The 102,955-nt window shown below is 41.2% G+C and overlaps 1 protein-coding gene across 1 annotated transcript; it reads right to left on the bottom strand.

Annotated features, from left to right (window-relative positions):
* Positions 1 to 708: 708 nt before the first annotated feature.
* LCLAT1 (lysocardiolipin acyltransferase 1) lies at positions 709 to 88,976 on the bottom strand. Its single transcript, XM_081904289.1, has 6 exons — positions 88,625 to 88,976; positions 55,244 to 55,412; positions 50,113 to 50,311; positions 41,506 to 41,652; positions 36,162 to 36,278; positions 709 to 2,144 (listed from the first exon to the last, which is right to left on the bottom strand). The coding sequence occupies exons 2-6, from the start codon at positions 55,406 to 55,408 to the stop codon at positions 1,648 to 1,650; spliced, it is 1,125 nt and encodes a 374-aa protein (XP_081760415.1). The 5' UTR covers positions 55,409 to 55,412; positions 88,625 to 88,976; the 3' UTR covers positions 709 to 1,647.
* Between the last annotated feature and the right edge of the window lie 13,979 nt (positions 88,977 to 102,955).

Here is a 102,955-nt window from a genome sequence, read left to right on the forward strand (position 1 = left end):
CTCCCTGGTGGATAGGTGGCTCTCAGTGTGTGTTTGTTTTAGCTTGCTGGCTCACTAGTTGTTCAGGCATCCCCTTTTACTGGGAAGTGGTCCTGTGAAAAGGACTTTCTGGAGCAAAGGGGAGGTGGCACTGTGAGAGTCCTCTGTTTGGCATTCTAGGAGTCATTTTTCAGCCACCTGTTTCTTGCTGTAGGGGAGTTACACTGGGGTGGGTGGAGTGACTGTGGACATGATGCCTCAACTTCACTTGCCATCTATAGGATGCTGCTTTAACCTCAGAAGGTAAAGATGTTCCTACTGGCTGGGGCTTCCAAATGTTGACCAGTAGAACTAAGCAGCGAAACAAAAATAAAAATATTTTCTCTTACATAATCAAGGTGAAATTCTTCACAGCAATGCTGAAACTCATGCTTCTAATACACTGTGTGAAAACCCATCATGTTTTTCAAACATTCAAGTCCTGTACATCTGTATGATTTCCTTAATTGCAAAGCCAATGTGCCATTCTCTTTATACTCTCAGCACCTGGATAGGAAATGAGGGGTGATCCAGCTATTGACACCTATCATGTGAATCTTCGTGAGGTGAGCATATCTACATGTGCCATTTGTGATCTAAAAACACATTATTAAAGCAAACAAGCGAACAACAAAAACTCTTAACTTTTCTCATGTTTTGCCACAATCCAAAAGGGAGATTTTTTTAAAAAAATTAAAAAACGTAACTGGTACTTCTAATCGTGTGGGCATTAAGATCCTTTGTTGCTATTGAACAATCGTGTTAAGTGCTGACTCCCTGTTTCCTATCTTGTGGATGGTTTGGTACGTGTTCATGTTGTAGGCCAATCCAGTTTCAAACATGAGATTGCCTACTATCTGAACATATTACAAACCATTCACAGGACTTCAATACAGCCAGCCTTAGGTGAGCTGCTGACAAAATATTTGTTGAAACTTCATGAAAATCCTTTGCCATAATATTTACCTCAAGATCAATTCAACTGATTTTCATTGAAACCTGTTTCAAAATACATGTTCAAAACTTGTTTCGAAGCTTGTTTAAAAACTGAGGTGTACAAGTTTAATCAACAGACAGAACAGGCATATAAAAATGAAGTATAATAGAATAGACCCAAATTAACATCTTTTGTTTTCTCATTCTGCAGGTCAGAAAATTTGCTGATACTAATAATGATTCTCTCACAGAAAGGGAAAGGGGGAAAGAGCTAAAGAAAGGCCAATATGAACCATGTAATGAGTGGGGACTTTCAAATTTCACAATTTATTTATGGCAAGGCCATGTAGGGATCACAGGCCACGGCTTTTAGCACGACAATTTGCCCAGCTATTTATAGCTCCCGAAAGGCTCAAGAGCTATAAAACGTGATTGGTTGGCAAATTATTTTGCAGAGACATTGTATATGCTAGCTGCCAAAGAGAGAAACTCTGAAGATACATTCAAAAATTAAAAATTCACATGACTGTTCTTTCTCCTTTTACAATATAAGTGCACAGTGTATTAACCAACCACAGCATTAAGACAGACCAATGATTCTCATGCAAAATCTCCTCCCACTTTTGCAAACCCTGTGGCACATTTGAAAAATGTCCACAAACTTAACCCCCCACCCCACAACATACACCAAATTTAGTCTCTTTCTGAGTTGCGTAATTTTTTACTAAAAAACCGATGACATGCAAGTTCCAGCAATTCAAGCCCACCAAATGCTTTTTGTTGCATAACAAAAATGACAACAAGAATCACAAAATACCACCGCACAAAGCTGTACAAGTATAGCAGCACAAACATAGCCAGTGTGAAAGATGTCCAGTAAAAGAGTGAAATGCACTTAACAACCATGACCCTGAACTCAGATTTACAGGGTGGAATTTTGCTTCTTCCTGTTGCATCAAAGTATTTTTTGCCTTCATAAAACAAACGAAGCCTTTCTTCCTTTTCTTCCCAGCGCTTCTGACACCAAAGTTGCAGTTCTTCCCGAGAGGTTGGCAGAGACTGTACTGGATACCTCTGGACGTGAAAATGAATCTCCTTTGGGAAGTTTCCATACAGAAGATGCTTCTCGGTTTGAGGAATGTTTTGAGGATATGCCACTGTTATGTCATGGATAGCATCAAGGTTGTTGCCTAGGGGAAAATAGATAAAGACTATGAATACAGCTAGTCAGTATTCACGGAACTGAGCACTGATTAGATACTGTGAACAACTGAAACCAGAATACCGAAAAATCTAGGAGATCCATTATAAAATGTCATTTTCTGTCTTCTAGGTCCAGGAAAATAGGCCACAAACCTTTAAGATTATGTTTTGCCATTTGCGTTCTCCTCTTCAATCAAAAGAACTTTGAAAATCTTATCTATTTAATTCCAAAAATTCAACTGAAGTGAAGTCTGCAATTTTCATCCCACTTATCAAGGAGTATTGTATTGAATTCAATACAACTTACTTTGGAGTAGACATTGTTACGACTGCAAGCTAAGTCATCTATGTATCTTCTATTGCTGCTTCCTTTTAAGATGGAAAGTGGTCTACACTATTATTTACGCTCCGCGTATTTGCACCAATGCTCCGCGTATTTGCTCTGCGTATTTGCACCAATGCCAGCTCTAACACAGTGCACTACTTTCTTGCCTAACAGTGTCCCACTGCTTTGAGTTACTTTTCATTCAAAAAGATGAATAAGTTAAATAAATAATAAATAGCAATACAGTGGTGCCTCGCAAGACGAAATTAATTCGTTCCGCAAGTCTCTTCGTCTTGCGGTTTTTTCGTCTTGCGATGCACGGTTTCCCATAGGAATGCATTGAAAATCAATTAATGCGTTCCTAGGGAAACCGCCTTCAGACCAGGTCCGGGGACAGTCTGTCCCCGGACCTCTTCTGAAGGCTGGGGGGCGGGGACAAGGGCTTTTCTTCCCACCCCCAGCATTTTAAAAAACCTGGGACAGCGGAGGACTTCTCCGCTGTCCGGGGCGATTTAAAAGCCCCTGGGAAGGCAGGCAGGGGGGACAAAGACTTTCGCCCCCCGCCCGCCTTCAGAAGGTGTTCCCGCCCCCCGCCCGGCTTCGCAGCAGCGCTACGAAGCCCAGCGGCTGGGGCAGGTGTTCCCGCCCCCCCACCCCGCTTCGGAGCAGCGTTCCGAAGCGGAGTGGCTGGGGCAGGTGTTCCCGCCCCCCCGCCCAGCTTCGCAGCAGCGCTACGAAGCCCGGCGGCTGGGGCAGGTGTTCCCGCCCCCCACCCCGCTTCGGAGCAGCGTTCCGAAGCGGGGTGGCTGGGGCAGGTGTTCCCGCCCCCCCGCCCGGCTTCGCAGCAGCGCTACGAAGCCCGGCGGCTGGGGCCGCTTGCTTCAAGAGGTCCGGGATCTCTTTTGAAGCAAGCGGCTGCGGAGAGACGCGATCTCCCCGCAGCCGCTTGCTTCAAAAGAGGTCCGGGGGCAGCGGGAAGAGCTGCCCCCGGACCTCTTTTGAAGCAAGGGGCGGTGGGGAGAAGCGATCTCCCCGCCGCCCCTTGCTTCAAAAGAGAAGACCCGCTGTCCCCGGGGCAAGCTTCGTTTAGCGAAGCAAGCCCATAGGGAAATTCGTCTTGCGAGGCAACTCAAAAACGAAAAAAACCTTTCGTTTTGCGAAGTCAGCTTGCCTAATTCAATGTGGGTGCCACACTCACTGGATATGATGTTTAAGATAAGCTGTGCCAGCACATTAATTTATTTTGCATTTCCTTTTAAAACTTCAGTCTGCTGGCTGGGGTAGAGCTGAGTGCATTAGAGATTTAAAACAATGGTTGTTTGGAAATACAGGCCAGCTACTTCAGGAGGGCTTTTGTTGTTGTTATAGTTGCACACATACTGGAAATGGGCAACATGTTGCATAGTTGGGTATAAAATATCTCTCTCTTTGCTTTCAAAATTCTGCTCTTTGGCATTTTTGTCAAATATTTCCATCGGCATACCTCTCCCATGTCATCACAACACTGTTGCCATTCTAATGAGAGTATATGCTTTGTAGTATTGTGACTGCGTACTTTTGCTATGACCTGGTTCTAAACATTTATGTGCTGGCATAGGATTTTATTTCCACCTTCCTTTATCATTCTGTCAGATGTTATGGCCCGGAAGTAGCCAATGTGGTGTCTTCCAGATGTTTTGGATTATCATTCCCATCAGCCCCAGCCATCATGGCCAATGGTCAGGGATGACTGGAGCTCTAGTCAAAAACATCTAGCGGGTGCCACACTGGTCCCCTATGTCATAGGCTCCTTCTGTCCCTGGATATCCCTGATATTGATTCATTTTTCCTCTGCCTTGCTGAACTAACATAGATTCTAACCCTTTTGGACCACGGATCATGCCATTTCTGAACATTATACAGTACCCGGCATGCAGCTGGTGTTATGTGTTATACAGTGGTGCCTCGCAAGACGAAATTAATCCGTGAGGCTCTTCGTATAGCGGTTTTTTTGTCTTGTGAAGCAAGCCCATTGACAGCTTAGCGGATTAGTGCTATTAGCGGCTTTTAGCGGCTTATCAGCTTAGCGGATCAGCTGATAAGCGGCTTAGCTGCTTAGAAAAGGGGGGGAGGGGAAAAAACCCGCAGGAACTCGCAAGACATTTTCGTCTTGCGAAGCAAGCCCAAAGGGAAATTCGTTTTGCGAAGCACCTCCAAAACGGAAAACCCTTTCGTCTAGCGGGTTTTCCGTCTTGCGAGGCGTTCATCTTGCGGGGCACCACTGTATAAGGAATAATAAAAGTAACTGATGACTGACAGTCTTAACATCTTCTCCGGGGCTGTTTCAGCCTCTGTGTGCATGATTCCCAGTTGGCTTACAAAAGTTGTGTTTCATGGATTGCAAATACCCCTCACCCTCCTTGCTAGGTCCCTGTGGTTAGTTGAAGGAAAGCAAGTTTTCACACACAAATGATAGACTATAAATTAAAGTAAAGCTTCAACTTTGAGCAAAGTTACTTGACATTTCATCAAAAATCCATTGAAAATATTTATAGAGAAAATGTCAAGGATGGAAGTGTTAAAGTGAATCTCTTACAGAAATCTAAAATGTGAGGAAGGTACCCCTTCCCCTTTTCTCCAAAACATACAGTGCTCCTTCTGTGCACTTCACATATTTTTCTGGTGCTACCACTCTGCTACAAGCTGAAATCTATACTCAAGTATGGCAGACAGCTTTCAAAGAGCCTCCTGATGGTACATCTGAAGAAATACGCTAGCCTTTAGACATGAAGATCTATGCTGCTAAAATCACCAGCGAGACTGCCTTGTGGTTCTGCGTGACTTTTACTACACTTTGAAAACTGCAGGAAAACCACTGTTGAGTTTGACTGAGGTCAATGTAAGGAACGGAAATTACAACTGAATTGTCAATCTTCATGTGCTTCAGATGTCACTTATGAGAGCACCTGGAATGAAGGATTGGCCCTCCATCCAACATGAATAGCATACACCTGCATACTTTCTTGTCCCAACAAGTGGGGCTGTGCCCTCTCCTGCAACAGCCTGCATGAATTTTCAAAGCACGGTAAGCCTTCATTTGAAAACTAAGAAAATGTAAATGAGCCTTAGCAGCAGTAGCTGTAACAATGCCTCGGGTGAGAACGAAAACAGTTTTCAAGTACGCCTGAAACGTCCTAAGATCTGTCTCACAAGAAAGGCTCTTTGTGATCCATATTAAGTGCTGTTTTTCTAGAAAAGAAGAGGTGCCGGAATTCACCACAAACGCCTCGCTTGTTCTCTTATAATGGCAATGGCGCCCACCTGAGAGGTGCTGGAACTGAGTTCCAGCAAGTTCCAGCTGAAAAAAAGCCCTGTCCGTAAAGAATGGAAGTTATTTTTATACGCAGTAATGGCAGCAAGAATATTAATGGAAACAAGAAGAACTACCTACGACTGAAGAATGAAATTAATGGAATACGCAGAACTTGACAAATAACAGGAAGGATCCGGAACCGATGAGACCAGAGATTCACTGAAGACTGGATTAAATTCACAGATTATATGAAAACTACATGTGATGACCAGATAACGTTTGTAAGCTTTCAGGAAGCTCTGTAAGAATGTATGGTAGAAATATTGTTTAAAAAATAAGGTAAATTAGGATATTATTGTAGTGCAATATTAAATTAAGAAATGTGTAAGAAGTGATTAAGACGGAGAATTATCAGACATGTTGGTGGAAGTAAAAAAAAAGATGTTGGTGATAAATTGGATGATTTGTTTTGTAGTTTCATATTGGAAAACTAATAAAAAATATATATTAAAAAAAAGCCCTGCCCGCATTCTCCTGCAGATCCAGAACATTCAGTCTTGTTAAACAAGATCTACTTGTTAAGGATACAGAATGCACAATCTAAAATTCCTGCAGAATAGAGCTCATACTAGCTTGTCCTCAGTGCAACTCTTTAAGGCCACATTGCTTTATACATTTACCTCATACAAAGTCTGACTGAATCCTTCTGAGTAAACATGCATAAGATTTCACCAATATATTTGATTTCCAGAATATTTGCTTTGTACTTTCTCTACTATAGTACATTGAAAATTCCTTCCTTCCTTCCTTCCTTCCTTCCTTCCTTCCTTCCTTCCTTCCTTCCTTCCTTCCTTCCTAGTATAACCAGATTATGAACTGCATTGTACCTGCTGCTATTATTACTTGATGAACTTCCCACACTATAGTAGGGGCAAACCAAATAATGCCATTACTTAAGTATGTGTAATAAGGTAAAGAATAAAATATACTCTCTTCTTTAGTGTAATGTCATATAGGATAAAAAGCACAATCTCTTCTTTAGCACAATATCTCCCACAATCTATTAATAACAGGGATTTCATATATATCCCTACACTGGTTGGTAACCTGAATTTCACTGATGCCTTCTTTCCTTGGACCACTATTTATCCAGCTTGGGACTTAACACATCATTCAGATCATCTGTCTACACAATTTCTTTATTTGTAAAAAGTTAGTCAAAATTTTACAAAAATGAAGTGAAAAATCTTGCCTGTTCTAACATAATCTTGACTAATGGAGTCTTAATAATTTAATAGAATGAATCTACCCTCCGAATGAATGTACTAAGCAGAAGAATGCTCTTTGTATCTGGAGTTAGCACACTTCTAAGAACAGAGCAACTCAGAAAACAGAAGCATCAGTATTCCACTGCTGGCAAACTAATAGGAACTCATGCATAACAATTCCTAATAAAGATAAAGCACTAGAATGGGCACTGGCTCCAGCTACTTAGAAGTTACTAAGCAAAAGACAATCCAGAAAGCATTATTGTCTGGCTCCTTTCTATTAATATTTCTTTTGACCTATTTGCATTCCACTTAAAGTCGCTCATATTTCAGGATATACAGACATCACATCTTTCTCTCACTAATTACAATGCAAAGCTAATTGTTTTAGGCATTATGTCTGAGGCCAGCAAAAGGCAACTCCCAAAACTCTAACTAAGCTTGTGACCAAAGTAAAAGCTTCCCTAATAAATCACTCTCTTCAGTTAAATGCATTTTCAAAAGCAAACAAAAGTCACTTTTATCGCATTGGATTTTTGAAATTCTCCTTTTATTAAAAGCATCTTGCTTGAATTTACACAAATTTAACTTCATTGGTTAAATTTCTATCTTACTATCACGGGAAATTATTCATCCTTGGCACATATCAAGCTCTTAAGATGTATCTGAAAGCTTTTCTTTACTTGGTTTATGAAAATAACGCATTAATCTTGTGAGGTGGCTAAAAAAAAAAAGCCAGTGGGTGAAAAAATCCAAACGATGTAGTATGGAATGTAGGTTTGCCTGCAAAGATCTTGGGAAGCAGAAGTTAAGACTTGGAATGGTCAAAATTACATTGTAACCGGCTTATTGAGGTGGAATCCAGGGCAGCATATGCCTTCCAAATGGATCACCAAGCTGGCTGTTCTCTTTGCCTAAACCAGGAGAGTTTGTCAGCCCAAGGGCTACAGTTGGAAACCTTCCCAGAAGCCACATGCCAGTTTGGGCAGAGCAATGGACATGACGTTTACCTATGTATAGTTGGGTACATTCTAGGTGCACAAAAGTTGGAGGTTTCTACCCCTGCCCTTGCCCTTCATCTCTCCATCCATGAAAGCAAGAGACATGACACTTGAAGGATCCATTCAAGCCAGGCCAAAACACTTGAGGAGAGTGCAAAGCACAGCTGGTGGGGGGGTCCAGAGGGTGGCAATATGTGGGAGTGGTGATGCAGGACTTTTTTTTAGGGGGGGTGTGACCTATGAGGAAGGGGTTGGGCAATCTGATGGGGGAGGGGAGGGTGACTTGTGAGTGAGATGGAAAGGGGAACAGGTGAGATGCGAGGAGATGGGGAGGAGGGCTTTGGGGTGAGTTGTAAAGAGAAGGGGGTTGGCAATGGGGTGGGGAGTGAAGGGGGTAGATGGGGTTGGTGGACAATGAAAGCAGAAGCCACAACCTGTCGTTTTTTGGGGAAACAAAATCAGTAAAGGAGGCATATACTTCAAAAAGCATTTCAGTAATAACATCAATAACATAACACAGCAACCTGATAGCTCAGTTGGGAGAGAATGAGACTTAATCTCAGGGACATGGGTTGGGGAAAAGATTCCTGCATTGCAGGGAGTTGGACTAAATGATCCTCATGGTCCCTTCCAGCTCTATGAGAATGTAGGTTTAAAGAAAACTGGGTGAAACCAAGCCTTAAGCATCTAGCTCACTGCCATCCCCTCTTCAGGCTACGATAAGCCTGTCCATAGAGCAAAGACACAATTTGCAGGATTAAAACCCAATCATTCAATCCGGCTTTAATGATACCATAGTGAAGCTACTGAACATTATACAGGGTAAACACTCTGGTTGTCAGGAAAGTCTAGCTATCAAAAGCTGTGATGTGTCCCTTCTGGCAAGCTATGTAAATGAATCTGCATGGAAAATAAATAGCACTTTTGCCTTCTCGATTGCATGTTTATCAAAAGGGTTTGGGTGTCTTGCAGTCCGTACAGACGAATGAGGTTGTACTGTACTCCTGGCATCTTGCCAGAACAAAATCTAACTGCCAAAAGCTGATGAAACCTCTGCCAAAGGCCAACTGCGAGGCAAGGAAAGAATCCTAAATGCGCGCCTAAGAATGTCATTGTGCACTCCTGCCTTTGCAACAAGAAGCAACTTCACCAGATATCAGCAAAGAGTTCAGCAGGACCCTTATTATCTCCCAAGCTTTCTTTACATGACAAGAGATCTGCCACCTATGTCCTGAAAATTTGTAACCCTGGCCAGACTGATAATGGCTGTTGTTTTTTTTTATGCACCCCAATCCTATGCAAGTTTAGTCAGCAGTAAATTCCTACTGCTTGTATTACTGTGCCAAGTAAGTAATTATTCCCACTTAGGAGTGCAACCTTTTTAAAACTCATTTTTTTCTGTCCCACCCTTTAGGCTAGGGGTGGGGAACCTGTGGCCCTCCCGGTGTTGCTGCATGTGCCATGCTGGTTGACATGGAGGGCAGCAACATCTAGGGGTCAATCAGTTCCCCACCCCTGAACTTTAGGCCTTTATTTGTGTTTAAAGTTCTTGAGAGGCTGCGCACTTCTCCTTTCCAGTGCCGACGCTACCTAGATTGTTAAAAAAGCAAGTGGACCACTGCGTAGTTATTCTTCTTCCTCTCTTATGAGATACGAAATAAGGGCTTTCAAGCTTATTGTGTCCAGGATAACATGAATTTGAGACATTCTTTGTGCAGAAAAGCCCTTCATTTGCTCCAAAGTTCAAACAATGTCAACTGACCCCCCTCCCAAATACAACTGTCCTTTGAAGGCTGCCTTTTGTGTGCTGAGAAAGGATTCACTGAAGAGCAACGGCTGGGCACATAAAGGATATGGGCAACAGGACAAAATCAGCTGTTGTGATGTGTAATATTCTAACTCAGGGACTGCATTCATCCTAGTGCCAACCTGGCAGCTGCATTTTAGCCTTCATAGCAATGCTTCTCTTTCTCCTGCAGCTTCTGAAGTGCTATTCTATGAATTACAAAGCGAATGAGCTATAAATAAAGCACAGACAACATACAAAAAGTGGGATAGGAGAAGGTCAAAAGGGTGGAAAAACAAGTTATTTTCAGCCTCTTCAGGATGACCAGGCAGAACTGACTCACGGACTCTGTTTATCTAACTCAGTTTACAGGCTTCACAACTGCACATTTCTCCCAATTATGCAAACTTGTTCCCTTCTCAGGACCACATAATTTTGAATCTATGTAGACAAGCTCTCACAGCCATCGCTGTTAACACAGTTATGGGACGTAAAATAAATGGTGCATGGTCAAAGTTAGAGCCCTTTGGCAGCTTCAGTCCACATGCATGGCCTACATAAGTGACAATGCCCCCCTTCACTTCAGTGTACAATGGACTGTGTGAAACACTTACTGGCATTGAAGCAAATGCGTAAATCCATGCCACGTGGAGAACTTGCATGTGTGCTGCTGTCCCTGAATGCACACATTATTACAAGGTAGAAACATTTAAACTGATTTTGGATATTAAATCGTGATACCTTGCCTGCGTCTGAGGCAGGGAAGCTCAGGACTGAGGTCTCTTTATCCAACCTTCCACACTCACCCCAATTAACTCCTCTTCTCGTTCGCTCTCCTTCACATCTCAAATTTACATGTGGTGCTCTGCCTACTTTTGCCTCTGCCCCTGTCTACCCCTGGCATACAACCCCGAAAGGTTGACCAGAAGCATAGGTGCCAGCTCCCCCAAAGTTTGTTGGGATGGGACCAAAACCACCAATCTTGAGGGGGTGGAACAGGCTGAGCCCATCCTCTCCCTTCCTCTTACGTTTATCCCGCAATCCCGCCTTGGGAGATGCCACACGGCCTGGCTGGAGGTTGCCTCAGGCCGTGCAGCACTGGAAGATGCAGTGAGTACTGACACAGTCTAGCAGAACGTCGCTGCACAGCCTGGCAGGAGGACACCCCAGGAGGCAGTGTGGGTTGGAGCAGCCTGGCTGGAGGTTGCCCCTGGCCACACAGTGTCTGAAACAGTTACGTCACACACACATGCACCCCCCACCCAACTCGGCGCCTCTGACCAGAAGGGAATGTGGCACTCAGACTGAAATAGCCCTGTTCTAAGATTTAGGAAATGAGTTCTGACAATAGGCCCATGTCCCGCACCTCCTCTAAAAAGAACAAAACCCTTTGCTCATATGATCAGCGTAACAACAGAGTCACTACCTCACACAAAATCCCTCCTGTTGCATGAAAAACCCATGAATGTGCCTCAACATTGTCCTGTTCATGAAATTAGTCTGCTTGTGTGAACCATTAAATTCCAGGGGTGAAGGCCTATTGCTGCAATCAAATCCAGCATGCCACGTATTTGACAATAGTATTTGACAATAGTTTTCACGTTGCTGAACGTCCTGGTTCCCCAACTTGCTTCCCCAACAGCTTGTGGGTCAGGGACTTCCCCACCTGCCCTTCTCTGTACAGTGGAACCTTGGTTCCTGAACAACCTAGTTGCCAAACAAATCGGCTCTCAAATGCCACAAACCCAGAAAAGAGTGTTCCTGTTTGTGAACGTTTTTTGGAAGCTGAACATCCTATGTGGCTTCCGCTTGAGTAGAGGAATCCCCTGCAGCCAATCGGAAGCCACGCCTTGGTTTTTGAACAGACTCCCAGAGCAGATTAAGTTTGAGAACCAAGGTACCACTGTATATAGTTATAACTTTTGTGACTTTCTTCAATGAAGGAGGTCTCTATCTGCAATGTTCCTATGGACATCGGTCGGTGATTTGTTCTCAGCATCAAGGAGGAATTTTTACCTGCAGGCAGATTGGCTTAGGTCCTGTGGGGTTTTCACCTATCTCAGAGCAATGGCTGTTTTTGATTCCCCACAATAGCGGAAGGGGCAGAGCTTCATTTTTCATGAAGGGAATTCATGAAGTTGATTCTGGAGCCAGAGTTGAATGGGGTAGGCCACAACACATTTTGGGATGAAGTGGGCTACTTCCCGAGGTAGCAAATCCAGAACTGAACCAAATCTTGATGGTAGTGCATACTCCTAGTTTTTTTTATAATAAAGTGGATTATCTCATTTAACATGTCCTGAATTATGGACAGTTCAAGTGTTTTTGTTTTTTGTTTAAGTGAGATAATCTGTAGGTAATAGCAAGAGTTAACATTGCCTGACAAACCAGTGGCCTTTGCTACTCTTAAGAAGGCTTAAGTATCTGCTATTTGTAATTAGAGGCCGTCTCAAAATCTTATTCAAAGAGAACTCACAATGGAAGTCTCATTGTAAAATGGGAGATACCACCCCCAACCAGATATGCAGGTAAGATTTTGTTGCTGCCAGATACTCCATGCAAAAATTCATTTCTGCACTTTTCATCAGTGCCCCAACTCAGCCACTAGAGAGTTCTCTTTAGCTGCTCAGGGATCTTCACAACTGTATCTCAGACATCATTAAGGACCCTTCTGGCCCTTGGTAGCTTAGGAAAACAGCTATAAAATTAAGAACCGATTCATTTACAATATTCACTAATATGACAGATTAGCTGCAGCAAACAAAATAACAAAACAGTTTTTAATTCAGAGAGCTTTACTGTGAACAGCAAGGCTATTAACATTAGCTAGGATCCAAAGAACCATGCAACTAGCTCCATTAGATCAGTGGGTCTTTAGAATAGTGCTGTCCCAGTGGAGATAAAAAAGGGTAAGTTTAACAATAAGTTTAAACTAGGAACACTGGAATTTTTCTAATGACCTTCAAGCACATAGTCGACATTTGGGGGATTCGGGTTCAAGTAAGCTCTGAAAATGACTGCATAACTCATGAAATGGCTTCTTATGGGTGTTTTTGTTTTTATTTTGTGAATCTTATCCCTCCCAAGACATAACATATACTGGCTTTACTGGAATGATACAAACTGCCAAACTGCTTAATGAGCAATTATTGGAAAGAAGCCATGAGCAGATTTTAAAACTTTTCTTTTTTCACCTAGCATGTAAACTGTGGTATAACTGATTGTTCTCCTCTGCTTCATAATGCTTACATCTTACACATTTTCTGTCAAAACCATTTGAAAATACAACTAATAGTAAGGCATTAACTTGTCATCCAATCTAAGATGACTAATTTTGGAGTTTAATCAATCTCTTAAGCTCTTTCCTTAGTTATTTAAATCAAATCAGACGGAATCTGGCCCATGCTCCTTCAAGCAGTTAATGCTCTGCCTAAAATTCCTTGCTGTTTCATTAAAACTATTCAAATAAGTTGTGTTAGTAAGTGAACATTCCCAGCAGAGCTTGGTGAGCATCATACACAAACAAGCTCATCTATGTGCCTCTGAAGGAAACCAGTTTCAGAAGGATAAACTATTTGTGTTTCAATGTGCATCCAGTTCCCTGATCGGCAGAAGAGGGGCTCTTTTAAAAACCACTTAGCGTTAAAGATGCGGCAACATTAAGTTTCCCATGCAGTCATTATAGTTTATATATATCACTGTGTGAACAGCCTGCTAGCCTTATAATATAAAGTGGTAGATCAGACTGCAGCTTATATATAGTTTTCAAAATGACAGGTGTTTAAATCCATGAGTGGACAGGAGGAGAAACGATCTTATAGCTGCTAATCTGCTGGCACTGAAACAGTTTCTGCCATGCCACAATACACAAGTGGACAAATCTTATTAAGTTCAATAAACCCAGTACTCAGGGAGCCATCTTAATCAGAAAGGGATTTAATTAAAAGTCTCGGCTGCAATAAACACTCTTTAATTATGACTGACTAATATTTATCCACAAAGAAGAATTTGTTTCAGGATTAGCCAGAGACCTGGAGGAAGCCAAATACATCAACTTAATAATGGAATGCCTAATTAAACTATAATGGATTTCTAATTGTGATATATTGCTTTGTAGCACATATGATTTATTTAGTACAATTGTTTTTCATTGGCTGTGCTAGGCCATTTAAAAATGCAATCATATAAAGGAGAGAGGCAGACAGAATTAGGATGCACTGAAAGCGAGTCCAGTTGTATTTTTACTAAAGAGGATGTTGCTGCCTCCCAATACACATTTCAATATTTATTAAGGGGAACGACTCTAATTTCATCACCCCGTCCCAAATCTGATAGTCAGTGGGCACAGTGTGACTTCCTCTCCCCCCTCCAATCTGCTCTGCAGGTTCCCCAACCCACTAGAGCAGGTTTGAGGATGTGTTGGGAGCTGCAGGTGGGAAGAGGAGGAATGGGAAGTCTCGCTTACAAAAGCAGAAGTCTGTTGCACAGAAGGGATGCCACAACTGGATATCACTTGACGTAGGCATCAGAACAACCTCTCTGAAAGGTCGGCCCCTGGTTTTTGAAGACTGTGGGATCAGGAGTGGGGGATGCTGAGAAGAGGAAGGGAATTCTCCTTGCCTAGAATTCCTTGTTCATTTATATTAGGATCCAAGCCAGCATTTTTGTTAAGCCTTGATTTCCACACACCCCCTCAGTTGGATAAAGGGATATATTTTCTAGCATATTTTCCCATTTTAAACTAAATTTATTTATAACAAGATGGGAACAGTTTGGTACATCAGAAACCGCTGCCTCATATGTGAACTTGCTCAATAACTTTTTTGAGGCACTTCTTGTTAACCCTCCTCTGACAGAGTTTCAGATGGCAGAGATTAGGTGGGGCCTTTTTCATCATGGAACCCAGACTCTTTCCAGAGAAGTTCAACAGACCACCTCCTTGCCAACTTTTAAGCAGGCACTGAAAGCTGTATTGTTTTAGCTGCCATTTTCAGTTAATTTGCCTCCAAAGTTTATCCCATGGTAGTTGTTTTTGCTCTTTATCATGAATGCACATTCATTCAATTAATGTATTGTTAGAATGTGTAGAATAGAGTTATTAGAATGTGTAGAATTATTACAATGTATAGGAGGGAATATGAAAAAATTACATACTTGTGCATATTAGCATAATGGATGTGATGATGATGATTCTCATCATCATCAACAACAACAACAACCTCCCAAGGTGAAATAGAGTTGGTCAGATTCCAGTCCAATCTTAAAACAAAACACACACACAAACACAAATCCTGGGTTAAAAAAAATCCCTTCTTTTATAGTCAGTTTCACGAAAGAGACCCACTTTTATTCATATGGCTTTCCTCATGATATTTCAGTGGTTTCCTTTAGAGTAGGTTCTAAGGTGCCTTCACATAATTTTCCAGCTATTATTTTCCATCGTTGGTTTGACCAAGAACTTGGAAAAGGTTTATTTTCTGAAGAAACTACTATAGAAGCAAATGAAGCCTTAAATGAAAAGGTGAATATTCACTCCAGAGAGAAAGGTAAAATCTGATGTGAAAATAATACTTTTATAAAATCTCCATAAAGCCCCGACAATTACAACTCTTTTTTTGTGCTGACAATTTATACTTATGAAATAAATAATACTTTCTGCATTAAGTTGTGAGAAGTGCTGGCAGGTTCACCAACATTGTCTTATATTCAGAAAAAACTTTCTGACAGTATGAGCTGTTCAGCAGTGGAACAGACTCTGACGAGAGGTGGTAGAGTCCTCTGGAGGTTTTTAAACAGAGGTTGGACGGCTGTCTGTCATGAATGCTTTAGCTGAGATCCCTACATTGCAGGGAGTTAGACTAGATGACCCTTTGGGTCTCTTCTAACTCTAAGATTATATGTTTCTATATTCTAAACTTTCTTAATAATATACCTTTCTATAATCACCACTAGGTGGTTATACATTTTAAGGGGTGTTTGGCAAATGCTCCTGAACCATGAAGCACTTGTGGCTGCTTTACACTTCCACCTGATGACATTAAAACAGAATTTTGATAATATTTGAGTTTAGAGGTCTGTGGGTTAAACCACAGAGCCTAGGGCTTGCCGATCAGGAGGTCAGCAGTCCAAATCCCCGTGATGGGGTGAGCTCCCGTTGCTCGGTCCCTGTTCCTGCCAACCTAGCAGTTGGAAAGCAAGCAGTGCTAGTAGATAAATAAGTATCACTCTGGCAGGAAGGTAAACAGCGTTTCCGTGCGCTGTTCTGGTTCGCCAGAAGTGGCTTAGTTATGCTGGCCACATGACCCGGAAGCTGTACACCAGCTCCCTCGGCCACTAAAGCGAGATGAGTGTCACAACCGCAGAGTCGTATGGGACTGGACCTTTACCTTTTAGGGGTAGTAACAAACAATGCACACATAGAGAAGGTTTCCAATAATATTCTTGGTATAGAAATGGTTCACATTGGATCTTTTTTATAGTAAATTTATTTCAGTGATCCAATGTTGGGTAAAATGCTTATCAAAGCTGTGATCATTTCAATAGTGAAAGAACAATATAACCTAGATAGCTTTGACATGATTAATTCATGAGCTTCTTAAGCTTTTAAACGGACTCCTTGTTTCAAGAAATATTTACATGTGCCCAATGTCCTCAGTGTCCTCTTAGAGAACTAAAAAAATAAAACAGGAGGAAAAATCCCTTCGGCAATAAAAAGAAATATGGCATGGAGATCAGTCTAGTTGGGGGTTGAGGGGAGAATCATCAGTGTCCCACAGCAGCACGTTTTACAAAAGGAATTAAAGCCATGAAATTAACATTTTAATGAAGCAGAGAGACCATTGACGTCAGGACTACTCACTGATTGCTGCTTCCAGGTGGCCTAATGAGATGAAAATGAAGTTTATATCCTCAGCTAGTCTAAGCCAGGCTTGTTTTGTGACTGTGATTGAATTTAAATGAGAAGACACTGCTGTGTGCAAACATGCCTAGGCTGGTTAGTAGCCTGTTCAAACGTAAGCACAATAAAAAGCTTGATTTAAAATACTTCAGTGCACAGAAAGCAACAATGAAACAATGGCGCTTTCTTCCCCTCACGCCAGCCCCGCATTTTTATACTTTAAAAAAATACACAGAAATGTTATACAGCAGTAGGTGTATCAGACCATCTCAGCATCTCTAAACACAAATTTATCTCAATGTATTTGTTCTTATATACAGCATCCAACTTCTTTCTTACCTATAAAGGAAAGAATACCTTGGTCAGTATGTATAACTCAGTGACTACTCCCTATTGTTTCAGTCTCCAGGATCTCTGGCTAAAAGATCTCAACAAGGCTGAGAGAGAGAGCTCTTCCTAAGATTTTTGAGAAGTACTGCTAGTCCAAGTAAACTCGAATAGGCTAGATTATCATTACCCAACCTTGGCCCTCTCAGATTATGTGTTTTTAATGTGGTTGAGGGGGGTTGGGTGGGAAGAGGGAGGGATACTGGTTTGTTTGTTCGTTTGTTATTATGTATTTTGTGCTTTTTATCTTGTATTTGGGACGCGGGTGGCGCTGTGGGTTAAACCACAGACCCTAGGACAGAAGGTCGGCAGTTCGAATCCCCGCGACGGGGTGAGCTCCCGTTGCTCGGTCCCTGCTCCTGCCAACCTAGCAGTTCAAAAGCACGTCAAAGTGCAAGTAGATAAATAGGTACTGCTCTGGCGGGAAGGTAAACAGCGTTTCCGTGCGCTGCTCTGGTTCACCAGAAGCGGCTTAGTCATGCTGGCCACATGACCCGGAAACTGTACGCCGGCTCCCTCGGCCAATAAAGCGAGATGAGCACCGCAACCCCAGAGTCGGCCACGACTGGACCTAATGGTCAAGGGTCACCTTTACCTATACTATCTTGTATTTATATGTTGTGAACCACCCCAATGACTGGCCATGCTGGCTGGAGTGATGGGGTTGCAATGTAGTAGCATATTGGGTCACAAAGTTAGGGAAAGCTGGGCTAGATGGCCTGATGGCCTTGTAGTATTCGAGATAACTTCATACATTCATATGAAGCAGTAGACCCAGGTTAAGAGAGAATTGTATGCAATGTGAAATACCAGAAGTCTTTGCATTCTTAATCACACATTTGATGATTTCAGGGGCAGCAGCCATCTGGAAAGTGGCTATCATGTTATATGAGCTTTTGCCAACTTGGTACCCTAGCAAATTAGACATTTTGAACTACAGTTCCCATCAAACCCATCCAGCAGGGCCAGTGGTCAGAAATGCTGGGTTTTGGTGCCCTCCAGATGTTTGGAGCTACAAGTTGGCAAAGGCTACCTTAGATCAAAATTAAGATCATGTGAGTTTGATACCACTACACTGTACTGGTTATTAAAGAAGCCGTTAGCGAACGAAAAACAACAATTTAGGGTGTGTGTTGGTCTATGGCTAAGCCAGTAGGGACAAGGCAGCTTTTCCCAAATGTTTTTCATCAACTGAAAAGTTTGTGCTTTTAAGGCAATGGGGCTGGGAAATCACTTAGAAGAGGTTCTCTGATGGAAGGAAATGCATTGTTAAAAATCTTTTGATCACTGAGGTAGACCTCAGACATAGGCTTTATTTATTTATTGTTTGTCATATTGATCAGGCCTTGACCTGGATAGCATTTTTATTTATACCCTTCTTGCATTTTAACATGCTTTGGTGGGATTGAAGTTGTATTTTATTTTCTCATGCTATTTGGGAGTACTTACTATTATTTTTTTGTTCTCACCCAACTCAGTATTTCAGTTCATCTTCAGAAGTTGGAGTCATATCCTTTTTTGTGTGACTCCAATTCCCTGCACCTCCACTTTAAAAGGATCTCAAACAGACCTCTGTAAGAATCCTCTGCCACCCAAAGGCAGACAGCATTGGACTAGATCCACTTAACAGTATATAAGTCATGAGTTTTCAGCAACACTAGTATAAGCTGTGGGAAAATACTGTTAGCCCATCTGAAAACGGCAGCTTTATTTAATCACAGCATTTTTAAACTACAAAGCGATTTAAACCCATAAATTAGAATACAGAAAGTAAACCTCTCGGGATCATAAATTTAGACTTGGTAAACAAATTTGGATGATAACATTACACTGCAGAATGTCAGTGTTAAGAATGATTCACCAAAATTACAAACGCTGTTGATATTCAGAGGATGAAATACTGAAGCTAAGTTTAATATTTAATATGGTTAAAATTCCTACAGAGAAGAATGACATCATCTCTCTCTTGGAAACTATTTTTCCCACCCTTTAAAGAACAAAAACTGTTACTAAATCAGGAGGACTGTATTCTGAAAACAAACACTTTACATTCTTTCACCCCTAAAGATATTTCTGCCATTATAGAAGGAATACTATCAATATTTTCTATGGTTCTAAGACCATCCAGTTTTATTAACTAAAGGTCGGTTTAAAAATAAACCAGGTATTTTACTAATAAAGAATGTAAGGCCACACTGAAGAAATTAAATCATATGTATAAGAAATGCCACTTTCAAAGTGACTGAAGTGAATAAAGGAAACTTTTTTAGTGAATCACAGACCAAGATGCTGGAGAAAAAGTAGAAAATGAGAAAGCCGTTTTCAAGTTTCTAAGAGGCAAAAACAGTTCCTGAAATATGTAATTCTGAAAGTATTTGGCATGCATTCTAAAACCCATCAGCCCAAGCAAGATGGGGGTCAGTTGGCTTTCCTGCAAAATACTAAGTTGAATATTTTGAAGCCATAAATTTAATAAAATGAACATGTGCTAATTTTACCCCCTTGGCTCTGTCAACAAAACCCTTATTTGGTAACCTATGTTCTAGGGCAGTATTTTCCAATTTGTCAATGCAGTGAGAAGGCTCAAAGTGTAATCCTGTAGGAATCAGTCCAAATGAAGCAAGCAATGGTTGAACAGTAAAAAAAAAAAGCCTTTTAGGGTATAAAAAATCAGAGAAGACACACATAATGTACAAGCTCTGTAGTTTTCTTAGAAGGATGTAAATCAAGGGAAGTAATAGTGCCACTGTATTCTGCTCTGGTCAGACCTCACCTGGAGTACTGTGTCCAGTTCTGGGCACCACAGTTCAAGAAGGACACTGACAAACTGGAACGTGTCCAGAGGAGGGCAACCAAAATGGTCAAAGGCCTGGAAACGATGACTTGTGAGGAACGGCTAAGGGAGCTGGGCATGTTTAGCCTGGAGAAGAGGACGTTAAGGGGTGATATGATAGCCATGTTCAAATATATAAAAGGATGTCACATAGAGGAGGGAGAAAGGTTGTTTTCTGCTGCTCCAGAGAAGCGGACACGGAGCAATGGATCCAAACTACAAGAAAGAAGATTCCACCCAAACATTAGGAAGAACTTCCTGACAGTAAGAGCTGTTTGACAGTGGAATTTGCTGCCAAGGAGTGTGGTGGAGTCTCCTTCTTTGGAGGTCTTTAAGCAGAGGCTTGACAACCATATCTCAGGAGTGCTCTGATGGTGTTTCCTGCTTGGCAGGGGGTTGGACTCGATGGCCCTTGTGGTCTCATCCAACTCTATGATTCTATGAAATAAGAACTAAGCAAAGCAAGGTGGAGAAAACAAAATAGCTTAAATTTCATCTCTTTCCCGCAGGCTTTCATATTTGTGAGGCACAATACTTGTGTCCTACTATCGCTTTTAACCCATGATCCCTTATTTCTCTCCATTATCCTTTATTTCTTTCAGTACAAATGGCTGACTGGTCAGTTCTGCCACTTGGTTCCAAGCCATTTTTAAAATCAGTCTGATCCTTCAGTTTAAACAGTTTCCAGTAATTATTATCATGATTGTCCATCTAGGTACCAGGTTAAAAAACACCCTTGACTATTAACTGGAAGGGTAGTAGGGGGTTTGTGGTCTTTATACTACTTGACTTTTAGTTGGATGGGTAAAATTTGTCCTTTTATAAATATTCCAGTGGAGGCACATTTATGCATTGTGTTTTATTCCTTTATATTGAGTTTTGATGTATTTCATGCTTTATGTTGCTTTGAAGCACTCTTCTGTGTATGAAAAGTGACAAATTAATACATACTGAAAACTCAGTATGTATTCAGTATTCATACATATTCATAGATACGAAAAACTCAGTTCAGACAGAACATGAAGATCAAACATCTCCCTTTTTCTTGAAAAAGATTGTGTGGTGTTTGTGAAGTACCTTGCAGTACAAATCAATATATTATCAGAAGTGCCTCTGTGTTCATGTTCACACCCGGCACACAGCACTTAATTAACAAGTATCCTTTGAAATGTGTTGTTTGCTTATTACTTCTGGTCTAAATGTTTTTAAATGGCTGGGTAATAGTCGCAGAGAACAGAACATTTGATTTATTTTACTCTTTTGTGCTGGCTCACAAATGAATCAGTAGGAGAGCACTTTAGAGATCATTACCCCTTGCCAACCATACGGGGCAATGTTACTAAAACAACTATTCCTGAGAAGTATTTAGTGACACTGTTTCTAAAGGCTTCATTAACCAGGAATTCCAACTTCCATAGTTCATGTCGTTCATTATACAATACTTACCACAATACATAAGCATTGTTATATTCAAAAATTCTTTCCTGCCCATAAATTCGTTACTCTTTATTTTGAAATCGTTCATTAAAACTTTAAATGTTTTAAGTTTGATCACTGCCCTCAGCTTTCTATATTTGACATGAAAAGGTAATATACACCTGCAGTCTTTTCTGTAGGGGCTCAACCCTGAGAGTACTTCCTCAACTACAAGAACTAACATTTCTTGAACTTTCAATCTTGCTTCCTATTCCGCTGAAAGGTTATTCACTCCTGGCAATGTTTCACTGGTGAGTTTGTTACATGTGTAAAGGTAAAGGTACCCCTGACTGTTAGGTCCAGTCACAGACGACTCTGGGGTTGCGTGTCCATCTCGCTCTCTAGGCCGAGTGAGCCAGCGTTTGTCCGCAGACAGCTTCTGGCTCATGTAGCCAGCATGACTAAGCCACTTCTGGCAAACCAGAGCAGCGCATGGAAGCGCCGTTTACTTTCCCGCCGGAGCGGTACCTATTTATCTACTTGCACTTTGAAGTGCTTTCGAACTGCTAGGTGGGCAGGGGCTGGGACCAAACAACAGGAGCTCACACCGTCGCGGGGATTTGAACCACCGACCTTCTGATCGGCAAGCCCTAGGGTCTGTGGTTTAGGCCACAGTGCCACCTGCGTCCCTAGTTTAGATGTGTACACTAGTTTAAATAAGTAATCAGTCTGTTTGGGGCTGCATGGAGCTCACTATGAAAAGTATAGTAGTATTAGAAGGAAAGTTCTTCCCAACCTGGCTCAGACAAACTTTGGACTTAATGAAAAGTGAGCTTTTAGAAACCCTGAATTATTCTGTGGTTTGGATCAAAAACCAAGCCTGAGAATAATTCATTGTTTCCCTCCCCCTGTCTCTGCAGCTCTCCAAAAATTTTTAATCTCTGGTAAGAAGTGGTGTGAATAGAAGATTCTGTGTTCCTTCCTCCCTTTTCTGATGTGCTGATTAGCAGTTCACTGGGGCTCCAGAACTGTGCAGCAGGGACAGGGTACCGTTTCCATAGCTTTAGCATTACCTCTATGAGTAACCTTTCTGAGCCTGCATGCCAGTGGTAGGTAGCACTGGAACCAAAAGGGGCCAGAGCCAAAAATGTTCTGGGTTAAGTGATTCAGAATAAAAACTACCCTGCTTCAATTTTTGCCAAAACAACCTGTGGAGAAAAGCTCTGTCTGTCTGTCTGTCTGTCTGTTTCTTCCTGTTTATCTTTTGTGCTTTGCCAAACATTTCTGTGATCTCTGTTGATGCCAGAACATTAACTGTCAAAGACCTTAACTGTTGGAGACCTTGTACTGTTATTATGTGGTAGGCCTATGTAGTGGTAGCTGCTTTGAGAAAGGTTCTGAAAGGGGAGAGGGAGAGAATCATAGATCTGTAGAGTTGGAAGGGACCCAGAGGGTCATCTCGTCTGATCCCCTGCAATGCAGGAATCTCAGCTAAAGCATCCATGACAGATGACTATCCAACCTCTGCTTAAAAACCTCCAAGGAAGGAGAGTCTACCACCTCCTGAGGGAGTGTGTTCCACTGTCAAACAGCTCATGCTATTCTTCCTGATGTTTCATCAGAATCTCCTTTCTTGAATTCATTGGTCCAGATCCTAGCCTATCAGTATTCCCTTGTGGAAATATCTCTTTGATAGGCAATCTTGGTTAATAGCTCATTCTGTCTCCAGTGCTGGTGTCCATCATCTCATGCACAAGTCCATTATACCAAGCTATAAGGAAGCTTTGTAGGCATTCAAAGGGAACAGGTGGCAGGGAGAAAGGGTCACACCTGAGATCTCTGCTTAACAATGCTACATGATATTGCACACTATGAATGAAAAATACTGCTCCTTTCAGCTGTTCTCAGCCACACAGAAAGAGAGGAAAAGACACTCCATAAGGCCAGAATTAATTCTGAACAGAGGCGAAGTAGCAGGAAAGTTGAAAATGGTTTAAAAACCAACATCCACAGAAGCGTACAGAACATCTACATGCCAACTGGGGTGGTAATCTGCATTTTTAAGGTTCATTAAATCATGTTATTGTTTAAAAGCTTTAGTCTCTCTCACTTCAGCCTCTACGAATCGAGCCTCCCTGCATTTCCAGGACTTGCAGGTGCTGTGACGTTTACAACCCTCCCACTCCCAAAGCTTTTGGTCTCTCATCCCGAGATGCCAGCTTGTTGGAGTCTCCTCTTCCTAAAGGATGTGTGGTGGAGGTGGGCATTGCTGCTACAGCAGCTGAAGAAGACAGAGACAGCTGTCCAGTGAGACTCTGCAGCTGTACCTGCCTTGTCTCTACTGTTTTTCTCTGATCAGCTGAGGGTGAGTTTGTGGCGAAACACAGCTGATTGGTAGGAAACTGATGAGAAGTGAAACAAGGACCTCTTGGTGGGGTGGGGCTCTGGAGGCCCCTCCTAGCTCCATAACTTCTGGGCTAGAAGTTCTCTCCCACATCTGTACTGCCAACGGGGGATGTAATTCTCCTAAGAGCTACGGCAATTACTTCAAGACATTTTAATAGTTCTCAAGAGCATGAGTGGCTACAACACTGCTTCCTAAATAAACAGCTGAACATTTATTGAGACTGAAAATCTGCCACGTAGCTGAAGGTTATATCCGTAACATCAGCTTACCTTCAGTTCTACCAACAGCTCCTTTGATTGGCTCTTTTCTCGTCCTGCCCAATGGCAGCACATGCTGCCTTCATTCTCAGCAGTACCCTGCTCCCCACACATTACTGGTAGCTGCTATTTTCTCACTTCCATAGCACATATTTCTTAGGGCACACTTAACATTACTATATGATATAACACACCATGAATGAAAAACATAGGTGACCTAAAGGCCATAGGTATTAATTGAACAAATGCAGAAAAAGTAGCTTACACAACATATGCTAGTCCTGAGAGCAACCTCAAGCAGAGATTAAGGAATAAGCCTGAACAGTCTGAACCTAAAGAATTTTAAGAATCATAACATTTACATCACAGTAAGGCTAAGGTCAGCGTGATGTTTTTCTTAAGTGGGAGGCTATAAAACAAGCTGATTTGATAAAGGAAAGGAAAGAAAGCTATATTCAACAGCCTCATGTTGTATATTTATAATAAATTATACTGACATGGTACTAGAAATTTAGAAATAGCAAAGTTTGAAGCCTATTATTTAATTCCAGTGTAAAAAAAGTATTATTTTCTCCTACCACACTATAAATGTTTGGATTCCTGGCAAGCTCGCTCGGCATGCCAGAGCAGTTGCTGAATGCCAACAATGTAGGTAGCTGCAGTTAAAACCAGCTAAAAGGAGCTTCAGAGAGAAATTTGGTTCCTGCAACAAAGCTCTCCAGTTTTTTCCCCAGTCAGGGGTTTTCCCCAAGGCCCATACAGCCAAACTTCACACCTATAATCTTTTAAGTATTGTGAGATTAGGAACAGGTCTCAGGGCCATATACTTCTCGTGCTCAGAATGCAGAAGACAGCTCCAAAAGGGGACACACTGAATTCATTTGAATGCACTAGCTCCCTGACCCTGTCTGTAATCAAAATTTATGTTTAAAATATATTTAGTACATTTATATCCCACCTTATTACATCCCAGAGCTCATGATGGCATACAAAGGTGGTCTCCCATTCTGGCACTGATCAGATTTAGACGTGCTCAGCTCCAGCACAATGGACAGCTTCCAACAGAATATTAAAAACACAATAAAACATCAAAATTTAAAACTTGCCTAAATAGGGCTGCCTTCAGATGTCTTCTAAAAATCAGATTACAAAGGGCTGATCGAGCTGAGATCCTGGAAGGGGACAGGGAGGCACTTTTTACCAATTACTCCTTCTGCCCTGAAACCCACTATGTAGGCTGAATTTGGATCTAAGCAAATTACAATTCACTTGTGTCTTACCTTAATACATATGCATAATATAACAAAAACCAAGTCTGAAAAATAATGTATAAAACAAAAGTAAAGTATCCTAAGCCTCATATTTGGACATACTGGTTGCTTTGAATCATGTAAAAATATTGGACTGCTTTGCAATTCCCTTTTGTGTATTATTTTTCCAGTATAAACCCTGTACAGTGCTCATAAAAATAAACTATGATGCCACTTTAGTATAAATAAAGTATTCATGGGTAACCATCTATGTATATTTAATATATTTCCATGTCACCAGCCATTGCTGAATAATTAGTTCCTGGAACTCTTACTGAGCTCAAGCAGTGAAACTGAAGATGATCGTATATAACAGCAAGTTTCCATTTAATAGGCGAGATGCAATTCTTCTTCTGCCTTCTCCTGTTTTGATATACTTTTCCTAAGCAACACACTTAAAGGAGTAAATAGAAAGGTACATTTCATTGTTACAGAAACAGTTACACAATGTCCCTGCCATCAAGGGCTGCGAAGGACATCAATGCGCAAACAGCTAAGTCTTATGCCTTTTGTGTAATTTTTTCCAGTGAGTGACGCTACAAGACTCTCATGGTTTATGAAAATGTAAGAAACTGTTGTGGGCACCACAAAACCCCAAATTCACAGGAGGACTGATAATGAATGGTCAGACCCCAGTCTGACAAAGCACCCGGACTAAACAAAGAAAGCACAACCAACCCTTCATAATTAAAAATTGGGCAGGGCAAGGTACCTTGTCGGACACCATGGTGCCCCTAAGACCCCAACAGGAAATGAATCAAGCCTTAGTTGCTTACAGGCACAGATCCTGAGCATTTTAGTTCTATAAAGACTGGGGAAGAGAAGTCCCTTTCTTCCTCCAGAAACATCCCTGCATAATGCAGGGAGAGGAGGGTTTTGTTTTGAACGTCATGGCACACACCCAGACCCCTAACAATAAGCTGTGAGTGACTCAAATAGGTCAATTCCATCTTCTCGCAATTCCCCCTCCCGAAAAACTGACACCCTTAATATTTCATGGTAGGAAATCCCCAATGTCCTGGGAAGCCAATGTAAGTCACTGTATAGCTATTTTTGTTTGTAGAACGAAACAAAATGAAAACAAACAAATATACTTTTGTTCAACTTGAAATCTATTAAATATGTAAACATCACTATCTTATTTTTAAAGTGAGTGGTATCAGATTACCTAAATTTGGTATTAGAGGGATTATGATTTGTTTGTGTAGAAAATCATGTGTAAAACCGGTAGAATTTTTAATAGAAACTGCTATCATTTTTGCCAGTATTGTCTTATTTAAAAAAACATGTAAGATGAAACATTGTTAAATGTGAGCATGTTGACTGCACTCTTTTCCTCCAAGACTGACAACTAGCTACTGAAAAAGTACATGTATATTTCATTCTGCTTTTGCTTTTCTACACATGCTATATAGTTTAAAATGGAAAGTTTTGTTGAGCCGAATGATAGCACTAAGTGGATTGGCATTTGCACTTAGTTTTCCAGTGGTTTGGCAGTATTAATAATGCAACAGAGGCAGGATATCCTCCAAGTACTTTAGTTAAAGAAAAAAGGTTTTCATTAGCATTACAATGAGTGTTGCTCACAACTAAGAATATACATGGTGGTTAGAAAATAATTGGTTGCTTTTAGCATTTCATCATATTTACAGGCTAAAAAGTCCATGGCTGTTAATGCCCCACTTTTTTATTCTGTGCTGTAAGGATAAACGAGCCCTCTCAAGTGGTTGCAGTTTACAATGGATTATTTTTAGCACACTTATTCAAAAATATGTTTGGAACCAGAAAGTTATACTCAACTAGTTGGTTTTAGCTAAATGTAGGCTGCTTCTTTGGGGGCTGGGTTTTTTTAAGCATTAGCTAGAAGGATTATAAAATTTCAGGAGACTTAAAATACTGACAAAGATCTGAGATGATTTGGCTTTTCTTATTTTCCATAATGATCTGCTTTCTTGGAAAGTTTGAACAAATGAGGTGGGCCTGTTAACACCAGCTCGGCTTCTTACAATTATGTGGATAAACTTGGTTGGTTCCAGCAAATACATTCTGCTTTGTCAGCTATGCTGAAAGCAGACGAAAGCAATGTGGTTTTGCAGAAGCTGGTGGTTCTTGGCAGGCTAATGAGCTACAGAACTTGACTCTCTGAATGCAGTATACCCATGATGATAATTAACGGACAGAATTAGACACTAAGATGGAGAGGATGGAATTATTGTCTCTGGCAGCCAAGCTCTTTGGGGCAGGGCCCTTTGTTTATTGATTAGAAGGGATCCAACTCACCAAACTTCTTTTAATATGATATATTCTGTAAGGTAATATTCCCATTTGCGGCGGGACTGGCATTCTCTGCCTCCCATGGTGATCACTACACTATTAAGTCTTCTTAAAGCTCAGTTGAAGGCTTAGCTCTCTCTGTTATTGTCTCTAGCGTCCTCCAACCAACTAGGCCTACTATTCATGGCTTATTTAAAAATATTGCTATAGCATTATTATTCAATTTCACAGTGGACTGGATTTTTTACATGGGGCCAGCAGAATGCATATACCATGATAAAATTAAAATTACTTTAAGAGGGCCTTTATAGGCTTCTTGATTATGCTACTGAAACTTAAAAATAACTTAAAGATGGGATTGCTAAATGCAATGTCAGTGGGAAATACCACAAACCTGTGGCGATCGTTTATATGGTTGTACAGAGCTGAAATGTTTCTGATCCATGCCTATTTTGTACTACAGTGAAACTTTGGGTTTCGTACCATCCCTCCTTATGAATGCTTTGGGTAACAAGCTCCACTAACCTGTAAGTAGGTGTTCCGGGTAGCGAACTTTGCCCCGGGGTGCGAGCGGAAGTCATGCGCCGGTGGCGCAGCGGCAGTGGGAAACTCCATTAGAAGAGTTTGGATTTGATAACCCGCTTTATCACTACCCTAAGGAGTCTCAAAGCGGCTAACAATCTCCTTTCCCTTCCTCCCCCACAACAAACACTCTGTGAGGTGAGTGGGGCTGAGAGACTTCAGAGAAGTGTGACTAGCCCAAGGTCACCCAGCAGCTGCATGTGGAGGAGCGGGGACACAAACCCAATTCACCAGATTACGAGTTTACTGCTCTTAACCACTACACCACACTTAGCGAAAGCGTGCCTCAGGTTAAGAACAGTTTCAGGTTAAGAACGGACCTCCAGAAAGAATAAAGTTTGTAAACGGAGGTACCACTGTATTGTGACAATCTAAAACTGAAATGTACAGCTCCAATTGCCCTGAGGATCACTTTCACATTTTTACTAATTCTAGGAAGGATACATTAATTATGGGAAAGCATTCAGCTACAATTTGAATACAGTACTTGCATGCTACATGCTTGATGCTCACCGACGAAGCAAGATTTTCCATGTGCACTTGTGTTCAAATCCTGTTTGCTGGCCTCCCATACGCATCTGGTTGGCCTTTGTGAGAACAGGATGCTGGACTTGATGGGCCATGGGCCTGATCCAGCAGGGCTGTTATTTTATGCTTACCTGCTCAACTGGGGGATGGTCCCATCAGCCTGACCATCACCTTAGCCTATTACACTGGCAAACTAAGTACACTACTGCAAGGGAGGGCACACATTACAGTATATGGTGGTCCTGCCTGCAGTGTCAAGGTCTAGGGGCCCTAACAGTTCATCAGCTTTTCATGCTAGTAGGAAAAAGTGATTGTCAATGCCCAAATCAATAATACTCATTCTCCTGCACAAGCTCAGTTCATTCAGCAAGGCAACTGGCTAGGTCTGGGCCTATGTGCCTGCCTGCACGTATCTTAGCAAGAGTGGTAAAAATAAGTCTGGAAAAAGAATGATGCTTCTAATAATATGACAGTTTTGTAAGGGGCAAAGTAATGAATTTCTGTTTGTGTTTTTCAGTAAATATATTGTTTAAAGAGGAGTCCTGACTCCACTATAACTTTTTCCCAAGCATCTCTGCCCTGTGTGTTTTGACATTTCAACTTCAGTACCCATGGCAACATCCAACAGCCAAAATAAATATGCCCATGCTTTCAAGAGCTTTTCAGTAAAAACCAGCAATTGACTATCAAGACCAAAAAATGTGAGTCACCTCAAAACAACAGGCCAAAATATGTACACTCTGGGAGTAAAAAACAGAGCTGAAGAAAATGAGCCCTCATACGGTGCAGACACAAGGCAACTACTGAAAGCTGAGGTAAAAAGGTAAAGGTAAAGGTACCCCCCTGACCATTAGGTCCAGTCGCGGACAACTCTGGGGTTGCAGAGCTCATTATAATCAGTTTCAGTATAAATAACAACAACAAAAAAACCCTATTCAGGATATGTGCAGAAAACATAGAGAATGCTCATGTAGGGAAGAAAAGATTTAAATTTGACATTTCAGAATTATGCCAATTAACAAGGGGCAAACTCTCTATAGAGGACCACATACTGAGCATCTATATCAGCAAAACCATATCAAATTAACATGATTGTCCTCTAGGGGCCAGTGTTGTTTTGTTGAAGTAAAGGCCACACCGCTATTCCTCTGAATAAAACAACAATGGCTTTAAATCTGGGACATGTACCATTTTTCATCAAGCTACTCTAAACTTAAGAAGAGACAATTCAACTTTAGTCATCTTCAGAAAGCAGAGTTCACAGCTCCTAATTCACAGGTTCAGATTGCAGGCACAAGGTATCATCTGGGAATAGTTCCTTTGGATCTGCAGTATGTGTAAATCACTCTGCTAACAACCCATGCAAGGAAATCTTTCAAGACTGACTACAGAGCTCACAGGCAGGCAGGGAAGAAATTCAAAATTTCACACACTGAATTTCCACAGTAATCTGGGCATAGTGAACTTATACAGCTGCAGCCACCTCCAAGAGAATGTAACACATCAGCCAACCATCTTTCCGTTATCTCACTACTATCTTAAGAGAAGATTGCAAAGCCTATTGCACCCAGACAGAAAGTTGTATAAAACTCTCCCCCCCCCCCGTACATTAACCCAAAAAACCCTCTCATCCTGCCACTAGTGACAAGGGAGATGACCCCTAACTTCTTCATAATATTTGAAGACTAGTGCATGGTTTGTTTAAGGGCTGCTCAGTGGCAGAGCATTCGCAAGCAGAAGGCCTCACATCAAACTACAGGCATTTCTAGGTAGGGCTGGCAGACAGCCTTGTCTGAAACCCTGGAAGCTGCTGTGAGTCTGTGTTGACAGCACTGTAAAAAGCCACTTCATATGTTTGCATGTGTAACTATGAATGCTACCTGGACTTTGTCTGTAGCTGCATCCTCTTTTCCCCATTGCTATGATTTTCTGAAGAGTGCAAAAATTCCATACTGTAGCAAAGCACATACACACAAAAATGCAACCCCTTTTCTCTGTTTTTTTCATATGGAAGTTTTTAACAGATGTTCTCAAACCGTTGGCAAAACAAGTACATTCTTTCCTGCTATATATAAACCCTGTCCTGCAACTACAGAAAATAAAATTCTTCTGCAAGTTACTAGGACCACTGAGTTATGAGAACAAGTCCGTACTCATTTCTGAGTACCTGGGCAAAATTCTTTAAATTACATTCATTCTACAGAAAATGCGGAATGGTTTATTTTACTGTCACACACTACATATGTGACATTCAGATTGACCTGTGATGGCTAAAATGCCTTTATCAGGGCATATAATACTAAGTAAATACCAAGTAATTCAGTTTCTTTAAATAACATAATGGAATATAAGGCATTACTTCACTGCAGTGGTGTGCCAAACCACCAATTCCAGCGCACTGGTAATAGCACAGTCTGCAGAGCCAATTCGTTCCATGATTATATGGAAAGCAGAATGCTATTAAGAGCTCTGGTTCGGCATACACTGAGCCTATTTGGATCAGCTGTAAAAGTAACAGTATTTCAACAATCCACCCCTAAACAAATCGAAATCTAGGACCTTCATTGTTTTATGGTTCCTCTTTACACAAATCTGTTCCTTGTGCTGTGGAACAGTAGAAGAAGAGAGCAGGATGGGATAAAAGGACTTCTAGCCATGTCACAAAGCATACTTCATGTCCTTTTTCTCCCTGCAATAAGGCAGGTCCAGTCGTTCATATGAGGCAAAGCTGTACCATGCAAGGTGTACTGGCAAAGTTACTTCAGATCTCTGCCAATGTCTCCTTAGCTCTAAGCCCTTTAGTTAGCTGTTGCAGCCCATGCATAATTTTGGATTTATCTTCCACTTTCTTAATATGACACCCCAACAGTTTTACTAAAGGACAACCTAAAAACAACCTTTAGAATAAATTTTACCAAAAAAAGTCTTGGGCCATTACTGAGGAATCAAAAGTTAAATTTAGCCCATTTTTAACTACTTTCATCAACAACACTACTACTACTACAACAACTTATTATTTATACCCCACCCATCTGGCTGGGTTTCCCCAGCCACTCTGGACAGCTTCCAACCGAATATTAAAAACACAATATAGCACTAAACATTTAAAAAACTTCCCTAAACAGGGCTGCCTTCAGATGTCTTTTAAAAGTAAGATAGTTGTTTATTGCCTTGACATCTGTTGGGAGAGTGTTCCATACGGCAGGTGCCACCACCGAGAAGGCCCTCTGCCTGGTTCTGTCATTTAACTATCCCCAAACTATCCCCAAACCAATGCCTCTGTCCAGGTGCTGGTTTTAACCTTTAAAGCCCTATACGGCCTAGGACCCTCGTACTTAAAGGACCGCCTCTCCTGGTATGCCCCGTGGAGGACCTTACGGTCCTCTAATAATAATATGTTGGAGGTCCCGGGCCTCAAGGAGGTTAAACTCGCCTCAACCAGGGTCAAGGCCTTTTCGGCTTTTGCCCCAGCCTGGTGGAACACTCTGTTGCAGGAGACCAGGGCCCTGCGGGAGTTGACATCGTAGGGCCTGCAAGACAGAGTTGTTCCACCTGGCCTTCGGTCCAGGCCCAGTTTTGACCCCCTCTATGGGACCCTGTAAGTTACCTCTTTGGCCCTTTTATCAGCTCATGTGGGACCAACATGGATAGCTGGCCCTGATGAATACTTGAGGTTCCCGACCCCTATGGTTGTAATTCGTGGGCAGTCATTTAAATTTATCCTGCTTCTAATTTTTAAGCTGTATTTTAATTAATTGTTTGATTGTGTTTTAATGTATTTGATATTTGATGTTAGCCGCCCTGAGCCCGATATTGGCCAGGGAGGGCGGGGTATAAATAAAAATTTACTTACTTACTTAACTATCCCCAAACTAGAGTGAAGCAGTGGAACCCCTGAACAAGTGATGACTGGACTAATAAACAAACTCAACCCTGAGATAACAGAGTTGTAGAGTAGGCCAGGTGACGAAGGACTGGGTATACACTCATTTTAAAGGAACAGGTTTGCAATTCAGAGGTGCTAACTGGACCCAATGCTGCACTTTCTTTTTCAGACAGTGCCCTACTGGCCAGGAAACATCTTTCCTCTTTCTACACTTGGAATGCCAACTGAGTGAGGCTGCACATCTATTTTCGAAGCAGGCAAGCCAAAGGACTTGCAAAGAACTTATTCTTGGGTAGTTGTGTTACAGACTGAATTGTTTCTGTGCTCGGTTGAAAGTGATGTTGCTAAACTTTTAAAGCTCTCAAGTGTGTATTGAGATCGTCAAGAGGAGGCCCAGATTATCATCCCCTCCTTTCAAGTGTCATGGTTGCAGCTAAGTAAATCCTAGGCCCCTTTTTTAGTAAAAATCTGCACCTCAAACTCCCTGCTCAAAGAGATGTACATAGCCAGTTCTATCCACCACCTTTTGGACAGAATAAGAGGCCTATTGTACTTAGGGTTTTTTGTTATTTCAGATGCTTTTTTAAAAAAGAGTTTTGTATTTAAAATGTTTGATGTGCTTAACTGGTTTTGTTAGCTGCTTTGAGAAACCTGTTATTAGATTAAGAAGCAGGAAACCAATAGGAATGTTATTATCTATAAATAGATAATGCCTCTGAATAGTGGCTGCTGGAGATCAGAGGTGGGAAAGCACCACTGTGCTCTTGTTTTAGGCATCTGCTTGGCCACTGTGAAAACAGGATCCTTATGGTCTGATCCAGCAGCCACTTCCAGAGTTCTGTTAATAAGATATTTAAGTTTACCAGTCAAGATAGGAAAGCAGGCTCAGTTTACATAACAGAATTACAAAAGTTTGCTCTCTGAGAACAAACAACCATCTCAGGTGTGCTTCAGCATTCTTAGGTAATTCAGTCACCTAAATAAACCACTGTAGTTGCCCAGACCATCACAGGAGATGCCGTATCACCAAATTATGGAAAGGTGCCATTTCTCTCATATCATCCTGGCGAACCAAATCTGAGTATATTTGAGAATGGCTAAGAGTTGAGTACATATATATATATTGGCTCTGGAAAGGAATTCCTCTACTTCTTGCTGTAAGCAGTGGATAAAAGCAATTCACACGGGGCAAGTGAGAATCTACTAGATGTAGCTCTAGCATTCTGCACACAGATGGCAACTGCCTCAGGTGAAAACTAATTTAACCCAGGACAAAAGCTGCAGAACTGTAATGGGTCCACAAGGTCTGAACTATGAGATTGCTAGTGAAAAGAAAAGAAAAGAAAAGAAAAGAAAAGTGTTGGAACCCAAACAGGAAAGATGTCTGGAAGCAGATGTGGAGGAGCAGCTGTGGCTTCAAGAACAGTCCCCCTCGAGAATGTACTTGTTGTGAATTCCACTAATACCTGAAAGAAATCAAAACTTCAGCAGCAAAAGTTTAGCTGTGATTGATTATAGAGGTCATGCATTTATAAATAGAGACAGCTATGCTCAGGGAAAATATATAGGACTGTGGTTTTGAGACTGATGTAAACCACAGCAAATAAAGACCTAGTAAGGTTCAGTCATTTTACCGTTGCCAATGCTTAATACAAAAAAGGAGAGAGCAACACTCTTCTGAAGGTTATTACTTCAGATTCTTCCTTAGTATTTTTACGGTTCATATAACAGTGGCATTTATAATATAACAGGTAATTCATTCATACGACAGCCTGCAATACAGATTAATCAAGGTTCTTGACAAATGAAATTAATTTTTGCAAAGTTAAAAAAGCAATTAAACTTCTCATGACATTTCCCCCCTTTGCCACTGACCTATTTTTGGAGCTAAATAATGTACTTATGCCTGAAGGGAATGCATTTCAGCCTGAGGAATGGAAAACTGCCATGAGCCAAAAATTTATTCACAGAAAAGTATGAGGCATTTAAGGTTGTCATCCATGCACAAGAGAAAAACAGTCTGCGAAGATGTAGGCATGATATTGAAGACTTCACCATAACAACCTGGAAATTAACTTTCCCCGTGTTCTTAATCCTGTCAGCTTTCAGACAGGTATGAGTGATAGCAGATACCTTCAAGGGCAGCAAATGAATTTGCTGCAAAAAAACAAAGAAAAACAAAACAAAACAAACCACACACAAGGAAGTGGAGGAATTTGTTATTGTAGCACCAATGTTATTTTTTCATTTTTGTTGCAAATAACAAAGCTGCTTATGAGTTTTAATTTCAAAATACACTAGTTTTTGCTGTTGTTGTCTGTACGCAATTAGTACCTCTAGTGAAAAGGCAATTCAAGAGGCCCACCATAAGCACAGATGTCTTCTGACAGCAACACTACAAAAGCTGCTGAAGTTTATTTGTTATAGTGCAGTAGAGAGAAATCTGTGGTCATAGCCAAGCAGTCAGAATATTCCTTTATTATGCATACATTTAACCTCTCAACAAAAATAATCTTCCGGGACTTAAAATAAAAAAAGCAAAAAGACCCACTGGCTGAACAAAATGACCTGAATACATGGTCTGCCAAGTAGTTGTCTGACTAGGCCCCATTCTCAGGCCGTGTCTGCATTTTAGATCAAATCCTATTTTGTGCTCACTTGCTCCCTCCAGTATTATAATAGCATCCTATTTATTATCCCTGTCAGGTTTTGCTCACAGATTTATTGCCAGAAAAATTAACCTTTCCATGTGTTATGTAGGCTGGAATCACTTCAAAAAAAGTAGCGCCATGAATGACAAATGCATCATTTCATCATAAAGATGCTAGGACTGAATTTCACACCAGAAAGAGTAAGACAAGGGACACAACAACACCGATACACTCCTCCCTTTGCATCAAAGAACATACAAAGATCAGCTTCTCAGTGCCTGACTGTCGAAATTTCTCTCCTTTTTCTGAAAAACCACAAGAGTGGGCACCTATCACTAACTGAAATTCTTGCAATGTTCAGTGCAACAAAACACCCTAATTGTAATAGTAGTAGTTATGATTATTATGATTATTATATTTATTAATATCCCACATTTCCCCCTAACAATGAAAACACAATGTCATGCTAACCCTGAGTCAAGCTCCCCCTTCACCCTTCAAAATCACAGTGCTCTAAGGTTATTTTTCATTAATAGTAATTCTTGAGGTTGGAACCTGATTACAAACATTTTCATACAGTATATAGTTTGCCCCAAGACCAGCCTCATCTAAGTGCTTCCCAATACCAGCATACAAAATTCATTGTATAGAATGGAAGCAATTTAATTTGCTATAATATCTATGCCTTCAGTCATCAAATTATTTCATTTTTAAAGACACTAGAAATGTTGCCACTACTCAGAATATGTAATTTCTTCTTCTTTAGAATGTAGAATCCATTTTTAAAAATCTCTTTTTTTGGAGAAACCTTCTCAAAGCAATTGGTTCTCAGCTACATTCCTCACCAGATATTATTTATTTTGAGATGACAAGAAAAGAAAAGCATATCCAAAGATCCATTACCATCTCTTAGTCGTTCCACTATAAAAGTGAAGCCTGTAGTTCTTGGATGCAAGACATATTCGTATTTCTGAAGTCCATTCTTTTCAGCAAATTTATTACTGCGGGCTTTGGTGTTGTCTATAAAGAGCATGAAAAACATTGATTAAAATCAGTGTTGTGACTAAGCTTTAGAACATTTTAGCATCATAGAGCACATCAGTGGAGCAAGGGATCAAGGAGATTATAAGAGATTAATAACACCAGGAAATAATTCTTGTTTTGCTTTCTTACATAAACATCTTCCACCCCCCCCCCCCCGTTCAGTTCTTATTATGCAGAGAATCAGGGAAAGTTGGCTGATGCAAAGCTTTGGGTCAAAGCTAGCCCCAAGCTCCTCCGTGAGCTGTAGGACTCAGCCTCAAACAACAGAACTCAGGGCAAATCCGAAGGCTTTTGCAGAATGATGCCCTAGGAACTCGAGGCAAACATTCTGTCAATTTGACATTATTCCAGCTCTCCCATGGAAGGAGGGGCAAACAGGTAGAAAAACAGGAAGGTGTGGATAAAGAGTCAGACAAAAAACACACAAAAATGTGTGACCTTAGTCAGCAGCTTCCATTTCCCAAGAGACACTGGTGGCTCCAGAAGGCTTCATCAATAATCAGGCTGCAACTGGTCACCAATCAGGTGGGGCTAAGGCATTAGAATCAACAAGATCAGGAAAAAAAAATCCTTCTCAGGCACTAAGATTTGACAGTATGCCAGTTGAAGCTGCTAGCAGATGGGCAATATTAGGGGCATTTAGCATTTAGCAACCAAAGGCAACAGCATTAGGAGAAAGAGCAGGTACCACACACTGTATCTTTGATCTGTGGTACACACAGGAAGTCTTCACTTTCTTGCCACATGAAGCTCCACCAGGTTCTTCCTAGGTCTAACCATTTTTGGGGGGTGGAGAGAAATCTCCTACATCCCTAACCAAATTTGATACCCTTTTGGACACATCACACTACCTTACTTTTTCCAGAGTGTACAGAGGTCATATGATGCAGGGCTTCCTTTGCGCTCGATCCAGAAGCTGCAGTTAGTGCAGAATGCTGCAGCATGGCTGCTGGCAGGAGTGAGGCCTTGTCAGTAAATGACACCTGAGCCCAGAGATCTGCACGGGTTGCCGATTTGCTACCGGGCCACATTCAATAAGTTACTTCAAGTTACAGCCATTAACAACCCGGCGCCATTTTACCTACAAGATCACCATACCCCATATATGCCCATTTGACCACTTCAATTCGCAGAACTGGTGTTGTTACAGTTACCACATAATACCTGTTCTGCATTTGTAAGAAATAAATATTTTGGTGTTGGCAGTGCCTACAATCAGGAACTCCCTGCCTATTTACTTCCGGCAAGTGCCATCTCTGTACGTTTTTCAGTCCCTGCTAAAAACACTTTTCTTACCCAAGCTTACTCAGACATGTAATATGCAGATATATATTTGAACCTTTTTAGTCTATTGTTGATTTTATGTTTTGAATGATTTACAAAGTTGTTTTATGTTTTTTACTGATAATTTTATTGTTTTATTCTCTTTGCAAACGCCGCTGAGATTTTTTTTAACAATCAAGCATTGTATACATTTTATGAAATAGTAATAAAATAAATAATGAATATTTTTATTAGCCGCTAAAAATACTTGGTTCTGCTGAGATAATGGTATAAAAGAAAAACAAAATGTACAAAATCATTAAAATCTGGGAGGAGAGTACTGAAACGCTTTTGTATCTTTAATGTTTCAAACGTACTGAGTTTAAACTTCACAGAAATACATAGTGGTGATGGAAAATCATGACATTCCGGGGGCAAGGGGATAGTGTGAAACTTCATACTCAAAACAAGCGGAACAGAATATGATATTCTTTGTCATTAGAAAGTATTCGGTTTGTGCTGTCTTCCTTACAGGAACACATTTCAGTTTACTTCCCGTGTAAACCTAGCTGCTATATCCAAGAGCAAACATTTGCATTTGGTTTATTATTCATTCTATTTATGATGGAGCGCACAGAAGAAAAAAAGCCACTTGTTACCTGCTGTCACACAGCGCTACTTTGCCTGGCAACACAATCTAAGAATAATCGAACTTTGTGACTCTCAGACACATAACAGAAAAAATGTCTTTAAGTACCTAGCAACCTGACCAACTTCTGGAACTATTTCACAGCTTGATTAATTCTGGGACATCAGGACCCCCGACTTGGTATATAAACAACTATTTCAGTGCTAGAATAGGAGGCATAGAGAGAAATACTTGCAGCGAAAAAATTATTCCTATATTGCCATCCCAAACTCAGTATGTAGATGATTGCACTTCTCATCTTTCTTTTCAGGTCTTACTCTCTTCTATTATCTTTCCTCTTGTTGCTTTTATTTAATTTATCACCAAGTAATGCCATTTCTTCTGGCAAAAGTGTGTCTCCTCTATCCAATTTCTCATCTGGAACTACTGTTAAATTCCTCCCTTTCCCTTGTCAATCCAGAACTCTGCTGACAAATAATTTCTTTCTAGTTGTGCAGACCATGCCAATCTTGATGCTACTCATTTTCATTCACACCAGCGCAAACTCTGTGACCCGATTTTTAAAATGCACCAGGTATATCCCCAAGACTTTTGCTCCTCTGATTTTGCCCCCAGTTCCTTGGAACACGCTTTGCTCTCTCAAGCATCTCTGCCCCTTCTTTCCTGCTGCCATTCTTTTATTACCCTCTCCCATCCCTCCAGCTTGTGCTCCCTTCCCTACTGTCAAATTTACTGTAAGTTCTTTGGGGCAGCATGTTGTTAATTTTGCTTATATTTCTTTGCCATGTTCACTGACAATACTAAATCCTCAAAGGCATGAACATGTGTGTACTGGGATATCTCTGGATGAACGGGAGTATATTGGGACATCTCTGTGGTAGATTGACAAGAATTTCTGATTCCCTGTTATTTAACAATAGTAAAAAAAAGTAACTTTTCCTAAATACAGTGGTGCCTCGCAAGACGAAATTAATCTGTTCCGTGAGGCTCTTCGTATAGCGTTTTTTTCGTCTTGCGAAGCAAGCCCATTGACAGCTTAGCGGATTAGCGCTACAGCTGTCAAGCGGCTTCCAGCAATCAGCTGTTAAGCGGCTTATCAGCGGAACAGCTAATAAGCGGCTTAGCGGCTTAAGAAAAGGGCGAAAAAAAGCGAAAAAAACCCCGCGGGGGGATGCAAGATTTTTTTCGTCTTGCGAAGCAACCCCATAGGGGAATTCGTTTTGCGAAGTGCCTCCAAAACGGAAAACCCTTTCGTCTAGCGGGTTTTTCGTCTTGCGAGGCGTTCGTCTTGCGGGGCACCACTGTAAGGCTGCTAAAATTGAAGAAAGCTAACTGTTCTGCTGCTGAAAGCAAATTTCTAAGTTCAGAATGTGCTCGTAAACATCACATTCTTTAATTTCATACTATACTATATTATTATTATTATTATTATTATTATTATTATTATTATTATTATTACAGCTAGCTCTGGCTGGTAGATCTAGGAGTTCTAGTGAAAAACAAAGCTGTAAGTCTGTTCACCGCTTAAGAAAATATTATTTATTATTTATTACATTTCTAAACCGCCTTTGATCCAAGGATCATAGGGCAGTTTACAATATAAAAACACAAAAATGCAAAAGATAATAACATATAAAACAATACCCCTCCCTCTCTCTCTCTCTCTCTCTCTCTCTCTCTCTCTCTCACACACACACACACACACACACAGAGAGAGAGAGAGAGAGAGGGAGGGAGAGGGAGACAGAGAGCTTAAAAGTCCAAGCAGAATTTCTGAAAATCGGCAACCCATGTCAGCTCATTTTTATTTGGCAGAAAAATATAAAAAGAGAAAGCTCAATAACATTTGTCCAGATTTTCACTTTTTGAAATATGGCAACCCTAGTTTAATTAGCTAAAGGGCTGAGAGTACAGGAAAGTTTTTGCCTGGTGCCTAAATATATGTGTAGAAGGCACCAACCAAGCCTCCCTGGGGACAGCATTCCACAATTTTGAATTTAATCTAGTAATGTTCAGAATGTATGAATGTGACTCAGAAGCATTCAGCACTTCAAATACATTTATAAAATGCATTCCAAAAGTGCACTTTTGAGCCTCAGACCATCACCAGGAAGCGGTGACTATACCCAAAGCAATGGCATTTATTCCTCTCTGAAGGCCACTCCACATGGAAAAAGTGACAAAAATCACTTTTATTTGATTTACACAAGAAGAAAGTCCAGAGACAGAATGATACAGCATCCAAATGGTCAGTGAACCTACACACTTCTGCATTCATGCTAAACCATAAAAGGTAAAGGGTAAAGGGACCCCTGACCATTAGGTCCAGTCGTGACCGACTCTGGGGTTGTGGTGCTCATCTCGCTTTATTGGCCGAGGGAGCCGGCGTACAGCTTTGGGGTCATGTGGCCAGCATGACTAAGCCACTTCTGGCGAACCAGAGCAGTGCACGGAAACGCTGTTTACCTTCCCATTTACCTTACCTATTTATCTACTTACACTTTGACGTGCTTTCGAACTGCTAGGTTGGCAGGAGCAGGGACTGAGCAACGGGAGCTCACCCGGTTGCAGGGATTCAAACCACCGACCTTCTGATCGGCAAGCCCTAGGCTCTGTGGTTTAACCCACAGCACCACCCACGTCCCATGTTAAACCATAGCTTGGCCTTACTGTGACATGCAAACCAGGCCAATGTCTCATTATAGACACACTGCAAGCACTGGGCTGGATGTATAGCAGGGATAAACACGGGTGGGATTCCTTGCTCCCCACTGGGAGATTGTTGTTTCAAGGCAACTAACACATAAGATTATTAAAAACAGTTAATCCACTTAAGGAACCATTGGATGTCACTTCATAACCCAGTCGAGGTTGGGGGCTGCCATACCCACCCAACATCCAGGTCGTTGAATGGCCAACCGTACTAGTTCACACCTTAGAAATTTCTCAAATTTCTGCTACTCCCATCAATGTGGGCTGGGTGGCTATACTATCAAATAGCAGTAAGGATGATCCACAGTTGATCTGTGCCCTAAACCACACCAAAAAAGGTTGTGGCCGTTCTGAACCCACTTCAGAATGTGTGCAGTATTTGCTCTCACGTTCCTGCCCTCTGGGTACGAGCATCACTTGTAAAAGTCTCATAAAGCATAACTTTTCAAGATAACACACCACTGAACGCGTGACAGGTCAAACTTGCAATTTTAAATTGTAAACTTTTAAATGGCATAATTGTGACACATTTTTTTCTACCCTGAGAAGATTGGTGGGGAGAGAATTGAATTAAAGTACCTGTCAGATCTGTTCCTTCGGGAAAGATGAGAAGCTGCAGTGGTTCGTTAATGTCACAGAAGTAATCCAGCATATTTTCAAAATGATTTCTGTCTTCTTCCCATCTTCTATGAATAAAAATGAAGGCAGCAACCTGCATGGCCCAGCCTAGAACAATTGTGAAGAGTCTTTTAAATACTGTGCTAGAAATTTCTTGCTTGTGCCTGTCCATAACTTAAGTTCTCAAATTATCAAACAGAAATTTTGTAACACTGTGTTGAAAAGAATTATAGAAAGCTTAGGATTTGGAGAACTATTTATGGGTTTAATAAATCAATTACACTTGAGAAACAAGGCATATGCCCTAGTGAACGATGGTATAACAGAACAAATAACACTAGCCCGAGGTACAAGACAAGGATGCCCCCTTTCCCCAATTTTATTTGTATTGGTCATTGAAACTCTGGTCAATGTAATTATAGAAGATGGAAATATAAAAGGAATAAGCAATAATGGAAAAGAGAAAATAAGCTTATTTGCAGATGACACCTTGCTAGCAATCTAAAATCCCCTGGAATTTGACAAAATTTGACAAAAAAATGGAGAAAAAACATTGTGTTTAATTGGTCCAAATCAGAGATGATGATATTTAACTACGATGAAGATGTAAAACAAAAACTTTTGAAGGGAAAAAATAGATATAAAATTAAGAAATGTAATCAAGTACTTGGGAATAAATATAACAAGAAATTTAGAAGATTTAGAACAAGAAAATCTTAACAAATTAAAACAGGCAAAGGGTGTTTAAGGAGATAACAGAAATCACTGGGTTAAAGCTGACCCAAAGTCCAGAGGTAGCACTGTTATCAATTTATGATGGGGTGGAAGGTTCACAGGCTATGAAGGACTTGCTCACAAATTTACTGACAGCTGCACGAGGTGTTATATCTTGGAAGTGGAAGGGGTGAGGTGAATATAAAATGGAAGAATGGTATAAAGAGGTGTGAGATATAGCTATTAATGATAAATTACCGTGTGCTCTTAAGGTAAGACAGGGAATATGCAGGAGAAATGATTTTGATGAAATATGGAAGGTATTTGTAGAATTTGTATTGTTAAAATGGAAAGAGGTCAAATCATTGCAAGAGGTGTTCAGATTTGGGAGGTTGGAGAGTTACAATGGAATGGTCTTGGGCGCACATTTTTATTTGTTTTTATTTATTATTATTACTTTGTTAAAATAAAAATAATAAAAAGGATATTAAAATAAACAATCAAACAAACAGATAATTTTGTGTGAAAACATAACCAATTTCTTAGGGAAGACCACTTTGCATGTAATAGAAAACAGTGTATGAGCTAGCACTAAAAGATGTCAAATACGTTAGTGAAAGGCGTGGGGAAAAGTAGGTGTTGTGTTATTCTTAATGATATTAAATCAGGGGTGCAAAATAACACTAAGAGACTGAGTCATGACTAACATTAAAAACATAAGCTAGAACATAACATACTTGGGACCTATTAAAAATACACAAAATTTTCTTATACTTAATTTTTTTTTTTTAGTAGAAGTACATTTTTACAGCTTTTTAGCTCAACATCATTACTGAAACTCAAGCATCTTGCCTTCTCATTTCAATTTGCAAATTCAACTGCCTATCATTGTAAAGTGATAAGTCCTTGAAATGTACACCACTTGATCTTTCCTTTCTTTTTTCAGAATCTGACCTGTGCTGCATAAATTAATGCATTTCACATGTGAACTCAATGACCTGGTGAACAATTACCAGATTCAATATGGGGCAGAGTTGCTGCACTATTAATAGTTGTATTGAAGGGGAAATGTTGAGTGTTAACAGTTTCACCAACCAACTAGTTGCAGGAGAAGCCACTACAAAAAAAGTCCTTCATTTGAAAGCAAATGAGAGGTCGTCCAGATATTGTGGACTACAACTCCCATCATCCCAGACCTCTGGTCATATTGGCTGGGTCAGATAGGAAGTGTAGTCTACTGCATGTGGAGAGCACCATGTTGGCTACTCCCACACGAAAGGGTTCTCAAGCTGGAAACAACTACAAGATACCACATAATGTGTCAAAGAGACCACGTTGCACATACTATCATTTATTGTAGGGCATGCTGTACAGCAATCTCTCCTTGTAGCAATTTGGAAGAAACTCATTTACTCCAGGTCATCAGACTATAGTTCATTATGTAGCTCCCACCAGTAGGTAATTGGGGAAAAAAATGAAAATGTGTTTTTCAGTTATACTGGGGGTGGTATCTGCACTCTCTCTCTCTCTCTCTCTCTCTCTGTGTGTGTGTGTGTGTGTGTGTGCGCACACACACACACACACACACACACACACAGTGGATTTTGGAATACTGTTCATCGCCTTGAGCACCACAGGAGTCAAAATACCTATGTCTTCAGGGAAGGAAGAGAACTGGATTCTGTGTTCTCTAGGATTTAGTCCATGTAAAGTTCTTTTCCTGGTGTTGCAGTAATCATCCCATTAATAAATTCACTATCATGACTGAGGAAACCCTCAAATTCTAACAGAAGAATCCTACATATATTGACTCAGAAGTAAGCCAATGAGTTCTATGTTGCTTTCAGCCTAAGTCACTTGCTTCAAAAGACAACACTCTTTGTGGAGCTAAAGAAAGAAATATTCCCCCCCCCCTAGGATAGGTTAAAAAAAATATTCAGGCTTGTTTCCCATAGATGATTTTTGAGAGGAAGCAGAAATGTGGCCGTTTCTAAAGCTTGCACAAAGTGCAAGACACATTTACTTCTTTTCTTGCTTATATGTGAAACTAAATGTGAATGTCTTCAATATTGTGGGGTATATATGAGATGAAAAACATGAAAATTTAGCTATGAATTAAAGAAAATGTCACACAAGCTACAGCTTTGATATTATTTTTAAAAAATTGCAAAAGCATTCCTCTGCAATTCTACTTTATGTCCATGGACACTAGCATCTTTCATCACCAGCCATCTCTGGAAAAGCGAGTGCTTCCTTGTTTGATCCTTTCTCTACAGCCAGGAGCCAACAAAACCACATGAATGAATGGAGGAAGACTTGCATGCAGGTAAGGTTCAATTTAATCATCAGTAAGGACTGCTGCAGCAAAACAAAACCTCAGTTGAATATGCATCTATTATTTCTTTGAACTCTGCTGTGCAGTATCACCTCTAATCCAGATGCTCGTCTCATTGCTTGACATGCAACCTCAAGTCTGCCTACTTATTCTCAGTCTATAAGGCTGTTGCCATCCATCTGTCTCAGGAGATAATGGAATGTGTCTATAAGGGTGAAGTCATTACAGGCACCAAAGTGACCTCCCCAGGGTACAACCCTGGGCTGTGTGCATGGAGGTCCTGGCTGCCCAGACAACAAGACCCCCCTCTCTAGTTAATCACGTAGTACATTGGCTCCTTGCCCTCTACATTACGTTTCTGAAGCTTGAGCTGGAAGGTATGGACATTTCAAGTGAATCGGAACATATTATTTCCTCTCCCCCACCCCTATTTTGTATAAACAAAACTTTTATAGGATGTTTAGTAAATGATTTGCTTACTTGAGTCATCTGGCACATTTGCTTAGCAGGCAAAAATATGCAAATTAGTTGTTTTTAGTGATTTTATCACACTGGCCTGAATTGTTAACCTATGGGAGACTAGATGAACACTTTTTTAACCCAACCTTTGGCCTTTGTGTTTTGATCCCTTCAAATTATTATTCTAAGCCATCACTTTTCACAAAATGTTCCCTTACAACACAGACCTTTATGAGACCAGACTTATTTAAAGCATAAAAAGCAGGATTGCAAGCTATTACAATTGCGGAGCCAGTGTGGTGTAGTGATTAAGAGCGGCAGTCTCGTAATCTGGGGAACCGGGTTCGCGTCTCCGCTCCTCCACATGCAGCTGCTGGGTGACCTTGGGCCAGTCACACTTCTTTGAAGTCTCTCAGCCCCACTCACCTCACAGAGTGTTTGTTGTGGGGCAGGAAGGGAAAGGAGAATGTTAGCCGCTTTGAGACTCCTTAAAGGGAGTGAAAGGCGGGATATCAAATCCAAACTCATTATTTTATTCCCCTTTCCCAGCACGAATTTAGAGCAGGGTTAATGTTCCAACTTCCAAAATAAAATAAAATAAAATAAAATAAAATAATAATAATAATAATAATAATAATAATAATAATAATAAATAAAAAATAAAAATCTGGTATGCATCTTTCTGATGTAAACAATTCTACAAGAGTGATAACACTACAGAGAACACTTTCCAACGTACACTCCCAAAGCTACCTCATAATATAAATAACTCTAAAGTAATTAAGTCTGACAGCCCTTGATGAAATTGCTGGAAGATATCACATGTCACTGTTGCTCAGACTCTCACTTAAAGAGTCCATTGCCTCCAGTCCACAAAGCAAACCACAAGCTATTTATACAGCACTTTGATAATGGAAGGCCTATGCTTAACAGAAACCTTTGACCTTACTCAAATACTATCTTTCACAAAGAAAGAGGTGGCCTCCCTGTGGAGAAGCTGTGGACTTGACCCTTTCCACAATTTTATTACTGCATTATGCATAACTTGGAAAAACAGACCAAGGTCTAACCATACAATTTTCTGATGCAACTAATGCCATGCCATGGTTATTTCCACATGTGTGGTATTGCATGGAACAGCAAAAATGCAATTGAAAATTAACCTGCAAAAGTCGCTATATGAGAATTTTATTATCTTAAAAAAATTGCAAGGGAAGCAGCCATCAGGGAATAGCTAACACTGAAAGACTTCTGGAAAAGTTATCCCACCATAGCCTTCCACCTCAAACAACTCCTGGATTCTCCTGAATCTCTCAGCAGGTTTTGATACCATCAGCCATGGTTCCTCTCTGTGGTTGGGAGATGGGAGGCATAATATTATAATGATTCCGCTGCAACTTGCAGGGCTGCTTCCAGCGTGTAGCATTGGGTGACTTCTGTTCAGCCCTTTGGCAGTTGTGCTGTGGGATTTGACGAAGTCCCATCTGGTCCCTGGTGCTATCTAGCATCTATATGAATTTGAGTGGAGTTATCACAGGATTTGGGGCTCAGTGTCATCAATGACACCCAGCGCTATTTCTCCATACCATCTGAACTAGGTGAAACTGCTTTGGTGGTAGTCCAGTGTCTGGAGGCAGCAGTGGGATGCATGAGGGCCAATAAACTGAGGTTGAATCTTGACAAGATGGTGGTGCTGTTGGTAAGTGATTCCCAGGGTTGCATTTATCCATAAGCAGCAGGTTCAGAGTCTGGAGATACTCCTAAATCCAGTGCTATCATCACTTGAGGCTCAGGTGGATTTGGTGGTGAAAAGGACCCATCAGCTGTGGCCATTCCTACACTGGCCACAGTGAGACATGCTCTGGTAACCTCGCATTTCACTTGCACAGAAAGGAGCTGTGACCCACAAACCCTAATATAACTTCCCACTTTGCTGTGGAAAGAACACCAGGAGAGGAAGAGAGAGAGAGAGAGAGAGAGGCAGGCAAACACCAATTTAGAACTTGCTTGATCTGGATCTTCCCATTCCTCATGCGGAGTCATCTAGCATCAATTGCTAACTGAGAAGGATACTGATAAAATGTTACATTTAATGTTATTGTGATTTTGTTAATGTATTTTTTGGAAGGATTTATATCCCCAAAGATAGGATTTAATAACTAATTGACTGACTGACTGACTGACTGAACAGCCAGTAAATACCAAGGGTTGTATTCAATGTTCCATGTGCAGAGTTCCAGAGGTGCAATGGGACCTCTGTTTCCTCTCTTTCCCTGTGCACCCCCAAAATCTTCTCTGAAGATATCCCCAAACCTTCAGAGCTGATTATAAGAATGTGAGAAGGGGGGCTGCAAAGGATAGGAGATAAAAAAGGAAGCTCCACATGCATGCATGGAAATCCACTGCAGCAGCATTGAATACGGCTCCAGGATTTTGGCAAAACAAATTGAAGTTATCATCATCAAGCCGTCCTTGCTGATATTTGCTTATTACTGGCAGAAGCTCTAATGGGTAATTTAAGTTTTAAGAATGGTAAGTAATTAAAAGAAAAAAGGCAAATGCTCTCCACGGTACTCTTTGTTCATTCTTACAGTTATACCACTGGTAAGTGAACTGTACCATACCATACATTCCACAAGTTAATTGGTGAAAGAGTAAAGATGGCCTAGCAATAAATGGGTATGATTAAACTGGTGAAAATTTTGTTTGAGAAGTGAAAGCTTGTTAGAGCCTATACGTTCAACAGAACAAAACTGAAGATTGGTATGCACAATGCAACCAGTACCTTAATAGTTTCTGGTGATATCAGCTGAGAAATCAAAGTAATAGTAGAATAGTGAGTGAAAGCAATAAATACAATCAGAACTTTAACTAGAGGAGGGTGGCCAGTTAACTTAATTTTTACAAGTGTACACATCAAATAAAGTATATTTTTGTGAACCAGTGAAGTGAACAGCTTTTGCTAAGTGAACATCCTGCTTGTGGGCTTCCCATAATAGGCACCTGGCTGGCCACTATGAGGAACAGAAGGCTGGACTAGATAGGTCTTTGGAGCTGATCCAGGAGGGCTACACTTGTGTGCTTAGAAAGTTTCAACACAGGCTACATGCGTAGCCCCTTACATAATTGGTATGTGTACCACACTATCTATTATCAACACACTAGGATATATTGTATACAGTGGTACCTCGGATTAAGTACTTAATTCGTTCCGGAGGTCCATTCTTGACCTGAAACTGTTCTTAACCTGAAGCACCACTTTAGCTAATGGGGCCTCCTGCTGCCGCTGTGCTGCCGGAGCATGATTTCTGCTCTCATCCTGAAGCAAAGTTCTTAACCCAAGGTACTATTTCTGGGTTAGCGGAGTCTGTAACCTGAAGCGTATATAACCTGAAGCATATGTAACCCGAGGTACCACTGTATAAGATAAAGAGAATACAAACAATGCCTTGAGACTTCTCATGTTGATTGAGGCTGACAGTGCCATGGCTACATTTGAAGAGTTTCTGTTTATTTTCTGCCCCTTCTAAATGCAAAAGGAAAGGGAAGGGAAGAACTACTTCACAGGCCAGTTGTGACGTGATGAACTTGGCCTAATAAACCTTAGTTTATTATGGCACACATCAGTTTCAGAGATTCTATTGTGGTTTGTTTAAAAGGGAGAGGAGCGCTCCAGGCCCAAAATGCATTGTTGGCTTTAAAGGTGATGGTTCGTTACAACTGAATGGGCTCTTTGTTGTTTCCTTTCTGTCACTTACATTCCATCAAAATAACACAGCTGTGAACAGCAGAATCTTCAGTACTGAGTAGGTAAGAATAAATGTTCTTAATAAGTTTTTAAACCAAGAATAAAAAAGGATAGTGTTATCAATGACTACCACTCATGATAGCTATATGCTGCCTCCAGGCAGGCAGAGAGGGAGCATGCCCCAGAATAATGGTTGTGGGAGAGGGCTACTGCCCATTGGTCTTGCTTACAAATTTCTTAAAAGGCATTGTGGGAAACAGGATGCTAAAAAATAAGCAGCTTTTGGTCTGATCCAACTGAGCGCTTCTTATGCCTCCTCTTTTCCAGGCTAAACATACCTAGCTCCTTCAACTGTTCCTCATACAGCTTGGTTTCCAGACCCTTGATCATCTTGGTTGCCCTCCTCTGCAAATGTTCCAGCTTGTCAATATCCTTCTTAAATTTGGCACCCAGAACTAGACACTACTACAGGTGGGTCTCACCAAGACAGAATACAGCAGTACTATTACTTCCCCTGATAAGGACACTAAACCTCTGTTGATGCAGCCTAGAAAAACATTAGCCTTTTGATTCAACCACTGTTGATTCATGTTAAGCTTGTGGTCCACCAAGAGACCTTCTCACATGTACTACTGGTAATCCATGTGTCCCTCATCGTATATTTGTGCAGCTGTTCTTCCTGCCAAAGTATAGAACCTTATATTTGTCCCTACTGAATTTTATTTTGTTAGTCTGGGCCCTGTCTACTTGTATGCTGAAGGTCATCAAGCCGACCAACAAATCCACCTAACAGTTACCTCATCCAGACCAGCTTCTCTGCAAGACTAGAATGGGAGACTGTCAATAGCCTTACTGAAATCAAGATACACTATGTCCACAGCATTCCCTGATCCAAACTTGAATGTCTATCAGAAAAAGAAATGGGATTTGTCTTCTAAGAGTTTGACTACTGTGCAATAAAACAAGACAGCACAAACAAATATGCATCTAATTTGAAGACAGTAATATTTTAAGACACATTTTTGGAAACAAATTATTTTAGACTATGTGAATTGGAAAGCAGTTTACATGCTTAATAGACAGAAGGTTTTAGATATCATTTTGGATTTTTTCTCTTTCTGCTTGGCTCCACAGATCCCTTAAGACAGCTAACAATAATGCCGAAAAATAATAAACAGAACAATGAAACCCATCATTATAAAAACAGCAGAGCTGAAATCAAATATTCTGAACTACCATATAAGGTAGCAAATATTACAACAACATATAAAGCTAAACAAAAAAGAAAGTTTTTATCATGTTGGTGACCTACCAAATCCTGGAATGCCTTTGAGGCTAGATTTGAGACATATTTTTTCAAGTCTGAGGTAGCTATATCTCAGCAGGCAGTTCCATAGGAACATCCAGTCCATTCGAGTTCGGTGGTTCATGATAATGACACTTCTTTCTCCGGGGATGAATCCATCACCTGTTATAACCACTTTTGCTCCAAATACAATCTCCAGTAAGGCCTAAGAGAAATAATTTGATTTTATATTAACTTTGAAAACATGCAAATATCTGAGCACAAATAATTTACAATGATATAAATCAAGACATTATCTTGCACCAAAGGTTTATAGTAGCCAGTGCATATTTCTAAGATGTACCTAGTTTTTAAAAAGTATTCAGCACAATGGTTTGGGGAAAGCATTTGAGGAGCAGCATACTGTTCAACTGTACAGTACCAATGGGACTATTACAGAGCACCTACTGCAGGGAAAAATAACCACATGATTCAGAAGAACCATTATAGTTATGGTGAAAGCAGCAGAAAATAGACACATTAATTCAAGGCAGTCATATTTATCTCCCCAAACAATGAACACCTTCACCCTTCCATGCATGAAGCAAGATTTGCCTGTGCTGTGGGATCTCCTGCCTGATAGCATCTACCCTTTGGATTACTTCTTCCGGGAAGCTTCATACCACACCAATCTCTTTATGCATTTCTCTGAAACTGCTCTTTCTGTCCATAGACTGGTCAGGTTGTGGTTTGCTGCACAGCAGAATCGTTTAACTCAGGGATGGGAAACCATTTTGGCTCCATGGGCTGAATGATACACCTCACAGGACAACCCACCTGTCAATCACCTGACTTCCCTATTATGTCAGCTGCAGGGTGCTTTGTAGTCCCAAAGTCAGGACTTCAAAGCACCTTGCAAGGTCAGTGGCTCCCTCCATTTCAGCAGGAGTTTCCATACAGCCCCCTTTCTGAATCAGGAAGGTGCTGCATGGAATCCAGCCAAACCAAGCAGGATTTATCAGCTGACAAGCATGGAGGTCAAATCCTGCTGCTTCAGCTGTGCTGCTCTCCTGTTTCTTGCTCGGAACAGGAATGCAGCCAACGCAGGATTTAACCGTAGCTTCCCATCCATCAGATGATGTCATGAGTGACATTAGCAGAAGGGTGGAAGTGACTTTGGGAAAATGGCTTTGTGGGTCAAATTGAGAACGGGCCAATATTGGCTTGTAAGTCAGAAGTTCCCCACCCCTGACATAATTTATCTGTATTGTTATAATTTGTATGAAATGTCATTTTTATATATAAAAAAGTTGCACATCAACTTGAATTGTTATTAGAAAAGACATTTTAAAATAACTACACGTGAATAGTATTTACACTATTTGAACAGTTACGGTTATCCAGCTTCAAATTATAGAGGAAATAACTTTCTTCCTGCCTATCTGATCACAGAGTTGCTTCAAGAATAAAGTAACTATGGACATGCAATCTTGAGCTTTTCAGAGAAAGGTTGGGATACAAAGATTATGGTTAAAAACAACCAATTGCAATGCCAGAAAAGGTGACGAAGGCACCCAGACCTACAATAGAATCAAAACACCAATTTTCTTCCCTGAACTACCCAAAGGGAAAAGTGAAGCCTTCTAACCCAAAATAAACCTTGACGTTTGGAATATAAAACAGCATTAGAATTAGAAAAGATGAAGGAACAAGGAAATAAGACAGACAATGTCTCATCTAATCAACAGAGATGTCACTTACCTCTGTGAAGGGCTTTTAGTTCCCTGTGTGAAATGAACTATATAAAGAGCATAAAGCATTAATGGATGACTCAGCTAACTGCAGTACTGGCATGTTATTATTGATCAAGGTTAAAAATGAACCATTATAAAAGCATAGCAAACTCTGCACCACTATTCGGACTGACCATCTATCAAGGTGGGAGAGAGATCGTTTTGCTCATTAACATGTTGCTTACAACTATTAACACACAGTGGTAGCTGCTGCCTCCAACAAGTGTGTGCGCTGCAAGTGTTCCCCAGCCCAACTTCATCCATCAAAACCATTCCTACTTTCTCAACCTCAGTTTTGCCCATGGAAGTCTTCCCTATCAGTAATAATAGATAACTGGAGTCCCCACGCTCAGAAGTAGTATATCTCCAAAGAGGAAAACAGTGAGTACTGTGGCCCTCATGCCCCATCTGAAAGCTTTCTAAATGCATCGTGGGGTCATCATGGTGCAACAGATGGACTAGGACTGAGGAGACACAGATTCAAATCCCCAGTCTACCACTCTTTCTCAATCCAACCTACCCCAAGGGTTGTTATCCTAATAAAATGAAGAGGGTGAAGAGCCACACACACCCCTGAGCTTCTTGCAGTACATAAATGTAGTGAGTTAAACAAACAAACAAATAAATGTTGTGCCATTATATAGGTAAGATTGCTGGACTCTATGGCTTAAATCTTAAAATAAGGCACCTTAAGGAATTTCACAGAAGGAAAGTTTTCCATCCTACGTGAAGCCACTTTTGTCCTCCAATGGTTGGATCACACGGGGTACAGGAAGTGGATCAGATACGTAGGGTACAGGAGGTATTTTTTGGGTGTCATCAGTCTATATGTAATACCTGTGTGGTGCTGTGATTTGAATGCTGCACTAGGGACTGAGCCATTCAGTCATGAAGCTCACTGGGTGGCCTTGGGCCATTCACTGCCTCTCAGCCTCATTAACCCCACAGGGTTGTTATGAGGATAAAATGGGGAAGGTCAGGGCTGTTTGAGACTGGAACAGACTTCCATGAGAGGTGGTGGACTCTCCTTCCTTAGGGGTTTTTAAGCAAAGATTGGATAGTCATCTGCCATGTGTGATCTAGTTGAGATTCCTGTATTGCAGTGGGTTGGACTAGATGACCCACAGGGTCCCTTCCAACTGTACAAATCAATGATTTTGTACCTAAAATTCCATACATTTACGTCACCTTGAGCTCCTTGGGGGAAAGGTGGGATATAAATGAGATCATCATCATCATCTTATGAAAAAAATGAGAACTAGAGAATTAGTCACTTCAGGGCTTATGCATGACAAAGCAGACAAAGAAACATATACCATGGGACATATTTGTAAGTTCCACTACTTCTACTATCAGCCAATAAGTTGTTCCTTATTAAAAACAGGTTTTTAATATGCTATCAGCCTTGAATGAAAGAATTTTTAGCCAGAATTTTTATTTCAGAGCTCTGCTCAGAGAAAACAAAGTAATATGTAAGTGACTATATGGTACAGATTATTTACAGATTCTAAATATTTGCAAACCTCTAAATGCATAGCCTCTGTGCAGTATTATTAGATATTTGAAATCCATTTTAAGAAGGCAGGAATCATAGAATTGTAGAGGAGGGAGGCACACCTGGTAGACTCTCTAAAAATGCTGGCATTACGATAATTCAGGAAATGAATCAAATACATGATCAGAAGAAAACAGTTTGTTCCTACATTGATTTATTTCCAAAGACTCACCAAGTTCCCACTGAGTTCAATGGAGCTGGCTTCAAATTAATCTTCTTTGGGCTGCTGTCTCAGGGCACAATTATAACTCCCCACTGCTGTTGTTTTTTAAACACTGAACAGCAGTGTTCACGTGTTTCTGTGAGACTACAGTTCATAAACATAGTGCTGGGGATGAGATGGTTGAACTACAGAACTTCAGACCTATACATTTTCTTCCATTCTGATTTCAGCATTATGCTAAAATCCAAGTGGGACCTGCAACAAAATGTTGCAGTGTGAAGTGTTCCTGTTCAGGGTTCCAGCTGACCAACCAGGATCTTACAGGACACTCTGTCCCATTCTCTCTCATTTTCCCTTCCTTCAACAGTCAGCCAGCGTTCTGCTGCAACCATAGTCAAACTTCATACACATTCATTCGCCCGGTGCTTCTTTTCTATAGTTTTTAGGGTCTATATGAGATGTATGTGCATGTACTCCTGATTAACACAGATACCCAGCATAGGATACTGCTTTGATGGCTACTCTGCCTTGTCACCTTACTCCTCAAGTAAGCTTAGAAACAAAAATCATGTCAACCAACAACAACAAAGTTGTTGTTAAGCCACACAGTTAAACAGCAGAAAAACAAGAAACCCATCAATATAGTGGACCCTCCAGATATGAATTTAATTCATTCCAGGGGTCCGTGTGCACCCAAAAAAAAAAAAACGTAACCAGAGGCGCCGTTTCTGCACATGCGGCAAAACCCAGAAGGATACACTTCTGGGTTTGCTGTGTTCGTAACCTGAAAGTTACGTAACCAGAGTGGTATGTAACTGGACGGTCCACTGTACAGTGAAATGAACACATAGGTAACATTTAAGAGGTCTGGTAAAAATTTTGTTTTAAAAAAGTGTATTACTGGTCTGCTAACCATCTAAAGCTTACAAATTATTTTTAAAAGACTTCACTGTCATTACACTGATATATTAGGGTTAATAGGTGGTGACCTTGTCAGGCTGAGGACACTATGTGCTGGAAAGAAGTGACCTGAGGGTTACAGCTATTAAGCATAGGAGTTCATCTCAAACCATTCCAACCAGGAAATCCTATCTTTTTTTTATCTCTCTCAAATAAATTACTATATTTTACATGGAAAAGAAGGAAAAAACATGACCACTTGTTGATGAATAATTAAAGGTGGATCATTCAGAGAATGAAGAAACAAAGATACCTTACAATAAAGCAGACTGCTGAATATTATAATTGAATTTTCCATTCCAGAACAGAACAAGGAGTACTGTTAACTTATCTGATAGCTGTTCTTCCTTGGCCCTTCTATAGTTTGTCATTTTGGCCATCTGCCAAAGTCTTTCCAGTCCAGACACCTCCCATCTCTGTCTCAAGTTTAGACACAGTTGTCCATCACCCTCTGCCATTAGCTCTGAAGCTTATCCTGACAGCACATAGAAGATTATGCCTGCAATCCTAGGTACACTTAGGATAATAAGGTCTACTGAACAGAGCAAGGTTGTGTTGCATGGCTGCAATTCTATACCTGAAACTAAGTCCAAATATTGAATATAAAAAGTCATTGTTTGGCATTTTAAGTCTGGGTGGTTTGAGCAGTTGGGACTTTTCATAAGATGTAAGATATAAGCAACTTACCACTGGAAGTGTAAGCCAAGTAGCCACAACGCGATCAGTGACCCAACGATACCAAGATGGGGAGAAAAACATCAATGGCAGCAAGGGGCCAAGCATGAAAATGCTTCCGAAAAAACTTCCCAAGAATAGTGTAAGTACAAAATAAATTCCTTTCCATGACACCATGGCTCTGAAAAAGAGAAAGAAAGGTGTTTATGGAAACAGCTTCAATGTTGATGTCTTCCTGAATTGGCTCCTCTCCAAGCTTTTCAATTGACGGTACTCAATTTCTGGCATACATTTTGGAGAGAGGGGAAGAAAACCAGTTTGTTGGCAAGTCAGCCTCAGGCCAGAGATGGTCAGTTTCTTAAAGCCACTCAGTACCTCCAGTGTAACCCACAATATAGCTGCCTAGATAACTTGCACCATTACTGAACCCACCACCCTATAATTTGTACTCAGCATGTGATTTTCATTCCATTTTGCAAAGACAGATCTTGTGGATTTTGCACCAAGAGAGCCCTGAAAAGTTTTGAAACAGACACAAACTGTAATGGTCCCCCCATGGCTCAGGTGCACAGCTTGCATCTGCCAGGAGCCATGCATTCAGTATTGTCAGCCTAATTCTCTTTCCCAGTTGAAATCAAAACAGGCCGCCTGCCTCCCTGAACTACAGGCACTTGGTGAACAAAAGGAAGCTTTTTTGGTAAAAATTTTAACTTGTTTTACCTGTTGCATCTCCTTTGTAACCTCACTGTACACTGCTTAGAAACTACGCTGCTAAGCTGTGCATAAATTGTTGAATTAAAATAATTAAATAAAAGCATTACTTCAAAAAGCAAAGGAACATGAAATGCTGAGGTGGGGGTGAGAATATGCGATTCTGAATGAGGCCATACCAGAGGCAAGGGGTTAAAGCCTGCCCCCTCCAGGTACCGGTCCAGCTCTGGCCCCCAAGTCAGCTTTTGAATAAATCATGTATGGCACTAGCATAACATTTAGTTTGGCCTTCAGCCTAACGGGAATTCAAATGAGGGTGTCCAAGGGAGCATATCTCCCTGTCTATGTTTACTCTAAAATTTTATCAGCTTCCGCTGCAGAATATGTTACTGCAGAACTGACCCCTCTGTAAGAAAAAATGCTACATCAATTCCCAAATCACCGTTGCAACAGACTCTGGGATGAATACAATACATCGCCAATCTCTATTAAGATATAATCAGAATAAAATTATAAATATAATTAAGATAATATAAATTATGAAAAGACTATCAGAGTAGCTCTACTGTTGGTTAGAACCATAATGTAGATCTGTTATTAAATGTGCTAGATACAATAAGAAATGTTGCTGGCCAAATGTGGACCAAAGAGTGTCTTATTATTGTCTAGGAAACTTTCCATCATAGCAGCCACCTTGTTATCATTAAACAAATATGGAAACACTAATTTTCTAAACTAGAATCTGCAAATAGCCAGTTTTCCATTATTTAGGATTAAATTGGTTGTTTAGAAGATGAGGAGCTTAGCACAGGCTTTTCTTGTTCACTACTCTGAAGAGCTCTCTAAAAGGCAGCTTTAAAATTACATGCAAGAAATCACACAAGACAGACAGGAAACTAGTGCTTTCAGTTTGGTGGAAGTGGGGAGAAATAGCAGTGGAAAAGCAACCTATTACGCAAAGCCATTGGGGCCCATTTATTTTCAAGTTCCAGTAAAGCATGAACATGCAGAACCTGGCTTTCTCCAGCAAATCAAGATGCGAGTACAATGGAGTGGTGCCTGAATTATCTAACAAATACATTGTGTCAAACAAGCACAGAATTTTGAAAATTGTGGCTTTTAGTTTTGGTAAATAACAGAACAAGAAAAAAAAGTCTCTTGTTGTTTACAAAACACAAACACACATACTGCTTATAAAGGAGAGGGCTGTCTGTCAAGCTTTTCATTCAGAATGCCAGAGAGTATTTTTAGTAAGCAACACAGGAAATATTATCCAATCCACCGAATTTGCATTTGGGAGGACTAGCATGAAGTTCCACCTCTGCCACTGACACACTGTCTTGGTTCACACGTAATGCTGAACCATGGTTTAGCTTTTTGTGCACAATGCTAACTATGGTTTACTAAAACAGATCAGGGTCCATAAACATGGTTTGAACTTTGCTTATTTCGATAAATCATAGCTAACTCTAAGTACAGTTTGTCCAGATTCAGCCATAACAAGAACACATGGATAGTTGAAAATGGAAGATGGAAGCAGAAGTTTCTGATATCCTCTTCTCAGCTGCACTGGAGGTAGAAATGCACAAGCTTATTATCCATGCACATTGGGGCAGGAGGTGTATGCAGCTGCTGGGCTCGTTTGCATGTAACACTAAATCATGGTTCAGCATCATGGAGACAAGTCTCAGCAAAGCATCAGGTTCACATGTTACTTTCCTTGTTCTCCTCTGCCAAGTTTACTTTAAATGTCAAAGCATGATGGCTTAGCATTATGTGCAAACACAATCAGCAGTTAAAACATGCCAGCTAACCCATGGTTTGAGGTCTGCTTGTTTTAGAAACTAACCACTGTTTGCTTTAAGCCAGAATTACTGGCTCACAAGTAATACAAAGTCAAGATTTTCTGAAGCTGAAACTAAACTTGGCAGGTGTCCTCTTCCTGGATGCAAGGGGCCCTGCACTTCCATCATCATCATTTCAATCTATATACAGTGGTACCTCGGGTTACATACACTTCAGGTTACATACACTTCAGGTTACAGACTCCAGAAATAATACCTCGGGTTAAGAACTTTGCTTCAGGATGAGAACAGAAATCGTGCTCCGACGGCGCGGCGGCAGCAAGAGGCGCCATTAGCTAAAGTGGTGCTTCAGGTTAAGAACAGTTTCAGGTTAAGAACGGACCTCCGGAACGAATTAAGTACTTAACCCAAGGTACCACTGTACTACCTTTTATCAAAAGATCCCAGGGTGGTGTACAGCATTAAGAACACATTTTACAGAACGTCAATAGTGAAAACATAATAAAAAGCATAACAAGGGGATAAAATAATGAAAATAAATGTCCCCTGGCACCTAAAGAATGTAAATAATGGTTTCCAGGTGAGCCTCTCTGGGGAATAGCATTCCACAGTCAGGAAGCCGCCACAGAAAGGGCCCGTTTTTGTCTTGCCACCCTCCAAAACTCTCAGGAGTGGGGACATAGAGATAACAAGTGCAGGGTCTGGGTCAGTCTGCATGGGGAGAGGTTGTACTTAGGGTATTGAGGTCCTGAGCTGTGTAAGGCTTTATAAGTGAACAGCAGCTCTTTGAAATGGGCCTGGAAACTAACTGGCAGCCAATGAAGTTGGGCCAGGATTGGTCAAACCATCTTGTTCTGGTGAGTAATCGGGCCATTAGGCTCGTTAAGGCTCATCCATGTAGCATTAAATCATGGGAAAATGTTATGTGTCAACCAACCCATGGGTTTCATTCAAGCATCATGCCGTACATGGTTTCTGCTAACCATAGTTAAGAACCGACACCATGGCTTATGCTTCCAAATACATAGTAGGCAATCCATGGTTTAGAACTGCTTGCCCACTTTCATTATCCATCTGCTCAGCACTCTGCTTAACATTTTTGAAGTGCAGCAACTCCCACCTCTGTGGCGCACCAGCACCTGATGGTTCGCAATTTGGTTGTCATCCCATACTATATTGGTACTTGTCCATCATAATGCTCCAATACATGTGAAGTGAAAAGAGGAAAGCACTTGGTAAGGAAATGGAGTCGTGTGGACTGGATGTAGTTGATTTCATTCTCCTTTCTTTCTCTGTTTATCTCCATTTTGGGTGAGCTGTGGTGGGGTGAGTAAATATACAGTATAACAGCAAGCAGCAGACACAAACTGTAATTTTCAAGCAAGCCCCTCCTAAATGATGGTTTGCGAGCTGACAAAGGTTCAGAAGTAAAAGCATGGCCTCTCAATACAGCCAGGGTAAGAGTCTGAGTACTCTGTCTCATTTCACCTTCTGCAAGTAAGAATAATCACCCCTGGAGGCGCACTGCATTGTCTCTTGAGACAGATGCCAACAACAACAAGGAACTTTAAGCACCAACAGTTGGGTTGAAAGTAGCTGCTCTTCATTATCTCAGTATTATTAGGTCCATGTCAACTTAAAATGTATTCAGTAAACTTGGGGAACAGTGCAAACTCTCAGTGAGCTTTCAGCATAAATTCTTAAAACCTTCCTGTCACCGAAAAATACTAAATTACCATCCTTTTTGTCATTTTGTCTCTGTCTGTGAATTAAATAAAAAGCTTCAACCCAGATACTTGGTTGCCCAAAGTTCTCCATGATCCACTGCTTGCTTCTCAAAATCTAAGGCTTCTTAGGAATTTAAAAATATACAGTATGTCCACTCCTGAATGACACAATAGAAGTAGTCATTCAAAATCTGAATTCAATACATTGCTACTACTTTGTCCAAAGAAAGCAAAAGCAACTCCATCCCAATATGGTCCATTTTGTTAATCAGCTTAGGGAAACATTTTTTCCTACACTCAACAACCATCTTTTCCTATTCAGGAACAAGTTTGCAAACCTTCTAAAATACCATATAAAAGCTTTATTCCAAGTAATTTTCCACTTCTACAAAAAGATTGAGAAGTGTGGGGAAGAATTAGGTCAAAGTGGAGGCTGGAAATTTTGAGATACAACTCTACTGCAGCACTAAACAGATTTCTCATCTATTTTGTGGCAGAACTCCAAGTTATTGGTTTATCGTACATTCACATTTTCTTGTTGCCATAGCAAGAGAAAAACATTTTCTGTTTCCAGGTAACAGGGGACAGTAAATCCTAAAATATTTTGTTTTATTTTTCAGTTAATTTTAAACATTCTTGGCTAAGAATAGAAAGTAACTTTCCAAAACAGTTGCGTTTTTATTCCAGTGTTTATTATTGTAATAAACATACAAAACACACATAACAAAATCACATAAAACAAAAATATTTCAAAGCCAAAACTCCTAAGAGCATCAAAAGCATACTAATCTATATAGAAACTCTAATGTACAAATATTCCCAAATCATTCAACACTATTTATTGACTATAACCTTCCAAAAATAACTTTAACAAATTGTTAGATCTAGTCAGTGTCAGTTCCTAACTTGCAATACCATGTACTCCTTTGCCTCCTTCCTCGGTACTTGCATCTTGGTTTAATTAAACTGAAGTTAGTCATTACATTTGAAATGGGATGCCGTGATTTAACACCACTTTCCTAACCTGGCTGCTAAACTATGAATTGGGAAGCTGGGAACTGAGCTTCCAAACCAGGCCATCAGCAGTACAGTACAATGTTAAACAAGCCTACTTGACTTCAATGAGGTGTGCTCCTAGATGAGTTAAGAATGCGGCCAGACAGTGCAATCCTAACCATGTCCATTTAGTCCTCCTGAATTAAATAAGACTTGCTCCCATATTAGTGGGGTTAGGACTGCAGCCCTAGTCATTCAGCAACTCCAAATTTCAGGTTTGTACTTTCCCATCTCTTCAGAACAAATCATTTTAATTACTATAATTCAAGAAATAGTATCTCCATTGTCTTCCAAAATTGAGAAAGAATTTTTTTTGGTAGATTTTAAAGAAGTAGAACAGCAATCTAGTCTCCTGTTTGTGCAAAAACCTTCCAGTGTCCTAAAATAAATGCTACTGCATTCATCAGTATAACCTGCTATTTCTTGTATTTTTCTTTTAAAAAATAATGCAAAAGAAATTTCACAATACATGCATCAAATTAACTGTTATGGTTTCACATCACAAGCAATTAGACAGAGGATTCTTACAATTTCTTAGGTTTCTAGAGTGTCAATTACCATTTTGCAATGATTTTATAAGAATTTCTGATTAGATGACAGAAATTCTCATTTCCATTCTCCAGATCTCCACTGTGGGAACAAGTTGTGTGCAGTATGGATGTCATGATTCCATGCATCACAATGTTCCTTTCTCTGATTGGCTCTTTCATGCATCCTGCGTTTACAGTCAAACAAACATGGAAAAAATAACTCATAGAAGGCCTGGGTAATTAACAGGCCCTCTTGGTTCTGGGAAGTGAACAATGTGATAATGAGGCTTTTAGTTTTGCTGTTATTTGTGCCAGGTAAGTACAGAACAAGTCAGAGCCTGGGGAAAATAATCAAGCAGGGGCTGGATACTTCTTTCCTTTGATGGGGTTCCTACTTTATTCTAGCAGTTTAAAAGGCAAGCTTTCTTTCATTTCCAATTAAAAGCTAAAGGCTGTATGATGGGATAATGAGCTGCTTGCGCGTAAAAGCTGGATCCCGCTGGGGTTTGGCTGGTCATCCAAACCCAGGCACTAACGGAGCTCCCCCAAAGCATGACTCCGCTAGTCGCTGGTAGAATCTGACAGTGGGCGGCTACGGAACTTACGCCAACATAAAAGTTGTTTGACAGACATGCGCCTTCGTGACTCTCTGCGTGACAGTTTCCGGCGAAGGGATGGAGTTCCTAAGGGAGGTCTAGTAACCTCTTCACTGTTTCCACTGGAAGTGTCCCAGAGCCCTTCCTCCGCAGTGACTCTGGCACTCCCCCTGCTGGTTCCCTCCGCTGCTGCAGAGTCTCTCCTATTCTGCTGGAGCCTGTCCACCACTTTTTCCTCGGATGACAGTTCCCTGACATCCACCTCCCCCCCAGGGCCCCCTTCACACCCCCCCACCTCCTCTCCCACTGGCGGTGAGGGCGGAAAGCCCCTGAAGGAGCTCTCCTCGTCATCCGAGGATTCAAACACTTCTAACCAAGGCGTACCGTCTCTCTCCCCGTCTTCCTCTTCTTCGTCGGAGTCGGCTTCCTCACCCACCCCTGACTCTGGGAACCCTTCAAACTCTCCTTCCTCATCGGTGGTCCCAAAGTGTTCCCTTCTAAATCGTGCCACGGGTTGCGGTTTTTTTGGAAAACGCTGGTGAAATGTTTCTATTAAAACCTCGTCCTTGACTACCTCTGCTGGTACCCAAGTGTTTTCCGACTCTACTTCCCCCTCCCATTCTACCAGATATTCCACCTGATTCCCCTTCCACCTGGAATCAATGATTCCTGCCACGTTCATGTCGCGTTCTCTCTCTTCTATCACGGGCGCTTGGGTGGCCTCTCTCTCACGCTCCCCCCACTCCCGTCCCTCTCGGTACGGCGACAGTAATGACCTGTGAAATACTGGATGTAATTTCATGTGACTGGGCAGTCTGAGTTTGAATGCTACTGGATTGACCTGCTGTATGACCTCAAAGGGTCCCAATCTTTTGGGTCTCAACTTCTTACTCCCCCCTTTGAACGGTAGACCTTGGGTTGACAACCACACCCGGTCTCCCACCCTTATGGTTTCACCTTCCCTCCTATTTCTGTCTGCTTGTTTCTTATATTCCTCCTTGGCTCTCTCTAAGTTAAGTTGGAGCTGACGGTGAATCGCTTCCATCTCTTCAAAAAACATTTCCGCCGCCGGCACGCTCCACCTCTCCCCTCCCTCTCCTGGGAATGCCCGGGGATGGCACCCATAGTTTGCCAGGAAAGGACTCATTCCTGTGGACACATTCTCCGCGTTGTTGTAGGCAAATTCGGCCAGCGGTAGCTTATCTACCCAATCATTTTCTCTGTCCTTTATATAACACCTCAGGTATTGTTGTAAAATCCCGTTTGCCCTTTCCGCTTGCCCATTAGTTTCTGGGTGTCGGGCAGTGGAGAAATTGAGTTCTACTTGCAGTAAGCTCATAAGTTTCCTCCAGAACCTGGAAGTAAATTGTTTGCCTCTGTCACTGACCACCCTCAAGGGGGCGCCATGCAACCTGAAAATATGCTCTACAAACAACTTGGCGGTCTCTTCCGCTGTAACCGCATGTGAACATGCTATAAAATGACACATTTTGGTTAATAGATCTACCACCACCATGACAGCTGTTTTGCCTTTGGATTTTGGCAGATCCGTCATAAAATCTATGGATACTGCCTCCCATGGCCTCTCTGGCGTGGGTAAGGGTTGTAATAGCCCCGCTGGCGCCACCCTCTCACCTTTTGCTCGCTGGCACCTGTCGCAACCCCTGACATATTCCCGCACGTCCTCCCTCACCTTGGGCCACCAAAACTCCCTGGTAACCAACCACATGGTTTTGTGCTGTCCAAAATGCCCCGCTGTGGGGCTGTCATGCAACTGCTTGAGTACTCTCCCCCTCAGTTCCCCATCTGGTATGTACAGTGCCCCTTTGTAATATAACGCCCCGTTCTTTTCTTCAAACCCCCCTGTGTTCTCTTCTGTCCTCCTGAGTTCTCTGAGTTTCTCTTGGGCGTATGCATCGTTCTCCGTCCCTTCCATCAGTTCCCTTTGCCCCACCAATGCCGCCCCACACACCCAGCGGTCTTCAGATATTACATGCCTTGCCTCAGGCGCTCCCTCCCCCTCTAAGTACTCAGGTTTCCTGGAAAGGGCATCCGCTCTCACGTTCTCTGAGCCTGGCACGTAACGAATCTCAAAGTGGAACTTGGAGAACTCCTGAGCCCATCGCACTTGTCTCTGGTTCAGCACTCGAGCTGTTCTCCAATATTCCAGATTTTTGTGGTCAGTTCGGACTTGAACCTTGTGTTGCGCCCCAATCAGCAAGTGCCGCCATTTCCGGAATGCTTCATGAATGGCGAGCAGTTCTCTGTCGTACACCGTGTAGTTCCTCTCGGATTTGTTCAATTTTCGCGAAAAGAATGCACACGGTCTCCATTCAGACGTATCCTTTCCCGGCTGGAGAAGCACGGCCCCCACCGCTCGGTCTGACGCATCAGTCTCCACTCTCATTGGTTTTTGTAGATCCACGTGCAGAAGCTGCTCTTCCGACGCAAACGCCTGCTTTAGGCGTTCGAACGCCTGCTGCGCTTCTTCCGTCCAAACAAATTTTTTTTTGCTACTAAGACAATCCGTGATGGGCGCAGTCAAATGGGCAAAGTTTTTGATGAACTTCCTATAGAAGTTTCCGAAGCCCAGGAACCTTTGCACGTCCTTCTTGGTCTTTGGTGTTTTCCATTCCAGTACCGCTTGAACCTTGCTGGGATCCATGGCCAATCCCTTGTCAGACAACCGGTACCCCAGGAATTCCACCTCCCTGGTATGAAACTGACACTTCTCCAGTTTCACCCACAGCCGGTTTTCTCGAAGTTTGCTCAGTACCTCTCTTACATCTCGCACATGCTGCTCCTCATTCTCTGAGTACACCAGGACGTCATCTAAGAACGCTACGCAGTTCTTGTAGAGCAATGGCCCCAGGACGTGATTCATGAATGATTGAAAACAGGCGGAGCCTCCTTGTAATCCGAAGGGCATAACGAGGTACTCAAAGGCCCCCAAGGGGGTGAACATAGTGGTCTTCCACTCATCCCCCTTCCTCACACGTATCAAGTTATATGCCCCCCTAAGGTCCAGCTTGGTAAAAATTTTCCCTTTTCTCACCTGTGTCAGAATGTCATCAATTCTAGGCATAGGGAAAGTCACTGGTTCTGACACTGCATTCAGGGACCTGAAATCACACACAAGTCTGGGCTTGCCCGTGTGTTTCTTGTCCACAAAGAACACTGGACTGCCCCCCACTGCTCGTGACTCTCTGATGAAACCTCGCTTAAGATTCTTGTCAATGAACTCCCTTAACTCCTGCATCTCACTGTCTGACATTGCATACAGCTTGCCCACTGGCAATTGTGCTCCTGGGAGTAAGGTGATTTGACAGTCAAAGGGTCTGTGCGGGGGCAGTTTATCTGCTTCTTTTTCGCTGAATACGTCAATTAAATCAGCGTATTGCGGTGGCACCTTCCCCTTGTCCATCACTTCCACCCCTGCTAGAGTGGCCCTGGCACCTGCCTGCGCCTCTCCCTCCTTGCAGTGTTCTAGGCAATGTGCTGATCCAAAGGAAACCACTCTCTGATGCCAGCCTACTAGCGGATCGTGTAGTGCCAGCCAGCTCATTCCCAAGATAATAGGGGCTCCTCCCAAGGTGGCTACGTTAAACGCAATCAGTTCTGTGTGCCGTGCCACCCTCATTATCATAGGTACAGTCTGTTGGCTCACTTCTCCTCCCAACAGCTCCCTCCCATCAATTGTGGTAACCTGCAAAGGCTTACTTAATGGGATAGTCTGTATCTGATGTTCCGCTGCAAACTCCTTACTCATGAAATTACATGAGCTACCTGAGTCCAATAGCGCTTTTATCTTTAGTGGGTGTCCGTTTGCCAGTTCCAGCAACACCTCTATCACAAGCGCTGGTCTTGGAGGTTCCGGCGTGGGCACGTTCACTACTCCCTGGCCTGGCTGCTGTGCCCTGATGTTGGCAACCAGGCGTTGGCTTTTACTTGTTCCTTCATTTCTCCCTCCTCCTTCCCCCCAACAGTTCCTGCCATCCCTTGCCATTCCTTCCTTTGCGGACAGACTCTGGCAAAGTGACCTGGCTGTTGGCAGAGATAGCATCTCTTGCCGCTCTTTCCCTCCTTCTTCCGCTCTTCCCTGGTGTTTGAAACTGCGCGCGCGCGCGCTGTTCCCAGTTCCATCGGCTCTGCTGGCGGGAAAGGCTGCTCCGGAATCTCTGGAATGCGGAAATCCTTCCAACGTTCCCCCTTTTCTTCCCGCTTTTCCATAGCTCTAGCTTCCTGGCGTGATCCTATGGACAGCGCTGCTTTAGTCAGCTGATCCATAGACTCCGCCCTAGGTGCCCGGGAAAGTTCATCCTTCACTGATGGAGACAGACCTTCTTCAAACATCATCTGAATAGGTTCACTAGCAAGGTCCCACCCCAGTCTGTGAATCAGCATGGTGAACTCAGTCCAGTACTCACGTACAGATCGGCTCCCTTGTTTACATGCCATTAACTTCCTGCGCACCACCCCCTGCTCAATCTCGCTGGAAAACATCAAGTCCATGGCGCGAAAAAACTTCATTGTGTCCTTTAAGATTTCGTTATTGGCTGCCATCAGGGGCCGAACCCAGTCCCTCGCCCCTCCCTCTAGATGGCCAATCACGTACGCCACTCTAGAGTTCTCATCGGGGAAGTCATCAAACAGTAGATTGAGAGCATATTGCATCTCTGTCCTAAAGGCTTGATAGTTCCTGGGATCCCCCCCAAATTTCTGCACCAATCCAGGCACCCTTCTGGCAAGTGGGGTGGTTTTCCCCTTATCTGCATCTTGAGCCCTCCTCTCCTCTAGCCTCGCCGTTTGCAGTGCGAGCTGGACCTCCAACGCCCTATACCTTTCTTCCAGGCTTGGACCTGCTCCCGCTCCTCCTCCTGCTCCGGCTGGTTCGCTCATGATGCCCTCTGCTTGCACAAGCTGCTTTCGGAGACTGTCAGATTGCTATGATGGGATAATGAGCTGCTTGCGCGTAAAAGCTGGATCCCGCTGGGGTTTGGCTGGTCATCCAAACCCAGGCACTAACGGAGCTCCCCCAAAGCATGACTCCGCTAGTCGCTGGTAGAATCTGACAGTGGGCGGCTACGGAACTTACGCCAACATAAAAGTTGTTTGACAGACATGCGCCTTCGTGACTCTCTGCGTGACAGTTTCCGGCGAAGGGATGGAGTTCCTAAGGGAGGTCTAGTAACCTCTTCACTGTTTCCACTGGAAGTGTCCCAGAGCCCTTCCTCCGCAGTGACTCTGGCACTCCCCCTGCTGGTTCCCTCCGCTGCTGCAGAGTCTCTCCTATTCTGCTGGAGCCTGTCCACCACTTTTTCCTCGGATGACAGTTCCCTGACAGGCTGCACTACAGCTGACTCAAGCTCTTTTGTTAAAACTCAACATGCTTTTCAGATACCGATGCACAGGATAGCAGTCATGCCACCTGACTGATCAGTGATTTGAGTTATCTCCCCAGACAAATTCCAACATACTAACAAAACCCACCTTTTGCAGCTTAGTATTCTATGAGTGCCAGCTGATTCAAAGTCTTGTGGAGTGTATATCAGTTCCCTCTAGGAATATGGGCTATGGGACTGTCATATTTAGAAAGGGCCTTTGGGGACGTGTAGAACAGCAGTTGCAGACCATGCATGTCTCTTAAATGCAGAGGAACCCAGATGCAGTCCTTGGCATCTATCCCCAGGCTGTGCTGTTGAGGAATGGAAGCCACTGCCAATCAGTGTATATAATACTGGGCTAGATGGAATGGACTAATGGTCTGACTCAGTATAAAGCAGCTTCCTTTCTAAGTCCTACCCATCAAAATTTACCAGTACACCATTGTTCCTGCTGCTTAAACTAATCCTTTAATTCCTTAATGTCAACTTAACTTTTATCACATGCTTAAAGTTTCACTTCAAACTTTTTGAAACCTGCTTCTCCGGGCAGGTTTCTATATACAAAAGATAAACATAATCTCAATGTTTCCTGTGACATTGATTTCTTATTTCTATTCTTCGCTAGTGCTAGTCATTGTGATTAACTATTTTCCATTCTTTTAGCTTGAGAATATTCAGGTATTTATTTTTACTACTACTATTCATGGAGAAGTATTATTGTGAGTTTGTGGTAAAAATGATTTCTTCCCATATTCTAAAGTTCAGTTGAACTAAATCAAAACCTTTTATGGTTTCCAAAAATGCTTTAAAACAAGATCTTGGCCTCTACAGTAAACGAGAATGCACGCATGAAGAACTGCATCCCATGAAATACATGAAACAATATGAAATCTATTCCTATCTTCTGGTTAAAAATAAAAATCTTAACTGTTTCTAAAATTAAGAAATGTCCAAGCAGCTGCACAGTAGCCAAAATCTGACCTCTATGTTCAAGTGCATTTTCAGCTTCTGAAAAATCTTCAAAACCATCGATCCAATTTAGAAGCCTACTTTCAAATCAGCTGCAATCCCCGTCTCTGCCCACCCCCAAACTCAGACCTCCCAAACTCAGACCTCACCATCATCAAAAGAATATAAATACACACTTTTCTCCACCAAGTATCGAAAAAACTGAAATAATTATTAGATAGGTTTCTTTATATTTTGCTATGTCATCTTTCAATCCACTCCCCTTAGCAGATGCTGAACTCTTTTTACCCTTCTGGACTTCTCTGGATATCAAGAACTAAACCAGCATCTCTTCTCAAACATCTCTAGGTACTATTCTTTAAAAAGGACGAACGAACAAAGGAGTCTTGTGATATCTTAAAGAGTAGCAAGATTTATTTTGGCATAAATTTATGTTCACTTAATCCCATGATCTTTTCTGAGGTTTATGAACTTTGTGAACATGACAAATCAGTTCTGAAACTTAAGACAAAAAACTGGTTTCATATAATTAATTGCCTTACTATGCAAGACAATAAAAGATGTGAGACACATCCTGAATTGAACATTTGGGGTGAAATTTATGCTAGTGACATGGAATATAGTTTATATTTTCTGACAATCATGTTACACTAATTCTTTGTTTTACTTATCTTCTTCCACTTACAGTCATTTCATTACCAGTTTGCTGATCTGTTGGTCCCAACTTATCTATTCTGGCATAGAACATTATTCCTTTTTTTTTTGCCTTCATCACTTCCCATCACAATCCCAGCAGGACAATCCCAGCAGAATTCTCTCTCCCTTCCATTCAAGCTCTTCAAATATTAAATTGCGGTGACGAAAAGGGAGTGGGTCACTGGATTTATATCATTCATACAGAAGTGTGATGCACATTCTGCTAGATTTAGAATGTGAGTCTGATTTGTAATCTTGGTTTGGAGGGATAGTCACACACAGTTTTGCCAGTTTGGACGTCATGGCAAACAACAGTTTGAGGAAATCAGGAAGTGTTTTAATAAGGCACATATAAGAAGGAAGGAGCATCTTGATTTCTGAAAAAAACAAATATGACCTTAAAGCAGCCTTGGTACATACTTCCAACACCCCCAGGCAGTAGCTTAATGTTGATTTTTATGCTGTTAAGCTGGTTCTTTCCTTGTTTTATATATTATGTTTGACAGATTTGACAGATGTTTTAGTGGGTTGTTGTTGTTTTAGGATTATGTTATTTCATTTGTGTTTCTATTAAAAACATTGTTAACTACCTCAGAGGTTTTTTTTTCAAAATATAAGAAAATATTAATTATATTCTCAAATACCAAGGACAGATCAAGAAGGTCATAAGTTTTTTGTAGGGAACAAAATGCCCACATTAAAAGAAGAAAGGAAATCACAGAAAGACAATGAATGGCTCAATATTCCCTCCCTCTTCTCATTTGACCTTACTCTCAATGAACGCAGCGTCAAACCAAAAAGCCATATTGAGAACACCAGGTAAGTTATTTAGAAATGGCTGTAAAAGGGGTGTCAAACAGTGAAGCAGCTGCTCCATAAATAGAGTGATGGAAAGAAGCCTCATTTTTATTCTCAGCTGTATTCCTATTCATGAAATCTCACACAATCTGGACTTGAGCAGCAGTAGCAAGAATTGTCCAGAGAGGAATAACTAATCAGCCACAGCTTGTAGCTTTTCCCCCATCAAAACTGTTCCTGTTTGTTAATTATTACACTCTCTCTCTCTCTCTCTCTCTCTCTCTCTCTCTGTGTGTGTGTGTCTGTGTGTCTGTGTATACGTGTGTGTGAACAATTCCATGCAACTGCTTCACAGCTTTCTAGACACAAACTCATTCAACTCATTCTTTACATTTCTACCATCTCATGGTGCTCATTTCAACAGCAATAAATGCAATAGCTCTTTGGTCATTTTTGCTCTGAAAAATGGAATGAGTCAAAAAAGAGCAACTATACTACCTCCCAAGGGATTCAGTTTTGTTTTGTTTTTGTTTTTAATTCTGTTGGGATAGTCACAACCACAAACATCTGTAATGGAATGCAAGGCTTATTCGTGAAATTTCCACTGATAATTTTATTTTACAAAGAAGAAAAGGATCGCGTCCTCTATTTTGAGAGGGCCTTTTTAAACATTTCATACTTCCATGCATACATAGGAGCTCCAAACTTTAAGCACCAAATGTGTTTGGCACATAAGACACCAGTGTTAATTGGCCTTTTCCACAGCAAAATGTATGATTCACAGAAAGCACACAGATGCTGGCATTATCAGGGTCCCAGTATTTGCACATAGGTCTCAGGTGCCTTACATGCTTAACTTGGGAAACACTAGTGTAACACTAGTTTACATGCGGCAATCATATTTGCTATGAACACAGCTCCTTTTTAAACAGACACAAAAAAACCCTTTTATGCTTTCTAGCAATTTAGTTTTCAAATGCAAAAAATATGAGAAGTTTACTTTTAAAAAATAAGATTTGGGGAGGGGGGTGTTAAAAACAAAAACAACCCTCAGCCATAGTTACTGATTCTGTCTTTTTTTTTAAAAAAAAATGTCTGTTTCCTTCAGTGGTTCCCATCAATTCCAGTAGGGACCTCAACTCCTGCTTTATAAATGCATATCGAATGTAAATGCTTGCTCGACAGGTTGCATCCTGGCAACCCTGGTTAGCAGGATGTTATTTTTAAACTATATGGGTATGGTTTTGATCCCTTCACACCTTAAATGGAAACAATAGAAATGTCTATTTCTGCGGCATTAAAAATCAAATCACTTCATATCTCCCTGTCAGCTCCGTCTGTAATGATCTTGGAGAGGACAACAACAGGGACAATCTGAAGTACCAATTCATTGTGAAAAGCATCTTGTATTTTTAAAACATTCCATAAAGGGTGGGTTAAGAAGCAATTAAAAACCACCATTAAAAACCAGCAACTTTGGACTGAAGAAAAAATAAGCAATAAAGTGTATATAAGTATACAGTCTTCTTAAATGGAGTTTGGATAAGGTTTTGTCCTTAACTGGTGTTTAAAATAACCATATTTTTTAACTGAACCATCTTTTTAGCTCAATCCCCAATTAGATTTTTGACATTTTCCTCAATAAAATGTTGAACCAGCAGGTCACTAACATCTTCTATTTCATGAGCATTACATTTGTGACATCACTTGTTCCACTTTCAGTAAAAAGTACATTTATTTAATTTTAGAGAATTTGGAATGTCCAATGCATAGGAAAAACAATGACCTCAGTCCAAAGGCACCTGCAAGAGCTGGGAAAGCTAGCTCATCAAACTTAACTAGGGATTTTTGAGGACTATTACCTCCTATTTACATTTACAAGAACTTGGCATAATGGAAAGAAGTCATCATATATCTGCAGCCACTTGTACAGGAAGATCACAAAATTCTGTAAAAGCTGTTCCCCTTAGTAGAGAAATTAATATAGTTAAATGTTCATATGAGAGCCAAATGGCACATTAAACAGCACAAAATGATCAAATTCTGCATTCTACCACTTCAGATTACAGGGAATGGAATATTTTTGGCTACTCCACCCCTGGTGAACTCCAATTACTTCTAAGAGAAAGAGAGTGTCTTTAGCATCTCAAAATATTTCCTAAAAGAAATGGGCAAAACAGTTATTCAACAGCACAGAAAATGGACCAAGAAGAAATTGTTTTAAAACTATGAAAAGGTAAAGTGAGATTAGACATCAGAAAAGAAAACCTCCTAATGGTAAGTGGAAAACACTGGTGATGGAAAACATTTGCCTGAGTTTGTAGTATCTTATTTCCTTGACAATTCCTTGAAATGCCAGACAGATGTCAGTCACAGATAACTGTGTACAGGTAAATCATACCCCTCGACCTAATCTCAAAAGCTGTTGAGTATAGTAGTTTGCTCATTAAGAAGTTGTTGCCACCACAGGAACTTGGAAGGGAACAGTTCCAATATGGGATGAGTGTGCGAGGGAAAAAGTCTAAGAAACCCTCTCATTCTAGGAGCATCAGGCAAAGCCATTTCCGACCTGGGAGGAGAGGGGGTTGCGGGCAAAACCCTCCTCCCACACACGCGGGGGCGGGACCTTGCCCCCGCGTGAAGAGGGAATCCCCGGGCGTGCCTTCCACCCCACCCGCCAATCAGCGGGCCGGGGTGGCAGGGCCTAGCCCATTTAAGGCCAGACACGCCCGGGGACCGCCGTTGGGGAAAGAAGTGCTCAGGGGCACTTCTGGTATTAGCAGGAAAGGAAAATAAACTTTGCTTCCAGAAGCCAAAAGATGCAGAGGGAGGCTTGGTTACACTTATTTCCTCATTAAAAGGTAAATGTATGAAAGGATCCTTAGTAAACACATTTTGAAGACAGAGAAAAGTTGTTCGTTTTTTACAGAATGGTTGATGATGGAGGAGGGCAGTAAGGGAATTTTGCTCGGTAAACCCTGGCAATGACTGAGCATACCTTCTCGTCCTTTTGTTATTTTGGTTCATGCTGCTGACATTTTTCAATCTGAACAACGAACGGGGGGGGGGGGGGAGAGGATTACTTGAGGCCCATTTCCCAGGCTGCCTGGACTCAGAGGAGTTGGAAAACTGCCTCCGGAGATAAAAGCATAGATGCTGAAACTCCGAAACAACTTATTTTTAACAGAGAGCATGCATGTAGAGAAGGGAGAAAATGTCTGTAAAAGAAATAAAGGCCATGCTTTGCCTCCAACCAGAGTGATAGTCTAGTTACATGCCTAATAAAGGAAATAGTTCTTTTCACATCTCCTGACATACACCAAACAGTGAGCTGGGAGTGGGATGTTAGAATACTTTGCAGGGCTGAAACCAGAACCTTGCCAGTACAGTCTTATGCTGCCCAGGAAACCAAGTTGGAGCTTAGCCAGTCCTCTTAGTCCTTTCAGTTACCAGCTAGTCAAGCATCAATGGCATCGATGGGCTTTGTACCTCAAAACAAAAGTTGAGCTTAGCTTAGTAGCTAACTGGCAGCCAGTGCAATTATTTCAGCAGTGTAGTGAGGTAACCAGGTTTGCTGATTTCAATGGGATCTAAATGCAACTAATTTAATTTACATCCAGTCTATTGAGTTTTCACTTGCAACAATGATCTTCATGGAATTTACTCATAGGTTGCCCGCTGTGCTTTTAAACCGTATATGATACACAGAATTACAGGAGCTAAAGCTTCCCCACCATTGACTTTAATGCCACCTAAAGCTTTGAATGAATGATGTCTGCACGCTACCTTCATACATTTTGATCATCTAGAGTCCTTTAATCTAACACAAGACTCTTAGCCTACCAACTGGTGAAGCATTCCAATCAGATCTGCAACTCAGTTCTGGAAACATTACTTTGAATTCTCCTAATGAAAACTTCCTTGAAAATGTTATTGTAATAATTCAACATTGGCTGCAGCTTTCTTGACAGCTTGTATTTCTTTAACAAAACTGTCTCAAATGGATTGTGCACAGCATTCTTTCAAGAATTAATTTCCTTTCAGTGTAAAATGTTAAGGCACTAAAAGTGTGCAGGAATTCTAGTCTTGAGGGATACACTAGCTCTAAAATGTTATTTTATAATATCCCACTGACTTTTTTGAAGATATAATGTTGGCTAAAGTTCTATTTTGGGGAAACAGAAAACTATTTATTTCCTGTAGCAGTTCTAGTGTAAAACTGTATGGAACAAACACCTGATGTTATGTATTTTTATTTCAATATAAAACACGACATTTTAAGTACATAAGTTTAAGTACATAATTGTTAATTCTAAAGAATTAAATGCCAGTCATTACTTTAAAGACAGAATTTCCTGATGTCACTATATTCTGAAGAATTCTGCAGCTGGAACTGATGTAAATAGAACAGCACAGTTCAGCCAGACTACATAGCCTGTTTTATCCTGCCTTTGCTTCCCATGTGCTCTTAAAATACCTGGTTTGGGGCATCTAAAGGTCTTGTAATAACTTCATGAAGCAGAGTCCCATATAAGGTCAACTAAGAAGGCAGATCACATTGGTTAAGTATGTGTGCAGGTATGCACTCAATCACACAACACACTCTACAAGCGGGGAGGATGAAATCCTGCACAGATTTACTCAAAAGTCCAAATGAAGTCAATACAGTTTACTCCCAGGTAAGTGGGCAAAAGACTGCGGTCTAAGAGTTTGTCCTGCACCTGTGTACACAATCTGCACACCAGGATGTGAATGAACCAGCTCTCATTTTAGCTATTACAGGGGACAATTTGCTCTACTAACATGAAAAAAGGTAATTACTACTTTGAAAATTCTCCACCTGGTGCTGCATCCATTCATTATGTTGCTAATTGCTTTTTTTTTAATGTATTTTAAGACATGGAAAATTTTCCATGAAAATAACAGCAGGGAGAATTTTTCCACCCCACCTCGCTGATTAGGAAAAAATGAATAGAAAGGACTATTCAAGAGCCAGGCATATTTTACATTAGTTAGGCTACTTTTCCCCTTATGCACTCAAAGCAGAATTCTTTCCTCTGATTTAGAGATGAACTCAGGCTCCTTTGATGTGTTTGAACAGGTAAAACAAGTGGGGTCTGCAACAAAATGTTGCAGTAGGGAGTGCTTCTGTGTATAGGTTATTTCTCTCCCCCACCCTAGCTTTCCTCCCCGCCACCCCATTCCTCCCAAACAGTCCGCATTGTCAATGAGCATGCTGAATGGGGCACTTAGGGCTTCGTCTCTTGCCACTAAAAGTGCACCCTCTCCCCCCCCCCCCATAAAAGGGTTGGGGTGGTTGGTACTTCTGAGCATGCTAATACCTCCCCCCCTTGGGCAGTGACATTTGGTGAGTCAAGTTTTCTATTAGTATATTTGACAGTTATTTAACATTCTACAGTACTGATAAGTACTTGCTATTTTATGAACCATGACAACAAACTGCTAACATGACAAAAAGACTACTGAATGAGCACACATCCATTTCATTAACACGTTGATGTCTTCATTCAATCTCATTTCTGCTTTGGCCCAAGTTTATATACATTTAATAAGAGTCAACCCTTGGAACAAAACAAGAATTTGTACTCAGCATAGGTTCTGTGTTGAGCCACCCTGCAGTGTTAAATGAAGGAATGAACAATTTTCATATGACAGAGCTCCATGCCTACCATTAATGCAGTTGTAAGTTGAGAGAGATTGCTTCTAGTAGCTTGAGTTCCTACTTAAACAGGTATTTTTAAGGTTAAGTTCTGGGACCTGAAACCCAAGATATAACCACTGATGTGGGATAACAAAATTATAAATTGAAATGTCCATTCTGGCATGAAAATGTTGCCAGATATAAACACTGGAAACAGTGGATACTTGTCAAGTTTTCTTTGAAACTTTTATTCGAAGACAAATAAATTTAAACCTTATGTTCTCAACAGCTCAACCCTCTGTTCTCTGAAAATCAGGTTTTTGTGAGAAAGCCATCCTCTTGTCACTTGCAATCATTAGAAATATTTTTTTTAGAAACTTATTGCAACTCACAAAGAGTTCTTTCCAAGATAACATAGTGTAAAACTGAAGTGCTTTTCTAGAGATAGCAAGTTGAAAAAGTAGGCCCAATGCCATGAAAAATTCAGCATAGGAACAATTACATCCCCAGGAAAAATAAGATCCTCAGTGAGTGAACAATTACAATTGTGAATGCTGCTTGGAATGTGGTTACCTCACTGCTCCTATTGAAGAATGCCCTTGATGGAACTCTGCCTCCTCAGAGGCCTGGTCTATTGCAAGGCTTTGAAAAGAAGCTTTATAAATTTGTATTTATACACAATAATTCATTTGTAGCTGAATGTACTGCTAAAGAATGGTAGCACCTTTTAAACCCTTTTTAAAAAGCTGTAAGTTGCAATCCCCGATAGAAACAAAATGATTTCCTCTACTGCTCACAAGTCTCCCCATTCTAGGTGGACAGGCGGACATACTACATTTGGACCACCAACTGGAAAAAGGTTGATATCTTGATAAGCCACTGAAATATTGTTTCTAGAGCTGCATAGTATCAAAAATTCATGTACGGACATCATTCGACTTACACGCAATCAACACATGGGTGACCACATAAATGTGCAGTGGTGGGCAATCATAGAATCATAGAGTTGGAAGAGACCACAAGGGCCATCGTGTCCAACCCCCTGCCAAGCAGGAAACACCATCAGAGCACTCCTGGCATATGGTTGTCAAGCCTCTGCTTAAAGACCTCCAAAGAAGGAGACTCCACCACACTCCTTGGCAGCAAATTCCACTGTCGAACAGCTCTTACTGTCAGGAAGTTCTTCCTAATGTTTAGGTGGAATCTTCTTTCTTGTAGTTTGAATCCATTGCTCCATGTCCGCTTCTCTGGAGCAGCAGAAAACAACCTTTCTCCCTCCTCTATGTGACATCCTTTTATCTATTTGAACATGGCTATCATATCACCCCTTAACCTCCTCTTCTCCAGGCTAAACATGCCCAGCTCCCTTAGCCGTTCCTCATAAGGCATCGTTTCCAGGCCTTTGACCATTTTGGTTGCCCTCCTGAGGACACGTTCCAGTTTGTCAGTGTCCTTCTTGAACTGTGGTGCCCAGAACTGGACACAGTACTCCAGGTGAGGTCTGACCAGAGCAGAATACAGTGGCACTATTACTTCCCTTGATCTAGATGCTATACTCCTATTGATGCAGCCCAGAATTGCATTGGCTTTTTTAGCTGCCGCGTCAATCAATCTAACAATTTACATCAATTCAAAGCTGGAGGCAGTGGAAGACAGGAGTGCCCGGCGTGCTCTGGTCCATGGGGTAACAAAGAGTTGGACACAACTAAACAACAACGTAAGCTGGAAATGATAGGAGAGAGCTGGAAAGTCCTCACAGCATGCGAGGAGATCCTCCCCAGAGCCCAAAGTTGTTTTAAAGGGTTTTTTTAAAAAAGGAAGGGAGGAAAGGAGGGAGGGAGGGAGGGACATGGGCTCCAAAATGGCGAGAGGGAGCTCTCAATGCTGCTGCACTGCCCTGCTCAACAGCTGTCGGGCAGGAAGCTGTACTGCTGCAGGCTCAAACACATTGTTCTCTGCCCTTTCTGGCAATCTGTAGGCAAAGGTACAGTATGGGTTGCTTTTTGTTATGTAGCGTTCCAAATAGCTCTGAACTTTTTTGTTGTAAAAGAAGAAGAAATCATCCTAGTTCCCCACTCATGCATTTCACTTACTGTATGTGCACATGGGCCCAGAAAGTAACCCACACATAAGTGGGGAGTCACCTGAATTTGAAATCTTTCAAGTGTATTAACACTGCATCTGCTTCATTTCTTTTACTTTTAGGCAACAGATACACAAATATTTATCAGCATAAAAGAGTAATAGCAGTAAGAGGGAGACCTCAAGACAGCTTCTCATTTTCTATACTCAAGAAGGCAAACAGATGATCGCCAAACAAACCCAATGTATCTCTTGACATTTCAAAGAGGAGAGTAGTGAAGTCTAGTGCCATTTTAAATGAGCAACTATATGGCATGATGAAGTCCAGTTGAGTTACAGAGAAGAGAGAATACCAAGCTTCTTCATTCTCAACAAGAAGAGAGGAAAATAGAAATAAATACTTGCTACAACACCACATTTTAAAAAATGCCTCTGCAACCTGCCAGTGCTCTCAACCACTAGCGCACAGATCTTCCTCTCATTCACTTTTTTTTCAAAAATGATACACAATATTGTAAATGGCTGTCTTCCTGTAACATGTTTATTGCAGCATGAGAGAGCAACTGCTTTCCTGTCCACCTGTCCTGCAAAAGGTAGATATTTCTCTGATATTTTAGTAAATTCCTGTGCTGCAGCAGGCAAATGAGCAGAGCATGTAGTAGGAGAGGTAATCTTTTAAAGAAAGGAACTGGGGAACATTGAAGAATAGAAGCTCTGCAAGCTTAGATGTTCTCCCTCCACTTTAACAATCTAATTTTTGTGAGCAAGGGTTTACAAAGAGGCAAGTTAAGGCCTAACTCCATAACTTTTCTACATTTTCAGGTTTTATACCAGAAAATGTAATATGTTGTATACTTCTGAGCTTTTATTAGATTTATTGCAAAAAAAAAGGCAAAACTGCCAAGTTACAAAATTAATGACAGCTAAAAAATTTAGGGATGGGGATGAAATCCACTCAGGCAATAGTCTTCTCTCCTCTCCTTCCTCTTTCCGGACTGCACAAGCAAGAAGTCCATTCTGCTCACAGATGGACTCTATTGGAGATCACCCAAGAATTTCAGTTGTTCAATGACCAAGATAAAACCCTGAAACAGCACTGGCTATTCAAGAAAAAAAAGAAAAGGGGGTAGGCTACCAAGGCCAACCACAATTTTCTGAAACCCTGCTTTTAAGTGCTTGTTAAACTATAAATTTCAATACAATCTGAAGATTCAATTATACAAACCATTCCAGGATTAAGACAGTATTTTATTTCAGAAATGCATTCAGGAATGGTGGGTGGAATGCTTTGCACACAGAAGGTTCCATTTCCAATCCCTGACTTCTCCAAGGAAGGCTGGGAAAGATTCCTGCCTGCAAACCCTGGAGAGTTGCTGCCAGTCAGTGCAGACAGTGCTGAGTTAGAGGACTAAATAGTCTGACTTGGCAGGAGGCAGCTTCCTATGGTCATATTACATATGTTACATATATTTTGCATTTTAAGTGTTTTAGCTGAAGCACTTCATATTTCAAACTAGAGCTTAATGGAGTATTTTGTACTTTTTATTTGAATCAGTCAAAGGCATACTGTTTTGCCAAGATGTGGTTGTTTCCATAATATCAAGATATTCATCTGAAATTCCAGAGCTCATTACTAGCTGAACAAAGCCCTGGCCACATAGTAACATATGCAAAATGGACTGGAACATATTCCCAAACAAGTGCCAGAACCAGTGTTACAGGAATCAAGCAGTGGTGCCAGTCCCAAGCATAAGACTGAACAATCCTTTGACCACCAAGGGCTAGGTCTAGATTCATGCATGAGCTAAAGGAGATCTGTGTTTAAGCTATTCACATGCTAGCTTTGGGTGTTGGGTCAATACAACAATAGATGCAAATCATTTTTTGTTTGCTTGTGCTATACCAAATTTTTAATTAATAAGAAACACATTGAAAACAAAAAGAAACAATTCCTAGCGCTACTTGATTTATAACATAGAACACAGCTACTTTATAACATGATCATGGGACATCCAGAAAGTATTAAGCAATGCAGCTACATAAGAACATGAATCATTCCCAAAATAGAATTATAAACGAGCCTCTTACATACGTACCTTAAATATATATACAAACTCAATAAGATGTGTGAACTTGCTTTTGATGGGTCATCTCATTTATATTAAGTCTAACTAGAGACAAACAACTCAAATATCAACAGGAAAAAGCCTTGCTCTTGCTCTCATTTTGAAAAGCTATCTGCCAATATTCTGCAGATAATTTTATTTTGATACTATATTACACTGAAATGCTTAAATGTTTCTTTGATTGCCCTTGAATCCTACCACCACACTTGCCATCCCTTGCTGCCACACCAGTGTGGCGCGACACACCCTTTGAGAACCACTGTGCAAATCAATAGCCCCATGGAGCTGCTTTGAAGATTAAGGATATGCAGCTCTATCAGAGAGTATTTAACCTTTCTCCCATGCAAATACCCCTCCAAATATGCCATTAGCTTTGGGGAGAATTGGGAAGAGCGTACAGAGCTGATAATCAGCAATGCAAAAGCCATGGGAGACCCTAAGAATGAATTTGTTACATCATGTTCGGATTGCCCTTCAATAAATTTGAAAAGTACACCAACAATAAGATCCAACTCAACAAAAATGAATGCAAAGCTTTCATGTGGAAGAACATCCACAAGTACACAATTTGCTTTGTAGAACACCAAACAGTGGGCAGCTATTATTTCAAATAAGCAAGTTGGAGCCTCCAGAATGCCCACAGCATCTGTTATTCCACAGTACATTCTATTTCGGTTCCAGTCTTTCATTTATTTTTATGATTTTAAGTGTGTTGCTTGCAGCTGGGCTCCTGTAGTGGCTTCTAAATGTATTACACTTTGTTTGTGTAGTACATGCTTTCAAACAGGACTTTAAACCACTTTTTCAATTATGGCTTTTCCCAAGAATGTAGATGGCTTATGTGCTGCAAAGGAGATGCCTCACAGTAATATATACCTATTAGATCAGGCATAGGCAAACTCCAGCCCTCCAGATATTTGGGACTACAATTCCCATCATCCCTGACCACTGGTCCTGTAAGCTAGGGATGATGGGAATTGCAGTCCCAAACACCTGGAGGGCCGGAGTTTGCCTATGCCTGTATTACGGTAGATTAATCTCATACATCAACTAAAGTACTGTGTTCAGTTCTGGGCACCCCAATTTAAGAAGGATATTGACAAGCTGGAACATATGCAGAGGCAACCAAGATGATCAGGCATCTGGAAACCAAGAGTTATGAGGAACGGTTGAGGGAGTTGGGTATGTTTAGCTTGGAGAAGAGGAGACTAGAGGAGATAGGACAGCCATATTCAAACATCTAAAGGGGCTGTCATGGAAGATGGAGCAAGTCTATTTTCTCCTGGTCCAGAGGATAGAACCTGGACCAATAGATTCAAGTTACAAGAAAGGAGATTCTGACTAAACATCAGGAAGAACTAGATGATGGGAAGATCTGTTTGACAGTGGAAGGGACTCTCTCAGAAGGTAGTGGGCTCTCCTTTATTAGATGTTTTTAAGCAGAGGTTGCATGGCTATCTGTCATGGATGCTTTAGTTGAGATTCCTGCATTGCAGAGGGTTCACTAGATCAGTGTTTCCCAACTTTGGGCCTCCAGCTGTTTTTGAACTACAATTCCCATCATCCCTGACCACTGGTCTTGCTAGCTAGGGATGATGGGAGTTGTAGTCCAAAAACAGCTGGAGGCCCAAGGTTGGGAAACACAGCACTAGATGATTATTGGAGGCCCTTCCAACTCTACAATTCTATGATTCTATTATCAGTGTAGCTTTTGGGTATGCTGCTTTTCATTATTAAACTAATTTTCAAACATTCAAAATGAAAAATTCAAGAATGTACCAAATTACAAACAAAACCCACACCCTAAAAATGAAACAAATTATTGACATTTAAGGCACCATGTAAAAAAAACATTTTCCATGCACATTATCATATTTCACAGTCATTTATTTTCCATAATCATATTATATTCAACAAGGTCAGGAACTCCTCAGATAGGTGCACAGTGCAAAATTCAGGAGACCAGAAGGAAATGTGTTTCAATGGAAAATAGGATTCAAGATCCAGACATAATGTGTGGGAGGGAAGCCATAGCCCTGAAAGGCATCTTACTTTATTTGTTCAGTGTATTTATATTTCTCAACTGAGCATTTTGTTACAGTGAATGGACTGGAACTATTCTTGCCCTTCACAAACAAAGGGTTCTTTCCATTCACAGAGCAAAGTAGGATCCAGTGATCCAGGGGAGTGGGTTGGCAATTTTAGTCAATTCCTCTTTCCCCCCGCAGCCCCCAGCACCACACCCCATGCTGCTTGAGAGTCCTTCAGTCCCACAGAACAGACCTGCAGGACAAAGGAGAAACTAGTGAAAACTTCTGGGTTGCCCCTTTCCTGCTCTGAACACCATTAAGAGCAACTCTGGATCTAGCCCAATATATGCATGAACACATTGAAAATATCCACATACACCAAAATCCAAACAATTATCTCTATGCAAGGGGTCTGTTGAATTTTTCCCTGTTAACAGCCAATTGCACAGCACAAAATGCTATAAAATCTATCTGGGGGTTGGTATTTGAGAAGAAAAAACATTAAGCTCCCTTGGGTCCAACAAAGCTCTCTGGATTATGCCTACTGTTTGGACGATTTTCTTGCACGTCTTTCCCAAATTCCTAACTTCAATTTATTATTGCAGAACATTTACTATTGTCCAGGAAGTGTCACCATCTCTTAGCCTAACCCACCTCACAGGTTGTTATGAGGATGAAAGATGGGTACCACATTGAGATCCTTGGAAGATAAAGGTTGTATATACTATGGAACCTCTACTCACGACCACAATCCATTCCGGAGGCCCGTCCGTTGTGCACAGGCGTGAAGAGCACAACGGAGGCCCGTCCATTGTGCACAGGTGTGAGGAGCAATTGCCGCTCATACTCATGCGCAAACAGTGATCGCCACTCCTGCGCATGCGTGAATGGCAGCAAACCCGCCGGTTACTTCCGGGTTTGCCGTGGTCACAATTTGGAACGTCCGTGAGTGGAATAAATAGAGGTTCTACTGTAAATGTAATGAATGAATGAATGATTCCAATACTATTTTGGAACTCACCACGAACACTTCCCTTGTTCTCTTAGAATGGCACCCACCTGAGAAGTGCTGGAACTGAATTCCGGTAACTTCTGGCTGGAAAAAAAGCTCTGAATAAAACCTATCCAAACATGAGAACCATCTACCCACAGTGTTTCTGTATCATTGGGATTGAGTTTCTTTACTGCTTTCTTCCACACATGGAGATGTGCAAGATTCTGTTGGCAGTGCATGTTCCTGAAACTCATCTGAACGTGTTTAAAAAAAGTTTTCCTACAAATTTACATCTATTTATAAAATGAATGGAAAATGTCACCACAGAAACGGTCTACTTTAGAAAAAAAAAGTACATGTCTTCCAAAATGCTGCCCTCCATTTAGATGCCTGTTTCTTCAAACACTGTAATTATGAGAAACCAAAATTGATTTCTAAATACTTCAAGATGAAACCGGCACTGATATGCAATTATCTTTTTCAGCTCTACATTGCTTGTACATAGAATGGATCCTTTCCGTGAATTATTTTAGACTGCAATTCTTGACTGATATAAATATCCTACAGAAATCATCCCAAGATATAAGCATCTAAGTAGAATGAATAATCTAACAAGCTTTACACATATATAACACTGGTGCTGAAAAATCTATACTGGCTGTCTGTTCGCTACCAAGGCAAATTCAAGGTTTGGTTGTTGACATTTAAAGTCTTAACCAGTGGCAGACTTTGGGATCTCAAATTTCAGTGGCACCCTGTGTGACGCCAAAATTGGGGGGCAGGGCTGCCTCTCACCTTCCATTCTACATCATAGTTGCAGCAACCCCTGCAGCACCCCCAAGGCTCTGCACCCAGTGCGACTGAACCTAAATCTGCCTCTGCTTTAACAACTTGGAAACCGGACATCCTAAGTGCAGACCAGCCAATCAATTCCATGATCAGTCAAATGCCACTTGGTGACAACACAGAAGCAAGCCTTCTCAGTGATCACACCCACCCTCAAAAATGCCCTCCCTCGGGGAATTCTTGAGCCAGGCGCCTCTTAAAAACTTTTTTATCCAAGCTCTACTGGATTTGGGAACTTTAATTTTCTTTTCAACACTATTTGGTTTTGTATGTGGTATACAGTTGTGTTTTGTTTTTAATCTCATTTTAACTAGTTTTTATGTTATGCAATGTTATATTTTACAATATTACCCATGTTGTATTTCAATTGGGCTGTATCCAACTAAATTCCATGCAGAGTAGACCACTGAAATTAATGGACCTAAGTTAGTCTTGTCAATTAATTTCAATGGGTCTACTTCCATTGGGACTAACCCATTTTTATGTCAACTTGTTTTTATTATTGCTTGTTAGCTGCCCTGAGCCCGGTCTTGGCTGGGGAGGGCGGGGTATAAATAAAATTTATTATTTATTATTATTATTACAAACTGTTTAAAATATTATTCTATTAAGTAATATAAAGATGTTATAAGCAAACAACTTTGTAAAGAAAATATGTTCAATGTGCAAATTATTTTGTGCCTTATAACCATAAAAAAAACTTTTCTAAAAACTTTGCAAAGTTTCCATTTTTATGACAAAGACCTGCTTCAGACACTCACTTAAGCCAGTTTTTAGGTGATCACAAGCAAGGCATTGCATGCTTTAATGATTTCACACATTCCCAGCCTCATCTGCCATGTGCAAGAGGAGAAGTGAAAGCTTTCCTTTTTAATTAAGAACAAACCACAATTTCATGTCATGTACAAATGCAGAGGACAAACCAGGATCTCAAGCCAGTTGTTTTGTTTTTTTAAAAGGTTGTTTGCAATGGGAACTGTGGTTGGTTCTTAGGCCCCAGCTTGCCTCATCCCTAAACACCAGCCATGTGGGTTGGGGCTGATAGGAGTTGAGCCCAACATCTGGAGGGTCACAGCTTAGCCACCTGTGTTCTAAAGTGAACACAGATTCAACTTCTCATATGTGTGAAGAAGATGGAAGCACATGTGTCCATGTGTTGCCATCACTCACTGTCATTGATTTAAGTCAAAGAGTAATAGGTTTATATCAATCTAAAGATATACACTTAAGTCCAGTTATTTAAACAGCATATACAACTCCATGCTATGTTACAACTTGTATCTTTTGGACTTCTCAAATCATACACACTAAACCCTACAAGCAAGTTAGTACTATTTTTCTAGATATGAATCACATGATTACAACATGAAGTATAACATACGTAACAGAGGAATTAGAGAGTAACCTGAAAAGACACAAAACTATAAATGCACTCATCCCATAACTACATCTGCATTACCACCTTACATTAATACAGTGGCCCCTCTGGATACGAATTTAATTTGTTCCGGGGGTCCATGCAGACCCCGAAAATTTTATAAGAAGAGGCGCTGCTTCTGCGCATGCACAGAAACTACGTTACCCAAAGGTAACATAACCCGAGGGTTCACTGTATGTTAGCAGCAACACTTTGAAAACAGTGCTACAAAACAGAGTTACAATAAAGCAATGTGAAACAGCCGTTTTAAACAGCAACTGACAGCTATAATCAAACCCAACTGAAAAGCTTGACAAGAAAAAGACAAGATTGAGACACGCATGTTTTGGGGAAATGCATCACTCAGACAAGAAATCTTATCTGAAACACCATTCCCCTAACAAAGAATGTGTGCTTAGATCCTTAAAGACTAGTGTCAGAACTGAATGCAACAAACCTAGAAGCCTGGTCTCTCAAGCTTCTAAAAATGATGCTTTGTATCAGCTCATGCTTTGTATACAGGTCTCTGTTCCAAACCTCAATGCCTCTAGTTTAAAAGGATTAGGTAGTAAATGGAAGTCCATACCAAGCTAGATGGACAAATGAGGTACCGTATTTTTTGCTCTATAAGACTCACTTTTTCCCTCCTAAAAAGTAAGGGGAAATGTGTGCGCATCTTATGGGGCGAATGCAGGCTGCGCAGCTATCCCAGAAGCCAGAACAGCAAGAGGGATTGCTGCTTTCACTGTGCAGCGATCCCACTTGCTGTTCTGGCTTCTGAGATTCAGAATACAGTGGTGCCTCGCAAGACGAAATTAATTCGTTCCGCAAGTTTTTTCTTTTTGCGAGTTTTTCGTCTTGCGAAGCACGGTTTCAATCAATCAATGCGCGCCTTCCCCTCTGTCCCCGGACCTGTTTAAAGCAAGGGGCGGTGGGGAGAAGATTGCTTCTCCCCATTGCCTGCCCCGCAATCTCCAGGGACAGAGGGGAAGGCGCACGCGCCCTCCCCTCTGTCCCCTTCTTTTGAAGCAAGGGGCGGAGGGGAGAAGATCGCTTCTCCCGTTGCCACCCCTTGGTTCAAAAGAGGTCCGGGGACAGCGGGGAAGACGCGCTGCGCTTCCCCGCTATCCCCGGAGCTTGTGGGGCAAGCTTCGTTTTGCGAAGCAAGCCCATAGGGAAATACATCTTGCGAAGCGGCTAAGAAAACGAAAAACTCCTTCGTCTAGCGGGTTTTTCGTCTTCCGAGGCGTTCATCTTGCGGGGTACCACTGTATTTTTTTTCCTTGTTTTCCTTCTCCAAAAACTAGGTGTGTCTTGTGGTCTGATGTGTCTTATAGAGCGAAAAATACGGTAGTTTAATTTTCCCTCATCACTCCTGTACAAAATTGGTACCTAAAGATGTGGTGCCAACATCTAGGTATTTAAAAATATATCAAACCTATAGTTCAAGCCTCACTCACTCTCACCTCAGGTCTCTCAGCTTCCAGCCTCATCAGTTGGTGCAGACCTAGTCCACAAGGATGTAGAAGACCACAAGGGCACCCACAAATCCACAAGCGCTAGAAGTCCAAAGGCAAATGGAGCTTGCCACGACATGTACCAACTTCTACATGTCAATGAGGGCACAATTGGGAGGGTGACCATTGTTAATCCAATACTCCCAAGCCCAAATTCTGGGGTAGCCATGATAAACTAAGATGGATGGAAGCAGTGGAAAAGTAAATCTGTGTGTAACCTCTCCCAATGTAATAAAAAAACCTGCCTTTGGGAGAGACCTTGACACGTGGACTGCTAATGAACAAAGAAGAATAGCATAGCTGAGTTAATAAGAACGTCTTGTTAACCAATAGACAGAAATTGGCTCTTGCGCAGCATGTGAAGCCATACTAATAATCCTAAGGCAATATGTAGAAGTGGTTTGTTTATAATCTAATGTTGAAATGGAATAGCAAAAGTAACAAACTGGGATTCGTCTGACAGCTCAGCTCCAGCCTGTGAAGTAACCTGCCAGCTTTATCTCATGATCTCAGTACTGTGATGCATCAGAATAGGGACCACCCACTTGCTGGCACACAAACTCTCAAGCACCACCTTTGCCAACCTGGTGCCCTATAGATGTTTTCAAGTACAATTCACATCAGGCATAGAATCTGGGATTGATGGGCTGTAGTACAACACACCTGGAAGGCACCAGATTAGCAAAGAAGGCACCAGATTTACTGTTCCAGCAAAACAAGATCAAGGTGAGAACATTCCATGCCACTGGATATGAATCTAGCAAGCTTTAGATAATGATATGGAACACATTAACAATAACAAATACATAATTGCTTTATGCACTCTTTCAAATGAATCACAATCAGATTTTGAATTAGACAAATTTTAAACAAATTTAACAAGTTTTAAATATTTAAAAGTGAAAAAGCAAATATTAAGCTCTATTTTGACTATGTCCTTACAAAAACATTAAATCGTATGTTCAACAGAACAGACTTTACACATTGACAAAGTTCTTTCTTTGAAATCATACAAGTTTACAACTGACTTTTAGAAGACATCTGAAGGCAGCCCTGGATAGGGAAGTTCTTAGAGTTTCATGCTTTCCTTTGACACTGTCATCTTATCTGTGCTTAAGTAAGATTGGTAGCTATGGGCGTCGCTGAAGAAGTAAGCCTAAATAGAGTAAGTGTAGCCTAATAGTTAGAGTGTTGGACTTAGGACCTGGGGTTTGAACCCCCATTCAGCCATGAAGCTCATTTGATGACCTTGGGTTAGTCAGTCTGGAAGTCTAACATACCACACAGTATGTCAGTAAGTGTAAAATGAGGAGAAGAACCATGTATCCCCTCTTGAACTCTTTGAAGGGAGTGAGGGATACACATTAGTATTCAAGACATTAACCAGGAAAGTTCCTTTTACCTAATTATACACTGCTAGCAACAATTCTAACATACTCGCTCGAGTAAGAACTCAGTAGGACTTATTTCTGAATACACATCTTCTTTATAAGCTGGAACTTAAGGACCTAGAAGAAAAAGCACCCAAATGTATACACTGATCAGTAAAAGCTTGAGTTTACAAGACAGTAACTACACAGGTGTACATGGGGTAGCAAGTGCTACTTTAGCACATCAGCAGAAATATACAGCAGGGTTGGAAAACCTGTGGGGCTCCATATGTTGTTGTGCTAAAGTTCACATCATCCCTGACCACTGGAGCAGCCTAGCTGAGGCTAATGGGAGTTGGTCCAAAAACATCTGAAATACTAGTTTCCTCAGTATCGACAGTCTACTTCATCCAGCAAAAGCAGTGTCGTAACTGAGCTAAACAATATTAGTAAGGAAACTGAGGCAGGTGGCAGTTTAATTAAAGAATGCTATATTATGTACAACATGAGTTTCAGTGCATACAAAATGAGGCACCCCTCCCAATTTTCTTAATAATTAAAGCACCCCATTGTAACCTGGAATTGAAAGACAAGGACTCGAAACTAGCACATATTTTAATCCCACCTATATACGTCGCCAGCCCTTCCTCCAAAGATCTCAAGCTGGCGTTTCGGTTTCACTGGGCTGCAAGAAGACAATTGCGGCCAAGCTACCCCAGGAAGTCATAGCCGGCCAGGGGGTTGAATTGGATTTCCCTTGCCACAATCCACTACCATGCCCACACGTCAGCATGCAAGTCAACGTCACTTTCTAAAAGGTCTGAGGAAATGAAAACACGTCACACGTGCGCAACACCCAGCTATCAAGAGAGCAAAAGGAAGAAAAGCCTGTTTAAAGAGATGGAACCGAAGTAGGAAAGTGACGAAGGCCGTTTTGTACCGGGGAAGGGGAGGGGGATAAATTTAGAGCACGCATTGGCGCCTCCACCAACCCCACTTCACCCGGAGACGACCTACCCCCGTCCACAGGGTGAGCCGTTGCCCAGCCTTCTCCGCCTCCAGCCTCACTCCCCTCACCTGATGCGCGGACCCAGAAGCGTCAACTGGAGGAGGAGGAGGAAGAGGCCTCAGCCCTCGCGGCTCCTTCACGACGCTCCGAAGCGTCACCAGCAACGGGCGCCTCAGCCCCGGCTCAGGCTGCCGAGGACCCCCATCAGCACGTCCCAGCCGCTAAGATGCAAAGGCAAGTCCCTCGCCGCCGCCATCTTCCTCCCGCCGCCACCTTCGACCTTCGAACTCTTCCCCCCCCCCTCGGGTCACTTCCGGTCCGCTGTCGCCTGAGCTTTGGTTGCCAAGGTGATCTCCGCGCTCTCCCGCGTGGGGACTCGGATTCTCTTAAAGAGACAGCGCCCTTTTTGAGCAACGCCTGCCTTCTGTGTAAAAAGGACAATGGACCAACCTTCTTTCTTTTTCCTTCCCTGAAGCTCGAACCACCCAACTATGGCACTCTGTTGTTGTTATTAAGAACAAGGATTTCTCCCGTGCCGTGAAATTACCTTTTAATGTTGTGGCTTTATATGCCCTGAAACACACCCACCTCAATGCAGTATAATTAAAATTACCACCACACATACAAAAAATACTACCTATTTTCATAGCTGTCGACTTTTCCTTTTCTTGCGAGGAATCCTATTCGGAATAAGGGAATTTCCCTTAAAAAGGGGAAAACGTTGACAGCTATGCCTATTTTAAACACTTAAGTGTTAAGCTAGCAAAGCTTGGAGTGTTAATTCCTGTTGTAAATGGTCACTGCGCTTATCTCGCAACACATTTGCGATTTCCATTGAAAGGTCAGGCAGGCTTCATGATCTTTAACCTCCACTGGTGCGTTTGCGTGTGTGTGCACGTGGGGATGTTTGCAAACTAAGGATAGCATCTCATGTATCTGAAAGGTGCGATAATCCATTAGATTTTAAGGGGTTCTAAAACTACACACACACACACCAAAAATGGGGGAAACAGAAGCCTAGATCATTGTAAAAAAAAGTAGCTTGCCCCATAACATTTAGACAGTGTTCAAATTGTATGAAGGGCTTCATCAGGATCCTCCACCTTTTGTCATCTACAGCAGTCACTGGAAAGAGAGGGGACTCCAGGGCCTTCTCCATCAGTTCTACGGAAATATCAGTAACTTTAAGCTCCTCTGGTCTTTGAAATGTTTTCATTCCAGCTGGTCATTTTCAAGAACTCCAGGGTATCCAGTGTAATAATGTAGGGGCATTTGTTTCCTGGAAACACTGGAATGAGAGAGATCAGAGATGATCCCTGGAGAATGGTGTGAGGGGATGAAGTATGAATGTCTGGAGAAACTCCAGCACAAAAATAGTTGTTGTTTTAACTGGGGTTGTTTTTTAAAAATAAAATAAATAAAAACACTTTCAACAACTTTATCAAGTCTCCTCTTACATTTTTCCAAATGAAAAAGGCCCAGATTTTGTAACTTGTCTTTGGATAGACATCTGCGAACACTGTCCAGCTTGCAACATGTTGAAAATCCTGGAAGCCAGGACCCAAGTTTGGGGCAAGTACTCTTTCGTGAGAGAATCCCAGCGGAGAGTAAACATGCCCCCACATTGCTTAGAGCACTTGCCTATCTCCCTAGAAAAGGTCATCAACTTTGGATGATTACCCATAGCTGAGCAACTAAGCCAAATTTTAACTTATTGAAATGTGGCAACATTAGTTTAAGTCTTGTTTTAAATTTATTTGTTGTTTTTGCACTTTAACTGCTTTCAATTTATTAATCACCTTCCAAACCGCTGTCTCAAAGCAATTTACCCAGATGGGTAAATTGCTTTGAGACAGTGGTTTGGAAGGTGATTAATAAATTAATTGTGATCACCATCACCATGCTTTTGGCCATGCCAGCATAGTTCCACTGGTCACTTGCCCTGATACATAAAACCAGGACGGTGTTCTCTGTGCTCTGCTGCAACAGACACTGGTGATATGTCTCTTGAGCTTGAAGCTGTCCTCCTTTTTGCTTGTGCAAGAAACTATAGAATTGAACTGGCAGCTACATGGCTATTTTGGGTATAGACTTTGGGTTCCCATGCTAAAGCATTTAAGATTAAAAACAGCAACACAATAACATTTATTCTGTAGAGCATGTGTGCAGCCATGCAAAGAGCAATGCTACTTTGCTTAAGTGATAAAGTGGATGGCTTGCTAGGTCTTTTCCATTTCTGCATGCTGTGATTCATGTTGACTGGAATGTTTTTGCATTTGTAACCAGAGAGGAGCCAGATTAATAACACGGGAAGGGGCTGCAGTACACAGCCTTTGTACTATAAAAGAACAGTAATCCGGTACTTTGTTGCCTTTACTGGGATTCATCCATAGTTCTTACAGCAACCAAAGCGTAAGTGTTCCTGAGTGGAGTCCCTATTCCCTTAACATCTGTTTTTAAATATTTGTTCATTTTATTGTCCTGCCCTTCCCACGCATACCTGCCGTTTCCAATCTGAAACCATGAGCAGCTCACTAGACTCAAATTGCTCCTAACGTCTGTTCTTTTCATTACCACCTGGCTTGTTCATTGGATATGCCGCATAACAAATAGTGCCTTTTGTTGCTGGATCCTCAATAGAGTGTAGCATAGGGACAATTATATGCTGTCCTCTGGATATGCCTCCTCCTTCATGACATCACTAGATTAAATCAGGAGGGCCCATAAGTGTGGTCAGTATCTACTTTTGAAGTCATAACGCAGTGAGTCCAATTCACATTCATACAGTTTCTGGCATATTGAACAGGTCATGTACAGCTGGGTTATTTAAACTGTTAATCACCTCCCACATGATGGCTGGATTTGTGTTTCTGGTTTCAATTTTCCCTTCTAAGGGGGCCTCTGCAATAGCCGGTGGAGTCTGTTTAACCAAAGGAGCATCATATATGCCATGTTATTTCTGCTTTTGGCAGGGTTGGGAGGCTTGACTCCAAATTCCCACTTAAGAATCAAATGTTGAAATGGGAATATGAAGAGTGGTGTAGAAAATTCCTTTCCAGCTAATTAATGTGATAATTTTTGATATAGTGACTATCTGCTACATTGATTGCTTGGGTAGAATTTCCTGCGTCAAACCGATATTCTGAGAAACCTGGTTTTGGAAGTTTTAAAGTATTTATCTGAGTTGTTTATACTTCATTTTTCAAACCAACTTGACTGTCTACTCCTCAGCACTCTAAGCTTTGTGATGGAGCACCCTCGTTTCCGAGCACGATTCAAAGTGTTGGTGCTGACCTTTAAAGCCCTAAACGGCCTCGGTCCTGTATACCTGAAGGAGCGTCTCCACCCCCATCGTTCAGCCCGGACACTGAGATCCAGCGCCGAGGGCCTTCTGGCGGTTCCCTCATTGCGAGAAGTGAGGCTACAGGGAACCAGACAGAGGGCCTTCTCGGTAGTGGCGCCCGCCCTGTGGAACGCCCTCCCATCAGATGTCAAAGAGATAAAGAATTACCTGACATTCAGAAAACATCTTAAGGCAGCCCTGTTCAGGGAAGTTTTTAATATGTAATGCTGTACTGTTTTTAACACTGATTGGGAGCCGCCCAGAGTGGCTGGGGAAACTCAGCCAGATGGGCGGGGTATAAATAATAAATTATTATTATTATTATTGAGACCAGGGCTTTATAGTGCACCAGAATTGATCCTAAGAGTTAGCGGACTGAGAGGTTCTCTTGGAGTCCAGAACACTACCTATCAGGCTTACTACAGAAATGAGAGTGTTGGTGGCCCAAGGAAGTAATGTGCTGGAATTTAGGAGACCTGGTTCAAAACTGTGAAAACAGAAACTATCTTATCTACTAGTTGAAATGCGGACACCTCTGACTTTGCACCATACAAATGGCTTGAGGCACTTTGGAGCCCAAGGAAGAAAATAAAAAGGTTCTCTCATGGTAGCAAAATATATTATATTATACCCAATTATTGACTATTTGCTGTGCTTGGATGGTTCTTCAAAATCTGGCATCCAGGGCAGGTTGTCTAAGCCTGCCTAATGGTAGGTTCAGCCCAGAGTACACTACAATTTTAACACTGAAGGTTATTTACACAATACTTCAGAAATCTGGTTTTTAATTGAATCTGTACTGGGTAGAGTGTTAAGCACCCTTATACATATACTGGAAAACTGATTATAAACTAATCAGTTTGAAATAATTAGTAGGGTGACTGAGAACAGCTGTTTTGATAAAAAGCAAATGTTTATTCAGAAACTATATATACACTATTAAAGCCTCCATGATTTTTTTTTTTAAATGGAAAGACCGGTTTTTATAGCCAAAGACAACAGCTAGGGCAAGAAAAGAATGTTCAGTATTCGGCAAAAGGAAGGATGTGATAGACTGGGAATTTATGTGCAATTCTTAAGGCTTTGTTATACTAATACTAAGGATGAAGACTTCATCCCAAAAAGGTCAAAGAAGAATGTGGGAGGAGATGGTAGGTAACACCAGTTTGTCATTGCAAGGCACAATTGAAAGTGTTTAAAGAAATATGCATTCAAAACAAAATATTGGTTTGTTTTATTTAAAGAATAGCAGCTGTGGCAATTCCAATTCCACATAAACATACATATTGATGTATAAGGTAGCTTTGTATTCAACCGATGGGTCAACTAAAATGACGATTGCTATGAGCCACAGTTTCTAGAGTGGTTTAACAATCAGTCCCTCTTCCCAGGGAACTCTGGAAATTGTAGCTTGGGGGGGGGGGATAGGGGTCTCCTGACAACACCCTTAACACCCTTGACTCATGACAACACCCTTAATTACAATTCCCATGATTCTTTAGGGGGAAGCCATGGCTATTTAAAGTGGAATCACACTGCTTTAAATGTATAGTGTAGGTGAGGCACGAGTCATGATCTGTTGCTCAACCAGCAACAAAGCCAGAAATTCAACAGCTGCAGAAACCAGTGCTAATGTAGCAACACGAGCAACTATTTCCACAGTGTAGCTCCCTAGCAGCTCACAAGATCATTTATCTTTATACCAGGCCGAATGAAAGGCATCTGTCAACATGTGGCAACACCATCAACGTTCCAGTGGTGCCACACTGCCTCTTCCACTCAAGTGGGTAAGGCAGGAAGTGTTGACGGGGGTTGCAGCAGATACATATATTTTGCATGGAAAAGGTCCCAGGTTCAATCCCTGGTGTCTCTGGGAAGGGCTTGGAGATTCTTGCCTACATGCTGCTGCCTGTCATTGTTGACAATGCTGATCATAATGGATCAATGGTCTGACTAGCTATAAGTCAACTTCCTATGTTCACCTTCCCCAGTGCAGATTACCAAGGCTGCCAAGATCTTGTGCAAAAAATAATAATGGGATGGCCCTTTCTCCCCAGGGTGCTTGGAAGGTATGAGGTTGCGATAGTGTAAGTAAAGTGATAGGCCTCATGTACTCCCAGGCTCCTCTTGACTGTCTCCAGCCACCCAAGCAAGCCCTTGGGCCCTCTTGGTCATGAGGAAGGACCACAAAAGGTTTTTTGTTTGGGGCTCCCAGCCATGTCAGGACAGGGATGGAGAAAAGCACAGAGCTTTGCCACAGGTGTTTTCTGCCAGACCCCAGGAGCAATCCTCAAGCCCGTGTATCCTTCGCTGCTGGGCATAGAGGAGAGTGCTCTCTGTTGTGAGATGACCTTCCAACTGGCCTCCTCAAAGCCAAGAAACAGCAGGAGTAACGGTTAATGTTCTTTATTCAATTTTCTTCATGCAAGAACAACAGACACCAACAAAACCACACAGCTCGTGCTCACTAGGCATACAGACTAACACACCCTAGCCAGTTCTAACTGGATTATGGAGAAAACCTTCGCTGTATTGTTTTCGGCGCCTGCTAAGAACTTTTTTGTTCCAGCAAGACTACCCAGGCCTGTAATTTTAGCACACGATATTACTGAATTTATTTGATATTTTCAAAACGTTATGTAACATGTTTTTGATTATTTTAAACTGTCTACTGGAAACTGAGAAGAAGCCTTTTGCTCTAGTAAGTGGTGTATAAATTTTGTGAAATAAATAAATAAGGTGACACTCCCCCAAGTAGGAAGAGGTGCTGCTGTTACATGCCAGCCTAGCCTTTTATTTCTTTCTTCTTCTTTTTTAGCTAAGTTATACAGTTTCCGTGCAGCTTAGTTAAAATCTGTATGCAGTTTACAGAACAAGAATAAAAATACAAGTGACATTTAAGGATATTTTTTAAATACTAGACGAAAACACAACTATATATCGCAAATAAAACTTGGGGCCATCCAAGAAAAGGAAAATATTGTCAGGTTTCTAAGAGTGAAATATAATGAATAGAGTTTAATTTTAAAAGAGGGGAAACGTAGAATGATTTGACCTTATGCGTTTAAGTTGGGCCTCATGCATGCCATTGTTTTGTGGGTTTAATTATTTTGTTCCAAGACAGGTCTTTTTTCTTTGTTCAACCATCTGCTTATATAGATTGGAAATGAGTGATCAGGGAAGAAACAGTGTTTTCTTTTTACATGATGCAACAAGATGTTGTTCTTCCTGGCCACATGTACAATGCATTTACATCAGAAGCATGCCAAAAATGCCCCAAGGTAACATTAGCCGTAGCTGAATACTGGAATTTTATTATTATTATTTTTGAAACAATGCCAAATAATGGAAGTGAATGCTATTTTTCTTAAAACAACACTGGGACAGATGGCTGCATTTTGCTGAAGAGGAAGATCAAAGTTAGCCATCATTCATGTAATATCAAAAAGTTACTGAGAAGCAATGGAAAAACAAAAAAATAGCACATGTGAACACTGAAGTCCATAAATATCTTTTTCTGCAGAAGCTCTCTTGAAGTCTGTCTGTTTTCCATCACCTATCATTGTATTATTATACTGATACCTGTAAGCAGTTTAGCAGGTGGGGCCCATGGAGAAGGAATCTGATAATTCATTAGATGGGTGTGTAAGGACTTCACTCTTTTCATAGAGAGTATACTGTATAAAGAATAACTAAAATATTATGGTGTAAACAGAAATCTCCTGGCAGAATTAGACTGATCCTTGAAATTAGTACAGTAAAGATTGACGAGGGGGGAACAACTAAAATAGGCTGTTGAAATGAAGACAGTAAACCGGGAAGGGGGTTTTTGTGTGAAAGGACTGCATAAGCTGAGTTCAGTTCTGGTACTAAAAACAAATGTGCTCAGAGGCACCCTCTTCTTTATCTCTATCTGTATGTCTTTTGCATCTGGCTCTCACTGAGAGATCTGACAAGACTGACAAGACCGACCCTTTGCTGTGTATTATATCTAGTACAATGCTGCCACTTTTAAAAAGTCACAATGCAGGATAAATGTTCACATTCAAGCATCAATAGGCACTTCTGTGAATGGCCTCTAGAATAGTCATTGTGTGTCCAGAAGGAAGCGAGGGAGAAGACAAGTGGAAAATGCACTTCCCCTCTTGGCCCACATTGCCGCTGGAAGATGCCAAAAAGAATTTGTTTCCAAATTTGCAGAATGCAAATCCAGCTTTATCTGGTCAATCTCAATTTGACATCCTGAACTGCTTTAAGACCTAGAATCTGTTCTAGCTAATCTCGAGGCCTGAGCCAAGCCCCTTCCTTCCTAGCCGAATCAAGCACTGGAGGTTTCCTGCAACTTCAGGTTGGCTGCTGAAACAGCATGAGGGTTTTTCGAACATCCTGCAGCCTCAACCAAAACCTTGTGTTGCACTGCAAGCCATAAACAATGAGCTCTGTCAGAACCGACAGAGGAAGTAGTCAATAACACAGGGTGTGAATGATGAAAAATTATCCACCAAGGAATTTTTGAATTGCCTTATTATAATATCAGCGTGCCCGATTTGCTTTCACTTGGTTAAATCACTTTCTTTTAACAGAGCACACCTCCCAATTGCTGGTCTCCAGGAATCCACATACGAGGGTAAAGTGTGCATTAAAAATGCATATAAATATTAGTGCAAATAGCATCCAAAAGTGCATTCCATTTGGGGTAATAGCGTTGCAAAAATGTGCATATTAGGTGAAGTTACATACAAAAAAAATTGTATATTAGGAGAAATTTGCACTAAAATGTTGCTGAATATATGTGTATGTTTGTATTAAAAAAAAACTGATGCAGAAATGTAGAGAACTCAACTTATGAGAAATGAGAAACTGAGAAAAACCAAAACTGACATATTTGGCACTCTCTATTTTCAACTAGCCAATATGGTAAAAAGCCATTGACAGATTGACAGGTTACACTAAGCCCTTCCCTTGACTATGGTATGAACAGAAAGTCCAAAATTAGCAGGCTTTCTCATTTGTAGTGCCCCAGATATGGAACTAGGTGCATCATAGGCATTGGGTTATTCTTGGGTTTGTATGTATAAAGTATTGGAACAGTGTTGTCTATGAAACAGTGGAAATCTAGAATCACTGTTGTTTTAATTGATATTTAATTGTTTCACTTGTTTCTTGGTCTTCATGGGTTGAGTCTATGTTGTTGCTTTCATTTGCCTTGTAGACTACCCTGGGTTAATATTGTGGAGGATGGTTAAAGAAGTAAATACAATTAAAATGATTTGTTTATTTAATTAATTTATTGTTACATTTATATCCTGCCCTTCCTTCCAAAGGAGGTCAGGGAGGCAAAATGATGGTGGACCTCCAATTCCATTTTGTGCATAAATACAGTAAATGGAAAGGCTCACTGGTGGCAGAACACATATCTTGCCTGTGAATATATCTCCAATATCTCTAGGTAGGGCTGGGACAGGCTCTGGAGGCAATTACCTTTCAACTGCATTGGACACCTGCCTACTGTTTTACTCGCTTTTATATCATTTACTCGCTTTTTATTTGTGCATTTTATCTTCTGTTGTCTTTCAGCCTTGACACAGGACCAAAATGATTGTACAACAGCAAAACCCAGCAGCACTGCATGACCCCAGACAGTTCATGCAATGTTTCCCATCTGCTAAGCGTAATCACAATGAAAGGCTTACCTGCCTTTGTCACAGGTTTTCAGCTCCTTGAATGAGATTCACTGTATTAATACTCCCTGGTGTATAACTTAAAGTAACAGCTTGTGGAACAGCTCTTTCATTGTCTGCAACATCACCATAACCTATTGTTGCAGTGCTATATCCTCCATGGATTATGAGAAATGAATGTTCTTTTATACATGTGCAGGTTGTTCTTAAGATTCGCAATCTTGAGCAGTAAGTGTGCAATCTCTTGTTGCTTTATCCAGTGCCCTCCAGCTTTTGAAATATCACAAACTTGCCATTTCTGCTCCTAAATCCAGCATTTCTTGTGTTTACGCCACTTCTGTTGTCTAGTCCATCTTCAGGTATCCAAATATTTTCATTTGGATTTTCCCATTTTCTTATTTGATATCTCTGACCAGATCTCACATACCACTAATTCTTTAATTTGCAACCAGTGCACAATGATGTTCTGCAACGGCAATGCTCTACTGCCATTTGCCAATGAATTAATTTTTCTCATATTTAGAGCTGAAATCTTAAGGGGTTCTACGTTCATGCAAAGGTTTGTTCTTAGCAGCTCAGGTCCTGCAATGCTTAATTTTACTTACCCATTAGTTTGTATTCCTGTATCCTGTTGACCTGCAAACAGATTCACTTTCTTGGACTTAAACAGATCATAGCAGTGGCTGTGAGAATAAATGTGACTATACCTTTAAGGATGCCTCCAATATCTAGGTAAGAAGGTTAGGGTGAAGCCAGTGAGAAAGTAGCTTAAGGACCTGTTGTGCATAGTTATTTAAGAAAAATACTTCTTGTTCAGCTGCTCATCATTAAACAGGGAATATTACAATGACCCAGTGCATCATAGTTGATGGTTTACTAGGAGCACTCCAATCTAGGCAATTTTATTTCTCTCCTCTTGATAGTAGGGAAAACAAACCATAACCCCAGGGTGAGTTTTGGTGTTACATCCAACTTGGAGACTGTGGTTTATTTCAAAAGAGGTCACAATCAGTAAGCCTGGAACAAACCTTGGCCCACAGATCATGGTTGTTGTGAGAAAAACAAAACACCGAGTTAGTGATCATGGTTTGTGTTCCCCCCATGCAATAGCAGGAAGAGCAAAGCAGCTAAGATTGGCATGCTCACAGTAAACCTTTAGCTATGGTTTATAAAGACATAGCGTGTTCTCCTTCATGGAGAGCACGTGTTGCGGTGGGGTCTGCTGAGCCACCCCTCTGTTACCAGGCAGGGTCTCTAAAGATGGCCTGGGGCAGTGATTGGTTCACTGGGTTGCTGGGGTAAAAGTTATGTTGCAATTTTGGTGGGAGGGGTAAAATGTTTAAATACTCTGCATGCAGCCTGGAGCTTTCTCTTTGCTGTGTGCAACGGATCACCCGCCCACCCGCCCTAAAGTAAGGGGTTGTTGCTTTGACCTTGCTATGTCTGTCATGGGGTCGTCTGCTCTGGAGCGGGGGCCTGGTAGGAATTTTGTCCATCTGGCTGATTGGCTGGGCCATTTGGTTTTTGCCTACTGCGTAGCAAATTGTCACAATTTGTAAGGTTGCGGTTAGGCATTGGTTATAAATTGGTGGAGGAGGGGTTAGGATAGGCTGGGCCTGCCCCTCCATGGAGGGGTTAGGATAGGCTGGGCCTGCCCCTCCATGGTTGCTGCGGAAAGGGAATTCCATTAAAGGAATCCTGGGGCTTGCCATCTTTTCGTCCAATCCCTGGAATGGGACTAGGGCCGGCAAGCCTTCGGGGAGCAGGCAGGTGAGAGTTGAGGGTCTGTGTCTCCGCTCCAATTCTTCCCCGACTTGCTTTCCCCCGCACTGTCTTTCGGTGATGCCCGGAAGTCAGTTCTGTCCCCAGGCGGGGGGACAGATAGTCTTAACCAATGCCTAAACAACCACTCACGGTTTTGTATTTAAATAAAGTTGTGGCCAAAATTATGCCAAAAACCTTAAACAAAAATTAAGTGTGCGTTGTGAGTTATTTGGGGGGTGGCTTGGGGACCTCAACACGCAAACAAGCAAGGCCAGTGATGGGGCAGAAGTGGCTAAGAACATCTGCTGTTCTTTTTCTGTGCAAAACTCTTCCATTGCCCCACTAAAATAAATTGAGATGTATAGCAATGGTGTTTTGCCTATTGTTCCCATACTAAGGATGAATGCCTTTCTGCAAAGTGTTTGCATATTCATTGGAACTCTTTTCAAATCAAAAATATCTTTATATATACAAGGAATGTTGTTTCTAGTAATTGGATGATTTTCAGGGATGATATCTGAGTACATTTCTATGGCTTATTTCCTCTGAGGTCTATAATATTTAAAGTTCATATCCAGGCAGATAACATATGCAGATATTTGCATCTGCATGCAAATGTAGTTCTATAACTGGTATTGTTCCCATATGTTGAGTAAACCTGATAATACATGCAGCATGTGTTCTTTTCCCTTGACAGTTACAACAGAGTTCAACTTATTTTTTTCTGGGCTTGCCTTACATGTTTAGAACGTTTTGAACAGCGATGAGATCTTATTATCTTTATTATTTCTATTGTTATTAAAAGTTGCTACACTTGAGAAATGTATGGAATTTTGACACAAGGAATATGATCCAGAAACAGTGGGATTTTTGCCAGTGAGCTCAGTGGGAGGTGGCTTGTATCCAAGAAGAACTTGATCTGATGCAGAAAATCATGATATGTAGAGCAACCCTGAACTATATTGCTAGTTGGAACAATAGATTATAATTTGTAATGAGGAGAAAACATTCCAGAGGTTTCTGTGGGGAAAGGCATAATTTTATTACTTGGATCGTTCCTCCCCTTTTTTTTCACTCAGTCAGAAGCATCCAAGGTTTATAACCTCGCAACAACTCCATGAGAAAGTTAGCATAAAGTGTTAGCAACATCACCAAGGTCACTGAAACATAGGTAGCTGCTATAAACCAGGTCAGACAAGCTGACACATTTGCTGCCTGACTGTAGCTCTCCAGAGTTTTTCCCATCACATTATCATTTTAACTGATATATACAAGGGGTTGATCCATGGTCTTTCTGCCTATAAAGCCTACGGTCTACCATTGAGCTATGGCCCCTTCCAAAGGCTAGCTCATGCATCTGTTTTCATATACAGTGGTACCTTGGTTTTTGAATGTCACCATTGATGAACATTTCAGTTTTCGAACGCTGTAAACCCGGAAGTAAATACTGTGGTTTTCAAACACGCCTCAGAAGTCAAACATGGCACGCAGCTTCTGTTGAGTGCAAGATCCTGAGGCCTAGCTGTCGGCTGTTGAGTTTTCAGTTTTCAAACGTTTCAGAACTTGAACGGTCTTCCAAAAAAGATTACAGTGGTACCTCGCGTTACAGATGCTTCAAGTTACAGATGCTTCACGTTACAGACTCCGCTAACCCAGAAATAGTACCTCAGGATGAGAACAGAAATTGTGCGGTGGCGGCGTGGTGGCAGCAGGAGGCCCCAGTAGCTAAAGTGGTACCTCAGGTTAAGAACAGTTTCAGGTTAAGAACGGATCTCCAGAACGAATTAAGTTCTTAAGCCGAGGTACCACTGTACATTCGAAAACCGAGGTACCACTGTAACTGCAACGTTCAGCTAAATGTGTGACTTAGCCATGAGAGATCCAAGAACAGTAGGCAGAACCTCACTCACCCCAAAAACAATGCAGTTGACAGTGTTACTGCATTAATGCACATGAATCCTATGGAGTGAAAATCAAATGAAATACATTAATGTGCCTGTCCTTAAGTGAATTCCATGGCAAAGCAGAGATTAGAAACTGTCTCTGTCATCCCAGTGCAAATCCCAGCATTTTCTTTCACATATTGCACTCTTATTGGATCAGTAAGGTAATTTGGACAATAGTTTTCTATAAATGCTTGTATATGTATGTGTGTTAGAGAGAGAGAGAGAGAATTAACTGACAACAACACTTATTTCTTGAGACAGTAAGTCTTAAATCACTTCACAGGAAGCTTTTAAATATTTATGATATTCAAACATATAGCCTTTATTTCACTGCTATAAAGCATGTACCTTATTAAAGGTACAGTTGTATATTGGAAGTTGAACGGAATCCGTTTCGAATTCCAGAAAGTTTGGAAACCAAAGCGCGGCTTCTGATTGGCCGCAGAAAGCTCCTGCAGCCAATCGGAAGCTGCCAAAGCTTAGAAATCATTCCTCTCTCAGTTGTAATTATCCACTATGCATTCTCTTGGGCCAATTGTTGCACATGGCAGCCTGTAGTGAATGACAATATTTGGACCAAAGCCATCACTCTTTCTTCTCACAAACAATGAAAGTTGAATATGTATCCAGTTATCTAAAAATGACATGATCCAGAATCTCTACTGGGCTGAATTTGTGCATCTTTCAGCTATATTATGTAGAGGATTGGCTACTCCAAGACTGATATCTCTGCTTTTAATTTAGACTTAGGTCAAAATTGGCATGTGTGTTCTCCAGAATAATGGAATACAGTCACTATGGGCTATTTTTGATATCCCGCCAATTTTGCTATTATTATTAATTAGCTGGAGGGCAGTGAGATTAGTATTGTGCAGGCTAAATTCAAACTTATTTTGGTCTGCCATATGCAACCATTATATAAAACTATGATGCAATCTTTATATAAAAAGGAGTGCTGGCGATGCAGCAGAAAAAATATTTACATGGTTAGTCTTTGAAGACTTCCACAATGACATTTTTAGGGGTATTAAATGCAGTCCACTCACATTTAAATTTGATGCAGGCATATTCACTCTTTTGTTTGCCAGATGTGTGATTATTATTCCATTATGAACAGTTGTCAAAGGTTCGCATTTAGATCAGCAATAGACTTATGAATGAATATTCTATCCTACTCTTTGAAACGTCTACGAAGCTCCCTGCTCTCAGAGGTACAGCTGGCAGCTTCACTGTTTGTTTTCAGTGCCAGTTGCACTCTCTTAGACCTTTGGAGGAAGATAATCTGGATGACACCAACTGTGCATTGATGAATTGCTGCATTCTGAATTATGGTTGTATTTTAATGTTGATTTTAAATTGTCATTGGAATATTATTGTTTTAATGCACTGACATTTTGGACTGTAAACTGCCCTAAGATTATAATTGTTGAAGGACAGTTTAGAAATGTAACTAATAAATAAACAATATAGGATAAATAAATATTATATCATATTGCACTGCCCTGCATTGTATTACAAAATAACATAATAATATCTGTAGCTCATTTGCCTTAGAACTCAGAATCTGCAGGATCTCACTAGACAACTCTCACAGTGCTGAGCAAAAATCATCCAATGCTACTTTTTGGAATTGCCCTTGGAGTTAGGAGCAGAGCCATCACAAAG

The sequence above is a fragment of the Podarcis melisellensis genome (assembly GCF_964234715.1).
Source record: "Podarcis melisellensis genome assembly, chromosome: 3".
In the NCBI taxonomy this organism is placed as follows: domain Eukaryota; kingdom Metazoa; phylum Chordata; class Lepidosauria; order Squamata; family Lacertidae; genus Podarcis; species Podarcis melisellensis.

Excerpts from the sequence above, each read along its gene's own strand:
- LCLAT1 (XM_081904289.1), bottom strand. The coding sequence starts at position 55,408 with ATGGTGTCATGGAAAGGAATTTATTTTGTACTTACACTATTCTTGGGA. Across the intron at positions 41,653-50,112 it reads CAAAGGCATTCCAGGATTTG|GCTGGGCCATGCAGGTTGCT; the intron begins GTAGGTCACCAA and ends CAATTGTTCTAG. Across the intron at positions 36,279-41,505 it reads CGAAGGAACAGATCTGACAG|ACAACACCAAAGCCCGCAGT; the intron begins GTACTTTAATTC and ends TGCTCTTTATAG.